The sequence below is a fragment of the Sturnus vulgaris genome, chromosome 1, assembly GCF_052056855.1.
Source record: "Sturnus vulgaris isolate bStuVul1 chromosome 1, bStuVul1.hap1, whole genome shotgun sequence".
In the NCBI taxonomy this organism is placed as follows: Eukaryota; Metazoa; Chordata; class Aves; order Passeriformes; family Sturnidae; genus Sturnus; species Sturnus vulgaris.
In genome coordinates this window covers 63475327-63585739 of record NC_142243.1, presented here as the reverse complement: position 1 = coordinate 63585739, position 110413 = coordinate 63475327, and the positions used below count along the sequence as shown (strand labels likewise).

General features: G+C 40.3%; 4 protein-coding genes across 11 annotated transcripts in view; 3 read left to right on the top strand and 1 right to left on the bottom strand.

Annotated features, from left to right (window-relative positions):
• Positions 1-5056, top strand: part of LOC106853975 (uncharacterized) — a 5404-nt gene extending 348 nt beyond the window's left edge. The window contains exons 2-7 of one of the 3 annotated variants that reach the window (XM_014877571.2): positions 122-175; positions 1257-1641; positions 2388-2559; positions 3543-3721; positions 4243-4339; positions 4707-5056. In XM_014877571.2, the coding sequence (XP_014733057.2) occupies positions 1260-1641; positions 2388-2559; positions 3543-3721; positions 4243-4339; positions 4707-4860 (984 nt within the window). In that variant the 5' untranslated portion in view covers positions 122-175; positions 1257-1259 and the 3' untranslated portion in view covers positions 4861-5056. Of the gene's footprint in view, positions 1-121; positions 176-216; positions 759-1256; positions 1642-2387; positions 2560-3542; positions 3722-4242; positions 4340-4706 lie in introns of those variants that run through there. The other 2 variants (XM_014877562.2, XM_088168350.1) reach the window with 2 other exon arrangements.
• Positions 5057-5427: 371 nt separating this feature from the next.
• Positions 5428-13438, top strand: RBFA (ribosome binding factor A). Its single transcript, XM_014877549.2, has 7 exons — positions 5428-5617; positions 6588-6630; positions 7246-7422; positions 8691-8803; positions 9983-10067; positions 11670-11740; positions 12716-13438. The coding sequence occupies exons 1-7, from the start codon at positions 5508-5510 to the stop codon at positions 13107-13109; spliced, it is 993 nt and encodes a 330-aa protein (XP_014733035.1). The 5' UTR covers positions 5428-5507; the 3' UTR covers positions 13110-13438.
• A 15965-nt stretch (positions 13439-29403) lies between these two features.
• Positions 29404-54559, top strand: ADNP2 (ADNP homeobox 2). Of its 4 annotated transcripts, none has more exons than XM_014877524.2 (5): positions 29404-29537; positions 34610-34766; positions 36378-36497; positions 40988-41077; positions 44011-54559. In XM_014877524.2, exons 3-5 carry the CDS (start codon positions 36390-36392, stop codon positions 46978-46980), a joined length of 3168 nt encoding a protein of 1055 aa, XP_014733010.2. In that variant the 5' UTR covers positions 29404-29537; positions 34610-34766; positions 36378-36389; the 3' UTR covers positions 46981-54559. The 4 variants fall into 4 exon arrangements, with proteins under 4 accessions (XP_014733010.2, XP_014733000.2, XP_014732990.2 ...); XM_014877514.2 differs by having other exon boundaries at positions 34610-34770; XM_014877504.2 differs by lacking the exon at positions 29404-29537 and having other exon boundaries at positions 30796-34770.
• Positions 54560-62814: 8255 nt separating this feature from the next.
• On the bottom strand, positions 62815-109879 carry RECK (reversion inducing cysteine rich protein with kazal motifs). 3 transcript variants are annotated; one of them, XM_088168322.1, is made up of 22 exons: positions 109776-109866; positions 107556-107614; positions 103589-103663; positions 101526-101562; positions 94637-94722; positions 92923-92970; positions 91842-91883; positions 83927-83960; positions 82915-83112; positions 82283-82550; positions 80709-80888; positions 79734-79946; positions 78822-78958; positions 78211-78351; positions 76173-76361; positions 72543-72665; positions 71890-72061; positions 69634-69826; positions 68295-68505; positions 66253-66326; positions 65017-65172; positions 62815-64059 (listed from the first exon to the last, which is right to left on the bottom strand). In XM_088168322.1, exons 1-22 carry the CDS (start codon positions 109849-109851, stop codon positions 63841-63843), a joined length of 2931 nt encoding a protein of 976 aa, XP_088024448.1. In that variant the 5' UTR covers positions 109852-109866; the 3' UTR covers positions 62815-63840. The 3 variants fall into 3 exon arrangements, with proteins under 3 accessions (XP_088024448.1, XP_014732273.1, XP_088024458.1); XM_014876787.2 differs by lacking the exon at positions 91842-91883 and having other exon boundaries at positions 109776-109879; XM_088168332.1 differs by lacking the exons at positions 92923-92970; positions 94637-94722; positions 101526-101562; ... (1 more) ...; positions 107556-107614; positions 109776-109866 and adding an exon at positions 90151-90187 and having other exon boundaries at positions 91842-91869.
• Between the last annotated feature and the right edge of the window lie 534 nt (positions 109880-110413).

Sequence of the window (110413 nt, the reverse complement as noted above, 5' to 3'; positions counted from 1 at the left end):
GGCGGGTGGTCGGGGAGGAAAAGGGAGCCGGCCCTGCGGTGCGGGAACACTGCCTCGGGCTGAGGGGCGGCGTGACGGGGACTCAGCTTTAACCTGAGATCACTGCCTTGGCTCTTTGCAGAGTCAGCAGAGTGAAGAGTTGGCAAGGCACTGAAGGAGACGCAAGAAAAAAAGGGTAAACTTATGTTGATGGGTAACTTCAAAGTTCATAATTGACAATTCATAGCTCTGTTAGATTAAATGAGATTTGTACTGAGATAATCTCATCAATGATAATTGCTTAATATAATTGCAGAAGTGGCAGAACTTGCAGGCTAAAAGATACCTTTCGACTCACATGGCCACATTCTCAAAGCATCAAGACTTTGGCTTTGAATACTGAACATTAAACAGGAGTTTCTGGTTGCTGGCTTGCTCATTTGTTTAAGTTAAGTTAGCATACTTGGTTTGCTGAGGGTAACTTGACTGAGTTCAAGTTACAAGGGGACAAACTCCATCTGAGGTGATAGTAGAGATAGAGGCTCAAACAAGAACAACTACAGTTGCTCCAGCAGTGGAAAAAACCCAGTGGACATGGAAGTCAATGGTTCTATATCATCACTTATTAGGGGAGGAGGGAGAAGAAGGGTTCCATCAAGAAGCTAGTCCTTGAGAAAAGAAAATGTGGGAAAGTGTGAGGGAATTCAGACAAGAAGCAGAAACCACCCAGTCTAACCTCATCAGAACTTTGAAACATATGGAAAGATTACAGCCACCAGGTATGTGGAATGGAACTGGCTGCTCTGATGCTGGCAAAATGGGACCCAAAGTCAGCAGGAAGATAGGGAAGCCCAACAGCTATTCAGCTCTTGGGAACAAAATAAGGGATGTCACCATGTGCTGATGGATGTCATCAAGATACCAGCTATGTCTCCATCAGCTAACAAGGAGACACTAGCTTTCCTAGGCTTTGGGGAAAGTGCATGTTCCAGGTTATTAATTCGGAATACACATTCTGAATTACACATACAGAAATGAAATACATATTCAGAAATGTTTTCTTTTCCTATTAACAAGATTATGTAGAAATTGAACACCCTCTGAATAACTCAGGGAGAACCCAAAAGACTTCTGCATGTGGGAGTGGTTATCTTTAGCCAAATCCTTCATCAAGTAGGAAAACAAGTAATCAAGCCAATCAGTTCCTGATTTTTAGAACAAAAAGGTATAACGGATAACTTCAGACCATATCCTTTTGGTTCTCTTTGCTTTTGTAGGGCATGGAGGGTCAGGAACTGCCTTATGTGCTAGTTGACTCTATAGGAGAGAGGTTTGGAGTATATGAAGACCATCTTGAATTTCTGAAGAAACGTTTTCACCTCATCACCATGAAAGAATATCTTGAAAACAAGATGTTTCTCAGCAAAAAGATCAGAGCTATCTATATCTGGTACCATAGACCAGCTATTAATGAAGAGCTGCTCCAGAGTTTGCCTAACTTGAAGGTAGTTGCAAGTGCTGGAGTGGGAATAGATCACTTGGACCTGAAACTCCTCTCCAGCTATGGTGTGAAGGTGTCCAACACTCCATTTGTTGTTTCCACTGACACTGCAGACATGGGCATGGCTTTGCTGCTGGCATCTGCCAGGAGACTTGTAGAAGGTAATAACTTAAATGGTCTTAGTCTTTTCACAGAAAAGATGACTTCGAAACATGCAGATAATGTGTGCTGATGCAAAAGTAAGCTTAAAACTAGAAACACGGGAAATAGGGGAAAAGGAAAAGGAACAGGAAAAGTTCAGGCAAATCTGTCTTGTTGACAATAACTGCATTCTATTTCCAAACCGGCATATTGGCAAAGTAGGGTTGTTCCTTCTTTGGACAGCTCTAAATTCAGGCCTCTTCTCCCTCCATCCACAGCCACTTATTCATTGTACTTGTTCATTGCAGTCTTGCTTTTCAAGCTATAATAAAAGGGGATTAAAAGAATGTATTTTCAAGGAGGCTTGAAGCCTGTCTTTGCCAAGCTTCCGTGCATCTGAGTCATTATGAACAAGCTGTCCAGAAATCTGCCCTCCATGCTCTGTGTTTCTTTTCCCTGCCAACCTTGGTGTATCTGCAAGGAAGCTGGGAACCGGATGGCCTTACTGCTGCTTTGGTCTTACCTTCCTTTCCTCCTTTCTTGCCAAAGAGAGGCTGGATATGCTTCTCTCTTGAGCAAGAAATCAGTGTCAGCAGTCATGTGTACAGTACAACATTACTCACTTCTTGTCCAGAAACACGATGACAATATATTACTGCTCTTGTGCTTCTGCCTGGTCCTACGATAAAAAGTGGTGGGAAGGAGGGAAGTAACCAGATACTGGAACATCCCCTGCATTACATAATTTTTCTTTTGCTCTTCCAAGGCCATGAGATGGCAGTCTCCCCTGACACAGAGTATTTCCCTGCTGACTGGCTGGGGGTTGAGGTTTCTGGAGCAACCCTGGGGATCCTGGGAATGGGCACCATTGGTTACAAAGTGGCTGAAAGAGCCAAAGCCTTTGAAATGAAGATTTTATACCACAACAGAAATCAGAGGTAAAGCTGGTTGCAGCTCCATAGCAACTCACTGCTTTAATATGTTATTTGTACTTTTCACTGTGCTTTCACTTTTTGCACTGCTCTTTATTTTAACTGGAAAAGTACATACACTTGTTCCAAGATGGTCATTAATTTCCCAATTTATACAGAATGAAAGTCAGGAAGGAATGGGAGAGATATATCTCACTGTTCTCCCTGTTAGTTGGGGCTCCCGAGTTCTTCCTGCCATGGTAGTGATATTGCAATGGACTGGAAAGGAGAAAACTGGGAAGACTTAACTCCTGTGATTTAGGTAAGGCAGGGATTCAGGTAGAGACATCTCACCCTTCCAAAGCCACGAGACAACAAAGGGCCAGACTTTCCAGTCTGTTGGCTGTCTTCTAGATGAGTTGTATGTGCCAGATGAGTTGTATGTGCCCTGTGCCCCGGTACTCCCATCAGGCCCATTCCATTCTTTTCTTTTGTGGGAATTTGATGAGAGCCAGCTAACCTCGTCCTGATACGGATCGAGTGCACCAGCACGTCCTGCATCGTGTGGTTTCTGTGAATCAGCACTGATGCACAGCACAATCAGGCTGTTGCTGACATAGATTTGGGAAGATCTAAACCCTGCCCTGTCTTGTGTATTTCCTCAGTAATTTTCACATGACTTACTTATTTTTCATTATTTTGGGTCAGAGAAGAATACCCATTATAAGCAGAAATTGTGATACAAATGCATTTGCTTTATCATTTATTCAGCACATTTATACGATATCCATTTCTTACTTTCCATCCCAACAGTACTGCACGTATGTGTACAGTTCACTTAGTGTTGTGGGAAATAGCTTGATCTTTGTCTTTACTGAGTTTCAGACAAGTGGCTAACTCCTTTGCACTACGCAGTGAAGATAACAAAAAAGAAACATTTTCTCTACTGGTGATTTGATATTTCCCTTGTTTCTTGCTACTGCAGTTTAATTATGGGATTTTCCCTGCAGAAAAAAGGAAGAAGAAAGTGCTGTTGGAGCTATTTATTGTAAGAAGATAGATGATTTGCTCCAGCAGTCAGATTTTGTGTTGCTGGCTGTGACCCTAACTCCACAGACACACAAACTGATTGGGAAGAGGGAGCTGGAGCTGATGAAACCCACTGCCACTCTTATTAATATCAGCAGAGGTAAGGTGCAGAATAAACAAAACTGCATTAAGGTTTGCTGGCATGACAAGGCCTGAGAAAATCTCTAAAATACAATCTGTCCCTCTGAAATTTTCTGTAAATTTTCTGATTACTAGTTTATTTGGACACCCATGCTCATATCTCAGTAAAATATTTAAGTGTTCCCATAATAATGAGAAAGTAAGTCTCTAAAATGTTAGTGAGCTTGAGGTGTTAGAAGCCCATGTGTATTTATATACTTCCTACTTAAGCCTTTTATTTATTTAATGCAGTGGCAATGTTGTTGCTCACGCACATTAGGGTGGCACAGCCTGCTCTGACGCCCGGCGCTCTGTCTCATGCTGCTAATTCCCTGATGCACATCCCAAGCTTCTCCCTCCCACTCCACCACACTCTGCTGCTGCTTCTGCACTGTGACCATGGCCTGCCTTGCTGTTTGCCTGACCACTGTGCCCGAAAGAATGATGAGAGAGGACAGTAAGGAACAGGAAAACAAACATTTCCTTCTTACTGTGACACAGGTCTTGTAGTGGATCAGGATGCTTTGGTGGAAGCCCTTCAAAACAAAGTTATTAAGGCAGCTGCTCTGGATGTGACATATCCTGAACCTTTGCCAAGGTAGGACATGTATTGAAGTTAAATACAAAAGGGTGTATGTGTGATGTTCAAACTGAGTAAAATTTTGTGAGCATGTGAAAAATTGCATCATTTTGTTAGTAGGAGTACGTGAGGTATGTGCACTAGTCCTGCTGAAACCATGTCCTAATCTTGTTTCAGCCAAATAAAATTCACACTCTCTCATTTGGAGGATTTGTTGCATAAAGTCCCACCAAGCTAGGCAGAACTTTGAACTCCTCTGAAAATGTTTGGGTCATGAAATTAGGTTTTATTTTTAATTATTATTTTCCCTGGCTGCCTGCAGGTGATGAAATAACAAATGAATGTGCTGTGAGTGACTAGCTGAACATTTCTTTTCCTCTTCCAGGGATCACCCCTTGTTAAAGCTGAAGAATGTTATAATAACTCCTCACATTGGAAGTGCCACCAAGAAGACACGCTGGGTTATGATGGAAGAAATGGTAGAAAGCATAGAGGCGGGCCTGGCAGGTCTTCCTATCCCTCGTGAGGTGCTGCCCTAAAGCAGATGGCATTTAGGATTAATGCCGCCAGTGCAGAAACAGTAATTTGATCGCTTTTGGTGTAATTATCCCACAGTGTTAGGCAGATAAAATATATAAAGCACAGGTTTAATTTATTTAAATACCCAGCAGTGGTTTCGTGTGGAAAACTGCAATGTTTTGTTTTGGTCTTCAATGGAAAACTCCAGAGCACAGAGTCTTGCCTCAGTGTCATTTACTTTCTTCGCATCCCCTTACGACTGCGCGCCGATGCAGCAGCAAATTGAAAGACATGTAAATCGTGTCTTTAGCTTTACAATCGGTCTTAGACATGTAAATCGTGTCTTGGAGGCACCGCCCGGCACAGCCACGAGCGCAGCCGGTGTGTGGGAGCGGCTCCTGCAGCAATCCCGACCCTTGGGTGCGTGTTCCCCCCGCGGGCCGAAGCCCGAGCCTGTGCACAGGCTCTGCGAGTGTGCGAGCCCTGACCAGCCCGACAGAGCTCGGCCTCCTTCCCTCTCCGGGGCCGGCCGGGACACCTCCAGCCGCCGGCCCGGGCCTCCGTGCCGATAGAGGGAGCCGCAGCCGGAGCCTGAGCCGCAGCCGGAGCTGAGGCGGGAGCTCCCCGGACCGGGCCGGGCCGTGTCGTGCCGGGGACCAGGGCAGCAATGTGGAGCGCCCCGGCGGCCGCGGTGCCGCGGTGGTGCCGGGCCCTGCGCAGCTCCGCAGCCCTGGGCGGCCCCAGGAACCTGCTGCGGAAAATGTTCCGCAAGAATAAGTAGGTGCGGGGCCGGAGGGAGCGGGGCCCTCCCGGAGTGCGGGGCCCTGCCGGGGCGGCTGCGGGCGCTGGGGCAAGGGGAGGCTGCGGGGCTCGGGCGCTCCCGGTGCCGCGGAGGAGAGAGAGACACCGAGCCCGATCTGAGCTGGTCGGCAGCGGCTGCACATGTGCCCAGGTTCATCTGTCAGCAGGACCAGGGCAGTGATCGTCCCTCTGTGCTCTGCACACCTCGAGTGCTGTGTCCAACTCTGGGCCCCTCGGTACAGGAAAGACATTGAGGGGCTGGAGCATGACTATGAAGGGCAGCGGCCGAGGGTCTGGAGCAGAAGTCCTGTGAGAAGCAGCTGAGGGAGCTGCAGGTGTTCAGTCTGGAGAAAAAGAGGCTCCGAAGGGACCTTTTCACTCTCTACACCTGCCTTAGAGTGTAGCCAGGTGGGGTCCGTCTCTTCTCCCAGGAAACAAGTGACAGGACGAGAAGAAATGGCCTCAAGTTGCACTAAGGGGCATTTAGATTGGGATATTAGATATTGGGAGAAATTCCTTCACTGGAAGGGAAGAATGCTCAAGCAATAAAACAGGATCCCCAGGAAAGTGGTGTAATCACTGTCCCTGGAAGTGTTCAGAAAACGTGTAGAAGTGATGCTTGGAGACATGGTCTAGTGCTGGACTTGGCCGTGCTGGGTTAATAGTGGGACTTGATGATCTTAGCCCTATTTTCAAACCTTAACGATTCTATGAGTCTAAAGAAGCCTGAGAGATGTTCTTTTCCACCCCCTTGCTGTCTATGTGCAACTTCAGCTGTGGATGGGAAGCATTGTTCCTGGCACCTCAGCTGTGAGGAGAGCTATTTGCATGAAAACCTGGGTGTTGTGGTGTGCTTTCAGGCAGATGGAATATGAATTACACAGGGAATCCTTATTTCTCTGAGCTACTGAAAGATAAAGCTGATTTCCTTTCCTTTTTCCAAAAGAAAGAAGTTCTGGTATCCCAGCCCTATCGTGGGATCACAAACGGTAAGTGTGAGCTCTTACAGCAATGTGTTTATTTGTGCCAGGAGGAGCAGACTTGTGTTTCTGCCATTGATTCTAACTTTGAAGCATTTTCTGATGGAGAAATAGCAGGATTTTATGAACAAGCCGTAGGGCTCCAGTCTGACTATGACAAGATTGCCATTTGGCTTCCCATGGCTGTTTCCTCTTCTGTACTGATCTTTCGTCCTTGATGCTTTCCAAGAGAGCATCAGTGCTGTCTTGCACATTCCTGAGTACTGATCCAGATTAAAACTTCTATGAGCTTAGTTCAATAAATTTGTTTAAATGTTTGATTTTTCAAACAAGCAAAGCTTTTCAGTCAATGCATGCTGTATTTGAGAAAACAGACCTATGGAGCTTCATACCTTGCTACAAAATACAAAAAGAACTTTAGAAACGTTGTCTGTAGTACATGAATGTCAAAGATTTTGTGAACAGAAGTATTCTTTATTGAAACACTTGATATGTAGGACCTATATAAAGCTATCACAGCTGCAATAATGAAATAAGAGTGTACTTAGTAAAGTGCATGAAACTGTATATAGTTGCCTAATACAAGTGTGAAACTGCTGTTTAAAGTGTTGTTTCTTTTTTAAGTTGCATAAACCAACCAAGCTGGACTTTTTAGTGAAAAATGATCTGACAAAAACAAAGAAACAAGATAACACGCGCTGCAGAGTCTTGAATGGTCTTATTCATAAAGCTGTGTTAGAGATGGCGACTACCTGTGAAGTCAGTCAAGAATTTTATGATCTCAAGCTGGAAATCTGCAAGGCAAGTGCCAAAGCTACAGCTTGTGCTGAGCCACTCTGATTACGTTGTGAGGCTGGCATGGACGTGCCAAAGAATTCCCCCGGGTGTTGTGTTGTGTGCAAGAATTTTACTGCATTGCTTCTGATGTGGCAAAGTGCAGCAGGATCAAGTTCTGGAGTACCTCAAAGCAGACCTTTGACACTGTAGGACCTGGCTTAGGAGACCTTTGCCACTCTAATGCAAATGCAACTCATACCAGTTAAACCGTGATTTTCCTGATAAGATTTTTTTTTCTGTTACTCAGACATAAGCTCTTTGTCTTGCCCTTTCAGAAGGAGGAGCTTGGTTTTACCAACGTAAGTGTGTATTTTTAATAATCTGTTCTCGCAGCTGTGTGAGAGTTGTCATCTCCTTGTGTCACTCACCAGCAACATTACTGGCAGAAGACCTAAGTGATGCATGAGATTAGTTCAAAAAAAGGGCAAGACTAAGAAAATGTCATTGTCAAGCCAGATCCGAGAAAGAATTGAGATTTGTACATAATTGTATCTACTTGTGTCATAATTTGTGGATTTGAAAGGGATGTTAGAGCTCTAATACAGGAACTCAGCCAGTCTCTACATTCCTGTTTGTGGTCTGCAGTTTTTATCTTCTACATTTGCTGTTCTGTAAAGATTAAATTATACCAGTGTTTGGCTTAAAAGCTTGGTAGACTTAGCTTTGATATTAGAAGCGTGGAAAAAGAATGGTACCTCATAGCTGCGTCTATGACAAAAGGCTTGTCATTCATGACTGAAATAGATGTTTTTGCCAGCTGAATTCATTCTGTTGTCAGACAAGTGTTCAAAATTGCATGGGCAAGATGAGTCTTTTGGCTCTATATATGCAACATCCTTCACGGAGTATTCCTGTTTCACTTGGGCTTGAGGATTGCTTGTTTCAGATCAGATGTCTGCATGTAAAAATGCTGGCTGATGTGGGCAAGAAACAGCACTTTCAGGAGGCATTGCTGTAAATTTAACATCTTGTAACATGAGAGAGGGAAAGAAGCAGCCTTCTTCCCAATACAGCACAGATTTTATAGCTGCATGGTGTTTGTGCTGCACTGGGACATGGCTGGGTGTAGACCTGTCCAGATTTACTCGTGAACTGATTCTGGTCTGATATCATTACTTCTGTTGTCAAAATAAATTTTCTAACAGGCTTTCTGCAATCCATCACAGACTTCATTGTACATGAAGTGTGTGTATATATACATCATTTTAAAGACAGATTTGCCTTTTTTATAGGTGTCCCTGTCGTCCAACTTTTCAGCATGCCGTGTGTACTGGAACCCTGCTTCCACTTTGGAGAAGGAAAGTTATGTTGAAAGTGTGCTGCGAAAGAGTGCTCCACGTATACGGTACTGCTGCGGGATAGACAGGCCACTTCCTAAACCCAGAGCCTTTTCTTAAGTGTTTCTGACAGTCTAGACCTGACCTGTTGGCTGCTTTGGGTTTTTAGATACATGCAGTAGAGCATCTCCTGTGATGAGCCTCACAGGGAAGGGTCGCTGTGTCAGACCAGCTGTGTGATCTTTGCTGGAACACAGCTGGCTCAGTTAGCTTCTGTGCTTTCCCAGGGCAGGAGTGGGATGAGCAGAAAGCAAGAGGAATATGGGTGAGGTCTCATCCCAGTGTCCTGGTGGTGGTGGCTGGACAGGCTGTGCAGGACAGTAGCCCAGAAGGGGATGCTGCACAAAGGACTGGCAGCTGCAAGGATCTCCTTGCAGATTCACTGGGCAGTTCTGACTTCTAGAGATGATTTGGTCCTCCATAAGGGATGATTGTTACTACAGAAATTCTTCACAATACTGATACCAAAAAACCCCCAAAATTTAGAATGCTACGATGTATTGTGCTGCTTTTGCCCATTTTTCCATCAGAGTCCAGTGGTTTTTCATGGTATCATTGAGATTTTTGTCTCTTCCCCCTTTTCCTTGGCTTTCTCTCTGCCAAGCAGCCAGTCTGTTGGAAGTTCAGGACTTCGCCCATGTGGCAGGTGTCTTAGAAGTGCACTTGTAAAGCCATTTCCTGTCCCCCTGTTTCCCCAAGCTGTGTAATTCCTGCTCCAGCATAATGCTTTCTTCTATTCCACAGCTTCCACTTTTTAAGAAGGAGAGTTGCTGGCTGGGAAGCAGACAAGAGGAGCTCTGTCAGTCCTTCCTGCAGCTAGCATGTAGGATAAGTTGTCTTGTCCAGCTCTGAGGGCTCTATTCCCCACTGCTCTTATCCCTGCAGTGGGGATAAGGATACCAAATGAAGGCAGGAAGGACCTGTGCCAGCCTATGCATACAGATATGGACAAACATCAATACTCAGCTGGGCCTGCAGCCAATAGATTTTGTATGCTGTGCATTCGAAGTTGGGGTTCTGCAGCAATGTATTGCTTAGCATTAACCTGAATAGCTCTTCATCAAACTGAAAGTTTTGCAAGCCATGTCTTTAAATGTACAATACTGCTGGATTTCATTTAACACGTTTTACTTGTCCTGGAGATGCTATACTGATACTCATGCTGGTGAATGCTGTGTTCTTGCCAGGTATCTTCTGAAGAGTCAGCAGATTGTAGGAAATGTACCCCCAGTAGTATTTATAAAAGACAAAGAAGCTGCAGCTGTAAAAGAGGTAAATCTAATCTTTGACTCAATGTGTAAGTATTAGGAGACTTAGGAGAGAGCTGATCATTTAGTTGCTCTACTAATTTACATTAAAAGTCAGTTTTTCTCTGTAGTTGCAAAGATTATTTTAACAAATAATCTTGAGTAAGATTGATGCCTATATAATATGTAGAAGAATTGTAGGCAGTATTATTAGGCCAATGAAGAAATTTTTAAAAATAAATTACCATTTTAAGGAATTATATAGGGTTGCCTGGTGTATATGGTTATAGAAAAGAGGCTGGAAGAGCTGTTTCCACATTTTAAATGTTATGTGCTTTTAAGAGTCAATTGAATAACCAGTGATTTTTTTATTTTTATTTTTTCCCCTATATGAATTTCCATCTGTAAATATTTGTAGGGAAGGGCAAATCTTTGCATAGGGGATGTAGGCTTATTCATACTACATTTTTTTCCTTAACTTTTAAAATTGTCTTTACTATTTCATGTTTCCTATCAAGATGTTGATGGTTTTAACTAGTTGGTTTATTACTAGAATACTGATGTTTCCTAGGAATTTGCTGTCATTGAGACTCTGAAGCGAGATCTCGAAAATAATGAGATTTCCAGAAGAGAAACATGACACCAATGAGTAGAATTTGATAAGAAATGTTTCCTCAAGCTGTTGATGTGAAGTTGAAAAGAACAGGTTCATGTTTCTGTGCCCTGAAGTGCCTTGTTATTTATAATAGTGTTACTGTTACAGCCAATTACTGTCAGACCCTTACGGGCTCCTGCAGTGTACATGAGCAGAGATGGAACAGATAAAAGAATTTCAGATTCTCTAGAAATGCAATGTACTGCTTGAACTTTCTGTGATCAGAAAAATTCTGAGTTTCACAGAAAACAAATAAAAACCCTCTTTGTATCACTTCTGTCAGGGAATGACACTGGGGAGCAGGCAGATGGATAACTTTCTCCTGCTTCGCAGTTCATCAGTTTTATGTCAATCACAGTTTCAAATAACATGCTGAACTTGGTTTCTAAGTATTGTAAGTAAGGGAAAAAACAACCAATTAAACTCCTAGAATAATACAATGGATTAGAAGGGAATTAATGTAAAGAAAGGCTGAAATTAAATTTCAAACAAGAGAAAATTTTTACAATTACATGTAGTCTTTAAGCACTGCATATAATAGATTTGTAGCATTTACTGTTTAGATGCCATGTTAAAAGGCATTTGGGAACTCCATAGTTGCCTATAAGAGAAATGAAAAACTTGCAGAAAGGGAGAAGAGGTGAAAAAAATCTCAGTGTTAGGATGTTATGGAAAAGCATTTGCAAGACTGAGGTAAGAACAAATAAACCAAAAAATAAGTATGTCAGACAATCTGTCGCCAAGGGTTGATAATATACATGAGGGAAAAAACTGCATCCACTATTTGACAAAAACAGTATAAGCAGTTCCTTGTAAAAGAAGGAAAAGGCTGTTTTGAAGTGGTTTTGCTAAATATTCCAAACATAGAAAAGAACATATTTGCTGTTGGATACTTGTCTGTTTCTTGTGCAGATGAGAACAAAGTAGATTTAAACAGGATCCTTTATATGTGTTGCCTTGATGTATTTACAGGTTGAGGACTTACTGGCAATTGCTGATTTTGGACCTCCAGAAGAAGAACAAATGTCTCAAAATGATTCAAGGTGGGTCTTTTTGGTTCAGATCTCTATGAGGGTCTGTTTTCATCTCTGCTGATGTGATACTTCTTCTGGTATTAATATCTTAGTTTTTATGAGGGAAATACATGTAGAATTTCTAAGATTTCAAGATTTGATGTGTTGATGATAATCAAAATTTCAAAAATGCTCTGCAGCAGTAATACTTGTTTCTTGCTGATAATTGTCTGATGAGGATGAAAACTGCATTTACCAATACTGCTCTACTTGTCCACTTTTTTCTGATATAAGTTTGGTATATTATACATGGATTGCAAGTTTACTGACAAATTTCCCTAAATTAATTTAACTTCCTTCTGTGAGGGATTTTTAACTATTGAGAGATAGGGCTGAACAACCTATTGGAATAGTTCAGTCCAGTTCTGTGGACTGGATGCTCTCTAAGCCAGCAGCCTTTGCGCCAGTGTGCTGCAGTCTGTTGGTAGAAATGCCTTCTGTGCCTCAGTATCTCACAGGATGGTCCATCAGATGCAAATCAGGAATAGCTTCCTATGGGAAGTCGTTCCTGTCACAGGTTTCCCAAAGGGCACCTGACACCTTCCTCTGTGTCTCAGGGAAATAGTCAAGTCCAGAATAAGGTGTCACATTGCTCTGGTTTGTTTTGGGCACAGGCTGCTGCTTCTCACTTCTTATAAGAGCTGAGTCTTGAGTTCCTTGGGGCTCCCAGGTCCAGTGCTCACCTATGTACACTTTTTCTCCAGAGACAAGCAGTTTCATCTGGCCTGTTATTCCTTTACTGTCTTTCTCCCATTAAATCTGTTGGTACAGACTGTCCTTGTACACATGATATGGTGGTCTCTCTTCCTTCATAACATGGGGAACACAGGGTGTTACTAAAGTTAATCTGAAAAGTCCAGTTTATTTCTGTGTTACTCAAGTTGTCAAAAATAGAAATATATGTGGGGAAAAAAACCAAGCCAATACTTGTTTTGTTTCCCACAGTAAACTCTTCCCATCAACAACTCAATCTTCAGATTCACCCATGCGGTCTAATCTGTTTGGTATTGATCATGAAGAGCTGAATAAACAGATAATGGACTATAAAAAAATGAAAATGTCAAGACATATAGAAAACATTGCCTGGACAGAGAAGCAGCAGCAGCAGCTTTCTAAGATTCAAAAGAAAATGAAAAAGAAGAAAACAAGGAATCCTCCTGACGATGATGACGTTACACCACAGAAACACTTACTGGACAGTTATGAAGCTGATTACTGGGATGATAAAACTGAATCAGCCTCAGACTATGAGCTGCAGGATGAATTACAGGAAGAGGTGAATGAATTGGAGGTGGATGATGACAAAACTTTAAGTCAGTCTACTGGTAAACTGAAATGAAGTGAAAAAGCCACTCCCTTCAAAATGAAGGCTGCCAATAACAAAAAAAGACTGCCATATTTACTGAAAGGTTCATTTTGTACAACATGTTTATCACTTCCTCATCCACACTGATAGATTTGCCACATGTGAGCAGGTTTGCTAGCACAATGTAAGAAAAGCTGCCATTAGTGGCATTCTGTTAAGCAGCTTTCAAATTGCTGCAGTTGAAGGACTTTCAACCAGAGAGCAGTTTTCTAATGATAAAATATACCTATTGCAGCACTGAGTTAAAACTTCTTGCAGTTGTGTAGATTCTTTCCAATAAAATTATGGTTTTTATATTGCAATATTTCTTTTAATTATTATTATTTTTTAGTGACCTGTATTAAAGTTACCACTAAGTGATGGTGCCTGTTATTCTGATACCAGGGAGGAAGAAAGAAGCAGAATAATGACAGTCGTATTCAGCTTCATCACACAGAGATGAGGACAGGGTCTTCTCTAGAGGACCAGTCTAATTGGGGAACACTTTCTACAAAAAGCTGAAACTCATTGAAATGGTGGACAATAAAGTTACAACCCTGAAAGAAAATAAATTTATAGTTGTGCAAAGGGAACTGCAATCAGAAAAAAACCAAAGAACTGCACATCCATTGGGTAAAATCAGGCAAAATATTGACTGTGACTTAGAAAATGTATTAACAACTTGAAAAGCAGAGAAAGAACAGCAGGGAAGAATGTCCCAGAAACAGATTTGAAAATGAATAGGGAATTGTATAAAAAGTGAGAATAAAGATTTCTGTCTCAAAGCACATAAAAAATAATAGCATGAATATATAAAGTCAGAAGGCTGCAAGTTTCAAAGAAATTACAATTAACAAGGTAGTAAAAGAGAATTCTACCAGAAATACAGAAAATTGAATTCCAGTAGTTAATGGGGAGGTAAAGAAAGTCAACTCAGAGGAGATTGCCCTGCAATATAGCAGAATCACAGAATGGTTGGGGTTGGAAGAAACCTTAAAGATCATCTGGACCCAAGCCCCTTGACATGGGTGGGGACACCTTTCACTGGACCAGGTTGCTCACAGCCCTGTCCAGCCTGACCTTGAACACTTCCAGGGATGGAGCATCCTGGACAATCTTCTCTAGGCAACCTGTGCCCATGCCTCACCATCCTGAAGGAACAATTTCTTCCTCATATCCAATCTATTCTATTTTCATCTAAAACTTAGGACTTCTCCTATCATGACACTGATGGAACACTGCAATCATCAGTCATAATCAATGCAGATGGACAAAAAAAAAATGTCCAGTTGAAATAATTTAGTATCCTGTAATAAGGTCACCTGCCCAGCAGATTAAGGGAACACAGTGGGTGTAGTTTTCCTGGGTTTTTGTAAGACTTTTGGTATTGTACCTCACAGCATCCTTCGGGACAAATTTTCCAGCTGTGGGATGAGTGGGTTCATGGAGTGCTGGGTGAAGATCTGGCTGAAGGGCAGAGCTCAAGGGTTGCAGTGAACAGGGCCACATGTGGCTGGTGACTGGTCACCAGTGGCGTTCCTCAGGGATCAGTCCTAGGGCCAGTTCTGTTCAATGTATCTCTCAGTGATCTGGATGCAGGAGTTGAATGCACCGTGAGCAAGTTTGATGATACTTCCAAACTGAGGGCTGCTGGCACTCCCGAGGGACAAGAGGCCTTGCAGAGGGATCTGGGTAGCCTGGAGCATTTGGGCAAACATCGATGGCACGAAATTGAACAAGGATAAATGCCAGATTCTGCATCTAGGAAGGAGTAATGACAGGCACAAGTCTAAATTGGGTGAGGAGTGGCTGGAGAGCAGCCCTGCAGGAGGGGTCTGGGGGTGCTGGCTGGCAGGAGGCTCAACAGGAGTCATCAGTGTGTGCTCAGGGGCCAAACCATGTCCTGGGATGGATCAAATACAGCTTCACCAGCCACTTCAAAGAAAGGATTATCCTGCTGTACTTGGTGTTGGTGTAGCCTCACCCTGAGTGCTGTGTGTGCTTCTGGGCCCCACAATTTCAAGAGGATGTGGAGGTCCCTGAATGCATCCAGAGAAAGGCACCAAAGTTATGGAAGGGGCTGGCAGGTGTCCTATGAGGAGCAGCTCAGGACACTGGGGTTTTCTTGTTTGGAGAGAAGGAGGCTGAGGGGCAACCTCACTTGTATCTACAACTTTCTGAGGCAAGGAAGGGGAAAAGATCTTTCTTTTCCCTGGGACCCGGTGCCAGGTCATGTGGGAATGACTCAAAGCTCTGCCCCTCAGAAGAAGTTCAGACTTGACACAGGAAAGCATTTCTTTATCTAGTGGGTGATCAAAACACTGAAACAGTTCCCGAGAGAGGTGGTCAATCCCCCAATCCTGTCAATGTTTAAAAGACATTCGGACACTGCCCTTAATACCATGATTTTTATTTTGGTCAGTCCTGAAGTAGTCACGCAGTGGGACTCGATGATCATCCCTTACAACTCAGCTCTTTAATTCAATTTGATTTGATCCAATTTGATTTGATTTGATTTGGCTCTTTTTGCTTCCTCCTCCTTTCCTTACCATTAGATCCACAGGATATCTTTGATGACATTTCTTCCCAGCCCTGCACTAGAAGAAGGGATGGAATAGGCAGTTGTGTCCCAGCTTGGGCATTGGCTCTGTCACTCTGTAAAAAGGAGACGTGTACCTTTTCATGGGGATGAGAGCTGTGGATCACCTCAAGAACATTTGATCATCTGAACACATTTGCAAAAGGCACATGGAAACTGTATTTTTGAAAGTCTTTTGTGTTTATCTAGTTTAGCTGAGCTTCCACAGGATGGCAAACCCCCTACATCTGACACTTAGATCAAATATTTAGGCTTTGAGATCAATCCCTCAGTCAGGAGCAGGAGGTGCTTCAGAACTAAATGGTTACAAACTGTTTGATGTGAGCAGTACATGTTCATTTTCCTGTGGATTCTTTATTCTCCTTGTACTCAGCTGTAGAAATACCTGAGCCCTTTCCCTTGGAAAAACCTGCTAAAACACAAGACCCAGAGAACAACAGTGCTCCATCAGAGCTGAGGTCCATCTGCCCCAAAACTCTGTCTCCAAAGTGGCCAGCCGTCAATGTCTACAGGCGAGCGCATGATAAGTGCAGGTCTTCTGCCAGGGTCCTGGCTGTGCTAATGGGCTGCCCTTGCCTCTCCTCCCCCTACTCCTGCCCAGGGCTTCAGGGGCATGTTCCAGCTCAGCCTGGAACGCTGTAGGTGTCTCTGACACTGCAGAGAGCTGTTCTTCTGGATAGAGCACGCAGACGTGGGTCATGGCTTGTCATGCAGAACTCTGGGCATAACATAGCAGAACTACTTCTATTCTATTCTGTGGGACACATATAGAGAAAGTAAGAAAATTACAGCCTGAAAAATATTCCAGGCTGGAGCTTTTCAGCTCTGTTCCCAGCCGATAAGCTGGTCCAGCTTAAGGCTAGGGAGAATTTCTCCCAGGGTGATAATTTGGTCAAAATAAAAATGAATTAATAACAAGATAGAACACCTGTTGTGGTGTGTGACCAGGCCTGGGAATGGAGTGTCTTCTCTCTGAACCAATCACCTCTTCTCTACTCTTGGAGTTGCACTCATGCTATAAAACCAAGTGTGTTTCTAAATAAACTTGTCTCTTTCTTCCTGTCATGAAAGATGACCATGTAGCTGTGCATCTTATTTCTGCTGCACTTAAAGGGTTAAAACCCCTTTCCACGGCTACATTATTCTATTCTATTCTATTCTATTCTATTCTATTCTATTCTATTCCATGCCATGCCATGCCATGCCATGCCATGCCATTCTACTCCCTACGCTTACCATGAGTCAAATAACAGTGACTTATTTGCCTGAAATACCAAGACTTTTTCATCTTCAAAAACATGTACAAGGACACAAATCTGAAAGATTACAAAGGGAAATGGTTTTTGATTTTTGTATCTGAATTTATGTTATGTAATTTTTTAAAAAATTTCTGAATCTGTTTCATAGCTGATGCTTACAAGCATTAACACAATGCACATGTAGCCAGGAGCAGGCTGGTGCATTTTTCACTTTAGATTGAAAAAACATCCCTTGCAGTCTAGCAATGAAAAGCTACAGAGGCACAGAGAGCAATAGCAGGAATACAGGCCAAGTAGTCCCTGTTTCCTGAAGAGTGAAGAATGAGAAGAATGAGGATTGGTATTGACCACATACAAAAGAAGAAAGCAAAGAGGTGTGTGGCACCATGGGATATTATCCAAAGTAGGACCCATATCGATGACAAGCACAATTTTTGCCTTCCAAAATGTGCTCCAATGTGCTTCTTGGCCAAAGATGAATGAAATGTGCTCTTGTGCCTGCCCCACACTTTTATTGTACTCTGGAAGAGCTGAAAAATGGCAGCGAGCCATTTGGAATCTAAGCCTCTGGATAGGGCAGCAAGCCTGGAGCCCTTCCAATCAAGGAAGGAAGGCTTCCAAGGCTGTTCAGCAGAAGCAAGACCTCCTCAGAAAATGGAGTGATGTGAAGAGAAGAGCTCACTCTGACTCCAAGCCTGCAGCAGGCAGAGGAGTCAGAGGGAGCCAGGGCATCAGTAGTGCCTGGGAAGTGCAAGGGCAGCAGGCAGGAACAGAGCTGAAAGAGCCCAGAGGAGCCCTGGCAAGGGGCCATGCTCAGTGCTGCAGACAAAGGCAAAAAAACCTGCTAGAGACACTTGCTAGCCCACCATGGGAGGAAAAAAGCATTCCTCCCTTCAGCTCCAGGCCATCTTCCAGGTGCATGAGCAGCCTGGAAGAAATGGACTGGAGAGCCCTGAACAGTGGTCATGCTTGATGCTGAAGGGGAAGGCAAACAACCCATAGACTAGTGCCAATCTGCACTGGAGAAAACTCCTTCCTGATCTCAGTGCTAGCAACTGGCAACTCCCTGAGTGTGTGAGCAAGACCTGCCTCTTCAATGCACACACTGGTCACATCTCCTAGGAGTTTCCCAAGCCTTGTTCTCCCTCAGCCTGGAGCCATCAGTGCACTTCTGGCTCAAAAGCCAAAATGTAACCAAATGTATTCCACTGGCTGGAATGAACAGCGCCAAAAGACCACTATGGAAATAACATAGGCTTTGAAAAACAAGGGGGAGGAGGTGTGGTGTAAAAGCTGGTTATTTTCAGACATAGGATATTTAGATCCATGCCCAAAGCACAGTCAGGAAAAATTCCAAACTGTAAAACAGCCCATTGTTGCTATCACCCTCATATCCTCTTTTCCCACTGAAACTAAGCTGCCTAGTTGGCTGTGTTTATATGGGATCCATCCACAGGGTAAAACTTTCAAAGCTCCTTGGTGACTTAAATCTCTCTGAAAGTTATTTGTGCACCTTCATTCATGGTAAGCCTGCTAAGTCTCTTCTTCCTCTAGGATTTAGTATTTTGAGCCTTGAAAGAAGAAGGAACGTTCTATGCTTGTAATTTTCTATGTTGGTCCCAAAATGGATATGTACATTCAGACTATGTAAATAAGGTTGTGGTGACCTGAGAGGTGAAAGATAGGGTTTTGGTTTCCTCTGCAAGAACTTTGCAGAGGCATAACGAGCATGCATGGTTTCCTCACCATTCTTCCCCATACACCAAGAGACAATTGCTACTGTACTGTTGATGGTGAAGTTTTCCTTTTGGAAAGAAGTACTGAATTGGTTTGTGTTGTTAACCATAATTTTTCCTTGCACTTCAGCAGCTTTTTTCCTTCCTTGGACTTCATCCTTGCTATCTTTCTTGAAAGTGATGACAGCCCTCTCAGCTGTTGTCTTGCCTTGCTAGTTGTCTTCTTATTCCACAGGCCCTCCATCCCTTACTCAACTGCTTCAGTCTTTGTTTGCCTTCACCTCAGATGGAATTTCTCCTACTTGAACCTGAGGAGTGAGAAATGTCCACAGTGGTATAGGTGAGTTTTCACCAGGAGTTTGTACAACATGTGCCTTTCCTACAAAAATATCTTACCTGACACACAAGAAGTCATAGTACTATTTTTTTATGTTTATGTAGAGCTTGAGTGAGTCTTGTCACACATACCTTTGTTACCGATTGGTGTAGAATTTTCTCATTTTGATTTTAAAGGTATAAGTTGGAAAAACATAGAGCACATGCTCAGTGAGCAGTGCTCATATCTAGGAGGCAGGTAGCTTTTGGGATGGAGGTGATTTTTGGGGTTATAATGAGCAAATGTCATCCACAGAACACAATTTTACCATAAAATTAAGCAATTGCTAGTACAGCAACCAATATAGCTCTTGTGTGGCAGATGCTCTGAGTTTTTTTAGCTATAGGGCACCATTTAGTTCCATACTGGCAGTGATTTACAACTGAGCCTGCCTGTGGTGTTTCCACTCTGCTCCACCCTCCACTCTATTTATTCTAGGGTCAGCTCACAAAGCTCCCCCAGTGTTGCCAGCATCTAAAGGTGCAGGCTGTGTTTGCTTGGGGAACAGATTCCTTACATGCCAACCACATTCCACCCTGAAAGTTTCCTTACCATTACAACCTCTCTTAGGATGTGGATATAACTTTAGTTTCAATAATCTTTCTCCAGTAATTCTAGTCATAATTCCACACTGTGTGACCTGTTCATGCCTCCAGCAACATTTCTCCCATATTTCCAGGCTGGAGCAGAAATCTGTGTCTTGTCTCTTTAGCAGGGGATGTCTACTCCTAGGAAAGGAAAGGCCCATAGCTGGAATTAACTGAACTTCCATTTTAGAAGTTTCCTTGGAGAAAGTGCCAGTCACTGAGAAAGCTCCAAGAGGTGAAACACTGGTGGGGAAAAGCGATGTTGTTTGTGGCACTGCTGTCTGTGGGGATAAGCTTCACTCTTCAGGACTGTGAATAAAGGTCACTAAATTTTTAAATTAATCTTGTGGGTATTTGGTCAAGAGGAAGGTTGTTGCTGATCATGCTTGTGTGGGTAAGGATGCATCTGGCCACATGACGATTCAACTCCAAAAAGCCATTGTTTCTCTTTAAGTGTCCCAACACACCTATAAGATAGCTGCCAAAAAGGAATTAATTTTTTTCGTTTTGTCCTCTTGAAACCACGTGAGATTGTCAGTATGATAAAATTACTGATGATATTATTCATATATAAAGGAATTTCGTTGTCTGGGTTTTTAAAAATTGATAAATGGTGCCTAAAGGGGACTAAAGAGAGCTGGAGGAGAACTTTCTACAAGGGCATGTAGTGTAAGTACAAGAGGAAATGGCTTTAAACTGACAGAGAGTAGGTTGAGATTACATATTAGGAAGCAATTCCTTGCTGTGAGGGTGGTGAGACAGGAGAACATGTTTCCCAGGGATGTAGATGCCCCATTCCTGCAAATGGTAGTTATGCATAGAAACAAAATGCAACTTAAGGCTTGAGGAATGTCCAAAATAACAGACAAACAAATTAGTAGTAAAAGTATGTGGAAATAGACTGCATAATAATCAGGAAATTAAACTGAGAGTTTGAGGGACTAAGTTCAGAGGGTTGAAACTTCGTGACATTTATGGTGGGGCAGTGCTGGTCTAATGGACAGAGAGACTCCAAGAGGGTAGATTTAGATTAGATATTAGGAAGAAATTCTTAACTGTGAGGGTAGTGAGGCACTGGCAGAGGTATTGCAGAGAAGCTGTGGATGCCCCATCCCTAGAAGTGTTCAAGGCCAGAAGGCTGGGTTGGATGAGGCATTAAGCAATTGCCCTGCCCATATGAGGAGGTTTGGAAGAGATGATCTTAAAGGTCCCTTTTATCCTAAGCTGTTTTGTGATTCTATTGCATATATATATATATATATACATATATATATATATGTGTGTGTGTTGAGTTTGTGCACTTTGTAACCGAATTCAAAACAGGAGAGTGGCTGTTGAACCAATTATTTACACAAAGTCACAAAGTGCCTCACTAGCAGGGCAAATGTAGAAGCTTCTCTTGGCTCAGTAGATGACAGAGATACCTAAAAGTCAGTATAAGTAAACACATTTGTTTTATCTAGAAAACAATTTATTTTTCTGCACTTTTTCCATGCTATCTGACCTCTGTACCAAAACTGCTCCACAAGACAGTGAATAATTATTCCAGCATGGAAGATTGTGGACAAATATTACCTGTCACGAGTCTTCAGGATTTCTGTTTAGGAAAAGATGTTGGAAAAGGGAGAGAGGCAAGTTAGAAGAGTGCTTACAAAGATGAAAAGTTAAGTTATTGTCCATTTCTCTTTAAAAGGTCTGGGTTAAATACAGCCTCTAAGTAATTAAAATTTCTAAAATTTAGTTTCTCAGTCTTGGTACACAGGATTTGTATACTTTTATTTTTTTCTATGAGCAAGAGCACACCTCAGTGAAGAAACAGCCTGCTCACTTAACAGCCTGCTTGCTGTAAGAGTGCTACATTATTGCTGAGAGGTGCTAGCAGAGGTGGTACTTCTGGGCAGGCTGTTTATTTCTTTGCTGCAGATTATACTATCCAAGCGTGTGCCTGAGTGGACACGTTTAGCACTGGACTGTTCTCTGAACTGCCTCATGCTAGCAGAGACAATTTCGAAACACAGTTTATAGTTACAGACAGCCTGCTTGTTTCATGACCAAGCTGACAATGCAAGAAAGATTTTAAATCCATAATGACATTTTGCATATTGAACTAATTGTGGTAAGAACCTAATAACCTGAAAACAAGGGTTTCTCTTCATAGATTTGGCATTCTTAATTTTGAAGAATTTCTGGTACTTTGTGAAACGATGCAGCTCTGTTACAAATAAAAAGTGGCCCCTCAAAATTTGCTTATTTTCCCCAATGATCCTCTGCAGCCAGGAAGCACCTGGTACCATGACAGTTCCTCCACAAAGCACACTTTCCTTCCAGTTCCCCATGCAGCTAAGTGCAAGAACATGCCCCTCCCAGCCCAACTCCCCACACTTTATACAGCAGGCATGACATTGTATGGTCTGGACTGTCCCTCTGGCCAGTTCAGCTCAGCTGTCCTGGCCATGCTCCCTCCCAGGTCCTTGTGCAGCTCCTCACTGGCAGAGCACAGGAACCTGAAAACCCCCTGGCTCAGGGTGAGCACTGCAGAGCAACAGCTGAGCCATCAGTGTGTCATCAACATCAGCCTCATACTGAATCCAAGCCCACAGTACTGTACTGGTTACTAGGAAGAAAATTAACTCAGTCCCAGATAAAACAGGACAAAGCCCCAGATGTGGAGAAAGGAATGAGGGATGTTTTTACCTTATCAAAGACACTGAAACACAATGGTAAAATACTGTGGGTAAGAAAGCCATATCTTATTAGATATCCATTTATTCCTAAAAGTAAACCCTCCTGTTTTAACTATGTCTCATGCTCATCTAGGCTTTTTCTCATTTAGGATATTGATAACCCTTTTTGTGACTGGAAATCAGGAAGAACTGATCCTTTAGTCCTTTAGCCCAGATATCCTCAACATTAACTTCCCTGACTCTATTATCTCAGTGATGGTTGTTCAAGCAACTGTACTTTGGGACTGGCAGTTTTGAAAACAGGTCCTGCTTGAAAACAGGACTTTGAGAGTTGGATTAATCTTAGAAAGAAATACAGAGTCTTCTAATAAATATGAAGCATAGCTCCTTGAAAGGAGAAGTCCCTAGGCAGCTACATAGGATGAGAATTCCAGAGAACTGTGAGGAGGCTGAACAAATTATATGTCAGGAAGATTTTCATGTTAGTACCTTCAAACACATTCCTGGTTTTAAAAACAGGAACAGAACTAGGCTCTTCACAATCACCCCTAGGTGCTGTGTTTTGAAGTAATGCTTCCTAATCATCACCATGCTGCTCCTCCTTTGCTGGCACTGAATCCAATTGAATCTGTTCAGCTGTGTTAAGGCAAATTTCACAAAAAACACACATTTCCCCCACTTTTCTTGAACACTTTTTTGTCAGCTGTGAATCTGCTACTGTCTGAAATCTTCACAATTTTCCTGATATTCCAGCAGCCTTCATCTGGACCTCTCTATTGTGTGGCAAACTATCACAGTAGGATAAAATGAAGATCCTAATCTTGATAAGGCAGTCTTGGAATGTCATCTAAATCAGCCTCTTCATCAATCTACTTTTCAAGTAGTACTTTGAATTTGAAGAAAAAAAGTTGTATGCATCTAAATTACTCAGAATTTGCTTTGAGATATTGATGAAATCAATCAATTTCTTTTCTAACCTACATATTTTTAGCCAAGATCAGACATCAAAAAGTTACCTCCTTGCTATCCTACCAGTTGACATATGTCCCTCTCATATTCAATATAAACTTAATCCTTCACAAGATAGAAGGTAAACCTATACAAACATATTCCATGTTAGGAATATGTCAAGACAAGGCATCTGAAAGGTTCCAGAATGAATAATCTTTTCAACTTTTTAGATATTGAGACTTGGATTTGTATGTCAGCTTTGGAAGAGGGAGAAGCTCCACAACCATTTTTTCACCTACCCAGCTGAAGATCTAATTTCCAAGAGCGAGTCTGCCAGTCATCAGTGGTGGGCACTGGCCAGGCTGTCTAGAGAGATTGCAATAACTTAACAGTGACCTTTATCTCTGGGGGTTTGGGTTGGGTTGGGTTGGTTTGGTTTGTTTTTTTTCCCAGCAATATTTCAGTAAATCTCTACATCCAATAGAAGTTAAGGATTGTTCAGGGTGTTATACAGCTAAAGCACTCTTATTTTAAGTGTCTGTTCTCTTATGCAATGGCCAGAGGATCTTCAATCCCAGGTATACTCAAATAGGATTATTGTGTTTTTAAAAAGAAACTTAGAACTTTTTGAGAATGACCATGAACAGCATATTTAATTAATGTGTTAATTATTTTGGACTTAAAGCTGTTACTTTTCTAAGAATAGGAAAATTCTTTATTTGTGAATAGCACAAGTCAAGCATTTAAATATTCACTTAATTATTTTAAGTATGTGTGCAGCATGCTGGCTGGAAGAAAGAGGCTTCAATTTATTTCACAGAACTCAAAAGCATTGTGCAGGGACTGTCCAAAGTCAATCCTTCTCAGAATTAGCTGAAATACATTGATTTTACACCTGGCCAATGGCAAGGCATGTTATTTGTTCTGTTAGGTAATTGAAAAAACCTCCACTTAACGTTAAATCTAGAGACAACAAGCTGTTAATTATTCTTTTATAGGTTAGTCTGCAGCTCTATTAAACATCAATTTTTCTATGTTTTATCTCATCTCCCATCAAATGCCCAGCAGGGGAAGCTGAGCAAAGATGAGGCAATCCAATGTTGCCTGTCCTTAAAGACTACCATCTGAATACTGTGGTTATATGAATGAATACATACACGAGTTACATTTATTCTCAGAATTTGATAAACAGTATTTCTGAATGAAGAAAAATACTTGATACATAATATGCACATAGTTCAGAAAGAAGCTATATGATCCTGGTTTATACTATCTTGGAATGCCTGCCCGATGGGGAACATAAGAGAAAGGCTGAGTAAGTGAATAGGAATCTGCATGTGTAAGTACTTAATTATCACACAAATTACATGTGACATCTAGAGGAAAGTTATTTCCTGGTAAAACTTGAACAAGGAGAAAATAGAGGTGAGAAAAATACAGCTTATTCTTTTGATATCTTTTCCGGTTTGATGAAGTCCAAAATAATGTAGAAACATTGAAGTTCTAGTGGATTTAATCAGCCTTATTAGCCCTACTGTGTGAACCAAATGTGCACTCCTACAGAGCTAGTCATCTACCTTTGGTGTTGGTAGACATACACCTCTGTACTTCCAGAACAACCTAGGGAAAATTGGATCAAACTTGAAGGGATGTTTAGCATTAAAAGGACAAAGATCGACAACATCTGTCAAAACTGTTTTTAAATTCCTCTTCTAAAAATAGAGAACATCTGAAAAGAAAATATCAGAATTGTATGTGCAAAGTGTTGGCAAAAGCATTGGTGATTCCTTTTTTCTAATATTTTCTTGTGAAACATTTTCTTGTGAAATTTCGAAAAGTAGACTGAATTGTATTATCCAATGGAATTCTTACAGTAGAATATTTGCACCTACTGGGGAGTAGATTTTCTGCATTACTGTTATGTTACAGATGTTATGATTTCTTTAAAATCAGAGATATTTAACCTCTCTAGACATGGTCTTTTCGAATTTGTCTAAAATTCTTCAATGTAATTGAAACTGAAATTTTCCCAATGATATTTGAAATGCAGAAATACTAAAAATTAATTTGAATAATTTTGAGTGTCAATTAGTGTTAGAGATCCTGATTAATGGAAGGACTTGGAAAGATTCTTCATTCTTTTCCAGTTATCTTTCCTTCTTAGCTTGGCTGAATAATTAGTTCCTTTCTATAAGATAACCTGGATTTTAAAGATCCATCTTTCCTTTAGTCAAATATTCACATAGTTTAACAGTAATTTTAAGTCTAATTTTTTTGTAGGCAAAACCATCTTGATAAACATTGTTTTGGTTAGTAAAAAAAAAGTGGTATTGCTTCAGCCAGGATCATAAGTATTTGAGATAAACTTTTTCTCTGGGAATCTTTACATTTTTCTCATATAAAAATATTCATATTGAACTAACAGAACTTTTTGAATATGGTTACTTTTCACGTAACTTCTGCTTGCCTGGCATTGTTCTTTGCCTTTTCTTTGTGCTTTACTTCTTTGTTTCCTTTTCTTCTTCTAGAAGAGAAGCTCCTCCTTTAATGATGAAAACTTGTTTGAAAAGCTATGACATTCAGTAAAAGTCTCTAGACTCCAGCAGAATTTGAGATGGTCTCCTGCAGAGTGGGGTTGCAATGGGAGGCTTGGCACATGGCTCCTTTGGAAACTCTTCCAAGGTCTTCTGTTTCTCTAGAATCATGGCAACACTGCAACAAGTAATGACACACCTTTTTCTGGAAAACTAAACATACAGACTATGCAAAGGGAGACCTTGCAACTTCTGCTTGTTGGGAAGAGAGAGTGTAAAGTAATTACATTAATCCTTAAATATCTAGAATAAACCAATGAACATGTTCATCAGGCAGTTTTAAAGATGATCACTGAGGCTGGTATGTGCTGCAGCATCTTCTCCAAAAGCAAGAGGACATTACATTAATATAAGCTGATGTAGAAAATGTACTGGAGAGTTGAAGGGAAAAAATATTGGAAGACAGAGCTCCCCTCCATCCTCTTGTACTTCCTCAAAAGAGTCATCTAGGTCAGTACTGGTTTGGGATCTTACTCTGGGACCTGGAATGCAATTATAGAAGCTAATTCTCCCCAATCTCCTATAGACTCTGAGGAGTCCCTTTTGCCAACCCAGCTGTTGGCTGTAGACCTGCAGGTGGGTGGTCTTTGCTCCCACTGTTCTGCTTGGAGACAGCTAATGGGGAGAGCTGAAACTGAATTTCATGCACAGGAAGGAGAGGACAGGGCTAAGGCACTCACAAGTCACTGTGACCTGCCAAAGCACTCTCTTGTTGTTGTCACTTCTCCAGACCTGAACTGCCCAACAGTACAAACAAAAATATTACTTAATATGCTACTGTTAAATCTAACCTGTTGAGGTATCTAAACAAATATTTAACTCTAATATGACAGCAAAGTTAAATTCACCAAATTTCTTGACATCCTCTAGTTGGAGAAATATTAATCTTCAAATGCATTCCCAAAGAAAATGACTAATCCATTGGATTTGATTGTTCAAAGCTATTACATCTATCTGAGTAAACCTGATTTTTTACTTTTTTACTCTTCTTCACATTGTGTGTTTTTGACTTCACTCTGTTGTCTCCAAGACCACTTATTTTTATATTGCAAAATTGTTGTTCACTTGCAGGAAAAGTGAATACATACATTGCTTCTCCCTCTTAACCTGATCCATTTTTATTCTTCCAAATCCTCATCTTGAACTGATTTTGAATGTTCCTGTTCTTCTTGGTTGTTTTTTGTTTGTTGGTTTGGGGTTTGTTTGTTTTTGTTTGTTTTTGTTTTTTGTTTGTTTAGTTTTGTTTAGTTTGTTTTTAATGAGGGAAGGAATTTGAAGCCTGGTCGCAGGTTTCACTTTGGAAAGTCTTAGGCATGTGCTGGTGGCTGATGAACCTACTTTCAATGTCTACAGTTCAAAGCCAAGCCTGCAATTTGAAAATGAAACCTCCTTTCCCAAGTGAATGAGCACCAATTCCACTTGATTTAAACACAACTCAATTTTGCTCAGCACACTGCAGGATTTGGCAGCTGGCCATAAACAGGTAACAGATTTACAACTAAAGTTATTATGTTACGTTTAATTTGTCCCCCTTTAAAAAGTGGCTCCTGTTTCTACCACCTGATAGAAAACACTTTTGGTTGGACTCAAAAGTAATCTGGACACAACCCTGGGCAACTGCACTGGTTGTACTGTCTCCAGGTGGCCCTGCTTGGGAATGTGGGGTTGGACCAGATATATTCCTGAGGTCCTTTCCCACCTCAACCATCCTGAGGTTCTGTGAAAATGAGGACATATCCACAGCTTTGTTGGAATGTTCAGCCATGAAAGACCCTTTCACAAATGTTTTCTTTTAACTTTTCACTTAATTTCTTTAACACATCCATTGTTTGAAACACTTTGAAATTATTGGGTCTGTAGAAATGGAAGTCTAGTGTTATTGATTATGTGGGAACCATTGGGCATTTCTGTATCGGCAGAGCCATCCATGTTCAACTATTTTACCTTATGAATTACTAGGCAGAAGTTAATACATTTATTTTAAATGCTACATTGAAACTAAGTGGGACATATCCCTCCTTACACTGTGGTGTAATAATTTTTTTGTATTGTGGTCCTATATCTGCTATGGATAATTTATTTTTCATGGATGGCTGCCCCTTTTTTCTGTAAATCCTTTTACCTACAACCTTACTGTGTTTACACTGGTGCTGAAAGTACATGGCTATGGAACTTACGGAAAAAAAAAGGAACTAATTGTATTTCAATGTACTTATTGGACTGATCACTACAAAGATAAAAATATTTTGTGGCCACTGCTGCAAAAAATAAAACAAGAATACTTTTCTGCCAAAGTGAATGTTTGATTTGTATTACTTTTTGAGAAGATACCAGTCATTTTGCTGCAGTGGCCTTCAAAGGCATTGAGTGCCCTAGCCAACACATCGACCTGTGTGTGAGCTATGTGTAAACCAACAATGAAATTGTATGGCTGCCCAAGTCCATTGCAGAATCGCCCTTGGCTTCCATTGATGAGTGTCTCATTCACATGGCGAACTCTTCGGGATTTTCTAGTTGAAGTCATTAGTTTGTGAAGCCTTTGGGAATGGCCTGAGCAAAGCCAGGTCAACCTTGTAGGGAAGATGGAGAGCTGTGCCAGGAAGATGGTAGGGATGCAGGGAGAAGGTCCTGACGCGCTAAGGATGGGATCCAGTCCAGCATGGTCCTATATGGTGTCTTTACCATGTATGACTGGCTTGCAGCGATGTGCCTTCCATCACACCTCAGAGCCTTTCAGGACCATGAGTATGGCAGTGTCACGCTTCCAGATGATGTCACCAGAGAGGCCCCTGCCTGGGCCCTGCTCCATGCCCCTGCTGGCCCAGCCCCACCATGGTGCCACAGCGTGTGAGCCCCGCCCACAGGAGCGCGGCCAATGGGGAGCCTTCCCGCCAGGCCTCGCCTTGCCCCATTGGCTAGCAGGAGTGGGCAGGGCCTCCAGAATCCAGCAGATGCAAATGAGGCTCCACCCATCATCCCATGCAGCCCAGTCCTGGGTGGTCACGTGGCAACCTCACGTGATGGGCATGGTATCATCAGGCTCCGCCCCGGGATGACGTCACAGCTCTCGCGAGACCGCTCAGTGCTGCCCCTTAGAGGTGTGAAGGGGCACAGGTGAGCCCCAAGCTGAGCCCCGCCCCCACCTGAGGCCCCGCCCTTAGCCACGCCCATCCCATCCGGGGAGCCAATGGGAGCGCTGGCCGAGTCTCTCCCCATTGGCTGGCCGCCTGCCATGCAAATGAGCCTCGACGTCACTTCCTCTGCCAGATCGAGCGCCATTTTCCCTTTCTGGCGGTTGATGCAGCGCGGGCGGCGGCGCGAGCGGCGGGCGCTGAGGGAGGCGCACACGGGGCGAGGCGCACGCGGGGCTCCGGCCATGCCATCGCTCCCCTGGGGCGCGCACTGAGCGCGGCTGCGGCGCCGGGCGGGGAGGCGGGGCCGCGGGGCGGGGCTGCGGGAGCGGCGGCACCGGCGGCAGCGCCCGGGATAGCGCCGGGGGCAGAGCCGGAGCCGCGGGTGGCGGCGGTGCGGGACCGCGGCGGGCGGTGGCGGCGACCGCAGGAGGAGGAGGAGGAGCGGGAGCCAGAGCGGGAGGAGGAGCAGCGGCGGCGGGGGCTCCCCCTGCAGCCCGGCCGGGTACGTGCGGCGGGGCGGGGCGCAGGGCGGCGGACGGCCCGGTGGCTGCGCGCTTTCGGCTCGGCGGGCGCTGCGAGCTCGGAGCGGCTTTCTCGAGCGGGCGGGCGGGACGGGTCCGGCGTGGCTCCATCGGGCGACGCGTTTTACACGGGGACGCTCCGCCAGTGCCTCGCCGTGAACAGCTCGTTATCAGCGCGCTTCTTGCGTGTGGGTTATTTAATTCCAGGTCGCGCTGCAGCGATGGGGTGTCTGAGGAACCAGATTAATAGGTTGCTTTGGGGTCTGTGGATGAATGATTTTAATTACTTTTAATGAATTGTTTTAATTTTAAGGAGTTTGCGCCAAATTATAGCATGGGCGGGAGTAGCACACCTACAGAACCAGCACTTCATCACTGGTTCATGAAATCAGTTAATGGGATGAAAAATTACGTTGAATATTCTTGTGGTGCCCTAGCAATGCACGCGTTTGGAAAAAAAGTTTATGACTAATGTAAACAAACACAACCCACGCAATGCAAGCCGTGAAAACCATTTGAGTAGGCTTGATTTGTGGTCTAGAGCAGGTAATGGGGAATTCCAGGTGTCCTGCTTTGTAAACCGAATAAAAGGCACGTGTCTGACTCCTGCTGCAGCGGTTCAGAGTCCTGTACTGCCAAAGTTATGAGCAGCTCCCTTTCAGCTGATAGAGTTCTGATGAGTAAATTACTGGGGAGGAATTGGTTGTTACCCTTAACAATTTTCTGTCAACAAAAATCTGTGTTTGTAAAAAGCAGTTGTAAAGAGCTATAATTAAATACTTTAAAAAATTCCTGGGATATTGAATCTATATTCTAAAAATCCTAGTACTCCTTTTAATAAACTTACTCTTTAATTTTGATCTAAAAGGAATTTCTTTAGCACAATATTTAGAGGAGCTGGATAAAAAATAAAGTATATGACAAGCTGTAATAAGATCTGTTATAAGGTATACTGTATATGATAAGATGTAATAATGTCTGTGATTTGTTTCATGAAAGTTTTGTGAAAAACAACATCCCCCACAAATTACAGCAAATTTTTAGAGACAGGAAGAGTGCATACAGTTTTGATATACCTAATGTTTTTCTATTGGGAGCTCTTGGATTTGGGCTAAGTCTTACTGAGTGCTGATGGTTTGTGTTTGAACACTTTCATCCTTCTTCTGAAACCTGTTGCACAGCCCTGATTTTTTTCCTTTTTTTTTTTTTTTCGGTTCTGTCCCCTTTCTGACCTGTTAAGGTTTTGGATTATCTGTGCTGTGGACTGTTGTGTGTATTTATAAAGTGCACAGTCTTGGAATCACACTAAGCTGATGAATGCAGCACAAATGCAGTGGTACTTCTTCCTGGAATAGCTGTGCTCGTGGTGTGACTCTTCTGCTCACGCACACGAGGGGCTGACACATCCTGCAGGGTTCGAGTGAACTCCATGCAGATGCTTGCATCACCTAGGATGAGCTTGGATCCTGCTGGGTTCTATTTCTGGCCAGTGCTCGGAAGGGACTCCCAAGGGAGTCAAAGCACCGTGTGAGTTAGTGCTTTAGGAAGACTCCATGAGTTTAAATGGTGGTGTCCCTTCACGGCAGTGTCCCTTTGTCTCTTCTCATCAGTCTTGGATAGCGGGGACTTGGTTGTGTGTTAATGAACCATCACAACAGTTACTTAAACGACAGTAGCTGAAGTTAGTGATCTAAATTTGCTTTGATTTGTTAGGTAAGATGCAGGTTGTTGTACTGCACCTTCATCTATATCATCACATACCTTGCTGCTCTTCATTGTGTTAGCAGCTGTTGAATGATGGTCGTCTTGGTGTTGGGCAAGATGATCTTTTTAATAGGTATGTGATTTATAGCCATGAAAAGAGCAGAATTATTGTTACTCTATGAGATCTGTCATTTGAAATGCCCAGAGGTTTCTGATATAGCTGATATATTCTGATACATAAATTTTTTCTTACCTGAGATTTCTATTAAGTTGCCCTTGAGTAGAAATTTGAATATAAGAGGATAAAGAGGAACTACTTTGTTGACCAGGGCTGCTCTTCTTAAGTTTTATTAGAATATATTTTATATTACAACAGATTAAACAATGAGCAAGAATAGCACCCATTCTAATCAATCGACTTTTTCATTGGGAAGCTTTCTTCCCTCTCCCTCCATAGGTTGGATAAGCATTGATGGTGCTTATCTTGTAAATTCTGTTGATGGTGACATGCTTGTAAATCGGGTTTAGGTTTCTTTCAGAAGGCAGAGATAAGAGTCCAGGAAATGGAACTGACCATGTAATGTGTGGTTGAGCACATACCCAGGTGTGTCTTCTCAGGGCTTGTAAACTTATCAGAAACAAAACAAAATTGATGAGGGCAAAATTTGGCATGGACAAACTAAACTCCTAGGCAGTTTCTTAGTGGGGCTGTCCTCCTAGCTGCTCTCTGCCATCCAGTGTTCTTGTTCCTTGGATTCTTAGAAGTACATCACATACTTCCATTCCACTTTCAGGAATGAAGCAGTTTTTGTTGTTTTCTGAACTAATACTGAATTGTCAACTTCTAATGAAAATAATTCTTTGTTGGTGTTTGTCAATTCTGATAACTGCTGAAACACAAGCTGGTAAACAAAGCTTTCAAAATACTCCAACCCAAATATTCCAAACCTATAAACTTTTATAAAGGTCCCATAAAGACCAAAGTCTTAATGACCTTAATAGATAAAAGTTATAAAAACTAAGAATGATTCAATTTCTAAGGTGGATATTATGAAAGGACGAAGTTCTATAAGTCTTTCATCATTTCCCTACTCAAAACAGTTCTTTGAGCAATAGACCAGTGAAAGCCAACCACATAAGAACACATCTGGAGATCTTGCTTCTGTACAGATTATCTGGTGTCTAAAGGGTTACATTACGGCCGTTTTCTCTGTGGATCTTCTAACATGCCTCTTTTCCTGAAAACTCTAGAAATGCCTGGTTTTCTAGTTCACTGGATTTTGCTGAAAGTATTTGCATGCCCATTGAAGGCACATATGTGCATCTTCCTTGTGCCAGCTCCATACCAGCTCCGTTTTAATTTACTTGCAAATGCCGACTTCCTGTAGGAATACAAACAAAAGTGGTGCGAATTTCGTGTAAAGAAAAAAGCTCTCAATGTGAGCACAGTCTGTCACTGGAGGAGGTTGCCCAGAGAAGCTGACAAACCTGACTGGCTAAAATAGAGTGAGGCTGCTCATAGGAAGCTGGACTGGGTGTCCTCTCGAGATTCCTTCCAAGGTGAATGAGAATGGCTCAAAGAAGTAGAATGAATAGGAACTTGGCATTTTGTGATAACTTCTCACTTGAAAGAGGTGCAGTGTTAATGTTTTTGCTTTTTTTTAATGCAGAGAAATGATCTAAAAGGTGGTCACTTTGTGAACTGGTGTCTTTGACTACTAAGATGCCTTGCAGACTGTTACCTTGTCTTTTAGGCTAGCGTTAAAATACTGCAGTACTGCTGTAAGGGAAGAGTTGCCTTTCTGATCTTTGAAAAGCCAAATGTACTTAGCTGGTTGTTAGAATAACAAATGTAGAAATGAAAGGAACCTGTAGTGTTGAATAAAGCTCCACTGTGTATATCATGATGGAGATGTTATCTGAATAAGCAACAAATGCAGGAATGGCTTGATGGCTTAAATGCCTGAGCAAGAGTTGAATGGCCCTCTTAGAACTGAGTTTGAGACATCAGTTGCTAAAATTCCTTTACTTTGCTAAAAACTTGCCTAGGTTCTGTATATGAAATGTCACTGAGTCTGAAAACTCGGTGGATTATCAGGTTTTTTGGAAACAACAATTAAAAGCAGTGAAGGATGAATGTTTGTCTTTTAGGCAGTAAAATGATCAAGACTCTCGGTAACCCTAGTTCAGTTTTACTGTAGTCCTTTGATGTTGAATTTGCTGGTTAAGGACAGAATGCGTACCAACAAATCCATGGAACCAAATTGCAAACTAAAGCTTGAAGAATATCCAAAATACAAGACAAATAAATTATTAGTATGAAAATGTGGGTAATAAATTGCATAATAATCAAGGAATTAAACTGAGAACTTCCAGGAATCAGGTTATGAGGTTGATCTTTTGTGATCTTTATGGTGGGGCAGTGCTGGTCTAATGGACAGAGAGACTCCAAGAGGGTAGATTTAGATTAGATATTAGGAAGAAATTCTTAACTGTGAGGGTAGTGAGGCACTGGCAGAGGTTTTCCAGAGAGGGTTTGGATGCCTCATCCCTAGAAATGTTCAAGGCCAGGTTAGATGGAACTTTGAGCAGCCTAGTCTAGAGGGAGGTGTCTCTGCCCATGGGAGGTGGTCTGGAACTAGATGATCTTTAAGGTCAATTCCAACCTAAGCCATTCTGTGATTCTGGTGTGAGATACTTAAAGAAGATCCTTACTCCCAAGAAGGTTGTTTAAATACCTACTGAATAACATTGCACATAATTGCACATGGTGACCTTCGGATTGAAGACCAACTGCTTGAAAACAGGAAAGTAATTTATATTTAAGGTTTTTTTTCTGTTACTGTGGGGGTTTTGGTGTGTTTTTCTTTCTCCTGGATTAATAATTTCACTATGATTAATAATTTTATTTCATTCTTTCTCCTGCATTAATTATTTCAGGATGATTACTGGTTAAGAATATTGTTGAGGTATGAATGCTGCTACACCCTTTGTTTCTTATTTGTGAGCTAGACACACCTCACCTTCTTCAGTAGCATCAGTGTACAAGTTGGAAGACTGAGATGGGGGAGCTGTATCCAGTGGAGCCTAATGTATTGAACCACATCTCCTTCTGGCTCATCTGTGCATTGTGGTGTCCAGTCAGCTCTGTTGTTACCTGCACTGGACCGTGGGGTTGATGTGCATAACCTGCTGTCATGGAGGGACTGATCTTAAAGCTTTAACTAGAGACTCTGTCAATTCCTGGTGGACTTGGCTTTGAAAAGGGTATTTTATATGTCAAATTTTTGCTCATTGCATTTTGAGAGAATGCCAGACCAATTACTCTGATTTATTCCATTCTGTATAGGTTCCTGTTCAACATCCACTCCAATGATATCAGAATGTCTTCTGGACTTCTTCGTGATAGAAAGCATTAGAAAACAAGACTAGCGTCTGTCAAATGGGGTTCCCTCTCCATTTCTCTCTACACACCTTTCCTTTCAGGGGAAAAGAAGCCAAGAATAGTATGTGAGTTGTTTGAATTTTAATTAAATTTTAATTATAAACCCCTCAATTGTATGTTCTGTGCATAAATTCAGCGTTTTTTGTGTTTTTTTTTTTTTTTTTTTTGGCTTGACTTGTAGCTGGTGTCTTATGTGCAAGGGGATTTTGCAACTATTTGCATGAAAGTCTTATTCTAAGTAGAGCTTTCATGTTGGCAGGGTGCTTGCTTCTTTGGTAAAGTCCAGCTTTTCAAGACATTTGAGACTGTATGCTGAAGTACTGTTTGGGAATTTCCTTTATTTCTATTTTTTTTCTTTTTCCTGTGCAAGCGTGTCCTGGATGGATGAATTGTTTAACAATAAGGCCTTCAGATGTTGTAAATGCTCCTGAATCCTCTGTCAGCTGTTTAAGCACCAAATAATGGAAATGCTTCCAGTGATCTTTTTCAGTGCAGGCTTATAGGGTTAGGTTTTGCAATCTGTCTCTATTGTAGTTTCTTAAAGCTCAGTCTAAATTGCATCTTGCTGTACTCTAGGAAGGATTTGACAAAGGCTGACATACTTCTAAAGCTGAGCCTGTGGAGAAACCTTACAAGTTTACAAAAGTAGAAACTTCTACAAGAAATCTAGATTTTACTAGCAATCATATTTTAAACATGTACATGCATGACAGCAAACAAAATTATTAGAGACTTCTCATCTTGATGCTAACATTCAAGGTGAAAGGTTTTGAATATCTCCTTCCTAAATGATATGATAGTAATTTTCTGAATAGAACGTAATAAAATTCTGGTGTTCATGTTCTTTTACAAAAAACCCTACAAAACCTGTGTTTCTGCCATGTAGATACAAGGAGATCTGAAAGAAAAAATTGGAATTTTCTGTAGACAGAAGAAATGTAAAGAATTCCTTCCCCCCCATTAGATTCTGTTTCCTTTTAACATGAGTCAGGTGATCTGCTGGGAAATATTAATGAGCCCATTTCTTTGGCTTAAGGATTTGGGGCTTTCATATTTAAGAAATGGCATCTTACTCTATATCAGCAATAGCATGTCCAGCAGGACTGGGGCAGTGATCGACCCTGTACTCCGCACTGGTGAGGCCTCACCTCAAGTGCTGTGTCCAGTTTTGTGCTTCTCAACACAGGAATGATACTGAGAAGCTGGAGTGAGTTCGGAGAAGGGCAGGGAAGCTGGTGAAGGGTCTGGAGCACAAGTCCAGTGAGGAGCAGCTGCGGGTATTCAGCCTGGAGCAAAGGAGGCTCAGAGAAGACCTCGTCACTCCCTACGACTGCCTGAAAGGAGGGTGTAGCCAGGTGGGGGTTGGTCTGTTTCCCCAAGTAACAGGACAAGGGCAAGTTGCACCAGGGGAGGTTTAAATTGGATATTAGGAAAAACTTTTTCAGAAGAAGGGTTACCAAGCACTAGAATGGGCTGACAAGGGAAGTAGTTCAGTCCCCATTCCTGGAGGTTGAAGGTGTAGTGATGAGAGGCATGGTTAATGGTGCACTGACTGTGTTCAAGCATTTTGTCCCTTTTTTCATTCTTTTTTATTTCTCTTTTTTTTTCTTTTCTCTCTCTTTTTTTTTTTTTTTTTTTTTTTTTTTTTTTGGTTGTGTTTTTATTCCCCCAGGAAAAGTGCAAAATGTTTCAAATTCCTGTTCAAAACCTTGATAATATAAGGAAGGCTCGAAAAAAGGTGAAGGACATTCTTGTGGATCTTGGGCATGACAGCTGCAGGGAATTGTTGAAGGTAAGGCATTTGAAGGAATGTAAACCAATCTGAAATGTAAACTCCTGAAAAATATTTCGCTTTCTAGTGTATATGTGGTGCTCGTAGATCTTTTGGGGGGATTCCCTGCTCCAGGGGTTTCTCATTACTGACTGCTCATACCCGGGGCAGGGATTTAGTGTTTTAGTATGTAACACTGTAAGAGGGTGTATTTCTTAACGAGATATGTCATAGATGGTGCCACATATTCTGTTAGTAACATTTCAACTAAAAGAAATATTAGGTTTTTTTGTACAGCTTCAGGGAAGGATAACACAGCCTAATGAATTGTTGCTGCATAGCGCACAAAGAACTTTTATCAATTCTTTTAAAATCTCAAGGAGGTGAGGACTGGAGTCTCCTCAGAGAGATCCCATCACATATCAGGGGCAAGCCTCTGAAGGGACATACAAATCATTAGCGTTGCTGAAAATGGATAAGCCTTTAAACTTTGTGTCTGGTGAAAAATACCAAAATGGTCTTACTGAGTTGTAGTCTGCATCTTAAAAAGTATATGCAGGTGTTCTGGGGTGATTGAGATAAACCTAGTACCACAGTTACCACTTCCAGGAGAAAATTCTGTGCATCAGTAAGGAAGAATGCACACCATCAGACTGGCAAGCCTAATACCAGAAGAGGTGCAAACACAGCAATGCAACTCCCACTTCTTAACAACAGTGTATTTCAATGAGCTGGTAGCAGTCTCTTTTAGCTGTTGAGTATATTCACACGTTGACATTGACCATAGTCAAGAGGTTGATTGCTTCTTTATGACAGTACTAAAGTAGGTTTAACACTCTATAAAGGGTGCTGTTGTGTCTCTTGTGGTGGTTTCTTTCTGAAACTCTGTAACTATTGGAAAAAAAATTGTTCAAGCCTACATGCATAACTGATTTTTGGAACATTTTTTGTTATTGCAGCGGAACACTGTTATATATATCTAAATGTTGTAATAGCTCAAGGAAAATTGTGATGTCTAGTAATTTCCATTTACTTGCTGTTTTATTTTGTTGTTCTGTAATCACGCTTCTAACTCAGAAGCTGGGTCTGTCTTGACCATTTGAAGTAGGAATGTTTTGATGGTGACAGGTTTTTACTATTTACTATGGTGGTCTCTTTGATTGTTGCATGGACTTCAATGGTAAATAGGTAATAAGTTGTTTCGTATTTGGTTGGGTTTTGAGGAGTACATATTATGTGCGTTTAGTTGGTTTTGCTTCATTTTTAGTAACTGGTGGTGGTGGGAAACCCAGCAAACATTTCCACTGTGGGAAAACCTCTGTGAGATTTGGGCCAAAAAATACCATATTAGTTTTTTTTTGCAAATAATTCTCCTTTAACCAAGTTCATAACTTCGGTTTGTTTTTTCCAGGTAATCTGGGGCTGGTTTTGGTACAACTTTAACAGTGGGAAGAAAGGTTTCTATAGCTTGATTTATACTTGGTTCATTTGATGATGATATTTCTTTTTAATAGCATGGGATGTGTGAGGTTTTAATAAAACTTTAAATTGTAGAAGAGCCTGGGTTTGAAAGGACCTTGAAAACCATCTAATAAGAAGTACCTAAAGTTAGTTTGTTTTCTCAAATATTGAGATTGATTTCTGGACTCTTTATGAAGGGGCTGGACAATGTAAGAAATGGATTGAAATAGGATATGCTACAAACGTGACCTGCATCTGGTCTTAAAATGGGTCTTGCACTGTTGTAATAAGGCATGATAATGGACAGTGGTTTGTGAGGAGGATGAAGGAATACCATGTATGGCTAGTACATCTCTGTAGCTTAGAGACCAAACGGATTAGTTTTTAGGCCAATTGATATCTGCGAGGAAGAAAACACGAGCATTTTGGCTGGAGTACTAGTTCGATTCTCCAAGTAGTGCGTTTAAGTACACTGTAAAGTCAGAGGTTTTCCTTTAGTAATCTGTTTCAGCTTCTCTAACATACTGTGATCTTTATGAAGGTTATCAGAGGGCTGGAGCACGTCTGCTCTGAAGCTGAAGACATGCTGAGAGAGCTGGGGTTTTCAGCCTGGAGAAGAGAAGGCTTTGGTGAGGCTTCCATTGCAGCCCTGCAGTACCTGAAGGGGGCTCATAAAAAGGAGGGAGAGGGACTTTTTGTATGGACAGATAGGGGCCAGGACAAGGGGCAGCAATGTTTTAAACTGAAAGAGCATAGGTTTAGGTTAGATGCTTGGAAGAAATTCTTTATTCAGAGAGTGCTGAGGCACTGGCACAGTTGCCCTGAAGAACTGTGGCTGCCCCATCCCTGGCAGTGTTCAAGGCCAGGCTGGATGGGCCCTGGGCAGCCTAGTTTTGTGCTATCCTTGATGGTGACAGGGAGCTGGAACCCGATAATCTGTAGGATCCTTTCCAAACCAAACCATTCCATGATTCTGTTCTAAGATTCTGTGTCTTCATTTGAACTTTCAGCTTTTTATGTTTTTGTTAAGGAAAACCATGATAGTTTTAGTTCAGAGGGGAGAACAGTTATTAGTTTAAAAATGTTTTTCTCTTCAACTTAAAAATACCTAATTATGCATCAGGATTACTCAGGTTTCTCAGAGGGCTTTGTTCCTTTCTTGTTACCTTTCCCTTCTGTTTTTGTCCCCTCTTGGAAAGATGTGAAAAGGGCGTAACTAATTAGTGGATCTCTGTTTAGAGCAAGTGTGCACAACAGCCATTTGCACCACTAATTTTATTGAGAAGAGTGATTATTTTTATTAGTAGTTATTCCTCAGTAGGAAATAGCCGTTTCAGCAAATTTGTCTCGACCTGTTATGTGTGTTTGGCTTTTGGGAATCGTGTGTTTAAGCATAGGAGCCTGTCTCTCAAGTCAAAAACAGAACATAAGATAAGCCATAAACTTTAAGAAATCTTTTCTTAACAGTGTGTAATTCATTCTCCAGCATATTCGACTGGAAAAGTTTTAGTGAATTTCAAGTCTCTCTATTTTCTCTATTAAAAATAGTTCTCTAAAGTTCTGGGATTGTTCTTGTTCCATGCAAGAGTTCTTTCTAAGGCTCCTATTGGTGGTAGTGTCTTTTTAGGTTTGGTTAAAGGGCAAAGACATGATTCATTCAGTGTCTAGGTGTTAATTAGATTGCAAGGGGTTTGTTTATTGTTGCCCTGAGCTTTTCTGGGTTCTCTTTGAGTATACTTGATGGTTGAAAAGGTAGACAGCATATTGCAAACTCAGCTGGTATGTTTTTCTAAATTCTTGAATAATTAAGTTAAAATCAAATTATCACTGGCATGATGTTCTGGCTTACTGTAATCTGCTGGACACCTAGGAATGCTCATATTTGCATGGTTCAAATGGACAAGAGCCTAGTGCAGACAGCCTGCATTAAGTAGGATTCTGTGTTTGTTTGAGTGTTGAAACTGTTTCTCCTTGTTGCTGACTATATTCTGTTTTGCTGCTAAATTTCACCTAACACAAACTATTAGATTTAGGAATTCCAATCCTTTTGTAAGGTCATCTGATCTTAAATGTTATTTATTATTTGCTTCTGCTGTTGCAGTGGAGTTTGATGCAGAAAAATCATACCTTCTGTAAGTGTCTGCAGTTTTGAGTGAAGAGGGAATTGTGAAAGGGAAGAATGTGAGGGTAGAAGAAATGCAAGTTTTCTATCGGCGAAGCCTGGATTTGTAGCCTGTGTTTCATCCATGGCATTCTGGTGTGCTGTTGAATCTAGTTTAGGGTCTTCAGAAATGGCCAGTAAACGGGAATATAGTTTGGGTTGTTTTTGATTTTTTTTTTTTTCTCCCGTTAAGTTTGTGTTTAAATTTGTGTGGGTCTCAGAAGTCTGGAGATGAATTTAGTAATTTTAGGATAGTAGCTGGCTTTGGCTTGAGGGATGTGAACGGCTCTGATGGGATTAATTAGAAGAAGGCTGTAAGGACAGTTGCTTTTCCTGACACAGTTGTTGCAGACACAGTAATATTGTAGCTTTTACAGTTTCAGGAAAAGCAGCTCTTGAAAATCAGCTTCTGTGAATGTCTTTTGTTTTTCCAAGTTAGAAGTATAACAGTTCTATGCAGATTTAATACCTGTTGCAAAATAAACGGTAGTGGTAAGTTAATACATGGAAATAATCAATGAAATATTAGCAGTGAAGGAGGGAATAGGTAGAGGGGGAAAATACTTTGAGTGTTCACTGTGAGCTTGGCTGAAAGCAGTGGAATTCAAATGTAAATATTTTTACTCCCTATATTATTTTCAGTAACTATGAAATGTTCAGAATTCCTACTCTATTACCAGGCAGTCATATAAACAAATATTTGAGGTAAAATAAATCAGATGGTCAAAGAAGTAATTTCTTTGAATGGAGTTTTGGGACTTCTAAGTCATCCTCTCTTTGTGTGGATTTTTCTTTTTTATTTTTCCTTATTTCCTATTGAGAATTTCTTTATGATCATAACAGACTGCAAAAGCCTTGTTTTCAATTCTTGTTTTTATTTTACTTTTAGAATCTTAAAAGTTTTGATGCAGGTGAAAGCTACTTTTATAACACTTCATGGAGTGATGTCTCTCCTTGGGAGCCTGTGGGCAAAAGGAAGGTATGTATGTTTGTGACATATATTCTGGGTAAATGTGTTGTGTGGAGTTGCTGAATTTCATAGTTTTCAGAAATTAGAATGCAGTTTTTTAATGGAAAAAATAGCTTTAATATTTCTTTTCTAAGTGCTGTTAGTCAGGGAATAATCTTACGTTTCCCGTTTGTTATTCCCTGTAATGCAGTTGGTTATGAGGACTTGAGTTGCCATTTGCAGTCTTTAAGGATAGAACCCTGAACATCAGTGTTTTAGATATCACACTAGTGTTCTGCCTTTTTAGCCTAACCTAATATGTAGTCTTGTCTTGTGTACAGCATGGCTCCTCTTTCATTGGAAGGGTGAAAATGTGATTGCATAGATGCAAGTGGATTAAGATGAAATTATTATTAGTGGCTTCATATAGGGTGACAGTGGAAAACTTTTTCCAGTTAGATTTGTGTATGTGAAACAGCTTTTAGTTTTGTATAGCTAGAGCCTACAAGAAAGGCAGGATTGAGGTGAAAAATTCTATAATTGTATATAGTAGCAAGTTTCTAAGATGCTGTGTAGAGAGCAGAGGAGTATGTCCAGAAAAAAAGGTAGACTTGTCAGTCTTGCTGAAGAGTCTTTGGGGCTCCCTCATTGCCTTCATATGGAAGACCTCTCAGTGAAGTTCAGTGTGGAGTTGATAGCATGTTGCTGTGGAACAGATTTGCCAAGCTGTGTCTTTTGGATACTAACCTTGTTCCTATCCATTTTCTTGAAACAATTTTGATTTACTAATGTATATCATTCACATATCATGCTGCCTCGATTTCAGAGAAAGGAAGTTGATCCTTCAGGATGTTCTATTCCAAAGTTGTTGCCATAAGTGGAAAGTTGTTTCCTTCTGTAAACTCAGTAGGCTGGAGAAGATGTCTATGTAAATGAAGTTGGTGGTTTCTGCTGTTTGTACTATTTTTAGGGAGACATCAACGGTTCTGGAAGAATTTTGTTTTTGGAGGCTGTCCTGTCTTTCTGCCTGATTCTAGGTTGTGGGGAATGTGAGACTAGACAACAGAAAGTGTTACTATGTTCTAGGGTAGGTTCTAAGAAGGGGGGCTAACTGAGATTACCACAATGTCTCTAATAAGCCTTCTTTTGGATTCCATTTTTACAGTTGAAGGTTGTGTTAGTCAATCTCCAAGATGCTTTGTTTTTCCTAAGTGCCTTGTAATTCTTATTTTGTCAAGTTTTATAGAAAACTGGCATGCCATTGGTAGAGTGTGGTAGCACTTGTGAACGGAAAAAGCAGATGAGTATGCAAGGAGAACGTGCTGGCAGAATGGTTTGTAAAGTGTGTGGAAGAGCTGTTTCATACAGAGAATATCAAAACAGCATATTTCCACATGCTTCTGTTTTGCTGAAAGAGAATCGTTTGGAATATTTTCTTAGTCATTTTACTCCTTTGGAAGTAGTGAGGCATATCTTAGAGTAATGTTCCGTGTGCTTCATTAGTTCATTAATGTCAGTGGCCTTTTTCCAAGCAGCATACTTGAAGATTGAGGCGTCTGCTAATTTGCTTTGTTGCTGTTTACTAGCAGCTGAGATTAGACACCTAAAGAGTATAGATAGAAGATAATTCAGTGATGGCTTAGCACTGTGCTTCTTCAGCAGCCTTAACCAGCCAGTGGCATTGTCTGAGCCAGTCTTTTGAATTTGGAGCTTAGATTTTGGTTATCAGGAGACACTCCTAGTACTGCTAGGCAGTCCTACATGGCAGTCTGGGCCCTCTGTTGTCTGGAGACGGCTGACAGTAACCTGCATGGCTATGTGATGTGGGGAAAAAATACCTGCACGTGTTGTGTTACTGTTCTTCATGGTGCGTCAGTGAGATGGATGTGGGTGATCTGAGCTGGATGATGTAATGGCAGAACAGCTTGTTCCCTTTGGATTCTGTTTCATGAGGGCAGAAGTCAGCGAGGTGAAAACATGTCTGAGGGAACAGGCAGATTCCACTAGATTTTTGAGAGTGCGGATTTGTTGCATGGATGTTGCATGTGACATCGCATGGATGAATCTGTAGTTTTTTGGCAGGAGCCAGGGTTAACTTCCTAGGAAGTTGGTCAGAAAAAATGGTTGATGGGGCTGCCATCTTTTCAGAAAGAACAAATAATGTTCATATGGATATTAAAAACAGTGCTGTCATGTGGCATATAACTGAGGGAGAAAACCACTGCTTAATGCAAGATAGATGTGTTCTTAAGCTGTTGTAATATTTTCCTGAGAAGAATGTGTATGCTCTATACTGAGCCTCTTTGAGGAAATTCCCTAAGAAATTACTATGATGGGATGCCCAGTATGTGTGAGTAATACATCACTGTTTCATCATAAAAAGGAGCTTTTACTACTTTCTATTATTATTATTTTGGCTCCAAAAGGATGTTCTTAAAAAAAATCAGTTGGCTTTGCTGGGAAGGTACTTCTAGGGGAGTTTTCAGTGAAGAATAGGCTATTGAAATACAGAAAAAAAAATCCCTGCCTGTTCTGTCTTTCCCCTTTTTGTCCAGTAGATGGGAGCTGGACCTGAACTAAATAAAGCTTTGAAAGTGTCATATTAAAAGGGCTGCTATTACTAATTCTTAAGGCTTGACCTCTGTGTACAGTGGGGATACAAATCCTTCCTGGCTTGTTCTGTTATTTCTATATTTAAAAACAGGCAGGCTTCAGAATTACTTCTTGTGAACCAGGCTAGAAGTGAACTCATTTAAGGTTTCTTAGTAAATTATAATAAAACAAAAAAGGCACAAATGTTTCTCCCCTTAAGTATGTCATCTTTACATCTTCTTTTCAAAACCAGAAGAAACTGAGAAGATACATGTTCTACATCCAGTGAAGGCATTTTTGTCAGTGCAGATTTAAACAGATATGAGTAGGAATTGGCAGTTTCTAAGTGGATGTTTTTCTTTTGTTTTCAGAGATACAGAACAAAGCCATACTGCTGTACCTTATGCAAGTTCTCGTCCAAATTGCTTACTTCTTTCAAGAATCACTTGCATCGTTACCATGAGGATGAAGTGGACCAAGAGATGGTGGTTTCTTGCCCAAAATGTCCATTTTCTTCTCATCCCAAAGTAGTGGGAGAGCACATCTGGATGTTTCATTCCTCTAATAAACGGATACAGAACTATACAGTCAGCATTTTGGATGGCATGAAACAATTTAGAAGTGACATAATAAACTTCACGTGTCTAAAATGTCAATTCACAGATACCTTGTATTACAATATGAAGAAACATGTGCTGGTGAACCATTTTAAAAACTTATTAAGTGTATATTTTGGTGAAAAATTTAATGAAAATACACCAAGTTCAGTTGAGTTCTATTGTAAAAAATGTCATGCTCCTGCAAACAGCCCAGATTCTTTAATGTTCCATGTCTTGACAGCTGAAACACACAGAGACCTGGAGAATAAACTTCGATCTCTGATTTCAGAACATATTAAGAAACCTGGACTTGTGAAACAAGCGTATATTGCTCCGAAGCTTGTCCCTGGTGTAACAGCGGCTGCTCCATCTGCAGGGCCTCCTGCTGTCCCAACAGGTTCTGTGACAGCTCCAGCTTGCATCCAGGTTGCATTTCCACAGAATAATCAAAACCAGAGCATGGTGCAGACACAAGCAGTTCAGAACACAGTTGGACCAGTGACTGTCCCAAGTGCCTCTGGCAGCCTCCCACAACCCACCGGTGCTCCTGCTGCTACGTCCTCACACGTTGCTCTTGTGCCCAGCAACCCTCCCGTGGCTCAGATCAACCTTGCTATTCAGCCATCACCTTCGCAGCCTGTCATTGTTTCTCATGGGCTCCCTCTTAATCATTCCGTTGGGACCATAAATAATGCTGTGACCCCTGCAGTTCTTCCTCTTAATCAGCCTGTCAGGCCTGGACTCTTCCCTGTTAATCAACCCATTGGTACTATAAACAGTCCGGTTCCAGCTGGAACTCTCCCTACTACTCAGCCTGTTGGCCCTGTGAATCAACCAGTTGCACCAGGAGTTGTCCCTGTGAATCAGCCAGTTGCTCCAGCAATTCTGTCTGTTGGCCAGTCGCTTGGGAACATGAACAGACCCATCGATCCCAGGGTCCTTCCTGTGACACAGACAGTTGGCTCTGGTCTTCTCCAGCTTAACCAGCCTGTTGCCCCTGGAGTGGTTCCTGTCAGACAGCCTGTTGCACCTGGGTTCCTTCAGCTTAATCAGCCTGTTGCCCCAGCAGTAATCCCAGTAAATCAGCCAGTTCAGCCTCCGGTTTCTCAAAGTGCAGCGTTCTTGACTGCGGGCTCTCTACTGAGGCAATTGATTCCCACTGGAAAGCAGGTTAATGGGATACCTACTTTCACACTGTCCCCCGTCTCAGTTACTTTGCCTGTACCTCCCGGTGGTGGAGTAGCAACTGTGACCCCTCCGCAGGTGCCCATCCAGCTGATGCAGTCGGGGTCAGTGGCTCAGCTGTCCCAGTCACCAGCCAATGCTCCCTCTCCTCCTCTCCTTCTGACCTCTGACACTGTATCCTTACAGGCCTCCCCGCCTGCTCCTGAAACAAGCCAGGCTGTCAGACAGGCCAAGCAGTGGAAGACGTGCCCTGTTTGTAATGAACTTTTCCCTTCAAATGTCTACGAGGTGCACATGGAGGTGGCCCACAAACAACATGAAGTGAAAGTAGAAACCCCAGAACCTCACAAACTTGCAGCTTGTGCATCCTTTCTGAGGATGACAGAAAAGGCGATCTGGTGTTACGCTTGTAAATGTTTTCTCTGTGAGGAAGAGCTCATGAAGCATATCTTCATGCATGGCTTATCTTGCTTGTTTTGCACAGGTACTTTTTATGACTTAAAAAGCCTCGTGGAGCACAACAAAACTGCACACAATGGGAAAAAGCAGTTGCATGCAAGTTACAGCAACAAAGGAGTTCAGCTATGTGACGATGCGGAGGGTGGCTTTGTGTTTCCACACTTCGATTTCAATACAGTGCTACCAGATGAAGACATGGGTGAAAGAGAAGTACATTTGGCAGTGCTTGTTGGAATATATTCAACACTTCTTGTCCCTGTTTACATCAAAGTGAAACCTCAGACAGCACAAGTGAACAGGAGATGCACCAGAAAAATGTTTACTTGTCCTTTTTGCTTAGGTACGTTTGCTGGCAGAGAAACCTATGAAAAGCATTTGAAAGAGAGGCATCATATAATGCCGACTGTGCATACGATTTTAAAGTCTCCTGCTTTCAAGTGCATCCACTGTTGTGGTGTGTACACTGGAAATATGACTCTGACAGCTATTGCTGTACATTTGCTCCGTTGTAGAAGTGCTCCCAAAGACACCAACTCGAGCCTGAAGATGGAGCTTGAGCGCACTGAGAGGAAAGAGCTGCTGTTTTTGAATGGGGAGAAGCATCTTTCTGTGGTACTGAAAAGAAAACAATCAGATTCCTGCGTTGTTGCAGAAGACCAAAGGAATAAGGAACAGCAGCCTCTGAGCTTAAGTACTGGCATAGCTCTGTCTCCAGACAACGAAGTGAATTCAGGGGTAGTGCCTTTCAAACGACAAAAGATTAGGACTGAGATGAGGAAGCTTCCTTCTAGTGAGGATCTCCGCTTTCTAGCAGTAGATCCTAATCAGTATGATCACAATTCATATGAGGCACAGAAACAGTTTTTGTCAGACTACTTTCACAAGAGGCCATATCCTTCTAAAAAAGAGGTGGAATTACTTTCCTTGCTGCTGTGTGCGTGGAAAATTGATGTTGCATCATTCTTTGGAAAAATGAGGAATAGATGCTTAAAGGCGATAAAGCATCATAAACCATCTGTGCTAATGGGTTTCAGTATGTCTGAACTAAAAAACATTAAGCACAATTTAAATTTAAAAGATGGACCATTGGATATGTAATGCAGGTTTTTAATCCATAATTGCATACTTACAGTTTAGCAGTTTATTATATTGTTTGTTTTAACTTGCAGACTGGCCTGTTGAAGGGTGCAGTAATGCAAAGAGTATTGTTCACTTGTGACTGTTATTGTGAAAGGCACACGTAGTTGTGTATTTTAAAAGCTAAAACCTTCAGACTTAAACATCTGGAATTTGTTTTAGCTTTTTACCTTCCCTGGGAGTAGTGTTGTGGGGTTTTTTTTGAGGTGGGGGCATTGTTTGTTTGGTTTTGGTATTTTGTTTTATTTTGTTCCACTTCCATTTCTTTTCTTTCCCATCCAGGCTCCCATTCCATATTTTATATTACCATGTAAAACCCTTGTCCTTGTTAAAATCAAGTTTTGTTTTATTTTTCTGCAGTGTCATCTTTTCTAAGTAATGGAATGTGTAATGTTGGTTAAAATAAGGTGAACTATGTGAAAGAGATGGACTTGTTTATTTGTATTTTTAAATCTTGATATTTTGGACCTATTTCTGGTTTATTTACTGAAGAAGTGATTGCAGCCATTACATCTGTTGCCCCTTCAAATTCCCAGCGCACTGGTAGCAGTGAAATACATGACATTGTGGTTTTTTCCTCAGTCAGAATACCAGTTAAGCCAGTTAAGTCTGGTTACCTGTAGTTCCTGCTGAGTATTAACATGGTAAGGACTGAGGGGCTTTTGGGTGCCCATTGAAGTGTTACAGTGAACTGACTTGAAATGGTTGTGTTATCTGTTAAATAGATCTAGCTAACCAGAAGTGTTTATCCTTTTCATTTGGTGTTGAAGCCTGGTTGTTTACCTATTGTTAAAAGCTTGGCAGCAGCATTTACTTAATTTTCTTTTTCAAAAAGCAAAGCTGCTTTGGAGAGTGTCAAATTGCTCTGATACATGGAGTATGCAACCTCTGTGCACATCATTTATGTGTAGAAGCCCTGTCCAAATATCACCCAAATTTGGTGAGAAATCTGACATTTTTAATGCTATTTCATGAGGTAGTAACTGAGCAGAGCCTACTCCCCAGCAAATTAGATCCCTGCCTTGAAGTCCCTTGGGTCAGAACCTGGATGAGTTGGTAGCATCAAGATTTTAAACTGTTGAGTACCTGAGCCAATGATATTCATGTAGTGATTGGTTCTTGTTGGCCTGTAGAGAGCACCACAATAGTATAAAACCCAAACAGACTTCCCTTCAGTATGGACTAACATCTCTGTGTCAGATTACAGAATAGCTGTTGGAAAGGTTCACCTGAGCTGAAGCACAAACTGGTGGCCACAGAGGCCTTGTTGAGTACTGTCCTTTCTGGATATGCTTTTTTTCATCTGGCTTGTCAAAGAGTGCCACCAATACCAACATCCAGTTACGTAATAAATAACCTGTAAGATGTGTTGGTTTTACTTCCTCCTTTTCCTCTCCTCACCCTCCTTTCTAAGAAGAAAAAAATAGAATTCATTTGTGTCAGTGTTAGAAGGAAAGGGTGATGTGCCCAAGATTATTGCTATTTTTTAAGGTAGTAAGTAGATTTTGGGCCTGTGCCATAGTTTTTAAAGCAGATACAGAATGTTTTATTGCTGTTTCTGAAAGGGTGTTACATTTTTAGCGGAATTTGATGACTTCCTCCCTGAGGTTCTATAAGCTGTTTGGAGTTATATTTTGGGTAAAATCTTAATATTTTCATATTGATTGCTTCGAAGAGTTTTAACGTGTATGTTACCTACAGTTACTTAGAGAGAACCTGCTATTTGAAAAAACCTAGTAATTTAATAGCAGTGTTAAAGAAGCATAAACAATAATTTATGGTATCAGTTGCACTCCCCACCCCAAAAAAGTGATTAAGAAACAGTGTGTTCTTAGAGCCTCATAATAGCTCATTAAAAAATTAAATACACTTGGCCATAGCACACAGTTCATGCAACCTGTTCAGAGGGCTTTGAGTGAAGAAGAGGGATACTCGCTAGAAGTCCTGAAATGTAGGCACTTGCTCTTGCAGCCTCTGCCCTGTGAGCCCTGTCATTCGGACTCGAGCCTGGGGGAATTTGGCAGTGTGCGTCTGGGGAAGGCTTGCCATGAATGGGGAAAGATTGTAGAGAGAGCAATGAGGCTGGGGAGAACTGGGAAGTAATTTCGTGGTTCATCCATGCTTGGAGGCACCAAGAGAACAATCCAGTCTTACCAGAGTTTTCCAACATAGTGTCCAGTGTTGATGTTAAACATTTTATTTATTAGATTTTGATTTCACGATTTCAAATAAACCAGATTTTTAACTTAGACAATCATTTGCACACAGACCTCTCCATTCTCTTCCTTCTTCTAATACATTCAGAGAACATTATGTGAACATTTCTTTTGATGCAAAATGGCTGTTCAAAGAGATGAGCAAAGTAAGAAGGAAGTAAGACGTAGAACTTGGATCTAGGTGCTCTAGCTAGATCTTATTTCATTATAGTAATTATGTATTATTTCAAATATTGATAGCTGCATTTTTTCCTAGAGACTGATACTCCTAAATCTTGGTGCTAATTTACTATCTCTAAATGCTTGTGCTCTGGTTAAGTGAGTACTGTAGAAATAAAAACCAGTTGAATTTTGAAACGTGAAAGTGGTGGCTGAGAATGCAGTATGGTCGTGGTTTTCAGGAAAGCCTAGGAGCTTGAAAACATCCAAGTTAAAAATTTGGCCTTGAGTAAATCAGGCTTTTTGCTGTAAGCTTCTCACGAGTGAAGTCATTCGGATAGAAAGAGTTAGTCAGGAAAGACACCGCTGCCCCTGCCTCGGGCTCCCCATGGGCAGTGTGGCAATTGCCTCTGGTACTTCTCCAAGGACAGAGCCTCACACTGCAGGGATATGGGAATGAGGAAACAGTGGAGCTGCCCTCTGCAGAAGACTTTATGAATGCAAGTCCTTGAAGCATGCGAAGGGAGCTCTGGTCCTCTGTGAAAGAAGCCCAGTTGTGAAGAATGCTGGTTGGCTTGCAGGATGATTGTTGCAAGTACTTGTTTCATACAGGATCAAAAAGGCCCAAATCTGCATGTATTCTACTTCTGAAATACATTGGTCTGGAGAGGCGTCCGTGTTTGAGCAGTAGTACTTTGTTGTGGTGCCTTGAGTTTTGTGCTTGTGAAATAGTGGGATAACTTATTACTTGAATATGTAGTAGGAAGGATTAGTATTATGATTATTATTACATTGATCATGTCTCTGTATAGGCTCATGTGTTGGGTAAACTGACATTTTAGAAGGGACCAATAACCAAACTTTTTTCTCTTCAGTTTTTAAAATTCAGAAAACCTCAGATGCTTATTCAGGTAGCTCTTGAATATAATTTTTGGGTGTGCAATTCTCAACAAAATTATCTATAAAGCTATAATTCTACTGCAGCTGGCTGTGCCATTTTCAAACATATTTCTCAAACTTGAAAACTTGATTGTGGACACCTTTTTTTTAGGAAAGATACTTGATGCTAAGTAGGAAATTACAGATACATGGGGAAAAAAAGTTGCAATCTAATAGCAAGGGGAATGCCCCCCCCCCAAAAGCTCAAAACCAAATAAAAACCAACCAACCAAATCCCCCACAAACCACCCCCAAAACCTTAAGAAAATGGAAACATTCGTGGCTTTTTTTAAAAGTCAGGAGACCTTTGACTCTGCAGTGTGCATGTGAAAAGGACAAATTGAGTATTCATGAGTGAAGGAAGACTTTGTGTTGCTGCATTTAAAGTCTTTAACACCTCACTTTAGTGCCTATTGTTTCATTCCAGTCTCATTCCGGCTGTTCAGCTCTGACAAGTAGCCTGCGGCTGTGACCATTTCTCTTCTCACTTGAGTACAGATCCCAAAACGTGTGTGACATTGTTCTTTTTGCTCTGCACTTGCCTATTTTAACATACTGAGTGCAAGGGTTGTGTCTGGTGTGTGCAGATAATCAGGAGTATGTGGGCTCTATGCCCGTCCTCTTAAGTCCACACCAACTTCTGTTCGTCAAGGTTTTACCTAGCAGTATGTTTCAGAGCAGCTTGTAATAGAGTATGAGGGGAAGTAGAAATCTCAAGAATCTTTGCAGGTAGCGTTCTTTGTCTGCTTGTCCATGACGTGGGAGTGAGAGAAGTTCCTGCCATCCTTGAAGGCTGGAACTGGCAGGTGGGGTGTGCATTGATCTGCACCAAGTAAGCCAAGGATGGGACAGCTCACAGTGTGTGCCATTGAAAACCATCAGACTTGGACATTACTGGAGAAAGATCTGGATAATTGTACTGTCAGAGTCAGCTGTCAATTTGATTTATGGTCTGTTTGGAAATGAAAAACCACTAAATTTTGAGTGAAATGAGTAGTTTGTAAAGCAGCGTTGCTGTTCTTTGGCTGCACGGGTGTGAGACAGTGCCTTGCTGAGGAACACACCTGCTCCGTGGTTCTCGTACTGGCTGCTGCTGTATGAATAACTGAAGAGGAATGCACACTCATGGATGGATGGGAAAATGCCAAGACATCAACTCAATCACAGTAAAGTACTGTTAATAAATGTAGCAGAACAAATATTACACAAAAGAAACATAGCATAGATTTTTAGTTGTTCTTTCGGAAAAACAGTCCAAGGGGTGAGAAATTTCCCTGGCAGTTTCCAGTCTCTGCTGAGATGTGGACTGGGCTCGTTAGCTGTGCTGTCACACAAGGTATATATGCCAGCAGTGTCACCTTTTAGAAAAGATGATGCAGAAAGGATGCTGTTGGAGCCTCTGTGAAATAGTAACTTTGGGCACTTTGGCACTTTTTTCATGTGTTGTGAAATTATTTCCAGGTCATGAAGGACAAGTGCCCATAGCAACTTAATTGAGTAAGTAATTTGCATATCATAGATACAATACCGTTAATCTGCCAGGGGACTAAATGTCATACACTGTGCTGAGAGCAAGGGCTGAATTGCAAGTTTTTCAGAGCTCTCGGTGTCCTCTCCTGATCTGGTGAAATAATTAAGGCTGTAAGAGCATTACTTAATCCAAGCCAGGTAGTTACTTTTGAAGGCACTGTCAGTCTGCTGTACATGTGGACATCTGTGTGCTCAAGTTCTGTCTGATGGATAATGTGGTGGCTACCCAGGCTCTTCAGCAGAGTTGAAGGTGTGAGGTGGGCTGGTCAGCAGTGATCCTGCAGTGCTGTTTTGTTAGCAGAGATGGCAGAGTATGAGTGGTACAGATCAATCTGCTTTTTCTCCTTGTGCTTGTTTTCATAGAGTTGTAGGATGGTTTGGGCTGGAAGGAGCCTTATAGACCATCTTAGTTCCAATCCCCTGCCATAGACAGGGACACCTTCCACTAGACCAGGTTGCTCAGAGCCCCATCCTACTTGGCCTTGAATGTTTTCAGGGATGGGGCATCCTCAGCTCCTCTGGGCAACCTGTTCCAGTCTCACCACCCTCACAGTAAAAACTTTCCTCCTGCTACCTAATCTCTTTCAGTTTGAATCCATTCCTCCTTGTTCTGTCACTACATGCCCTTTTAAAATGTCCTTCTGCATCTTTCTTTCCACTCCCTTCACGTACTGGAAGGCCACAAATATGTCACCCATGAGCTTTCTCCTCTGAACAATCTTCTCAGCCTTCCCTTGTAGAACAGGTGCTGCATCCCTCTGATCATTTTGGAGACCCTCTGCAGTTTGGGATAAGAGTTTATTTTAAGGTAGCTGTCTGGACTGATCTTATTAATGTTATTAATGCTGTGAAAAGTGCAAGTCTATTAACCTAACTCGTTAATGGAGGAAAAAAGCTGCTGGGTGGCATTAGTGCAGAGAAGAACCAGTATTGTACGTGAAGAACTTGTATTCTGGGACTTCATATAACAGCACTGTGGTTTATAAACGTGTGGATAAAGGTTAGCCAGCATAGATCCACCCTGCCCACTGCTGCACAAGGCCAGGGGTAGCCTTGGTGCAAATGGAGGGTGACGTGTGACCACCTGTGCCTTCAGTGTGGGATCGTGCTGGGGTCAGGGCTGTGGGATGGAGAAGGATGGAGTGTGATCGGGGCAGGAAGACGGGTTTGGGTTGAATTCAGCTCGGGGGGAATGTGTGAGGTGGCTGCTCCGAGTACAAAGGGGCTGCCACTCTGCAGTGCAGCCCAGTGCTGGGCAGTCCTGTAGGAACCTGCCAAGTCCTGCACAAATACATGTCCTGCGAGCAGACTGAAAGCCCAGCTAGCAAGAGTGGGTCTCCTGCTGGGTCAGGGCATGGAAATGGCATTTGGAAGCACAGTGGCAGCTCCCTGTTAAACACTGCACCAGGGATGGCTGCTGTAGGTGAATTCCCAAAACACCTCTCCATGAGGGCAGTGGCCGTGCCTCTCGCTCTGCCGTTTCTTTGGAAAGGCCTGGGTTCTGCCAAACGTGGCTTTGACCAGCTCCCTGGAGGAGAGAGGAGTGTGAGGAGGATCTGGGGTCCCTGGATGCTGGGGTGCTGTGGGAGTGGGGATGGGGGAGCCTCTCCAGAGCCCTTCTGAGCGTGAGACCAAGCTGGTGCTGCTGCACTGAAGGGGCTGGGGCTGGCAGACCTGTGGAGTCTTGGACAGAGCAAAGTGTCCAAGTGCCACAATGCCACTGGATTCTTGTGATCTCACAAGTGACACTTCTGCCACTGGATTCTTCAGATGCCATTTTTGTTCTTTAACCAATGAATTAGAAAGCTTGGACTGGAGGCTTTCTAATAATAAAAATTGTTCAACTAAGAAAGAAAATGTCAAATATTTATAAAATAAAATATTTTTTTAATAATACAGATATAAAAAAAATTGCACATACTGTTCTGAATGCTTTCATTTTGGAGAGGAGGAGGGAAAACCAGAACAACAGCAGCAGCAATAGGGACCTCTTAATAGTGCAAGGCTTTTGGGGAAACAGAGTTTAGCAAAATGATGTATTAATAGAAGAAAAAAAAGGACGTTTCTCAGAGCAGATGCTTCCTACTCTTTCTGTTGCCCTATGGCACGTGTTCCTCTGGGGCAGTGAGGTTAACTGTCAATGAAATACCCAAAAATCCTGGCAAAAACCTTGAAATACCCAAAAATCTGCAATTTGTGCATCTTGTCTGTCTAGTTTTGGAGCAGATGGAAGAGAAATTAACTGGGAGGTTTCTGTTACTTGCATGAAACTTCTCCTTTGTACTGGTCCATGGCTGAGCATTGTTAGATCTGCTTGTGGTTTTGCTGGAGTATTTACATCATGCTGAGAAACACAGATTTCCCTTCAGGAAATCTGCAGCCATAAAACCTTTAAATACAGTGACATTACTATTAGAAGATGTTTAGCTGGTGGGGCCAGTTCCCTGTTCCCTCTCTGCTGGTGGGAGGTGGTGGATTCTTAAGGATATAGGAGGGCAAAATTTTAAACAGGCAGCTTTAGACAAAGGAATTCACAAACTCTATAAACAGACCCAGCCAAAGACAGAGGGGTACGTTGTGCTTGGGAATAACCTGAGAAGGGTGATAAACCCTGCAAGAGGGAATTACTGTGTTTTTCCTTTTTTTTTTTAATATTTTCATCCATATTGCTAATAAAAACGGTACTATTTTCTTATTCTGCTTTGTATGATAATTCAGCTGTAAGGGAGAAGCAGAGTGTTGGAGTCAGGTATCCAGTCAAGGCTCAGCTCAGCATCAATTTGCCTCCTTTTTCTTTTCAGCAGGAGATAATGCACATTGTGCCCAGGTGGTCACACATCAAGCAAACCAGTGTTGCTCTAATTGCTCTAACTGGAGAGAGGGGCACTGTGTCCTGGTGGTCACTGTTGGGGACAGGATGGTGGTGTGGTGAACTGGGGCTGGGTCCTGTCCTTGCCCAGGACTCCTCGTGGAGGCCCCCGATGCCAGATTAAAAATGGTGCTGACATCTACTGGTTGTTGTTCAGATGCACTCATTTGCTTGTCTCTCCTCTTCTGAATTAAGACAATAATGCTGAATTTACTGGTACTTGTGATAATTTCACGTCTCTGCTCGAGAGTTCTTTGAACACTCAGGGTTTTCTTTAAAAACAATCTTCAAAACATTCACTTTTTTTGTCCACAAGCACTGAAACCTTGGGAATGTATCTGTGTACGTGCCTGTGTCTGATTCATCCCTGAAGTATCCAGTTAAATGAAATACTTGGATTGCTGGTGACAAAAATTACGATTGTGGATTTGACTTATTTCCATGAGTTGACTTCATGCCAACAATTTAATACATCCATACGTGTTCTTGATGTCAAGTATCCTTCTCAGCTGGAGAATTACATTCTTGGGGCAGCCCTGAGTATGTTTTGGTAAGCATCTGCAGGAGGAAATATATTACATAAAGCAAGAGAGACTTAAGCCCGTGCAGATTTGATCTTAAGAATGAAGTGGCACGGAAAATAGAACTGAAGTTGCAGGAGAGTGTTAGCTTTAAACAAAAACAACTGAAAAATTAGAATCCTAAGGCGGCTGCATTCCTTCTAAATCAAAAGCAGCTGAAATATAATTCCCCTTGTGCTGTGATGCCACCTGCGGGATTTTTGTGGGGAACACAACCCTGACCGCAGCGTTCGGATTTTTAATCTTGGGGTTGAAGGTTTATTTTAAAACCACAAGAGCATGATGTCCTCCTGAGTCTATCAAAACCAATCTTTCCCACTCTGTACTTAGCTATTTCTGTATTGAATTTCAGGAAAGTTGAATTCCTTCTCAGAAACTTTGTTGCGTTGCTGTCAGCAATTACAGACCTGAACCCAACACCTCATATGCTTCCTGTCCACAGAGGCATTTCTAAAATGCTTAGTGCATACTAGATGTGCCTTGTAAAAAACCCACCAGAGTAATATAATCCATGAAAAATCCTGTGAGTTTCTGCAGACATCACAACAGTGATTTTGAACCTGTGAAACTGATACATGTTTTGGAGAGCAGAGGATTTCTGTTAAAGGATTAGCATTTGGAAGGCATAATTAAATGCAAACTTCAAAAAATAGATCTGAAACTGTAATACAACTAGTCTTAAACTCTAGACAAGTGACCTGAGCGCTAAACATTCGAAATAGAAAGATCTGAATTATGGCTATGAGTCTTTTACTAACCTATGTATTTTGGGCAAGACCTTTCATTTCACAACACAGAAAAGGCCATAATACATGAGAGAAGATACGTACTCTTCAGGACTAAGTAATAATGTATGGAATGCATTTTCAACTCACTTGTTTCTTTTCAAACATAGAATTGTTGTCACTAAATTGTGGGTTGAATTGCCCAAGTAAAGCACAGAGCTCTCATTCAGGCCAGGAGGGCTGCTGGATGTTCACTAACCACTTTTATCCTGATTGAGAAGGACTGGACAAATTCAACCCTCTTGCTCAGTGAGTGCCCTTGTTTTTCAAGGATGTCAAATACCTGCCTGGTGGATGCAGCACAGAGCTGTGGGATGGCTGCAGGTGGGTTGGATGCACAAAGTAAAACATTTCAAAGATATTTGATATTTATTATGAGTAGATACTAGAGGATTTTTTTTTCTCTCAGTGAGAAAAAACAGGCATTGGAATAATCTCTCCAGGGAAGAAAGTTGTGGATTCCCCAACACTGGACACTTTTAAAGTTGAGCTGGACTGGGTTCTGGGCCATTTTTACACTGGGCTTTTTGCCAGGTAAGGTTGGACCAGATGATGCCTGAGGTTCCTTCCAGCCTGGTGTTCTGTGATTCTGTCATAATGTGTTGCTACAATGGAATTGTTATATAGAATCAACTTGCAGAGAGAAAATACGTTGTGAAATTCACATTCAGATACTGGAAATGACCTCATTTTAAAAATGCGAGGTAAGTGAGGAGATCAGCAAAATGGTGAGCATGTATGGTGGTACTTTTCAGCTACTCAGAGCTTTATTACAGAATTACAGCGTTGTTGATGCGGGAAGAGGCAGAGCCACCTAGAGCCCAGGGCAGTGTCCCATCGTGTTGAGTATCTTCAAGGACGGAAAATACATTTGGCCTCTCTGGGCAACCTGTGCCAAGTGCTGTTCTAACCAATCTCACAGAAAAAGAGATGTTCAGATGAAGTTTATAATTTGTGTCCACTGCCTCTTGTCCTGCCAGCAGGATCTGCCTTTCCTGACACTTCTAGATAAGGAATGAGTCCTTGGAAAAGAGCATCTGCCAGTAACAAAGTAGTTGAAGGTCTGCTGCAGCAGGCATAAAAAATGAAAGATCAGCAGCAACTGTACATCCATTTACTAAGAATAAATGTTCCTGCTATGTTCTGTTAGGAAACTTCTCTGCTGTTAAAAATCAGAGCATCAAAGGATGGCACAGTTGCTACATCCATGCTGCCAATGCCTTTATCTTCCCCTGGATCAGTTCATGGCTGATGGACAGCACTGCTATGCAAAGGAAACTCAAATGAACTATTCAGTTCGGGAAACTTGGCACTGAGAATGAGGACTGAACAATTTTTTTATTGGAGAGTGTGGTCCAGTGATATTAACTCAGTTTGCTTATAATTGTGTGTATTTGCTATTTATTTACTCATTGAATGTGAGCGTGCTGCTTCTGACTGTGTAACAGAAAATGAACACAAGGTGTGATGGATCATGGGTGACACATCAGAGCAGGAAGGGCCACAGTAATGGTTAACATTCTGTGTTTCTGTACTGCACATGGCCTCGATGCAGCAACAATGATGTGAAAAGTTCAAAGAGCATTTCCGAGGCTCTGGCCCTTGCTCACACCCATGTTTGCCTCTGAAGTGTTTTAAACAGTTGCCAAGAGAAACTTGTCCACATGAACATAACAGATGCTTCTTACCGGATTGTAATCAAGCCTTTGCATATTTTTGAGTGTGCTTAAACTTGACTAAAAATCCTCAGAATAATGAAAAACATCTCAATTCCATGAATTGTTGTTGTTACAATCTGGACTGTGTTAGCTGCTTTGCCATCACAAGTGATGACCTGGGAGAGGGGTAACTCAGCTCCCCTCCACAGGTCACGGCTTCGCCTGCTCTGTTCTCAAGCTGTGGTCACTGACCAGCACTGCCTGGCTGTGCCATCTCCCAGAGCAGGGCTGGGAAGTCTGTGTTGAGGTTGTTTGTGATGGCACATCCTTATTAAATCACTTATGGATGGAAATAGTTCCCATCTCTCTTTTCTGCTAGTCTCTATGATAAACATTCTGTTATATAGTTTAATTTATCTGACTCTTTCTACCTATGCAGTTTCTCCTGTTGAAACCTTCTAAAACCTTCTAAACCTTCTAAAGATTTATTTTTTTCTACTTTGGAAATGTGTATTTGCATTTCTCACATCGCCTTTGACTCATCTGGGCCTTGAGTGAGATCTCAAACCTGTGGTGCAGGAACACAGTAAGTCGTGCATTATGGATATGAGCAGCATTTCAGAAAGTACTGCAGTCACAAGATGCTGATGCAGAGTTTACACTGCCACTTCAAGCCTGTTAAAGAAGAAAAATGCACAACCTGCCATATTCAACACGTGCACTGGGAATGTGTGAATGGCAGCATTTGTTTTCCAGCATGAAAGCCAGACGGGCTGCTTGTTGTATCTTGTTTTTTGGCCAAGATGTCCTTGCTTCTAATCTGCATGGAGCTGGTGGTGCCCACAGCCACTGCTAATGACAATACAGCCACAGCTTTGCTGACAGCAGTTCCGTTGCTGCATGGAATTAATGGCTGCAAATATTTAAACTTGCCTTGTTATGATGCAGTGGTCAGGGTTTGATGGCTGCTCCTGACTCATGCCAGCAATTCCACGGGTACTTGGGAGCTGCTTTTACTGCCCTGAGCAGGAGGGACCAGAGTGAAAAGACCAGAGGGAACTGAGAGGAAAATTAACTACTGCAGCTGAGTGTACCTGAGAATGAAACCATTCATAGTTACCCTTTTAACCGTTTTGCATGCTTATAGCCAGAGAACACCGTGTGTAAATTATGTAATAAGTCAGTGTGATCCTGCATCTTTGATTGCCATTTGTACTTGAAATCCAAACTTAAAAGTATTAAACACTCTTATTTGGATTCTTTACTAAAATTGCTAAATTCTCTACAATGGCCAAATGTGCTCTTCTTGAAGAGGCTTATATGGAGCCTGATACAGAGCACTGTGATATAAATATATTTCTATGCATATACATATGTATATTTGTGTGTATAAATGCATATATGTGCATATGAATATATCTTTGTTTATATTTACTGAATGGTGCTCCTGCTGCTGCAGCTTAAAACTTGGCTAAAAAAGTAAATTTATACACCAAACAGTAGTAACAACCCTTCCACTTCTTCCACTGTCAGCAAACAGTGCAGAATTGCAGAGCAGCAAGCTGAAGAGCAGGCTTTAATTTGAAATCTGCCACATTAGCACTGGTGAGAACTTCTGTTCTGCTGTATATCATAACCCACTGATGGATTCATTTAACCCCCTAGGACTGTTCAGCAGTGCTGCAGAGGAATGCTGGCTTAGAAGGAGAGGCAGAACTGGATAAAACAGATTGAAAACCTTGGTATGTATTGCAGCTCATGCTGAGAACCGAGCACAAAGAAGCAAATTGAGAAATCTTGCCAAGCACAACAGAAGGCATTTGCAAAAACACTGGAGTGGCTCTTTACAGCAAGAAGCTATGGAATTATGAAGGAGTGTCAAAATTACAGAGGCATCAACACTTTTTGGCTCAGGTTACTCTCCTTACTGGACCTGGCCAAATGAAGCAGAATCCAGCTTTGAGGAAGGCAAAGAGAATACTCTGGGGGAAAGAACAGATTTATTCTGTTCTAAGAAAGACTGAGATCTAATTAACAGTTATCTGTTAATACAAGTTTGAAAATAATTGATAGGCACACAGATGTGTTTTATATATATATACTCACCTATAATCAGAATTGTTCTCATATATATGATAATATAATGAAAAATTTAAGGTTAACAACCTTTCTTTATGTAAGTAATGGTAGGATTACTGCACTGTTTCAGGAATTATTGCATCTTTAGGGAAGGCTGTCCATTATTTTTTATTCTCCTTTATGTCCTAGGAACTGAAAGACAAAAAAAATCCTTTTATAAGAGCTTTTATTTAGATATTTCACTGTTGCCTCAGAGGATCATCTGGTCCAACCTTTTGGTTCATTTAGCACCATATCCAGTTGTATCTTGAAAACTTCTGGTTGAGGGGACTCCACCATATCCCTGGAGAGTTTATTCCAGGGATTTGTTGTTATCACTGTAAAAAAAATGTCTTTTTTTATATTGAGATGAAATGCTCACACTTTTTTTTCATTAAGCAATGCATGTACAAAGTCCATTAAAATTAAGAACGGTTTTGGGTAATTGATGTTTCCCCAGTTTTCAAAGTAAGCACCTTTGCTTTCAATATTGGTTATGAACAATTGGCTTTCCATAATGCAAATGTTGGTAGCATTGAATTTGTATAGAATTATAGCTTCAAATATAACTGAAACCTTCAAGCTTCATGGCATTTATTACCAAAAGCTGATGTACTACTTAATGACTTAATTGATTATAGTTGTGATAACTTGATACAAAACAAGCTGTTTGGGCTTGGAAATATTTTTCTCACAGAGTTTTTGTTTGTTTGTGGGCTCAGACTCTCTTTGGCTTATGCAACAGGCTCTGCAAAAGTTTGCAGCCCAGAGAGGGCTGGGAGAGGGCACAAAACATGCAGTGCCTGAACACCTATATGGGAAGCAGAAAGCATTAGCAGTGGTAGGTGCAGCCACTCTTAGGAGGTGACAGAGTTACGTGCAGTTGTCACCTTCATTACTGCTCCACATGGAGCAGCTGGAGCCACTGTCTCACTGCATAAAAGCACCAGTTCAGAGAACTTGCCAGAAGTTGCAATCAGGTCTTACACAACTCTGGCAGAGAAATCTTTTTTCCCCTCACTAGTTACTTTTTGGGATTCACTTGACTATAGAGTCACGTTACAGTCCAGACTTTAGATACAAAACTTATATAAAAAGTTTTTAATATATTAAAAATATATAGATATAAATATAAAACTTTATAATATATATAAAACTTAGGCCACAGTCTCACAGAGCATTCATGTATTTGTATTTGCTCATGTAAATGCTCCCAAAGCTCCCTAGGAATAGAGATGGTGGGGAAAAGTTTTGAAATGTTCTTTGTTATGTGCAAAAGGAAGAGCTGGAGACATGTCATGAACTCAGTAGAGATGTATAAATAACATTTAATCTTCGAATCAAGAGACACAAGCGCAGATCTCCAAGTGACGACAGTGGTTATGTCAGCACAGCATGGGAGAGCAGCCAGGCTGTGAAGGGACACTGCAGTTCTGCAGTTCCAGGTGTGATTTTGTGTCTGTTTCTCACCTCTGAAATTCAGATGCCAGCTCCTGCTGGACTCAGAACTCAGCCAGAAATCTCTTGCTTTTACTTGCTCTGGTTTGTTCCTGTGGCTGATCCTCTCCTGGGGGTGTACAAAGCAGCACCTCTGGCATCTCCTCTTCCACGCCACCCTGCTGGGAAGAGCCAAAGGAAGCAAACTGAGAGAGGACAGTGGCATCTCTCTGGAGCCAGTTATTGCCTTTGCTGATTTTCAGCAGAGAAGCAAATAATGTTTTGTAAATGTTTCATCTGGGTCCCGTTATAAAAGCAACAAACAGGCTTGTGCTGCTTTGAAGAGCCCTTGTGCTGTCTCCATTGCTTCTAAGTGAACCCAGATTTCCACACAGATGGTGACAGAAGATCATTAGCACTTTTATGGGAAACTCCTCTGAAACCTGTATCAGATTTATCCCTGTCAAGTTCAAATTTCCTAAGTTCCAATTAAGGCTGGGCTTGGTTTCTTCTGTTTTTTATCCCAGTTCAACTCAATTCAAAACCCACAAGTAAATAGTTCATTCCTTTGAGGTAGTCCAAGGTCTTGAGAAAACCTAGAAAATACTTAAGTGCTTTTATTCATCCAGAAAAAAAGAGCATAAATCCTGTACAGTCTGATCGCTGGACTTCCATTTCAGAGTTTAGGATTCTGTGAAATCTCATTGATTCTGTACATATTTAACATAACCTGTCAAAAGCTTCACTCGTTTTCTAGCAAGCAATGGACACTCACATATAAATTACACAACCACACAACCTCTGGGCTTAAGTTCTGCTTATCCCAGATTCATCACACAAATTAAGGCAACATTTTTGTTATAATTTCTCATCAAAGAAAATTTCCAGAGACATATAAAAGTAAATTCACTGTATATTCTATTCCACCAAAAGTATGTTTGTAAAGCTCTTTACTAAGTTTTCCAGTGTGGTGCATATATATATATTTTTTTTTTTCTGAAGACGTTTATATTTCTTTTTAGCAGGCATCAGATTTGCTTCAGCTAAACGCTAGGCAAGTTAAAAGGCTACACATTGAAGAGATATTTGCTAATTATTTGGAAAAAATAAACAATCTGAATTGTTTGAAGTTTCTGGGGCAATCATCTGAGCCATTTCAGTTCAAAAAGCTTTTCAAAAATGCATCCATTCTATTTCTGTGTCCAAAGTCTAAAGAATCCACATAACAACTTTCAGAAACAGATGGATTATCACCATACTCAAGTTTTTTGCATCAAGACTTGGATGATTATGTGCATGAGTCTTCCTCAAGGTATTTGGCAAGAACACTTTCACCCCTGAGACCCCCTTGACATCTATTTGGGAACATTATCTGTGTGAGTCGTGCATGCATGTAAGTGCAGTTAGTTTTAAGTGCTTATTTTGAGAGAAAGGAGAATATATGTAGTGTTGCTGACTCCATAAAATTACATGCATTCTGCACAAGGACACAAGACACAAGTGTTTATTAAAATAAAAAGCTTTAATGCTTTTGCATTTCAAAGATTTAGCAGAAAATAATTGCTACAAACATGCTACAACATATATGTTCAAAACGTTTTCAGTGCTTTCTTTCAAAAAGTTCAGCATTTTGGCAAAAATAAGTTTTTCTGTATATACTTCAAACTTGGCTATCATAATACTGATATAAAATACTTCATGTAGAGTAAATTCAGGTGCATAAAATACAATAAGTAATAAAACATACTGTTTGTATAAACATTTAAAGTATAAATTTCATTAGATAACATGCAAATACTGCAATATTTTAAATGGCACTTAAATATAGATACTGAGATTCTTTATAATTTTGCATCCAATATGAGATTCTGAAATGTACAAAACTATAAAAAGAACACATGTCTTCACTGAAGTCAGGTACTAGCATAGAGCTTGATTGTCATTTTACAAGCAGTGAGCCCAAAGTCCTGCAAGTCTTCACTAGTCCAAGGAAAGATGTCTACTGAAATAGGCCCGGGGCTAGTTAGTTTTCTTCATAATAAAATATGAAAGCATATTTACATGAGAATAAACTCTTAAATTTTTGGTAAGGTAATTAAGTAGCAGCAATCTGTTTCTTCCAAAAATGATGTTTAAAATAGGTGCATGCTTTTGTTGTCACTGATATGCATCTGAATAATATAAAATTGGCATTCTTCAGTAACTCAAAACACTGTTTAGTTCATTGTTGAAAAACCCTATAAAATCCCTTCTCCTCAAAACCATAAATCCATAATGTCAGAACTTTCCAGAGCATATTTATCTTTCCAAGATTCATGGAAAACAATCTAATTGTGCTGAAACAGTCATCTGACTAATTATGAATAAGGGAATCATCTTTTCACATTTTTCAAATACTTTCAGTCCTTCATTGAAAAATGTAAGTCCATTAAATCTTGCACATTTTTTGTCTTCTGGTTCAGTGACCAACAGCTCCAAATGTCCTTCACAATACAAATGCCACAATGCTCGTGCATGTTTCCCAAGCAGTTATATGCAGTGTCTCAGTGCTGATGACAAGGTGAAGAGAAGGCTGATGAACAGGGAGTGCAGAGCAGGCACCACTTGAGCAGAAGCAGAAGAAATGCTAAAGGAAACTTGCACTTGAGATGCAATTAGAGCTGACAGTGGCACGTGTGAGGCTAATGTTGGGCTATCCGAATTGATCAGGGACTCGATCTTTTCTGCTTCTTTATTGCAGGCTTCAATCTAGACGGGAAAACAAAAGTTATTATTTCTCTTCTTGCCATGTAAAATGACAGTGCAAAAATATTCCAATCAGCACATAAGATTTAGATAATTTTGGGGAGTAGCTGGAAAACAGATCAGAGGTCTCATCGAGGACTCTGGTACTATGAAAACTCCTGTGGAAGCCCTCAGTAGTAGAAAAGGAAAAGGAAGGAAGCTAAATACAAGTTATCATGGGGTGATGTGTTTTGAATGTTGAAGCAAAAAACCCCACAGTGAATTATCACTGAAGACAGTGCCCCTAAATCTGAGGACTTCCTTCCTGATTGACCAACTTACTTCTTTGAAGTCTTCAACAGTGGAAAAATCAAGATTTTCTCCTTCCTGGGACTTTTCTTCCGAATCAGAGAAAACTGATTTTGTTTATGGGGAAGGGAGAAAAGAATGGAAGTAATAGAACCCGAGAAACTGCAGGTTTCAATTTCCCCACTGACATGATGAAATTAATCAATTTCTGTTTTTCCACTTCACTTTCTTACTGCACCCCAGAAAGTAATTTAGTAGTAAATCTCTTTAAAAGCATTGGAAGCTGCCTCTGGTGAAGTTTAAAGTTGACAAGCTAACATCTGGAGGTCCAAAGCTTTGAAAGTTGAGGAGTGTCAGCAGTGGGTGCCACCAATGAGGGGTGCAGTGGTGGCCTGTGATTTCAGAGTCCTCCTCCCTGCAGGAATCTGACAGCACCTGCTGCAGGTGGAGTGAGAGCTGACCAGGCTGGCAAGACTTTCCTTCCTAAGTTCTGGTAACATTTTGGGCTAAGTCTGCTAGAGGAGGAGACAGAAGTTGGAACTGAGTTGGACCTAACAGGGCACGAGCAATCCAATCACACACAGTGTATCTGCCTCAGAAACAAGCACCATCCTACAGGTACAAAAGTGAAGCAAATCCATGCTGGGTAAATAAAATAATAACATCATCTACCTGCAATGGTTTGGGGTTCTGATCCACAGGAATGATGAGAATCACGATTTCTGATTCTATGCTTAGGTATCCAAACACATCACACTGTGGCACTGACACATGCAGGCGGATTTTCTCAAGTATGTCAAGTACTGTTATTGGCTTTTTATTTGTTACCTGGAAGAAAACAAAGAACTCTGCGGATGATGTGACACTATGAAAAATTCTCCTCCTCAGTTTTAATAACATTAAATCATGCCAGGAAATGTGTTTCAGCCATTGAACTACTGAGTTCTAAACTACTCTAAATGTACCAAAAGACCTAAAGGATTCAATATTTCTAAAACATCATTCTAAGAAATGATTCACTGATTCTAGAAAAACCTGAAAAAAAGAAAAAGTGAAAGAAAGAAAGGGGAAAAATATTTACATCTTATATTAACCATGCTTTTGATATGTGCTGTTCTCCACCTTCATGGTTAACGTGTCTATGTAGCACATACCTCAAAATAATGTAAATGCTTATGTGTTACAGTGTTTGTGCTCCTACACTGGAAACAAAAGGCAGAGCAGCCCTATGAACTGTCTAGTATTTGAAGCAGTTTTTTCTCACGTCAACCAGCTGTCTGAACTAAAAGAGGCAGACATTACAATCCAGGTATTAGGGTGCTTAGTAGGTGAGAGTAGTTATCACCAACTACTTGAATAAGACCAATAAATTCCTTTAACTAGAAAGCCTTCTTCTAACAGAAACTAAAAATTCTTCATGGTCACATTCTGTAATGTATGAACTGAGAAGCTGCAGTAGCCACTGTGTCCCTGGTACCATTAGAGATGACAACTGGACCACACTCCAGGATGCAGTCATGACCCAACAGACACTGCCACTCAGCAAAATTGGTCAACACACACACACAGAGCACCTACAAACACACAGTCTCTGACAGGAAAGCAGTAGAATCATAGATGCTGTTCCCATATAATTTGTCTGCACTATTACAAGTCATATAAACTGCAAACCTGAGTCTGCTTGTTTGTGCCTACTCTAATTCTGTTTTGCTTCACATTGTAATTCAATTTATGACTCAGATTAAGAAATAAAGGAAAGCATAAGCAGTATAAGGAAAAAACCCCTGACAATCACAAGTAACAACTAAAAATAATGGCTTTTATAACATGTTAACCTTTCAGGAGGAAGTGCACCATAACTTGACTTTTCATATACCATTTAACATTAGGCATGACTGAACTGTTTACCCTTGCAAAATTATCCAGCTTGTCTTTGTCATATAAGATTCTCAGCATTCCAGCACACAGTGGACAGCAGGCTCCTATGTGAATTAAAGAAATCTCAGTAATAAGAACAAGCAGTCTTTTCACTTTTAAGTAAGCAAAGTCAACATTGGAATATTAACTGAGAATGAAAATAGCAAAATTACCAAAGCAAAATAAATGTTTCAATTTGACAGTAGAATTGCACATTTCTAATATTTTTTTAACACTGAAAACATTTATAATGCAAAATCAGTCACCTTTCAACACACATCTACTACTATCAGCATGAAGCAACAAGATGAATTTTCATTCATTTTAAGATCCTTCATTATTGTAAGCTAAAAACTGGAGGTACTGTATGTACCACAAGCCAAGATTTTGCATGGATGCATGCATACGAACTACATAAATGATGGATTTCAAGAGCTGAAATATGACAGGAGCATTTATGCACATTGCAAGCATTAATTTCTGCAGTTACACCATATTGGAACTTAAAATCTTTAGAAAACAAGGAAGAAAAAGTGCTTGTCTGACAGACTTCATATTTCTCCTACTGTTTTTCCTCACCATGTCAGAAACAAAATGGATAATACTTCAACTTTCTATCCATTATTAAATCCACTCTGCATTTATATGTGATTCATATAGTGACATTTACAGTATGAAATGTTATTACAAAGCATGAAGACCCTTTTTCAAAGGGGTCAAGAAAGGAGGAAAACGAATAAAACTTGTTTTAAGAACAGAGCTTTTCTTGCTCTGTATGACCTGTGATTAGTTGTTGTTTCATAAAGGAAGCACTTATGAAAACAATAAAAAACTGATTCAAACCAGCACACTGCAAAACTACTCCTGCTGTCTTCCACAATACTGTGAATACATATGGTATTTTACTCTGTCTTCTAATTAAGTATCATCTTTGCCCTTCTGGGAACCCTATGCTAATGACAGCTCAGCATTCCACTGTGGTATCTGCGCTGCCACTTCCGAAAAATTACTCACCGGATTCCTAGAAGCATCCTACCCTGGACACCACAAACCTCATTTGTTTCTCCCAAACCCATCCCAGCTGCCAGTCTCTAAAAGACTGAATGCATGCCTCCTAAAGCAAAGGTCTTTCCAGTTCGGGTTCACTCATCTGAGTCCTGACACTGGCTTTTTCTACCCCTAAGTAGAATCATTGCTTTATCCTTTCTGTTAATATAACATGTTAAAGCCTAAGATTTTGTCTTGGCTTGCAAAGCATGTAACCAAAAAGGATGTAACCAAAAGTATGTATTCTATCACCATCTGTTAAAACCAGGTGAGGCAGTGTTCTTTATCTTTTCCACAACCCATCCTTCCTCCAGGGAGATATCTTCTGTTAATGGGCCATTGAGTCCCACTGTATGACTGATAAGATTACATCATCCTACTGGGAGATGCTCCAGCCAGGGGGAGGAGCCAAGCCTTTCCTAACTAGATAAAAACTTGAGATTTGGAACACCGAAGCAGCCTTTTTCCACTGGATTCCAGAGGAAAAACCAGACCTTTCCACATCACTGGACCTTCAGAGGAAAACTGCATCCTTCTACAGGACCACTGCTTCAACTGAACCACATCTGTCATCCAGGAGGGCTGAAGCCACCATTTAATGGGACTGCTACCAACACCCTGACTGACAGGGTGTCAGGTTGTATTCTGACTGTCGGTGGTTTTGGGTTTGTTTTCTGTAATACATATTATTCTATATAGTATATATACTATATATACTATTATAGTATTACTCTGTAATACTATTTTAATTTTCCTAGTAAAGAACTGTTATTCCCATTCCCATATCTTTGCCTGAGAACCCCCTTAATTTCAAAATTATAATAATTTGGAGGGAGGGGGTTTACACTGTCCATTTCAAGGGAGGCTCCTGCCTTCCTTAGCAGACACCTGTCTTTCAAACCAAGCCAATTTTGTTCCAAGCATCCAAGCCCTCTTTGTACCCCGAGCCTGGAGAGCTCCCCCTTCCCTGCAGCGAGCCGCCCCACCTGGCGCGAGGACGGGTTTGCAGCCCGTGGCAGAGAGCTGGGGACACCTGACGAAGGCGCACTCGGAGTGGAAGGCGTGTCCCGAGAGCGCGCCCACGGCCTGGCAGTGCCCGTGGTAGTCCACGGCCACGCGGTCGGCGTAGGCGGCGCAGACGCTGCCGTAGCTCTCCCCGTTGTGCCCGCACACGGGCTCCGGCGACCTGCAGAACGGCTGGGACACGCGGCAAGAGGGAAAGCAAAGCTCACGGGAATGCACTGCTAATGCTGGCAAACCCCGAACAGGCAGGAGATTGGAAATAACCCGCCAGTTTATGAACGGTCATAAATGAAAAGGGGAAGTGCTTCAAGAAGGTGACAGAGTCCGAGAAATGCACAGTAAAACGTATTTCAGAAACCAGCAACTTTTGTTCTGCGCTAATGTTTAAATAAAGGGTCCATATTTAAGTTAGCTTATTAACTCAAAATCAGTACAATTTCACTATACCTTAAAATATTCTATTAACAGAATTAATTTGTTAACAACTCATTAATAATTTATGAATTCATCTTAGTGTGGTTTTGTGCGCTTAAAATTTAGTGTGCACGCACATGTATTTCTAACACATTATTGTATATTTTTATATACACTTAATAATCACTTAATTACCCACATTACTTTTATTTGTGTATGGTAACTTATAATTGTGTATTACTTATATTTGTGTTATTGTAAGGTGACAGAAGTAGCTTGTCTAACACCACCGTCGAGAGTGGTGGGATGCAAAAACTACACCGAATTTAAATCCTTCTCAAGGATTAATATGAAGACTAATCCAATCCAGACTAACCAGAAAATTATTACAGACTGACTGGTCAAGCAATGAACTTGATAAACATGGGGCACAAACACACAAAAAGCTAAAGACCTTCTATGACTGGGCATTATTTTATATTTCCACAAGTGAAAATTGGTAAGAATTAGCGTTTAAGTAACCAAGGAACTGCACTACTTACTGCAAACACACGTTAGGGTGCAACCTTTAACAGCATATGTAGGAACATATAAATATCAAGAGTATTACCCCCAAGAAAGCACAAGTAGAACTTTTGATTTGCTTTGAGACAACTGTTAACTAAAGCAGAGAAACACTTGACAAAATTCTGAAGATTGTGAGATTATTTTTTATACTAGTTAAAATTAAAATTATCACTTTCTATTAGAATATTTTATAAGTCATAAACCCCAAAAAGAATACTTAAAAAAGACCCAAATAAACAAACAATATTGAAAAAGAAATTGTTAAGTTGAACACCAAGTAAAAAAGAAGATTAGATACTTATTGCTAGAACCACTTCCTACCTGGCATGGTCCTCGATATGCCAAACTTTTTCCTTTTTGATACAAAGTACACAAGTTAGTGTATTCCACATTGTCTGTGTCACAAACAGGATCCCGTGTCTGGTCACAATTTAACTGCCTTGGCACACATTCATGCTGGCTGCATTCAAACTTCTCAAAACTGGTCAAGCAAACTTGTTTCTTTGGTATGCACCTGCAGAAAGTCATTACAATTTCATGTCATGTCATGGGAATTTTTTTTTTTAAGTCTCAAAATACTGAGGGAAACTATTTTCAGTGAGATTTTCTCCAGTGCTTTAGAGCTAAGTGTGGTTCAGCAGAGCTGCAGGAAATGCAAGTGATAAAACACTCTGAATAGCCCGTGTCAGGTCTCACCACAAACCTGCAACAGTTTCACATGACATTTATTAAATGAATGTCAACACAACTACAGTTGCCACTAACATTGATCTTTTACCGAGTATTTTTCAATGGATTATTGACAAAGGCTTGGATAAACTTCTTACTACTCCCATACTTCATATTGTAAATGAATATTTAAGAACAGCTAGGCTAGAGAAAACATGGAAACAGCAAGAAGGAAAGATTCTATTGCAGAGATCTAGTCTCACCCTTCTCTGAGAAAGGGGTGAAAACAAGACCTACAAGATTATATGGTTTCAGTTAGAAATATCTAATTGGATTCTAGCTTTAGAGATTCAGAATATTGTACAACATCCCATCTAGAGGATGACTGCAAACAAACAAAAATATTATATTTACACTTTCTTGGCATCCATTCCTCTGCAGCCTTCACAGACAAGTACAGAGAGCACAAATTCTTTCCCCTTTGCATTAAACATTTACCTTCCATGATCTTCTCTGCAAAACATTTGGCACAGGCCCTGCAAGGCATCCCTCTGCTAGAGAAATGCCAGCCAGTGCAGTCTGCTGAACAGGCTGATGAAAGCTCTCATGGCCTCTCTGGACATCCCCCTCCTTTCATAAATTACAGCAGTGCTGCCACCACTGGATAATGCACAATATGTCCTTATTCTCCCTGAGTGCTGCTCCCATGCATTACAGACATGCCTTTGATATTAGGGAAGGCTCGGAAATTCTGAGATTTAAACACTTCACAAGTGGAATGTAAGATCCATAATGTAAATAGATTCCAAGTGCATCAGGGGCATTTTCAGATGAGTGTGTTCAGTTTGAGCTACATTATCAAACTGACCCAGAAAAATGTATTGTGTACAGTCCTTTACTGAAACTACAAGTTGAGGTTCTAAGCATAATGATACTTTGAAAAACTGGAAAGCCTCTATGTACTCTGCAAATTTCCAACATAAAAAGTAAAAAATGTTTATCCACAATGCAGCTTGGGAATTCCAATTTTGAATGCCATTATGGCTGTAACAACTACAAAACTACAGTGTTTTCTCAGTATTTTCCTGCATCATGGCATTTTAAGTGCAGAAAAAGGAAAAAACTCTAAAATTGCTACAATCAACTTTAATGAAAGCACAATATTACACAACTTATTTTGATGGCTTTCTTTCAAAACAGAAAAATGCACTAATTCAAAGGAGACTGCAATATTGCACAACACTGAGAAAATTGAAGACAGAGACCAATATTGTTAGCTGCAGACTTTGATCTCTGTAAGAAAGGTCAGATTTTTTTTTTCGCCTGACACTACTACAAAGCATATTTTTGTTTTAATATATTTGTCTATGCAGATTTTGCTTTTCTTGATATTGAAAAAGCAGAGATTGTACAGACATAGTTTTCACAAGATTTGAGTCTAAGACAAAAAAGGGTGATTGATATTTTCCTGTTTTAGAGACAAAAAGCACAGATTACTGACTGAAAAAGCACAGCTGACTCCAAGCCTTGAATTCAGATGTGGGTCTTTGTAAACTAGTAAAAGAAGGTGTGAAACAAAGTAGTAAAATGACACTTATTGCCATTTTGACAAACTCTGATTCTCCTGCTTTTGAAAGCGTACATGAAGTCTCTTCTATTGCCGAACTGAGATCTGCATAATGAATTTAATTGGCGTAGCACTACAAAAATGGAACCAAGAACTGGCAGTTACTACAGTCCAATACTACTAACTATGATAAATGAAAAGCAGCTACTTCAAACAGTTGTTTTTATTGAAATAGCCCCAAAACAGAATGTTACAATATACAACACATTCAAAGAACACGGAAATCTGCTTTATGAGTGGAGGAAGCCAAAGAAAAGCTGAAAAACATATTCTGCTTTTACCTTTGATTTTTATTACAAGGGTTTGGGTTGCAAGGATCCTTGGAAATACACGACCCAAATTCAAACTGGTTGTCCTGGAGGCCGACGCAGCGAGCTATGCACGCGCTGGGATACGTGCGCCCGTTCCGGCCACAGACTGGGACAAACTGGTCCACACAGTTACAGGGCAAACCTGCAAAAGCAACACACAGAGCAGGGACTGCGTGCACACTCATTTTTCATGGCACAAGATACACAAGGCATCACTGAGGCATTTCTGCTTTCAGCCCTTTCCTCCAACCTGTCATTTAGCAATGCTGCAGCACACAGGCACTTAGAAGAAGCAGGAAGGGAAGTTTGTATCCTGCCTCTTTGTTCATTCTACTCAGCTTTCTCCATTTTTCCTCTAAACTCTTTATCTCTCATCCCTAGTGCACCCTGTCTCTATTTATTTTTACGTATTACTTGAGGTTTTATTTTTCAGTACTGATTTTCTTTTTTAAAGTACATGCTTTTCCTGCAGTGCAGGTTGGACATGAGAAAAAGAAATAGATTTAAAAAAATAGTAATAACATCTTATTGGGTGTTTTCCTTTAATGCTGTAGAAAGAATTTAGTTGATAATCCCTGGTCTAAAAATACTCAACTTCCAGTTTTCATGGTTTGGAAAGTTACCTGTAAACTTCCGACGTTCATCCTCTGAGCTGTGCTCAGTTAGACACTGACGTGTAGAACAAATCAAGTTTCCAGCAAAACAGGAACAGACATTGCAATCTATATTAAAGGATGCTCCATGGCCTTAAAATAAATTAAGTAAATACATACAATTAATGTAAATACACCACAAAACTACATATTCATATGCAGTACGTAGACATTACATTCTTATTAATTGTTTCTGTAATTTCCCTTTTCAGTACATTTTCCCACTCAAATTTCCATCCCCTTTTTTTTCCAATAGATTACAAGTTTTGCTTTATTCACTTAAATGAAAAGTCTGTTCAAATGTGGTTTAGACTAATTACTTAACCACAGAAGCAAGCACTTTGTCCTTTCAAAGCCTGTATAAATTAGGTTTTCTGTTTTATTTATTTTTTTTAAGAACAATAAACTCTGGTTAGCAAGTTTCATGTTTTCTTCAAGGTAAAGCTTTTGTAAAGACACATTCTTCTAAATTAAATTTACATTAAGACTCCTAAACTTTTAGTCTCACACATAAAGCACAACTTGTATGTGTTTACCAAGAGGTAAAAGTGCCAACGCTTCATTCCAACCTTCATTGGATTGGAATGTATTTTATAATAAGTCAGTAATATTTTCACACCTGAATCTAAGAATCAAACTGCAAACTTAGGGGATTTTTCTTCAATTTAGCACCTCTGATTTGGTTTTCTGAACTGTCCCTATGATGGCCCTTCACTGTGATGTATGTTTTGTATCAAATCAATTCACGTTGATGACAGACTCTGATCTATCCATAACCAAACTGGTTATCAAGGACTACCAACAAATACACAGCTCTTGAGGAAAACATAAGAGTAATTGTGCCTCTAGGTAATTCCCTCTAATCTCTTTTCAAAGGGTTGAGATTGAGAATTAGAATTTTAAAGAAAATATTACACAGGCACAAGGAAACCCCTCAGCACTGTAGCAATTCAGAAGAGGTGCTCAGAGACAAAGGAGGGCAGAACAAGAGGGGGTGGCACAAAAAGTTCTCTTTACACCACAGTACTGTTCAAAGGATCAAGGAATTTGCCAGCAGGGAAGAAGAAAAGCTTAGAAGGTAATGCCAAACACAGGATCTCAGGTGATTCTTCAGAGCACCTGAGTTAGGATCCACCTGAAAACTGTGCAGGGCCATTGTTTTTCACTGTCAAACTGCACACAGCAACCTGTCCTCATCAGTAATCATTTCAGTGTCTGGAGGCAACTCATAACACAAAAAACACCAGCACCATTCAAAACATTCAGAGTTGTTTTCTTTACAGAGAATGGTTTTAAAAAACACAGTTCAGATTTTATGTCTAAACTCTGACTTTTTACAACTGACATATAAACCAATTAAATATAGTTACTGCAAAATATTTACATGGCGACCATAAACTTTTAATTCTTTGCTTTAAATGCATCATCTAACAAATCTGGAACCTAGGAATTTTTATCTTTTATTATATAATACCCAGAGTCTTACTCACACAAACACTTCATGAGTCACTATGGCAAAAGAGGAAGCTGTCTGGTTTTGGAGTTGTGGTAGTTTGTTGGTTTGGTTTTAAATGGACAGCACTTAGTGAATACCTACAGCTACACATACTGTTATGGTTACCAGGACAAGTGAGGACTGTACACTGTGCAACCATAAAATATAAACATAGCATCAGACATTTTTGTGATTATTTTCATCAATAATCTGAAAAACTGCAAGCTTCCTTGAATAGAATGGTCCATAAAAAGTTAGTCACCATTAAAAAACTGTATTTAACAACTGTATCTCAGAAGTGGATACTTTCTATAACTGCCTATTAAATATATTGTTAACATAAGATGTTTTCAGTGTTCTGCTTCCATGAACAAATAGTACCAATTCTGAAAACATTAAAAAAAAAAAAAAAAAAAAAAAAAAGAAGAAAAATTTTAAGTATGTTTGGCTGCCTTTTATCTTCTTTGGACAAACAACAACAAAAAAACAGATTGCAAAATCCCCCCCATTCCATTCCATGGAATACTGCAGGCAGACTTTCCTGAGTGATGAAAATAATTGTACAATTGATTATTTAGCTCAACTTGTAATCTTTTGTGAGAAAGAAATACCCCAATTTCCTGCTCTTTCATGATTTAGGGTTTGGTTCCCAATCTGAAAATTGCGTTTGTGACAAATGAAACTACAACAAGTGCCTTGCTTCTGAAGTTTTACTTAGTGTGAAAATAAGTATGGAAGAAAATTAGTATGAAAATACTCTTATCATATGGTAATAAGAAAAACCTCAGTTATTTTGGACTCTTTAACTTTAGCTCTGCTTGGACAACAGTCTGACAGTAGTTTAAAAGGGCTGATTTACAGACATTGAACAATGTCTAGTGCTGAGATGTGTAACTGTGCACTACCAGAAAATCTCTTGCTTGCTGATTCAAAGACACCAACTTCAGACAGCTCACAGCTCAGCACAGACTCCATTTGATACTCAAGACCTTTTGTAAACTTTCCCCTACCTTAGTAGAACTCTTTTTTTTTGTTTTCTTTTTCCAAGATTAAAATGGCAGTTTGTGTGACAAAATTACACATTTAAAGCTCTCAAGCAAAAAATAAATCTGAAAATAAATCAATATATTTTTCCAAGAAGCATCACCTGTCACATCTCCTTGAACTCCTTTGACTGCCAGATTAGGTAGAACCCAATTAATCCTTGTTACCCATGCCAATTTAAATTCTAAACAAGGAGCTGCCAAGGTGAGGAAAGACTTTAAAAAACCAATGTTCAATACACCTTCATCATCGTCATCATCATGTATTTGCTTACACGTTTATTTTTAGGCATATGTTAGCCCCACTGATAAAAATCTTAAACTATGATTCTCATTTGATGTTGAGATTGTGCAAAACTTATTAGGGGAGGTTTAGTGGAAGCAAAGAAAAGGAAAAGGAGGAATTAAGATGAATCAAGCAGAAGGATGTGTGGAAAAGCAAAGGGAAGAGGGGAAAAAGGGACTGGTTCAGTGTAGACAGGTAGCTGGACAGTCTGCCTTTCTCACAGAACCCTATGCTTGATCACCACAACCTACCCTATATTTTTATCCAATCCTATTTTTACACTTTTAAGATGTATGTTCCCCACTCTGAGTATGTGCATGAGTGCTAGCAACCCTTAAGCTCAATGAACCAATAAAGTAGGGAAAGAGGTTTTAAAATGCCAGCCACTGGAGTGGAAACACAAACCTTGGGAGTCCATGAGTCCAAATGCCACAAATCACTGGAAGGAAGAAAAAAAAGCCCCAACAAATCCAAAACAAGCCCCTGCCAACCATTTGGAGCTAGTAAAGAAACCACCCTATGCTAAAAAGAAATGGTGTGCTGAGAACGTCCTTCACACAGGACTGTGACTGACTGAGACAGGCACAGTTCAGTACTGATTTCAACAATGGAACCTTCCACCATATGTAAGACTTAACTCAGTATTAAATACAGGGATGCAATCATCAGCTTTTGTATTTTCTGATAAACTCTGAATTCAGATCCTGAATCTCTCGTAGCTCAAAATTCATCAGGTAAGGAGCAGGTGCTGGGTGCACCACTGCTCTATCACTTACTTTTCCTTTGTCCTCCAACAATGCATGATTTCTGGAGGTCAACACAATGCATTTCCATACAGTTCTCCAGCAATCCACTGTGCCCACAGGTACAAATCTTGTAACAGCCAACATCTCCAGCTGAGGATGGAACTTGGATAAGTGTACCTTGTCGGACAATAAAATCGGAGGCTTCTCCCAGTTTGCAGCCTGCATACAAGGAGAGATTTTAGCTCATAAGCAGCAAACACGTGGGCAAGTGCCACTACTGAAATGAATTACTACATTGATTTGTGGTAAAAACATCAGGTGTTCTTGAGCAGCCTTGCTCTTGCCCTTAAATTCACCCATTTCACAGAGGCAACGAGTAGCAAATACAGAAGACAGGTGCTTGAGACAGTTTTGAAGTACCTATGAAGATGTTATTTTTGAAAAATAGACCTGAAATTACAATAATTCTCAAGTATTTTAATTTTCCAGCTCTGTAGTAGTATGAAACATGTTATGTGACAAATACTCGACATACTTCACTCTCTCCAATACAGAATTTGAATTAAAGGGCCTCACAAGCAAAGTCCAGTCATTTCCCCTCTCTCACATATTTGATTGTCTTTCTTCTCTACTTGTACCTCTTAAGTGAACACTGAAGGATTCTTACCACTATATGTGAATATAGGAGAAAGGGAGAAAAAGCAGGAAAAGTGGATTTTAAAAAGAAAGATTGGGAAAAAAAAGGGGAAAAGGAAAAGGTTTTAAAAATTGTGAGCAAAAATAATAAAATAAATAGCAAATTAAAATAACTCTACTAGGGATAAACTGCAACAAACCCCCTGAAACTTTCAGGCTATAAAAAGACTGAATTAAAACATAAAAGTCACTTTCCAACCTTCAGTGCAAGCAAAATGTCTCTTCAAAAGCTCTGGGTGAGCTTTAAATTATTTTTGCAGCATATGAAGACAATACAACCTTAGAGTAATAAGGCTCAGCTTTCCAGGAAAACAAAAATATTTGTAAGGGTCATAGAAGCATAACCAAAACAATGTCCCTAGGCTCACACAAAGAATGAGCTGAAGTCTATCCTCACTTTTAAAAGAGCACAAGTAGAGCAGATGTATGAGTGAAGCAAAATCCAGCTTTCCTCTTTTTAACTAGGAACCAGTGGGGAACCTGCTGGAAGAACAGAGGCTCAGGGAAGTGATGTGAGACAGCTATGGCCATGTTCTCTATCACCTCCTCGAGAAGGAAGGCTGCTCCATGCAATTCAGTGTAAAAATCAGTGTTGCTCTCACTTGCTCAGTCACACACATGTTCAAGTGGTCAGCAAATGCACACTTTCTGCTCTGCTTCAAGAACCACAGCTGACCCCTCATGACACTGAGTGACACCTTCTGCTTCAAAGGAAAGGGAGAAACTGGCAAGCACTACCAGTGCCTGGGGCAGAACAATGAAGGGGCTGTAGAAGTCGGACATTGCAGAGTCTCACACCTCCTTTTGTAGGTTTGATCCTTGTTACTAACACCACCCAACCCTGCCATTTCAAAGTTAGGTACCTGAAACTTATTCTGCATGAGACTCTCCCCAGTCAGCTCACATTTACACTTGGTGCAGAGATTAGACTACACCAGTGTTCTAAAACAGCAGTTCCCAAATGACCATAAGTGTCTTTCTGGTGAGGTGCAACCAGGTTAAAAGTGTCACTGAAGGGAGCAGAAGCAGAAAAGCCATCAGCTGCATGTCCAGAGTGTGGTGGGAAGGGCTGGGCTTTGTGTCTGGGAGAGGGAAGATGTGGCACTGTGCATCTCTTGGCTCTTCTGGGTTGTATTCCTCTCTTTTTATCTCCCTTTTCATCAGCACCATCACAATTATTATTATTAACTTTATTTCAGTGACTAAACTGTTCCTCCCCAGGCTGGAGGGGAAAGTGAGCGAGCAGCTGTGTGATCCTCAGGTGCCAGCTGGGTTAAACCATGGCACAGCAATTCACTTTAAAACCTTCAACAGCATTTCAATGACACCTTTACCAGGAAAATTCAGTGAACAGAAGCCTAAAAAACCTTACCTGGTACACACAGATATGGAAGACACAGCTCTCCAGACTGACATCCTTTTCTATTTACTTCACAGAGCTGATTAGCACCACATGGGTTTGGATTACATGGATGTGTGACATCTTCTACAATGTTGCCTAAAGAACTTGGGCCTGAAAAGAGAATATACATCATCTACACTGATTTAAATGAGGTTTCTTTTTCTTCAGCAAAGCATGGCATTTCTTATGTCCAGTAAAATCATATTTTTGACAATTCTGTGAAATTTTTTAACCTGAATTATAGACATAGAAGCTTGATATGACCAGGTAGTTAACTTTTTTCAATAGTTTAATCCTCAGTCCTGGAAATAATGACCCAGATGATTCTTCACATGCAAAATGTATGTCCTTTATCTTTTCTGCCCAATAATTTTCTTGTCACATATGCCCAATACAAGAAGGAATAGAAGCAATGAACTATGGCAACTTGAAAATTCCAATTTTCTCCAATACACTAAATAAAACGTCCCAAATTCAACAGAATTTTCTTTAAAATAAATAATGAAGATTATTAAAAGTAATGACAAGCATTCAAAGTATCCTGGTTTCTAATTTTGCTGCATAGGTATGTTAGTACTTACTCAGGTAAGTATCCAAGGGTATACAGTTCTCCAAGTCATCTGTTGGAGATAAGAGCTCACAAATACTCTCAGCTGAGTGGCCTTCAGGGAATTTATTATGATCTCCACACTTCTTCAGTATTTCCACACAATCTGATCTACAGATAAATAGAGAGACAGAATTTCATGAAGACTACTTGAAGAAAAAAGGGCTTATAGGAAAAAAGATTTCTTTCTATGTTATTCCCTTCCCTGAACCCACAACTTTCCTGCTATGCCTCACAGCAGAGTGTTTATCTATATATAAATATGGTACATTTTATTTATATATATATATGCTACATTTTACGTAGGAGGGAGGAACAAATTTGTGACACAAAGACAGAAACTACTGCTTGCACTACTCCTCTTTGATCTTGGTGATCTTCATTTGCTAAAGCATCATATGCATGTATCTTCCAATACCAAGCATTTCATTCATTTACCAATGTCTAATATGGCTTGAACTGTACCTCACTATCTGCACTATTAACTTGCTCTTTTTTCTACTCAATCACCTGCTTTCAAAATTTATTAAAAAAAAAACAACTTTTTTTTCAGACCTTTCTGTCAGTTGAAAGTCATCAGTAGATCCCAAAACCAAAAAAGAGAAAAGGTTTAAGACACCATGGAGAACCAAAAAACCCCCTCAACAAATCTCCTTTTTCTTTCACTTTACAATGCAAGCATACACATCCATCTCATTAACAGGCAAATTCTTCATTTACAGTGATGGAGATTCAAGCAATGGCAACCATGCAATTTCATATTCCTTCCATGTTTGCCTTGCCATGTTTTCCTAACATAGCAAACGCAGTCCTATAGCTTTTTAATTTTCATTAAAATCCTTAGTAAAACCTCTAAAATGGATTTTGTTTTCCCCACAACACTTACTTGCAGATGATACTTCCTCTAGATTTGCTGTGACAAGGTTTAATCTGCAGGGAGCAGGCAATTGCCTTCCACATTTCTGGTTGGCATTTTTTAATATCAAGCACAGGAATATTTATGAATGGCATCTTAATACTCCCTTTTTCCCAAAGCTTCATGTCATTCATGGCTCCCTGGTCTGACTGAGTATTGCAGCTTCTAAAAAGTTCTGTTGGTCTTAAAAGGAAAAGATAAGATTTAGCATGTATTAAAGAAGAAGAAAGCACCACACATTTTCCCTTTATCAACATAAAAACTTTACATCCTTCACATGGCTTGCTTTTTGTGGTATACAAGCAATTAATCCCTCCTACAGTTAAGCAAGATCAGAATCAATTTGAAATCTGTCTTTATAGCCAGGCCTGAGATTCTCATATAACACTCATGCCACTACACACTATTAACAAAAAAAAAAAAAAAAAAAAAAAAAAAAAAAAAAAAAAAAAAGCCAGTGATCTCTAATAGCTAAGAAAATTTAGTTTTTTAAAACCCTAACTGCAACCTTGCAATTACTTTCAGACACCACTTCTAAATAATTTTATCCTATAGAGTACAAACAGAAACATCTCTGCAAAAAAGGAATTTTGAAAATGAGTAACATGTAAATTTGACACTTTTACCTTATTTATAATATACAACATTCCAGTAACCACGACTTACTCGTCTATGCAGTAAGACAGAGGAATATGCAGAGGCAATTTACTGCGACATTTTAACTGGTTAATTTTTATTTTTGTAAGTTTTATTACATCTGTTGCTAATCACATTTCCAAAAGTTCATTCTAAAGAAAAACGACTTATTTTCAAACTAACTAAAACCACATTTACAGAAAGAAAGCTACATACAATCTCCAAACAAGTCTTAAAAAACATTTCATTTTATTTTCGAAATCAAAGCATAGGAATTCCTTTATAAAATATTCAGTGTCTCTCTCCTACCTGTTATTAAAATTAGTGCAGTAAGTAAGATTTCTACAGCCCAGCTGACAAGGTTCTCGTACATCTGCTAAACAGGTCAACATGGAAACTTCAACTGCATTATACTCACAAAAGCGATCAAATTCTTGCCAGCTCTGTGAATTGCCCCAGCTCGTGCTATAAAGTTTAGTGCAGAGCTCTCTGAAAACAAAAAAGAAATAGAGATGAAGAAAATAAAATTGGAAGAACAACAGCCATTCAGATATGGCCCATCACTTCTTTGCTGCTCACCACAGAGGATTGTGTTAGAGCCCACAAAATTTGGAAGGGAACCCAAATGTAGTGCTCAAAGCAAATAACCCATTTTGCTCAAGGATGCCAGCACATCTTTAAGCTAATAAGACTGAAATACTTCAGGATATAAAACTGCAGCTGAAAACCTGAACTTTGAGATTAAAACTATGCCAGCTAATTCTACTGATAATAAATCAAAGTTGACATCACAATGAACAACTTCTAATCCCATCGTTTATCTTCAAATCACCCTTTCTCCTCCTACAGAAATGACTGTCAAGCAAAATACATTCCTTCTTTTGCCCTGATGTTTGAACCAGGGATACTGTTTGCTACTTTTGTTTGAGATGTTTCCTGTTGTCAGCAATACCCAGCTCACAGTTCACAGCCATGTCCTACAAACTACAACTGTTCCCATCCCATGGTGTGGAACTTGGCACTACTGTTAGATCCCCTGCCTACTGAAAACTTGATAGAAGGATCCATTTTAGAACTCGTTGTCAAAACAAGGAACTAAAAGATACTTTATTAACTATCCTATGCTAAGATGTTCTAAGAAATAATGTAACTCCAGGGTTCCACTACTAAGCTCATTAAAGATCTTGCTGCATTCATGAGATGTTGTTACTGGAAACTGATATAAAAGGAAGTAACAGCTCAAAAATGTTTGCCATTAATTCAGACACATTGATGCATTTAAAATGCAATCATCATCTATTTTTAAAGTGGACAGAAAACCACCCTAGACTAAAAATGCCTCAATAATCTGCAAGCATGCAACACTTTTCTGAAAACCTTTGTTTTTCTAAATGTCAGAATAGTTATTTCCCTTATTTAATTATTAAATAACCTAAGTTATTTTTCACTGACAAAAACCAGAAGACCATCAAGAAAGGAATACTGCCAAGGTTTTAACATGAAGCAATGAGGCACTTGAGAGTTTGTGGAGTTGATTGTCCTTTTGTCTCTCATTAGCATCTCGTTAAGACCTCTTAATCAGAGGTTGCAATATTGGCTATTATGACCACAAGTATGGTACAAGTTTCATTAACTTACTGTGTCTGCTATAATAAGCCAGTGCTAAATGTGAGAAAAGGTTGATTCCTCTTATAAAACAGTTTCTTTTGAGATACAAAGTAGTGGACAGAATAGATTACTACCTGGTTACCTGAACATGTACTTTTTCTAGGAATTCCAGAACTTCCTATCTGATGTACATAACAAGACTCAGAAAAAGGTGGGAATCAAGAGAAATTCCTAAGTACTTTCACAACTGGAAAAGATGTTAGAGAGATACTGACCTACATGTGGAAGAATTTGCTTTGGAACAGCAATGGAGCTTTGCTCCATCGAGGCCTGTTGAAGGTGGGGGGTGCACAGTGACTCCTGGGTGAACAGATCTTGAACTCTCAAGAAAACATTGCCAAAGTGGGTCCTGAGGGAGAGGCATGGTTTTACAGCCTTCTATAAGTCCATCAACAATTTCAAGCTCTGTTTTCATTGACATTAGAATTCTTTTACAAGCAGCCTGACACGCATAGTCTTCTGCTCTATCACAGCAATACAAACCTGTTAACAAAATAGTTAACAGTCAAGCACAAAACAACATTACAGATGCACAATATAAAAGCCCTGAGAAATAAAAGTGCTGTAAGGTGCCACCTTCTCCTCCAGAGAATCTCAAATAACATTGCTTCTCCTAAATAGACACAGAATCAACTCTGGAAAAAAAAACATAAAGCCAGTATGTAAAAATGAAAAGTAAATAAAAATTATTAATGCACCTAAACACAAAAGTTATCCTCATATAATGATAGCAATACAATTTATATGACAGACTTCTACAATAACACATTTTATAAAAAAAAGAACATGAAGTGCATTTTTAGGAACTGCTATAACTTTCAGTAAGAAAGGATTTATTTGTACTTACTGTCTGTAGGGTTTCTCATTGGATACGACTGTGTGTAGTTATTCACGCAGTGTATGAGCTGAGGGCTGATAGATGCACAGTAATTTTCAACTGCTTTAATTTGTGATGGACCAGGAGAGGAGTCTGTCCGAAAAATTGCCTGGCAATACTCGCGGCAGTTGGTATGGTGACCTGCGTAACTGCAACACACTGACCCCACTGGGGAAGCAAACAAACAACACACAATCTATGCGTTCCTATGCGGACAAATGAAGAGATGAGCATGTCTGTACAGCACGCGAGGATGCTCAAGGAAACGACAAAAAAGAAGAATTTCCACGCTCTGTTGAAATATCTCTGTCTACAGAATGACTGGAAATATTTGTAACTAGCCAAACTACGTCTGTTTGTCTGGCAGGAGAAAAAAGTCAGTACTAAAGCTGCCTTGAACTCAAGTTCAAGACATGAGAAAGCCAGATGAATCTCATTTTCAGCTGTTTTGTTCTTACTTTAGATAACCAGACGTGTCCAATAACTGAATTATCAGAGAAATATGACTAATAAACAAATAAATATAAGAGTAGTATCATTCAAAAAACCCAGACAGATGGTATTGGTGATTCAGATGTTTTTGCTATGTTGTTAAATACATATAGTAGTTCTTGAGAGTAATTTTTACTAGAATTAATTCTGAAACACTGATTTCATTTTATATAAACAGATATCAGGCAACAAAACACTTGCATGCTTCTTCAAAATTTCAACTGTGCATTTAATTTTGCTTCTTAGCACACATCAAATGAACAAGCAGAAGATGACAGAAAAGACAAATACAGACACACAAAAAACTATATTAAGTATACAAATAGCTAAATCCCTTTATTACTTGACAATTTACTCATGTGGCTTTTGCTTATATGGGTCTGAAATCCACATGTTTGTGTATACGTTCACCCACAGAATCTCTTATAGTTTAGAGAAAAAAAGAATGATACAAAAGCAAAACAAAATAAACTACTCATTATATACTTACTTTCATTTCTGTTAATACAACTAAAGAGAGCATTCTGAAATCAAAACAAAAGCAGTGTTATAAGCCAGAAAACTTCAAATAAATATTTAAGTATCCAGTCATTTGTTATAATGAGCTAATAAACCTTTGGTACTATTTGCTTCAATTAGATTACATTAAAGCAAAAACACTGTACAAACAGTGAAATCAGGAAATTAAGAGATCAAGGGTCACCAAAGTTCTGCGTGCACTCATAATAAAATAGATAAATATTCAAGCAAACAAGTAAATTGGAAGACTTTCCTGGACTAACTTAGAAACAGGGTAAACTGCTATAATATGATGTCCCAAGATGTTAGGATTTTTTTTCTAAGGATAATAATTTAAAAGATTCTATGTAGAAAAAAAAATCTGCACAGATGGATACATGTAAATAGTAAATCTCAACAAGATAACTCCATGACAATGTACCTTAAAAGCTAAAGCATGCAATCAACTCCCTCGAGCTGCAGCTGAAAGGCACAGCTGGGGGATGTACATCTTAAATGTCAGAAGAAGGGAAACACACACATCCTGCTGCTTTGTTTCAGGGCTCTCTAATCTGCAGACCAGTCATGGAATGGTTTGGGTTGGAAGGGACCTTAAAGCTCATCTAGTCACAACCCCCTGTTAGGGACGGGGACACCTTCCACTAGCCCAGGTTGCTCAGAGCCTCCATCCAACCTGGCCCTGAACACTTCCAGGGATGGGGCATCCACAGCTCCTCTGGGCAACCTGTGCCAGTGCCTCGTCACCCTCATCTTAAAAAAATTTCTTCTTTCTATCTAGTTTGAAACTACCCTCTCTAAGTTTACAATCAAACCCTTGCCCTATCATAACAAGCCCTGCCAAAATGTTTATTCCCAGCTTCTTGTAGGCCCTCTTTGGGCACCAGAAAGTGCCATAAGGTCTCCTGGGATCCTTTTCTTCTCCAGACTGAACAACACCAGCTCTCAGCCTGTCTTCACAGGAGACATGTTCCACCTCTCTTTGTGGCTCTCCTCTGGACTCATTCCAACAGATCCACATCTTTCCTGTGCTGAATACTCCACACCTGGATGTAGCACTCCAGGTGGGTCTCATCAGAGCAGAGTAGAGGGGCAGAATCCCCTTCCTCACAACTACTGAACTCTTGCCAAAAAACCCAGTCTTCCCCACACTGAATAAACACATTTCCCATTAAAAAAATTAGATACTGCATGTAAGCCTGTCTGGAACTCGATGGAAAGACGAAGTCATGAGGCTGAAATTCCAAGACGTAGTTGCCAGTTATCAAAGAGTAAAATTATATGATTGTGAGAAAAGAGGAATTCGAACTTCCTCCATACCTAACCTCTACAATTGTCAGAACACCAGATTATAAAACATGACCAAATACATCAATATAGTGACAAAACATAATCCTCATCTCCATAAAATTTTTGATCTCCATTTATCCTGTCCCTATAATTAAACAAATTTGTATTTCACACAGAAGAGAGTATCTAGAGAAAAAAACAGAAACACCATCAGACTGATCTCAAATCATGCGGGATTAAAGTCTTGCTTCAATACAGGAAAGCACCAGATGTGCTACTACCTCTAAGACAAGGAAAGGAGGTCAAAATGCAGACCTAGTTCAAGCTCAATAGTCACCAGATTCTTCACCTATCTTAGCTACTAGTTATTCACTGCATTGCAGAGAAGTGGGTATCTCAAATAATCTTGGGGCTATTTTGGTGCAGATCTGTACTGCTGCAAACACATGAAAATACAAACAATGTTAGGAATGAACTCGATGATTTTATTTTTCCTTTTGTCTTAGACAGACAGGAATTTGTTTTTCATTTGTATTTGCTACTTGCTTTCTTCTGAACACAAGATTTTAAACAGGACAGTCCCAATACTGTAATGAGCAGCATCAAATTCCTTCTGTTAACACTCAGAAATTAATTTAAACCTTGGGTAAGCCATGGCAGATGTGGCAACGAAAGACCCTAAGAGAGTAAACATAAATCTAATTTGCAAGTGTAAGTTATTTTTCCACAAACAGCAACTATTTATAATTCTAGTGATCACAAATAAAGGCACAAGATCTATTGGTACACCTCACACAAAAATGGAAAAATCTGCCTTACGTAAAACAAAGCCCCAAATCTCATGAAGTCACAACTCAGACATTTTATTTTCAGGCCAAAAATATCTTCTACAATATTTCACATCTTTTCTCCCAAAAGCATGGATACTGCATTCTTTCTTTCACATTAAGATGAATTTGCAGCAACATTTTTCATCCCAGCAGCACATTTCCATCTGATTAACTTCAGATTTTCCCTTCTTTCCTACACACAAACCAAATCCTGTTACCCATCCATCTATGTATCACAGATGAGGGACAAGAGAATTAATGGAGAAAGAACACAGAGATGGGGTCACCATCCTACATCTGTAAAGGACAGATTTATCCTGTTGCCTAAAGGCTCATGACATTTTTGTTGCACCATATATTCTTTACTATGGATGCCAGGCAAAGGTTACCAGAAAGGCCCTTTTTTGATGTGGCCACCTGGTTTCTTTGGGACCTGCCAGACACAAAATCACTCTTCTCCTAAACTGAAGAAGCTGCTGAAATTTGACTTCCCCAGAGCAACCCTGCATGGAGCACTGTGGCACACAAACCAGCCAGGGAGAATAAACACCATAACTTTATTAATTAATACACTGGGACAGCAGAGGCTGCTGGAAAGCCTAAAGTCTGCCTGCCACGGTTATACCAAGTACCTGACCATACTGTTGGCACAAACAACACTTAGATTCATACTCTAATGCTGCAATAAACTCAGATAAAAACTGTCATGTTATTTAGAAGTTGAATGATACAAAAAAGTGATTCTAAAGCAGTTCATATATAATAGTGTCACTTGCCCTGCTCAGAGGACACAAAAGAAAGGAGAATGTTGAGAAGATGATGGTATCTACTAATATTCCTCTTCTTAAAGAAGGGCTCAACTTGAGACAAAATTATCTTCTCACAGCAATTTCACACTCCAACTTTATACAGGCAGGAAGTTCTTACCTAATAATAAATCTTCTTTTTGTATTTTGAAACTACAGTTCCACAGAGTGCTGAATTGCTGTAATAATCCTCACATTTCTGTTAAGAGGAGGTTGTCTGGCTTCCCTTTTCCACCTTGTCCCTGTTCCCAGCTGTATAGCCTTGTGTATGCCCTTACACCATCATCTTGTCATGACCTGATCCTTTTCACTAACCCTGATGAAAACTCATTTTTCTCATCCCCTAGGATTTAAGTCAGTGATATCAACAGGTATAATACTACATTAGAATAGAACAGAACAAGCATTTTTTAGATAACCATCTTTTAGAAGGACCTGCCAGATGCCAGAGGGAGAGTAAGGCAAGGAGGGGGAAGGAATGTGTGTGGAAAAATGGCAGTTGCAGGAAGGCATGGGAAGAACTTCAGCTGCATTGAGTTGTTACAGCAACTCACCAGATTTCACAAAACTCTAAGTGTCTGCAGCCAGCACAGAATACAGTGCTAGTGAGAGTGCTGACTTTGTGCTTTGGATAGATCTGCTAGCTGTTCATTTTATGTGTATGTATATACTCCCCACACATCTGAGGGGTACAGTTCCAGAGATATGAGACAAACTTAAAAAAATTAAAAATTAGTGTCTAATTACCCGTTTGTAAATAAAGCTGTTAACAGCATTAAACAGTCTGATTTGAATTACTAACTGCAACTTCTTTTCAGAACACAAGATTCATGTCCATCTCTAGTAAATTAGGACTCATATTTAAGAAGTCACCAGCTCTTTTGCCCACTCAAGGGTCCTTCTGAATCTTTCAGTGAACTGGCAGTGAAGAAAGACACAGAAAACAAAGCAAAAGATGAAAGATAGATATAGGTAAGGAAAAACAAAACCAAACCAGCCAACAAATACCAAAAGAGGACAAAAGTATGTTCTCTTTATAGGAATGATTAAGTCATCAAGAATTGGGAAAATGATGGTACACATGCAATACTGTGTACACACACAGCCTGATACTCCATTTTTAACTTGTGTTGAATACTAAATAAGGTGAACAAAGATGGCAATATCAAAATTTCTAAACCACGAACACAATGATTTGTTTTACTTGTGTACAAGTCCCATCTTTCAGACTTCTCATTTTTTAAAGCCAGGTGTTTCTAAGCCTGGTGATTAAAGGCAATGAGACTAGGAGGAGGAGGAGGAGGGGAAAGCAGCAAGCTGACACCAGCAATGCAAACACATGCACCTTAAAGCAAAGACTCTCAAAGATTTCTTTTTGGTGTTATGGAAATTGAAAAAGGCTACTGAGATTTATGCAGCAAAGAACACTTTTCAGTCTTCCTCACCAGAACCCCCCTGAAGGAAGATTTTAGCCAGTACTGCAGGACCTAACTGGTTTCGCTCTTTTTGGAGCTCATCAGCTGCAGGTAACGGCTCAAAACCCAAAAATGCACACACCCCAACACAAACAGAGCAGAACATTTTGCTGAAGGAAGAAGTCCTCTGCACTGTGAGGCATGCTTTCCTATTATAAGCACATTTTTTCTAAATGGCTGCCTCTTGTGTCTTGAATGAAAAGCGACAGTGAAGCTGTTGTTTCACACCAGAAATTAAGAGTATTTTGTAAAAAAAAACTACAAAAATTATTTTCCTCCCTAAAAATTATAATGGTATCTATATTCTACTAACTTTGGCAGAAAAATAAGCTCAGTACTATTGTCGTGGGCAACCTAACCCTGACAAATATTTGAATCTACATCCTATCCAATTAAGGTCATCTTAATTTATAAGTATTTCTTACAATTAACAAATACAATAGTAAAATGCTTAAGTCTGTGCAGTTAAACACAGAAAAGAAAACCCTCTTGATCTATCCTTGACTTCATTTAATCTTTGAATTTATTGAGAGAAGATAAAAGTCAGAAGGTAACATATTAAGGTTTAGTAGAATCAGCTGAAGTGTCAAATGACAGTGAACATCTGTTAAAAACTTTAAAATCTTGCAGTAATAAACAAGTAAGGTCAAGATTTTCCTCTATTATGTAAACCAGTAAAGAACTGAGAACACTTGCACAGTGAGGTAGTACAAAATTACTGGAACTCAAATTTTGGCAAGATCATTGAGTGTTCTATCAACCTTCTTTGAACAGCAGAGAATAGAGACAAAAAGCACCAGCAGATGTCAATAACATGATCTACAATGTGTAGTGTATGGTCAGAGTCCATCCTGAATTCATTAAACAGTACTTCCAGAGGCCACACACAGTCCTCTGCCTTAGGATTTCATTAAACTGTTTAGGAACCTTTAGCTAAGCAATGTCCTAAACAGTTCCTTGAGTTACTATCTATTGTCTCGGAGTAATCCACACAAACAATTAGATAAGAGCTAAAAACTGATGACTGCATTTTTCAGCAGGAGTAACTAGTAGCCAGCATTCACTAAAATCTCAGCAAAAAGCAGGATCATATGACCCTAAAAGAAAAAACCAAACCAATACCATAGCTGAGTGAATACTTTTCTGAATCCCCATTAAAGCACTTAAAGCTGCAGGCACTGCATTTAAGTTTCTGTGTTTAAAAATTGTAAAATACCAAAGTGAGATTAGGCTAAAGAGTGCTCAAATCTGTGATAGCAAAACTGCCTTTAAACAGTCCAGGCACATCAAAAGCATTCACTACTGAGCATCAAAAGTAGTTTTAAGAGCAGAGGCTAAATAAGTTGTGACATTTCCAGCTGCATTTCAACTGCTTGGGAGATGTTAATAGTGCTCAGCTGCAGTAAACCTCTCACAGTGCCAATTACCCAGAGAAGTTTGAACATCTTATTTGGAACACATGAAGTAAAAGCTGGAGTTCTTAATATTCAGAGAGGTGAACTCACAATAGGCAGTGCACAGACTCAAGAGTTGCAACCTAATGGAAACTTTAGTGCTACCCTTTCCATACACAGAAGAAAGAAAATGGGTCTTAAACACAGTAATAAAGCCTTTATAGCTTATTTTAAGATTAATGAAGTATTTTAAGTTGCTCCTCCAACCATGTATGCATGTGGTCTTTTAAAAAATGAACCCCCACTTTACACAAAAATTTTAGAAGTACAAACATCAGAAAATCCTACATACAATCCATACCATCTCCACTTCTTTTTTCTTCTTCCTTTGACTATTACCTACCTTCTTTTTAGAGGAAGATGAACAGGATAGCAGAAAGCTGGAAGAAGTAGTGAAAGATAAAAGAACTGAGGTGCACAGAACTAGAGGAAAAATGAAGACGACAAAATGAGTATCTGAGAAGCAGAAGATGGAAAAAAGGACTATTAGAATAAAACCTTCAAAAGAAGGCAAATAAAAGACCTTTTAGTAACACTCAAAAATACTGGGCAAGTAGTGCTGAATTTATTAATTTCTGTACGTAGTGCTACTTGAAAATAAAAATTGTTAAACAGGACATGCCATCTTCAAAGCACTGATAAAAAATGAGTATCTTATTACAACACAATACTTTTCTAAAATGTGTAAAATCTCCAAATTAAAATAAACATAATTTTTTACAGTAAAAGTACTGCAGAAAAATATGATTAGCAGAAAAAGCATGTTTGATTAATCTTGTGAAAAGCTGGCACATTAATGCTGAAGTGATTCTGCTACTGCAGAACCTGAGACTCCACTTAGTGACTTCAAACTTGGTGACACCTCCCTGCATGGAGCTTGGCTTTTTTCCCCTGCTCTGAATCCTAAGCCCTACCTCTGAAGATTTACTTTCTTCTTCACCCTCACTAACTTAAGTGGGAGGCTGAAGGGTAACTCAAAAATTTGTTTCCCTAATCTCAAAAGATTACAAAAGTGTACTATGCACAGTTTAGACTATTCTAAGCAGCTTGTGGAAATTCTCTGAGAAATCCTTATCTGAGTAAGCTAAGTTAAGTAGGCTGGTAAGCTATGAGAGTGTTTACACAAAAAATAGTTATATTTCACATCCTTCATTCATCTAGTTTTACTTTTATGTCAGGTACTTAATTATGAAATACCTCAGCAACAGACTTGAGAGCTGATTACCAAGCACTATGACCTATACTGCAAATTAATTTTCTAATTGGATCCTCATTTTTAGCAAAGTATGAATTCTTAAATGCAAAACCAAACACAGGATGCATGACATCGTATTTATGTGATTCACATTCTTTTTCTGATCTCATGCCACCTCTTCCAGTTTGAAGTAGCCATTCCTTCCCCAGTTCAGTGTTTTCCCAGCCAACTCCACTGAATGCAAAGTACAGGACATAAAGCTACTCACAGACTACAGTGGGAGCAGGACTCATACACCAATGCAGCAAGAACAATTTTTTTTTTTTAATGAGAAATAATGGCAGGGTGTGGGAAACTGCAGGCTCCCTCCAAAAGTTTTATTTGAAATCTTCAATCTTAGGCATAACTTCCTTGAATTTTATACAACCAATAAGCTTCTTAAGAGCATTTTAAGTATTATTTTCCATGGGCACCTGTAAGCCTCAATACATATGAAAAATCATTGTCACACAAAATTCTATCATAACTGAACATCTAGCACATCAGATACCTAATTTCTGTCCCTGACACACTATTTGTATCTACTACACCTAGTTCTCATTAAAAAAAGTTCTTTCCTTCTTCCATAATTAGAAGACTGGTTTCTTCTATTATGATTTTTCTCCTTCCCCTTCTCTTTTAGTCTTGCACAGATAGCAAGCATTAAGGTTTTCTGAACAATAACAGCAAGATCACTCTTTATTAAGAGTGAGAGGCCCAGTTTTCAAAATTCCAGGCAAAAACTGGAAAAGTAAATAAGATGACTATGACCATTTCGAAGTCATTCTTTATTCTCTTACCTTTCCTCTCCCGTTCTCCTTCAACCCATACTGGCCAACCTCCTACAGCAATGCAGAAATCCAGAAAAAAAAGAAGGAAACAGACCAGCATAATAGAGGAGAAGCTTGCAGATGTTGACAGTATAGCATATTATAGCATGGAAGGAGACAGAACTACTTAAAATGAAAATGCATTTTTAAGAGAACAAGCTACGGCAACTTCAACCCACGCTACCTTCCACAGTGAAGCATCTAGGAAAATATATTGTTTAGATAAAAGGACAAAAGGGAAAATAAATTTTAAAAAAGTAATTCAGTGCTTCCTGGAAAAAAACAGGAAAGCTGCTCCACTTCTGCCCAAATCAAGAGAACGGAAAATTGTCTGATATCCTGAACTGTTGATTATGAGCAGAACTGATGCAGGACTACCTCACTTAGGGCAGAAGGAAATGAGATGAAAGGGGGTGGGAGGAATCTGGCTTCTAATTAAGACCAAGATCAAAAGAAAAGCAGTCCTTGCAGAATAGCATTTCTACATCCTGTGTCAAAAAGAACATAGGTAAAGGCAGATTTCTGAAGATATCCTAATGATTAATTTTATGAGCAGAACAGTAAAAATAACTGCAAGCATCAACAGTTTCACTGATGTTACAAAAAAATACATATTTGAAATTATTTATATTCAGATGGAATACTGAAGATTGTTCTTTTCTGAGTTTATTTCTTTGGGTCACTTTTAAACTGACTGTCACTGTCCAAGCTGAAAGGTTTCTCACAGATTGAATGATCACAACGAATGTTGACTTTGATCAAAATTCCTATGAAATAAACTTTTTGGGAGTCCAATTTGAAAGCTGCAACTTTTTCATTTAAATGAAGGTATATGCAAATCTAAAAAATCAACAACTTTTTTACAGAAGTTGGTTATACATTTATAAAAACTATAGAGAGATAATTTACATTCATATGAAAACGAGCACATTCAGAAACACAGCTATAAAAAGACTGAACTTTCCCTCTTCTACAGGATATTTTTACAGGACTTATAAAATTACTGATATAAAAGTTGATTTTTTTTTTCCAGAGACACATAAAAACATACCTCGTATTCCTTCCTGCAGACCTTTAATACATCATTTTTTGCAGAAGCCTGAAAGACAGATATATTTCTCCATTTGTAGTAGAAAATAAGAAAATCATGTTGCAAAAATAAAGATAGTTCTACTTTTAAATTAACTACAATAACAATGGATTAATGATCTATTGAAATGTTCCTTTAAGAACCAAAAGAATCCACGTAAAGCTTTAAGAAAAAAAGCAGATGCCATGACTGTTAATATGACATTTAATGAAAACCCAAATCCACATATTTCTGCACCAAGTTAGTTGATAGCAGAGGCACACAAAGCAACTTTGGTTTTGTGAACACTTTGCCAGATTGCAGAATAGAGGAAGCATTTTAGAAATGGAAGAGCTTGAGCATAAAGATCTCCCAGTTTTCCCTGCTAATTTATCACTTGTGTTTCGCTTTCCATTCTCCTCCCTCTTCTATGTTCAGTTCTATGGTTCCTATTGTGAAACTGAGTTGCAGAAATTCTCCCCTCAAACTGCAGATCCCTTTGTTCTATACAAAAATCTCGTGCTCCTTTTTCAGATGACAGATGTTCAAAACTATAATTACTACTAACATGTTACTTCCCACTCTGGTAATTTAAAACACTTGGGTAAAGTCTGACCTTGGACCTATTATATCACTGCCTTCAAAATGACTCCAAAATCCCCTCAAGTTTCAAGGATCAAAACTAAAATCCAAATATTTCTCATTATCCCTAATATTTGGCAGGTATTTAGAGTTTAGTATAAATGAAAAAAAAATAGCAAATGTTTTAACCAGAGTCTTCCAAAGTACAAAATATAGCTAAGATACTGAAACAACTGTCTGCAATCAAACAATGCAACATCTGATATACACAATAATGAGAAATGATGTAACAGTCATAAGATTAAATTAATAAAATTTAATAGACTACAATAAACAGAAATGTCTTTATCAGGTCTGGAAGACAATTAAGCATTAGGACATATTTGAAAACGTGGCTAAAAAATGCATTTGAGAGTAAAAACACATTTTCTGAAGATCAAAAGTACCTAGTTTGTTTACTCACTCCTCATCTCTCTCCCACACTACTCTGTACTCACTGCTCATCTCTTGTCACATTTAGTTTAAATTTTGTGCTTCTGGGTGAAAGTAGATTTTTTTTTTATGACAGCAGTTTGCAGCAGGCTGCTTGTTCAAGATTAAGACTACATAGGTAACATTCACAAATGTGAATATTAAGTACATCTGTGCTCTACAAATGAATTGTAAGGATGAAGATGAACACAAATATGCTCATAGATTTTGAGCTATGTTTTTAAAGCCACAAACATATTTGGGGGTAAAAATCACTAAATGCTTCACAGATTTTTTAATAAAAAGATCACTGCTAAACTTATGAATTATGCTTAAAACTGTTACTTGACAAAAACACCAGCTCTATTAACACTAAAAAACCTCCTTTTCTTCCATCTGATGAACAAATACCTCTTTGAAGAGGCACAAAAATCTGGGGCTGTAACCACAATGTTGTATCACTAAACATGACATTATAAAAAAAAAAAGAGCTTAGAACCAGCCACGCGTTACCTTTCACTCAACATAATTTTAAAGTAACAACTTTTATGTAGAGACTGTGACAAAAAAGGCCAAACTCAGCTCAGCATAACCCAAGAGAGCTGCAGAATGAGTGGATTCAGTCGGGGGGTGAAAGCCTTACCTGCTTACACGCTTGCCGACACTCCACAGCAATAGCCAGCTCACAGCAGCCTAAACCAACCCAGCCGTCTGACTTCTTCAAAACTCCTTGGGAAACAAGATCACACACTTATTAGAGTAGAAAGAGAAATTATGCCACCACTTCCCCTTTCCTCTAATTTGATAATCCTGTTCTCATTCAAGAAGCCTATGTACAGATTACATTTTTATTGGAATTCCAAACCAACTTCAAGCAAAAAAACCCCAAGTCTGTGTTTTCACAAATGCTGAAATTAGCATTTCATAAAGTACCTTCCACACACTGAGTTTAAAAATGCTTTAAGCAAACTGCTTTAAATGCTCAATGGAAATACCAGATTTTGATAGTCTATCTAATCTGAAATACAAGACAACAAAAAACATCAGGAAAAAAAACTCATTAAAATTGAGAACATCATCTCTAATAGATACATCCTGTTGTTTGTTTCAATAACATATTTCACTACCAAATGTTCCATGTTCTTTCTCCAAACTTCCTGTGGTGTTTTTGGTCTCGATGGAGTTAAATTTCTTCAGCTGAGCTGGCATGGAGCTGTGCTTTGGACTTCTGATTAAAACAGTGTTGATAACTCAGGGATGTTTTAGTTACTGCAAACACAGGCAGCATCCAGGCCTTTTCTGTTTTCCATTGGGACTGACAAGTAGGCTGGCATTGCACAAGAGGTCGGGTCCCTGCTTGGGGACCAGCTGGGCATCAGTTGGTCCATGGTGAGCAATTATTTTCTTTTGCATCACTTGTTTTTCTTGGGTTTGGGTTTTTCCCTCCTTTCTTTCTTGTTATTCCTTCCATTTTTAAGTTATAAACTGACTTTATCCCAACCCACAGGTTTTCTCACTGTTGCCCCTCTGATTCTCCCATCTCTCCCACTGATGGGAGAATGAGCAAACACTGTGTGGCAGTCAGCAACCCACTGGGGTTAATCCACAACACCTCCTCTGTCATTTATCTCCCCAGCAACACGGTTTCAGAGCCAGAACTAGCTCCAATAGAAGTTTCCTATCTCCCTGTCTCTCTTAATCCATTTATTTCACTATTTGCATTGTCCTCAGTTCTTACCATAAAGGTACACAGAAATATGGTAAGAAGCAAATTGCTGCCATAAGTTGTTTCATCCTCTTAATTTAATAATAAATACAGATTTTTTTCTAATGTTTTCCAAACACCAGAAATAAAATAAAAGAATGCATTCCTGTATCTATTTATCATGTAACTTTAAAGACAGAAATAAAGGGAAGGTTTGATCTATGCAGCTGCCCAGCAGCTGTGACAAACTTGTTACAATCTTTTTCTTAGGACGGGAGGAAGAATTATTTAACTCGAATGACTAATTTTTGTTATGAATATTTAAAAAATAATGCAGTACTTTATTACATACATAAATTGTATTCTTTATTTAGAAATAAAAAAGCAGAAAGCAGAGGAATCAACAACTTAATTTTAAAAAATGCTTGTAAGTCTACTGGAAATGCCTATTTAGCAGAGCCACATAGGATGTGAGGCTTTAAAAAAGGGAAGCGAAACAGCTACGTGTAAGATCTTAAATTTAAATGCTAAGAAAACACTTGGAAAAAATAAAAGACAATTGCAATCAATGGAAAACAATGGCCAACTGGTATTTATCATGAAGAAAATTGAAACACACTTTACAAACACAGGTGGCATAGCAAGTCTTGCCAGCATCTGTCTTTCATGACATTCCAATGGGTAAATTAAGAAAATGCACTAATGGCAAATTTATAAAGAAGGAGGAAAATCTTCACAAAGCAAAATTAACACATTCCCTGTGGAAATTAAAATACGTGTAAGAGTTATTAAAATGAAAATTAAAAGCTTAATGCTTGACAGAAGCAAGGTAGCAGCATTGCTCAGCAGGTGGAGGGAGCAGAGTGAGAAAGGTGCACTACAGCTTTTGGTTGCAGCCTGTACTCTGTCAGCTTGACCATCTGAATGGTTCAGACCCTCAGCATGCAGGCACTGCAGGCACGAGATCCACAGGTCTTTGCAGAGACTCTCAAAATCTTCTGGACATCTATTCAGAGTATTGCCTCAGCTTTCCAATTCACACTGATTCAAAGCAGCTGTGAAGGTCATGAACAACAGAAAGTACAGCTCACAGAGGGGTGCAGAATTAGTTTTTCAGAGGTTGAGCATCTTTTTGACAGTGTCAGAGATCGCTGTTGTGCACACATCAGCTGCTTGCAATCACTGTTCAAGAACCTGGAATTTAGGTTTCACTATATATGTACAGTTAATTGCCAAATCAACCACTCAATATGCTCTCTTGTAGGCATAAAATAACATGTCAGTTCTGCATATATTCCTATGTGGAGATTGATTTCAATCAGGACAGTAATGTTTGGTAGAACAACTATTAGTAGGACTGATAATGTAAGACATAAGCAAGCTAAAAAATCATCAAAGAAACATCATGTGCAATATGAAAAGAAGATTTCCAGAAATCTCTGCTGCAATAACTAGCTGTAACCAGGAGAAACACATGGTAAATACAGCTGGACAGCTTCAGGGGCAGTGTCACCACTGAGCAGTCACCACTGAGTAATCAGGCATCCATATTTTGTGCAATACAGGGCATGTGGTTCCAGACATACTGGAACTAAACTAAACGGTGATAAAAGAATGAAGCAAGCTACAGAAACACACCAAATTAAGAAGGCTGATAATTTTCAGCTGTTGTTAATGTTTTCTTGGCAAGTGGCCTCTCTCCAGGTTATATCCAGCAAGCAGACAAGCTCGTGAATAAATGGATGTCACAGTCTCAAGAACCATTGAACTTCAATCTTAATACAGTAACTCGTAAATTAATTTTGTCATCAATGTAGTTGTGTGCATTTCTAGATGAAAATACACTTTCAGTGCACAATTAATTGATTGGCGTCCATAATTATGATAATTCATCAAATTCATCTGTACAATACAGATTCCTGAGCCATAACAAATCATCTAGTTGCCTAACACAAACTCTCAGCCTGCCCTCAGATATGTTCCAGCTCCTTAACCACCTTACAGTGGCTCTTTGCTGAACTTGCTCCAGAGTGTTCATAGTGTTTTTGTCCAAAATTGTCAGAACTAGACACAATATCCCTGATATGGCCTCACCAACGCTGAGTAGAGGGGAAGGATCAGCTCCCTTAATCTGCTGGCAACATTTTCACTGATGCAGTCTGGATGCTGTTGGTCTTTCTTTGCTATGAGGGCACATTGCTGGATCATGTTCCACTTGCTGGTCACCAGGATTCCCAGGTACCTTTGTACCAAGCTGCTTTCCAGCTGGGCAGCCTCCTGTGAGCTGTGGAGCATGGGGCCTTTGCCAGGTGTAGGACTCTGCATTTCCTTTTCTGGAATTTTATCAAGTTCCTGTCTGCCTCTTCCTTTGGTTAACCAACATCCCTGTGAATGGCAGCACAACCATCTGGTCTAGCAACCTCTCCTTTCACTTTTGCATCACTGGGTAATAGACTGAGGGTGAACTCTGTCCCATCATTAACGAAGATGTTAAGCAGGACTAGACCCAGCATCAACCCTTGGCATACTGACCTACAGTTGCACTCTGTGATGCTGATCAAACCTTCTGGCCCAGCAATTTGGCCAGTTTTCACTTCACCTCCACTGCTCACTTATCCAGCTCACACTTCATCAGTTTCTCTGCAAGCCAGTCGTAAAAAACAGTGACGAAATCCTTACTCAAGCTGAGCTACACAACGTGCAATGCTTTCCCCTCACCTAAAAAGGCACTCATCTCATCACAGAGGGTTATCAGGTTGGTTAAGAACAGTTTCCCCTTCATATATCCATGCTGACTATAAACCATCACCTTCGTGTCCTCGATGTGTCTGGAAATTGTCTACAGGAAGATCTGCTCAGCTACCTTCCCAGGGTTTGAGGTGAAACTGTCAAAGCCTAGAGTTCTTCAGATCCTCCCTGCCCTTTCTAAAAGCAGGAGTGAACTTCTTTTCTTCCCTTCTTCACAGTCCTCAGCATCCCCTCTCAATACCTAACCCTATCCTTCTCCATCAAGTGCAAGCCTTCCTTGCTCTGTACTTTACGACTGATCTCAGGGACCTGGCATTCCTGCAGGTTCATCTTACCAGTAAAGACTGAGTCAAAGAAGACCACAGGCTATTTAGTGTCATTTGTCACCAGGTCTCCTGCCTCACCCAGCAGCAGGCTCTCGTTTTCAGCAGTCTTCTTTTTCTGCTGATCTAGTTCAAGAAGCTTTCTGGCTGCCCACCACATAATTCACCAGATCAGCTCCTGACAGGCTCTGTCTAACCTCACCATGCATTAAGTGGAGCTTGGATAAGGTGATCCTTGAAAGTCAAGGAGGTCTCTTGGACCCTCCTTTTCTCCAGGTCCAGGGCCCATGGAATTCTTCCAAGTAGATTGCCTGTGCCCTCATCTCTTCAAAAGGTACCAGGGTGACTAAAGCTGCCCATAAACACGAGGCCTGTGAACACAAGACTTCTTCCAGCTGTACAAAGAAGGTCTCCTTTACTCCTTCAGCCTGATAAGGCAGTGTGCAGCAGACACCCACATCATCACTGTGTCAGGCTCTCTGTGCAATGCACTCCAGGGCTCACAGGCTGTTCTCAGCTGGCTCACCATCCATTCCAGGCAGAGTTCCATGCAATTCAGTTAACACTCACATAAAGGGAAACTCCAGCTCCTCACCTTCCTGTACCTGCCCCTCACAGCACACCTGCTGTGGGAGCCTTCCTGCTGTGTCCCTGTGACTCCAATAGGATGGAAGCCAGGTAACTGCACACAGGTTTCTAACCAATAAGACACAAAGTCTGGAATCATCAGTTTGCCTTGGAGGCCTGGTAGGGGGAAAGGAAGGAGAGGGGGAGTCCAAGCAGATGCTGTAAAACTGTTACAGCCTCCTTTTTCCTCACTCCCACTTTTCCACTTACAGCATTTTAATTTCAAAGCATTTCAATTTTGTAATTTCAAATCTTTTAGAAATTACACATGGTACGATGGACTACTTAAGCCTGATTTCACCTATTTTTGATCCTTCCATTACAGCCTTTTCTTGTGCTTTATGCTTTCTATGCTGGTTTAGCATTAATTGACTTTTGGTGAAGAGGGAAAGAGTCAGCCATGGAAGTGATTCTCTGTGAGGAGCAGCTAACAGCTTCCTCCCTGCCTGGCAAAACCAAGTGCTGGCTCGCTCTGAGAACTGGCACACTGCTCAGTCAATTAGAGAAGCTAGCAATGCCTCTATGATAACATATTTAAGAAAGAGAAAACCGTGGGAAGCTCTCTTTCTGCCCTTGGAGGGGTGGCCAGCAGTGCCAAGATCCTGCTGCCAGGGGTAAACCTGGCACCATGCAGCCTGGGCTATGTGACCAGCAGCGAGAGGCACGGCAAGCAACCCCCCGATGCAAAGCCCAGGTGAAATCAACTCTTCAGCTCTGCAGAACTCTGTAAAATCTTTTCAATTAATAAAATTTGGCAACAAACGAACCTACATACACCAATTCCCTCCTGAGTCAGAGAAAAGGAAAAAGTGAGGACACATTAGGAGAACAACAAGGTGACACTGAGGTCACTGCAAAGGAGGGAGGGGGAGGAGGAATTGCTCCCAGCATCAGAGCTGAGATTCTTCTACAAGCTGTGGTGAGGACTGTGATACAACAACCTGTTCCCTGTAATTCATGAAGTGCATGGGGGATGCAGCAATGCACCCACAGCCCATGAGAAAAAGGCACTCATGCTGGAACATGTGGATGCTGAAGAGCTGTAATTCACTGAGAAGCTTGAACAGAAAGAGAGCCTTTGATTTCAGAAATAGAGGAAGAGGACCCTTGCTTTAATACTAGAACAGCTCATCCTTGAAAACTGCACCACATAAGCCAAATGGCCCACAAAAAGCAGTTGTGGGAAGACTCAAGCCCTGGGAGGGACTTCACGTTGCAAGCAGGTTCCAGGCAGACTGTTAGCTGTTAAAATTAAAACCACATTGGAAAAGTTCATTAAGAACTGTTTCCCATAGGAAATACCCAATGGCATAACAAGAGAGATTCCCTAAGTGAACTGAAGAAAGAGCTTAAATAAAAATCCCATGTTTTGTCTCCCTGTGCTGTTGCTGGGAAGGAAAAATTCAGGAGTGGGGGGGGGGTAAAGGTGTTCTAAAGGTTTAATTTCAGTTCTCATTATCCTCTTTTAATTCTGTTAATAATATTTTTCTTTATACCTTTTAAAGTTTTGAGCCTGCTTTGCCCTTAAAGTGTTTTCTCCTATTCATTATCTCACCTCATGAGTTTTCTTTCCCCCTCCTCTACTTAACTACAGCAGAGGAAAATGAAGAAATGATTTCTCGTGGGTGCAGTGGCATTTGGCCAGCTTCACACTTTCTAAATCCACCTGTACCAAGCAGTTTGGTTCATGGTCTGAGCCCCTGCACTTAAATTGTTTAATTCTTATTGTCTCCCTGTGTTACTCAGTTTTTGTTCAAATCATGCTGTATCTAGAGTAAAGTTGTAATTATCAACCATTTTGTAGATCAGGCTAAGGTGTAACAAAGTCAAAAAACCCAAAAAAATCTTGAAAAGAAAGAAATGCTGATATTTCCTGCATTTGTCACAGAAGAACATGCTTAATTATACAAACATATTAAATATATTTTTAAGCAGGAAAAGGAAACTATTATTATAAAGCACAGGTAACTCATTATATACTAGAGGAAACTAAACACCACACAGTTTATATTAGATGCATAATGGAAGTTAAATTATCATGAAATCTATGGGAGCAGGTGGCAGACAACATCAAAACACACAGAGGGTGAAAAAGCAACATGATTCAATAGTGAAGTGGTATTTCTTACCTGGCAAAGAAGAATTTATACAACCCCACACTTCTCTCTGAAAAGTAAAAATGCAATTAAGCAAAAGTAAGTCTACAGAAAAATAGAGTCTAGCAGACTCAAACCAGCAATTTCAGGATTTTTTCACTGAGTTTTAAACATTTGATTGGAAGAATTGCTATGATTAAACATCTTTTAAAGAAGTGCTATGATAGAAGCTGAGTACTATCTCCTTCCATGAGAGGGCTGCTATGCACAGACTATGGAATCAATAGCAGCATTTTTGCAGATGCAGAACCTAATGTAGTTATCTGGAATACACAGCTAGTCAACACTCTCCATCAATATTCACAGAATTAAACTGCAGCTTAGACAAAGAACAAGATTTGTCTAGGACTAAGATCTGTGGAGAAGCTTATTGCCCTAACATTCCTTCCCACCAGCATAAAAATACCCTAAACACACATAACCACACAGAAAACAAATTTTAAAAGGGTTTCAATCACACTGACACAGCAACCCATATTGTCACACAATGGCATATCTATCATCACAGCAATCAATGACTTTCCAAAGTTGCAATGGATCTGTATTTAATGATCTAACACGTTCTCCTCTGTATCTGTGGAAGTTTTCCACTTAGGCAAGAGACAAAGTAAGATCAAAAGAAGATGGTAACTTCTACAAGTTCCATCCCTTTGATCCAGTTCACTTCCTTTATGTCACAAGGAGGTTAATGGTTGGACTCAATGATCTTTAGGGTCTTTTCCAAACTAAATGCATCTATGATTCTAAGAAAAAAAAAATCACCTCTTGTGTGGACAGTTACTTTTAAAATTAATACCAGGCAATACCCTATCATATTACTTGAAGGAGTACACACAACACAATGCCTATAACCAGTGCTCATGAATATTGACCATCTGATTAAATTTAAAACTATTTGCTGATCTGTGAAATGGTACCAGAACACCTGTGCAACAAGAGATATCTGAGAACAGCAAATATGGTATTGAGTTGAACAGTTAACTATTTTATATATCTAGATATTACCAGTTCAGTGATATTAATTTAAGATCCACATTGGACAGCTAACTTGTCATTTATAAAAATAGCAGGTGGGAATTATAAAAATCACTCCCAATTACTATCTTTATAAATGACAAGTAATTTTCCCCATTTCAGATAATCTCCAATCCTGTCTTATCAGAAGCACTTCTCTGGTATACAGATTCTACTCATCAGGGAGTGAAAGATAAAGAAAACCAGTAGCAAACCAAATGCTACTCATCACTTCAATAGGTTTTCATGCCAGATTTTACTCATACCAGCAGCTGTCTATAACTTTCTGAAACCTGAGAGTTATTGACTCACAGAAACAAAAAAGCTGAAGGAACTTTGACACACTGAAGGAAAAGATCTATAAGAACACAATCTTGTGAAGTTGCCTATTAAATGTTATTTTCAGATTTACCACTCCTACTCATTGCCTGCTTCAGCCGAGCATATGTTTTAGGCTTGCAGCAAACAGTACTGATACTGTTCTGAAGTAACAGAAATTACCAGAAGAAAGTAAGCTTTTCTGACTGCAAAACGGTGCCAAGAGATAAGACTCTAAAATCTACAATCTGAATGATCATACTTATCTTATTATTCCCTGATTAGATCATGCTTAGAAGAGGGAGTAGATTACACTCTTTTTTTTGGTGAAACTGAAGACCTTTAGTGACACTACAGAACTTTCAGGAAACCATAATCTTACTTATGCAATAAAAGCATTACTTCAGTTTCTCCATAAACAATTTGGTGCAGCTATCAGGGTCTTCTTGTCTTAGCCCAAGACCTCGTGGCTTTGTGCCATAGACATGCTGGAACATATGATATAATTTAAGTCCCTACCATTAACATCCAAGTGACAATCACCCAGCACAAGCTTTTACAACATCGATAAGATTTTCATTGCATTTTATAGCTTATACCTGCCACCTTATTGCAAGTAACATAATTTATGATGGCATTAAAAAACCCAAAATCCTACTTTGAGGTTCAAATCTCATTTGAAGAGCTGTTCTAGCAAGTCTTACCATTGATTCTGGACAATACTCAGGTGCTCGCTGCAGCAAGTGCTTCAAACGGGAGTCACTCTTAGAAGACAAAATCTGTTAGAAACGAAACACACCTTAAAACATAGAGAATGTAAGGGCACATCAAATACTTTTTCAATTTATTTCACTGTTTTAAGTTTCTCTAATATCCACTCTTTGATAACTTTGTCTTACAGTATGAATAGAATTAAAATTTAAGATTTCTTTTTATGTATTTGTAGTTTTTCAAATATGTTTCACTTTTTATAGAGAAGTACTTTTTTTCTATTTAAAAGAGAATGAGAATTTCCTCCTCAAACATTTCAATAAAAAAATTTCTACTCAATGTGGAAGGGCAATTTTAACAAGAGGATTTCTGCTGCACATATCAAAATACTATACACCTCTGTTTTCTTAATTAACCTTCTGCTACATGTTACATGACCTTAAGCAATTAAACTTCAAAAAAACCCTGAAACAAGTAATTTCTGTGGAACAAGGTAGAACAAAACCAAGACTAGTTAAAGAGACAATGAAAACTAACAGGGGAATGCACAGTACCCACAGGCAAACTGAACACCCAAGAGTTCGCTAGACTGGATGGAATACAACTGAGGATGTTGTTCCTTTAGCACTCTAATTAAGTCTTAGTTATAAATTAGAACAAGAAACCGGTTAACAAGAGGAATGAAAACAGACCTATTAATGTGTGCTACGAAACTGGAAGTGATATAACAAACAGACGAATTTCAGAATGAAAAGTATATTACAGCTCTATTCTAATTTGTTCTACTCTAACACAATAAACTATCAGTTCTATTCTAACATGATAAACTTACTGAAAGAAAATCAAGAGAACAACAGCACTTGTTTCAGAAACGAGAGCAAAGAAAGAACTGCATTAGTATTTCAACTCTTCTGAGGTCATAGAATAATAAAATAATTCAGGCTGGAAGGGATGTCAGAAGATCATTTATTTCAACCTCGTGCTCAAAGAAGGGTCAACTATGAGACCAGACCATGGTGTCCACCTGCTTATTCTTTCCATGTGTCCAGGTCCCTCTGGATAACCTGCCATTAAGATTATCCACACTTCCTTTCAGCTTCATATGGCCTGAAAAACTCAATGAGAGTCGCCTTGTCCAGGTTGTTAACAACGATGTTAAACAGGACAGGTCCCAGGGCAGACTCCTTTGGTATTCCACTTCTTATTAGCCTGCAGGCAAAGTAGGACCCACTAAACTCCATCTCTGAGCCTGACTTTACAACTGGTTTTTTACTCATCTAATTGTCCATTCCTCAAACCCATATGATCCTAAAACGGATACAAATACATTGAGGGAAGTAATGCTTAAAAAGTGCTACAGATAACACAAATGATATCCATGCCTTTCCCCTCATTCAGAAATCCAGTGTCATTATCAAACTAGGTTGGCCAGGAATGATTTACTGACACTAAATCACACGCTGCCTTCAGCAACAACTTCATATTTTTCCTTCTTCAGCCTTTAACTACTGCCATAAAATGTCTTGTTGCCCTTGACATCCCTTACAAATCTCAATTCCAGCTGAGCTTTTTGTTTCCCTACATAACCTTACCTGCCTTGGCAAAAGGTCTAAACTCCTATAAAACATCTCCCTGCTTCTACACTCTCTATATCACATCTTTTCTGTACCAAAGCTTGTTCATGACTTCTCTGTTTATCTGAATCAGATTCTTGGAACATTAAGGTGTTTTCCTGGGAGCAGGGACAGACTGTCCTTATGCTTAGAGGAGGATATGGATAGAGTCCTCTAGAATGGTATACAGATGAATGCTGCCAGGAATCTTAACACTGTGAAACTTCTCAGAAATAAATTTAGTAGAAAATAGTCAATTAAAGAAAGAGAAGCCTGTTTATTCCTTGCTACTGTATCTGACATGGAGATGATACTAAAGCTAAGAGTGGTGTAATACTTATTAGGAATGCAAAATAATTAGGTATTTGAATCATGTCAGTTGACAAACTGTAGTCCATGTTCTCTTTTTCAAAGGTCTCACAGTAGCTGATTTACTGGTTAGTAGAATTTCTTACCCTTAATCAAGCCTTTTTCCTTAACTGGAACCCTAGTCCCTGGACTCCCATGCAAGGCCTCCCTCAATACTATTGCTGGTGTCCATGTAGATGAGAAGACAATGGCTAACAGTCTGAGGGTCAAAAAACCCTTGTGATTCCTGCAACATCCTAGATGTGAGTCCCTGAAAACCAAATGACCTTAGCCAGAAAGTCTCATATGCAGATGAGTGTCTCCACGCCCTACAGAAGGGTCTGTTTGTCCTGGTGGTATTGTTCACAATCTGTTGGTCAGGACAAGGCAGCTTCTCAATGAACCTTGCTGCTCCCCATCTGCTCTAAGGCCCCAAATCTGATCTGCAAGTGCACATCCAAAGACAGGCCAGGAAGCTTCTTCCTCCTGTCAGCTGCACAAAATAGTTATGGTACAGAAGACAAAAAAAATCAGTATAATAACAGCAGACAGCTCCTTCAGTCAGCCTGCTGGACTGTATCAAAGGATCACACAGAAAGTGATGCCACCAGCCTGATGTGGGGTAGGTACCTAAGTCAGCTCCTTATAGGATACTTTGAGGGGCACCAGTCCTGCTTCTGACTTGCTCTAGACCTCTCACCACTAAGATTCTGGATATGCTGATTATCTGAGATCATCCAGATGAGGCCAGATCACAGTATCTTACAAAACCCACAGAAAACCATGTAATAATTAGAACCAGCAGAATTGGGATGGAATTTGACAGTAAAAAGCTGGAAGCCTTTCATGAAGAGCCAACAGGAATTCACATGATAAGCTGGAGACTTCAAACCAATGAAACACAAGAAAGAAATGGACAGATGATTCCAAATGCAGCTACTAAATTCACCAATTTTTTCTTTATATACGGGAATAGATATCTTTCTCTTACATCCAAGTTCAAACAGAATTTTTAAGACTGAGTGCCATACTTTTCTTTGCAATGCCACGTATAGTTTTGCTTACCTGTATTCAAAGAGATAAACTTATGGTGGAAGGGCTGCAAGAATTATTATAGGAATTAAGAGATTCTCTTATGCAAAGAGACTGTAAGATTTTTTTCTTGCTTGGCCTAACAATATGAAAGCTGAAAGAAGATTTGGTTGTATTCTGTAGATATATCAGGGAGGGAAAAGCGCAATTTAAAGTGAAAGTTTTGTTAGTACAATCAGAGATAAATATAAGCTTAATCACAACCAGGTTTATTGCTCAAACAGCCCCAAGTGAGCAATGACAACAAGAAAGAGGGAAGGTATGATCTAAGAACACAACTTTAATATAAAAATTGTGTCTACATCTATGTAAGTTTTATTGATGCAAAATTCTTACGTAGATAAATAAATGTAACTATACACACACACAAAGCTGTACAAATTACTACCCACAGGTACAAATCTAAACATAACTTATGGAAAAATACTTCCTAAGCTTGAATTCAGAATAAACAGCCTTATAAATAGAGTAAGTGAGCAGATTTTTGCTGTATTCACAAAGCCATATATCGTAATGAGATGCTTAGTGGACAAACAAGAACTGGAAGGAAGAAAGAATAACACCAGCCTCTTGTTCTTCAGTTTGAACTTCCCAGAACTTAGAAACATGAGATTCATAAATTCTGTAAAATACCTTCACCCCTCTCAACGTGCTTATCACATCTTGACCAAATTCTTGGGTTAGTATTGCTATTTCTCCTCAACTTAGCAGAACCCATTTCCCACTACAAAAGGAAAGAGGACTATGGTTTTAAAATTTCTAAGTTCTCATTCCGATATCATTGCATCTCACAATTCACACAGAGCCTCCAGAGAGAGGACCATTAGCTAACAAACTTAATGTTGCCACATCATTGTCTAAAGGCACAATTTCAACTCTGATGGAGTTAAATTTAAAACAAGCTTACCTGTTCACAGACATCACGGCACATTAAATTGTCTTTTGCGTGATAACAACAAGACAAGCCTGTGGAAAAGCAGGGAGAGGGAAAAAGATATTTAAAAGATTTGAAACACTTAACCATCACTTCTGAACAGAAGTATACACTTGATGTTCTATCAGGACAATTTTCTGGCCCACAGATGACCATGGGAAACTTTCCTTCCCAAAAAGCAAAAAATGAACAAGAGAAAGTTTTGTTCTGAAAATGATGAAGATCCTTACAAGAAGTCTCACAGTTACCCCTGAACACTCCCTGCCACCAAATTGAGATCTCACTCCCTTTCTGCCTCTAGTGGCATTTCTGCTACTTAACTTGCACTAGCTTGGCACATGGCAAATTCCTTCATGAGACAATGCAATTTATTAACTCAGGGGAAACTTAAAAAAGAATAAGTATGAAAAAAATAAACAAAAAACCCGCCAAAAAATCTCTGTAGAGAATAGGTGCCTTTGTAAATTGAATCATCTCACAGAATCTGAAAAGTACAAGAATCAGTTAGGAACAGGTGGTGAAGGAAATCAGACCAGGGGCCTCTTTTCACATAGCTGCTCATTGAACTCTGTGTTCTAAAAACCTTGAAACAAAACCGTAAATTGTCTCACTAGTGATGGATGATTAAGATTTGCCTGACTGGATGGAAGTCATGGAGCAAACACACATATGAACACATCAAAGCTTAAAGCAGCATTTTTAGCATTATACTCTGCTGTGCTTTGTACCCCCTACCATTCAAATATTTTGTTCATTCATGGTTAAACTTGGCAAATACAAAATTAATTGAACAGTGCCTTAATATCCATTTTCATCCTCACTTTCCTGTGTTTGGACCAGCGTTTTAGAAAACAGACAGAGGTGTCCTTTAAAGCTTTTACTTCCACACACATCCTCACACATAGGATCATTTAATGATTACAAATTTCTCCTGACCTGCATCTGAATTATGTATCACACTGGTACAACAACCAAAAAAAAAAGTAATTTTCACCACACCTTACTAAACTGAACCATCAGGAAGGAACTTGGGCATGAATTCTTTGCAATATTAGTAGGTTTATCAATGGAAAGCTGGGCCAGAGCATGTCATACTTCATTCCACTAGCTTTTAACTGCCTACCTCCTAAAACTAAGCCTCACTAGAAACCAAAACTACGGAACAACAATGAAATGCTCAAAAATGCCTTAGTGACTGCCGTCTTCTGCTTTAAAGTATTACATGTTTAATATTTTCCACTCCTACGACATCAATGTCATCTATATATTAAAAAGTGTTTTCCAATATCTGTCTTGTGCTGCCTTTCTTTTCACAGAAGTTATAGACACACAGATTGCTAGAATGGTTTGGGTTGGAAGAGACCTTAAAGATCATCCAGCTCCAAGCCCCCTGCCATGGACAGGGACACCTTCCACTAGACCAGACTGCTTAGAGCCCTGTCCAGCCTGGTTTGAACACTTCCAGGAATGGAGCATCCATCCTCTGGGAAACCAAGACATGACTGGCATTCTAGGCTGGGAGCACACATTGCCAAGACACACAACTTTAATGCGGGGAGCTATTTTACCACTATCCTTCTCTTTAATAAACGTCTTGCCCTCACTTTTTAATATACTCAACACCTTGTTCGATAGCACTCTTCCACTGAAACACAAGGAATACGCGCCCTGGAACACACAGCCTGTTCTGACACTGCATATGGCAACCCAGGCATCAGATTTTACCCATTTGGACTATTTCAAGCCACAGTCCCGGGAATTCATCCGCAGGCAGCGTGACATCCGAAGGCGCACATCCCGAGCCAGGGAACCCGCTGGGACAGACGAGGCGGTCCATGCCCGTGACGCTGCCGGGCGGGATGCCGGAGATCCGGCCGCTGTGCCGGCTGTGGAAGTGCCTCTCCCGGGCTCGGCTGCTGCCCGCAGGGATTCCGGCGGGCGCTCTCCCTCCCCGGGGAGCCGGCGCAGGAGCCAGCCCGGACCGGCACCGGGACGGCGCCGCTGCCGGGGCGCGGGGCAGGTGCGGGGCGGCGTCCCCGCTCTCCCCCGGCTCCGCATCCCGCCCCGACCGCGGCCGGACAGGAGAGTCCCGCGGCGCCGCATCCCCGAGGGCGACGCCGCCCCTGCGCCATGTTGTAGAGAGGGACCCGCGGAGCCGCCTCCCCCGCTGCCTCCCCCGCGGTCGCTACTCACCGGCCGCCGCGGGGCACAACAGCGGCGTCGCCGCCAGGCACAGCAGGGCCCAGGGCCACCGAGCGGCCGCCGCCATGGCCGGGTCTCGAACCCGCGCCGACCCCGCCCCGCGACCCCCGCCCGCCGCACGGACGGACGGACGGACGGAGCGACGGGCGGGATCTGCCGCCGGCAGCGCCCCCTCCCGCCAGCCCCGCGCCGCCGCCCGCCGCGCCCATTGGCTGAGCCGCCCGCCAGGCCCCGCCCCATTGGCTGAGCCGCCCAGACAGGCCCCGCCCCCTCCCGGCGCCGCGGACATTCCAGCGGGAGCCGAGCGCGGGGGGGTTGTGGGCCCGCCGCCGCCTCCTGCTCCTCTTCCTCCTCACCCTCCTCCTCCTCCTCCACCCCCTCCACCCCCTCCACCCCGTACTGTCGCAGGCACCCCGCAGCCTTCCTTCCCCCCGGCCCATGGAACGGCAAGGCCATTCCCGGAGGGAGGACTCGGGCTCAGTCTGAAAGAGAGCTAAGGAGCGGAGAAGGGGGCACAGCCTCGGTTGAATTAGTTTATTTCTATTTATATGTAGTATCTGAATTATTAACATAATTCAGAGCATTTTGGAGCATTGGTTGCGGCCTTACAGTACTTAAAGAAGCTTATG

Bases quoted from the DNA above. Each gene is read 5' to 3' on its own strand.
- RBFA (XM_014877549.2), top strand. From the start codon at position 5,508: ATGTGGAGCGCCCCGGCGGCCGCGGTGCCGCGGTGGTGCCGGGCCCTG. The intron at 6,631-7,245 runs GTAAGTGTGAGC...TTCTTTTTTAAG, and splicing joins CTATCGTGGGATCACAAACG to TTGCATAAACCAACCAAGCT. The intron at 7,423-8,690 runs GCAAGTGCCAAA...CCTTTTTTATAG, and splicing joins TCAAGCTGGAAATCTGCAAG to GTGTCCCTGTCGTCCAACTT.
- ADNP2 (XM_014877524.2), top strand. From the start codon at position 36,390: ATGTTTCAAATTCCTGTTCAAAACCTTGATAATATAAGGAAGGCTCGA. The intron at 36,498-40,987 runs GTAAGGCATTTG...TTTTACTTTTAG, and splicing joins GCTGCAGGGAATTGTTGAAG to AATCTTAAAAGTTTTGATGC. The intron at 41,078-44,010 runs GTATGTATGTTT...TTTTGTTTTCAG, and splicing joins AGCCTGTGGGCAAAAGGAAG to AGATACAGAACAAAGCCATA.
- RECK (XM_088168322.1), bottom strand. From the start codon at position 109,851: ATGGCGGCGGCCGCTCGGTGGCCCTGGGCCCTGCTGTGCCTGGCGGCG. The intron at 79,947-80,708 runs GTAGGAGAGAGA...TTTCCTTTTAAG, and splicing joins TGCACTAATTTTAATAACAG to ACCAACAGAACTTTTTAGAA. The intron at 72,062-72,542 runs GTAACTTTCCAA...TTGCTTTTGCAG, and splicing joins TGAACGTCGGAAGTTTACAG to GTTTGCCCTGTAACTGTGTG.